The following is a 117,679-nucleotide window of genomic DNA, read 5'->3' on the forward strand; positions in this document are numbered from 1 at the left end:
CAATAGAGGCTCAGGAAGAGACAGCTACAATAAAGAAATGTGGGAGAACCAGCTAGTGCAGAAGCAGCAGATGCAACTATTTAATTTTAATTAAAATGTGTGTATGTATGAGTGTGCGTGTGAGTGTGTGCGTGCGTGCGTGCAAGCAGCTTGCGCGTATTTCAGTATTTCATGTATGTGTTTTGCGCACAGGAAAACGTGGCGTGGCTATAGGAGAGATCTGCGTTGGCATTTTTATTCACAAACTAGCTCTGTTGTCTTGACTTTGCTGTGAAGAATTTAGAACCCGGTTATTGGTTCTAAATACTTTCTATCCGCGTTATATATCCGCGAAATGTTCATTTAAATTTGATAAAGGCTTTGATCCCACCACTGCTGCGCTACATTATTTCTGTTCTGTGGCATATTAGCCTTTGTTTGCCATTGCTGGTTGGCTGCATGATCAAATAGAAGGGCGGCATTATTGAGAGAGTCACAGAAATGCGTGCTCCGGGCCTGGACACGGTGAAAGTGACAGTTAAGATGCAGATGTCATAAAACGTTCAGAAGAAACATCCAGTCAAACTGCACACGCCGGCTATTTAAACAATGAGTCCCGGTAGCCGTGAAGGTGTCACCTGAACATATTCATCCGCGCGAATGTAAACATAAGACAAAGTAAGCATTTTTAAACAGATTATTAGTCATATTTGTTATGAACACAACGTATTAACACAACGCAGGCTAATTCAGTACCAATTGTAGGTCAGAGGTGCAATCGATCGCTTCAGTGAAGGACGTCTTTGGAAGGAACAGTGGCCTGTAGCCTGGAGATTAGACATCACCGCCTTTAGTAAGGAAATGATGCAAGACGTAGGCCTGCTCCGATCTTTTACTTAAACAAAAGTTACAATACTACAGCATAAAATAGTATGTTCAATTAAAATGGATGAATTCAAAGTTCAATAGCCTATTCCCCCTTTATTAAAACCAGAAATGCAGCCTTATCTTACAAATCACATATTGTATAACAATTAACCTATGATTATAACATACAATTGTAAGCTGGGAGCTGAGATCTCTAAAGGTCTTGTTTGAGGTTTAAACGTGCTGAGCATGGAAATTACAATGAATAATACACTAAGACAAATGTAAATTTTTAATTAATGTTTTTTCTTTCAGATCTTCATGTTGGCATCGCATACTGGTTGCAAACTGCACATTTAGAAAGTAGTTTATCAGTAAATAAGAAGGAACATAGTGAAATGAGCCATCTGGGACCTCCTAATGGAAATAATATGGTTTTGGGGGCCCCTGGAATGTGTTTAAATGGGCACCAGGGGAAAATAGTGTATTTTTCACTATTTTCAATTTGATACATTAAACAATTAATAAAAATCACACATATTCACACAGTCACACATATTGCTATTAAATCACAACGGGACAGGATGGAAAACGGAAGAATAATGATAGCTGATATTGTACTTAAGTAGAGCAAATTTCTAACAAGATTTTCATTAATTTAATTATGTAGACTCAGGTATTGGAAGCCCCTATAGGCTCTCTCTCTCTCATAATGTTACCTCGTTGCTATGAGAGTTGGAAAACAAGAGTCAGACCGACTCGGACGTTCCCCGGGTCAACAAGGTCCGCGTCAGGTGTTGCGGAACCAGGGCAACCTGATGAGAAGCGGGCTAGGAACAAGAACAAAAAAGTATATATATACTTTTTTGTTCTTGTTTGTTTTATATATATATATATATATATATATATATATATATATATATATATATATATATATATATATATATATATATATATATATATATATATATATATATATATATATATATGTTTATGTCTGTGTGTGTGTGTGTGTGTGTGTATGTCTGACTGTGTGTGTGTGTGTATATATCCCTGAGAGAGAGAAAGAGAGAGAGAGAGAGAGAAAGACAGAGCGAGATAAACTATTAACGAGTTATTTATTACGCCAGAGCAGTGGCGACAACGATCTCACATTTCTATGGCGTAACTTACTGGGAAGTGACTTTAATACCAAACAGTGATGAGACAGAGAATTCCCATAAGCATGAATAAGAGCCGTGTGGTGTCTAGTTTTTTGAGCGGACGTGCTCACTGCCTTGGAACATTCTCCTCACTGTGTGTGTATGTGTGTGTATGTGTGTGTATGTGAGTTTGTGTAAGCTGCCTCCTCTCGTGTTGATGTCGACTGAAAGCCATCTAGTCTAACGGCGATCAAACAGGATTAGAACCAGAACCCCCTCCCCCCAACAGGTGGACCGGAACCCGGATTTACTTTTTGTTTTTTTCAAGTAGTGACCTGTCCTGTCCGAGCGACCACCGGGTCTCTCCGAAACGATGAGCCAGCCTCGGCCGGACGAGTTCAAACCTCCTCCGGAGTGCCCGGTCTTCGAGCCCAGCTGGGAAGATTTTGGAGATCCTTATGCCTTCATCAATAAGATCCGTCCCATCGCCGAAAAAACTGGGATTTGCAAAATCCGCCCGCCTCCGGTGAGTGCGATAAAAGGTGATAAACCGACGCGGATGCTGTTAGTTAGACTGCTGTAGATAGACCAGGGATTTAAAGGGACTGTTCAACATGGCGGATACTCGGCTATGTTCATTCTTTGTGCTGCAAAGCTAGCTAACTCTTATTGTTATTACTGACGTGGTGCTTTTTGGTCAGCGTCGAGCTGGTCAGCAGCAGTTTTTATGTTTTAATGTGTTAAAAGTGAATTGTAGTTGCGGTTCGGTTCTGCGTATGTCAACAAAGCCTTGGGGTTCAGGTCATTGAGCCACTGAGCTAACAGGCTAACTGACGCTAGCTAACAGCTCAACCTGTCATAATTTAGCACACGGCTTTGACATAGGAGGCTATGCGGAAGCCATTCTGCTGTGTGAGAAGGTGATGGTGATAATGAAATGATCATAAAGTAGACATGCATGTTAACACTTCCCCTTAGTTTTCGGCTTTAATTACGTCCTGACTTGCCTGCCGATAATTGTGGATTATTTGTTGGGAGAGCATCATGATGCTGTTGGGTCACTGTGTTTATCAGTTTGTGTGTGAACCGTCACTTCTCGGTCAAGTGGCAGTTTGTGATGAATAGGCCAACTTAAGCGGTGTGTTTTTGTTTCATGAGCCCGGATTGATATCAGATATATCCCATTTATGTTGGAGTGTTGGATAAAATGACTCTTTTATTGTACAAGAAGTACAATGGGTTATTTATTACAAAGACCACTGTTATTCTTAAATACCAAGTTTTGACTTTTGGAGTTGTTCAACCCGTCATATTACATAACATTACTGATGGATTGCATAGGATTACAATTTCTTGAAGATAAGATGAACCACTGTTCATGTATGAGCCTGTGTTGTAGGGTGTTGTCCTCCATGTTGGCTTTGTGGTAAGCTGGGCTTGTGAGTGAGTCTTCCATCTGGCCATTTTGTGTGCCAGGGTAGTGGATGTTGGCCACTGACTTTCAACTAAGAACTTGAATGTTTGCTTGTATATTGGAGTATTGTCATTGTATATCCTTGGTTGAGTGTGTTATTGACACATATTGACCAGTGTGAACTATAAACCAAAAAGGATCACTGTGTTCCTTCAGTAATGTGGCCTTGTTTTTTTATTTATTTATTTATTTTAAATTTTTGTTTGCCGAATGTGGTTCTAAAATTGATTTAAAAACCAACAACCATGTAGTCATATGCTTTCAAATTTCGGTTTAGCCAAGTCACTGAGGGTAAATGAAAAGTCCCCAAATTTGGGTATATTCATATAAATAAACTGTAACAAGCAGACAAGGTTGAAGAAAAAAACAGACTTTCTTATATGAAAACCATGGAGTTTGTAATATGACGTATCACGCCAAGGATGAAAATCATAAAAACTACTCAAATGCAGCTTGTCAATTTACAAGCTCCTTCCACATTTTATTATTATTATTTTGGTCACTCTTTAGGGCTGGCAGCCTCCATTTGCTTGTGATGTGGACAGACTTCACTTTGTTCCTCGGATCCAGAGGCTTAATGAACTGGAGGTGAGTTTTGTTAGTTAGATAATACAGTGATTATTTGAATATAGTTCTCTTTCTGTGCTATACATTTGTCCATTTAATTGCCCTGTTTAATTGCAATATGCAATAATCCCATTTAATTGCTAATGGGATTTCTAGGACTACACAGGCTAAACTGATTGTAACAATAATGGAACAAAAAAAAAAATGTTATAACTGCTTCGTAATATTTTTATGTAAAACATTATATTATACAAATAGCTAATTAGAAAACTTGATTGGTAATTAATCCAGACATTTAAACATGAAACTGAAGTTGCAATAATTTATAATTTTATTTTAAACAAATGACTATAACACTGCATGTTTCTGAATAAGCATGAACCCATATTATTTTCTCCAGGGACTTTCTTCATTCTCCTTGAATGCCTTAAATTTTCTGATTGATGTAATTCATTTGTAGCAGATTGTTAACACTGCTAAAATCTTTTCTCCAGGCACAGACCAGAGTCAAGCTTAACTTCTTGGACCAGATTGCCAAATTTTGGGATTTGCAGGGATGTGCCCTGAAGATTCCTCATGTTGAGAGGAAGATTTTAGACTTATATGCACTCAATAAGGTAGATAATTGGCGCCACTGCAAATAATGTGTAAATACACATGCATACGCATTTATTTGTGAATATATGTATTTATTTTAAATTGCAATTCAGCAACCTATGCCATAAATATATTTTCTGTCATTTCAGCTGGTAGCAGATGAGGGTGGATTTGATGTGGTCTGTCGGGACAGGCGATGGACCAAGATTGCACTACAAATGGGCTTCGCCCCAGGCAAAGCTGTTGGCTCACACCTGCGCGGGCATTATGAGAGAATCCTCTATCCGTACAATGTCTTTCAGAATGGGGCAAACCTGCTGGTGAGTTGGACACATGCATCAACATGACAGCGTCTCTTGTTCCTTATTATACTCACAGAGGGACATTGTCATACAATGGGCGGTTCAGTTGTGAACAAAGACTTAATAATACCTATTCATGCCTTACCCATTAATTAAAAGCCACAAAGTTAAAATGTAAATTTATTATCATTATGAATATTAATAATCTATGTTTTACTATGAAGTAGATGCAATTGGGATAAAGACCTAAGGGCAGAGTAAAAACTACAAACAGGGAGACGTGCATTATTAGGTTATTCACATTTTGTGTTTGTTTATAACTTCTATACTGTGATTATTATTTATACAGTACTCTAAAGATTAAAATTTGGCATTAGCTCTTTTGTCTATTAAAATATCACCTGGTGCCTACTTGTGAATGAATACCTTTTAACACCTGAGTACTAAGGATGTCGTGCAAGAGAGCTTATTCAGCCTCATTAGATTGGTGCTGTGTGACCTCTTAGACACGTCACTCTAAATTGTAATTACGCAAATTCTCTCTCGCCTCAGGCACCAGAGCCAACTTCCAAAATGATGTGTTTTGAGGCGGATCCTGAATTTGCAAAGGTATGTTTTATCCTTGGTTATGTAGCGACTCATTCTAACAATTAACAGAATGCATGTTTATCTGTAGTTGAGTTTTATGTGATATTTTTTTAGCTTATTTGTATAATATTTGTGGACACAATAATTTACCCCTTCTTAAAACAGGTTTATTGTAATGTTCACATCAGACAAGGGATTTCTCTCTTCCTTACTGTTTACCTTGAGACAAACGTAAAACTTAAAAAAAAAAAAGTTCTGTAACAGAAGCTATTATGACACTTCAAATATTGTACTAGATTTTCTTTTTTCTCTGTCCTTCTTAAATGCCACTGTAATGTGCTCATTTAAAATAACCCCCTGACAATCTGATTCACCTGCACACCGCTGCATCAAGCAAGCAAGATCTGTTTTTCTTTTTCTGATTGGCATGTTCCTTTGTTCCGTATCTGGGCCAACAAACTGAAACTAACCACATCCTGATAATGGTTTGTTTTATCTTATGGCTGTTTAAGTTGAAACTATTTCAATATATACAAACACTGCCTCATATAGTGTATATCTGACAATTGATACACGTAGATACCTCTAGTAGTTGTACAGTAGGATTGTCCTATTTATTTTAGAATCACTTATATCAATTCAGTGTTACACACTTTTGGGGCTGTAGTTCAGTTGGTAAAGGCAGTTGTCCACGGACCACAGGGTCAGTGGTTCAAAGCCCTTTCCCCTCCCTAGCTGGGTAGAAATTGTGGAGGGTTGCATCAAGAAGGGCATTCGGCATAAAAACTGTGCCAAATAAACATGCGGTGGGGCGACCCTGAACTCAGGGATAAGCTGAAAGGACAAAAATCCACTGTTAAACACTCGTAAACTAAACTAATAATCGTATGAGTAGCTCCCTTTTAAATATAGGATTCATAATGCTAATTTTAGATCCTTAAATCTTTCCAGTGTTTTTGTTTTCAAATTAAAATAAATAGTAAAATAACATTTCCATGAAATCTTGTGATCACTGCAGTTCTGCAAACAGGTATATCCAGGTACATTCCTAAAATCTTACACTAGCTAGAGATTCCTGGTTTTAACTGGCAAATTATTACTGTCAGTGTGTTCAGACGCCAGTCCAGCTGGTGGACAGCACAGGAAGCATGGAGAGCATGGACAACAAGGAGCACAAGCTGCAGGACCAGGCTCAGAGGCAGCCTGTCCAGAAGAATGACACTTGCCCCAGTGCTCGCCGAGCTAAACGCATGAAGTATGAGGTAGGTGTTGCTGAACACAGCCACACACTCCTCACTGCATCCTGCGTGGTTCTCCACGTTTCCGTCCACTCACTAAATTTTGTTCTAATAGGCCATCTCTGTGAAGACTGAACCAGGTGAAGCTGGTGAGAGCAGGCCAAATCTGCGGCGGCGGATGGGTTCTTTTGTTGTAAAGGCAGAACCAGGTCTTGCTGAAAAAGAGATTCCCATCCTATTCAAACAGGAACCAGTTGAATTTAAAGAACTAAACACTGAAGCCGACAAATTCAAGTCACGGTACAAGAAAATCATCCCTCCGGTTCCCACAAGTCCAGTAAGTAGAGTTTGATTACATGTCACCTTAACAATTATTTGGACTAATTGGCAATCAACATTCTGTTTAGAGACCAACAAAGCAGAAAGTGTTGAAAAAAATATGCCTGTAAGTCTTTTTTGGCAAGATTTCACCAGAGCTGAACTTGGCTGAATGTGATTCTGACCAAACAATTGTAGAGTGGATCTCCACTTCTTTCTCTTTATTAAACTGGGGGGTGGGGAGGCATCTACAGAATTGATGATTGTGGTTCTATTGTTTACTGGTAGGCTATTTGTTATTTAATCTGTCAGATATTATTAATTGATAAAGGCTGGTTAGGCTATGATTTGGTGCTTGTTCAGTTTTGTTACTACAGTACTTATGTTGTAACATCACACCGCAACAGTAAACAATAGTCTACTGTGGTATTAGCACTATAATGCATTTCAAGAATAAAACATCACTTGTTGATAGATTTAACATTAACAAGTAGTAAATACAATTTTTCTCAAAGTTTTAAAAACACAATCTACATCAAATGAATTACAAATATCATAGAAATACAAATATAATAACAATACGCTACCTGGCAAATTAAAACAGACTCACACTTTGCCTGGATGTGAGAAGAAATGATGGCAAAGGCAAAAGCAGCTCTCCTAAATGTTATCTGTGTTGACTCCACCAAAATCCAAGTCTGACCACCACGTAGAACCACCACTAAAAGCCCTGTCTTTACAGAATTTCGTAGTAAGTATGTTACTTAGAATATACTCAGTTTCCAATTTATTAGACTTGGTGTTTCTAAATACCATCCACCCCCATTTATTAACAGAGGCACCCTAAACAGAAACACTGTAAAATAGCAGGACAGTTAGATTAGTTTTGGCTTTGTGGACCTAGGAGACTGACAACTGATTATATGTTCCATTTACATTTACAAACTGTATATACAGTGGACATAAAAAGTCTACACGACTCTGGTAAAATGCCAAGTTTTTGACATGAAAAGAAATCAAACTGAACTAAATCACTAAAGATGTTTTTTTTCACCTTTTTAAAGTCAACTGTAATCTATTCAATTCAATTAAAAAACATAAGCACTTCATATCTGTCAGACTTTGAGGACATCTCCTGTGCTAAGTCCTCCTCAGGTCACCTCAGAGTTTTTTAACTGGATTCAGGTGCAGGCTCTGGCTAGGCCATTCCGAGACCTGGAATCTCTTCTGGTGAAACCATTCTTTTTTTTAATGGAGGTATGGTTTGGGTCATTGTCACACCAGTAATAAAATTCCTCTTTAGCCTTTTAGCAGAGGCCTGAAGGTTTTGTACCAAAATTGACCGATATTTGCAACTGTTCATATAATTGCCTTTACCTTAAATAAAGCCCCAGTTCCAGCTGAAGAAAAACAGCCCCAAGACATTGCACTACCTCCATTCTTCAGTGTGGGCATGTATACACAGTGTTGTTTTTGTGCTAAACATTCTTTGTGAAATTGGGGCCGAAAGTTCAATCCTGTCTCATTAGACCCTAAGACATTTTCCCACATGCTTTTGTCAGAATATATTTAGGTTTTTGCAAAAGCATGGATGTTTTCTTTGTAGGAAAGGCTTCCATCTTGCCACCCTACCCCACAGCCACATCATATGAAGAATATGGGAGATTGTTGTCACATGTAGTACAAAACCAGTATTTGCCAGAAATTCCTGGATCCCCTTAAATGTTGCTGTAGGTCTTTTCGCAGCTTTCCAGACAAATTGTCTTCTAGTTTTTTCATCAAATTTGGAGGGACATGCATTTCTTACTATAGTCACTTCTCTTGACTGATACCTTCCAATAATTAGATCCCTTGGATGCTGATGAAGAGAGTGTATGTTTACACAGCCACATTACTTTAGTTTTTTCTAAAAATTCTGTAGTGATTTATCAAGTTCTTAATATTGTCTCAAAAACTTGTCATTTTAACAGGGGTGTGTAGACTTTTAATATCTACTCTAAGTTCTAAGTGTAATGTGATGTTCCAGTTTAAAAAGTCTGTGTCTCAGCAGCACAAACTCCTTTTGTTCTCCAGGTGGATCTGGTCGTGTGTCTGGTGTGTGGCAGTGGGGGAGATGAAGACCGTCTGTTGCTGTGTGACGGCTGTGACGACAGCTATCACACTTTCTGCCTGATCCCTCCTCTACATTCGGTCCCCAAAGGAGACTGGAGGTGCCCCAAGTGTTTGGCTCAGGTGCAGATGAACTTAAAATCAGATTTAACATACAAAGCAAAACAACGCTTATACAAATAGCTATATTGTCATCAATAAGTACACATATATTTAAATATCTTACAGGGAAATTTGTGTTTTGCATTTAACATAGTAGGTAGCTACAGGTGGGGCTGAGTGTCTCACTCAAGGACACACCTGGTGTATGGGTGGGGATTTAAACTGGGAGATTTCTACATCCTACCCTAATGTCCAACCCATTGATCCAAAAATGAAATTGTCTGTGAAGGCTATTAAATGTTTCTTACACATATTTTTAAAATTTGTATCTTCTTGCAGGAATGCAACAAACCTCACGAGGCTTTTGGATTTGAACAAGCATACAGAGACTATTCCCTGCGTGCATTTGGGCAAATGGCTGATGCTTTCAAATCTGATTACTTTAACATGCCAGTTCATGTGAGTAGAAATGAACAGTTTCAAATTGAATTCTTAAGTCTCTCCCGTTTTCAGTATTTTAAATGTAAGATTCTGTCTCTCCTGTGTTTAACAGATGGTACCCACAGAGCTGGTGGAGAAAGAGTTCTGGCGTTTGGTTGGAGCAATTGAAGAGGATGTAACTGTAGAATATGGAGCTGATATTGCCTCAAAGGAGTTTGGGAGTGGATTCCCCATCCCAAATGGAAAGTTCAAGGTTTCTCCAGCTGATGAGGTAAAGTGATCCTCATACGCTGACAATATAACTGTGATTTAAGGCATTCAAAACCATAGAGTGTGGTATCTGGCAGTCATGTCTTTGTGGTGTTATCAATGTATTGCAATCAATAATTGTGTTACTGATCTGACTATATTGCCCCTCGTCCAGAAATATCTCAAATGTGGCTGGAACCTCAACAACCTGGCAATGATGAAGCCTTCTGTACTAACTCATGTGACAGCTGACATCTGTGGGATGACTCTGCCATGGCTTTATGTTGGCATGTGCTTCTCCTCCTTTTGCTGGCACATTGAGGACCACTGGAGCTACTCCATCAATTATCTGCACTGGTACTTAAAAAAAAAAATACTAAAGCTCAGCTGCCATTCGTGCTTTTCCACAATGTGTTGTTTTCATCATGTATGGCTTAACTCTTGTGATTATTTTATTTGCTCAAAGGGGGGAGCCCAAAACCTGGTATGGGGCACCTGGTTTTGCTGCTGAACAGCTGGAAGACGTAATGAAGAAGCTGGCTCCAGAGCTGTTTGAGTCTCAGCCTGACTTGTTGCACCAGCTTGTCACCATAATGAACCCCAACACCCTTATGGCCCATGGAGTTCCAGTATGTGTTTTTATGACTTTCACACTCATATTGCCATCACTTCTCCACAGTAACACTCAGCTGATGCTTTACTGAATGAGCAGCTAGCTCTTCCCAGGATACCATAAGTCATCTTGTCACTTCCCTGTTTCAGATTTACAGAACAAACCAGTGTGCTGGTGAGTTTGTCATAACATTTCCCAGAGCCTACCACAGTGGCTTCAATCAGGGCTTCAACTTTGCTGAGGCAGTCAACTTTTGTACTGTGGATTGGGTAAGTGTCACTCTAATTGTGTTGTGTGGAATTTCTTTTATTGTTTGTAAAAGCACTCATGACACTGCTTTGAGCATAAATGCATTAAAAGGCAGCTATTGTAGGATTCTTTTATTTTTAATTGTTTAAAATTTTACAACATGACAAAAACCAGTATCTTCTCTAAGTAGTTGCTAGGCAACAAACAAGTACTGGATATGAGCTATTACTGTTAATGAATTATTAGATATTAGATTCGATTCAACAAGTAGATTAGATTCAAAATAAAAATATGTTTGTAAGGACCACCAGTATGAACAAAAAGGAAGTAAACACAGCACATTTTTTCTTAGATTCTTGTAGAGTAATCATATTATAAATTATGTACAAATAGAAGTGCTAAGTTCATCATTATGTGGAAAAAAGGAAGAAGTAAAATGCATGTTCTATTACCAATTTATCAATGCCCTCACCAAGGCAGATTTGTTTTTCTTTTACTGAATTTTATGCATCAAGACACAAACTGTCCTAACAAAGCATTTCTTTCATTTTGTAATATCAGATGCCCCTTGGCAGGCAGTGTGTTGACCACTATCGTATGCTGCATCGATACAATGTGTTCTCCCACGACGAGATGGTGTGCAACATGGCTGCCAAAGCAGACACACTCAGTGTAGTCCTGGCCTCAGCTGTGCACAAAGACATGGTTGTCATGATTCGAGAAGAGCAGGAACTGAGAGAGAAAGTGAAGAAAATGGTAGGATAGGCCTCACTTTCACCATTATAATGTGTGAACATATTATTATATGAAACTATATCATGAAATATTTTATTTAACATACTACCTAAATATAAACCAGCTGTGCACAAAGTTGCCTTTCTGCAAAATGAACTAAACACTGGACATACCTCACATTTCCAAGCTTTCTTTACAACATTTACATTTTTGACACAGTTCACCTGAGCAAACACCTACTGTGTTGGGCTTTAATTGGATTTGCTGTTGTCTCACACCTTAAGGGGGTTTTGCATTGCAAGGAGGCAAAATACGATCATCTCCAAGATGATGAGCGCCAGTGTGCAAAGTGCAGGACCACCTGCTACCTGTCAGCTATCACCTGTCCCTGTCGCCCAGGAGCACTGGTCTGTCTGCACCACATCAGCGACCTCTGCTCCTGCCCGATCGCAAACTACACACTGAAGTAAGTCCCCCTGGAGCTGATAAGTGGCAGTAAACTTGCTAAGTGTGCAAAGATCAGACTACAAGACGTGAATGTCCAAACACGGCTTTACTTAATTTGGTATTGTGTTTGCAGTTACAGATACACACTGGATGACCTGTTCCCCATGATGAATGCTGTAAAGCAGCAAGCTGAGCTGTATGATGAGTGGGCCTCCTCTGTGACGGAGATTCTAGAGGCTAAACTGGAAAAAAAGAAAGGTAAGCAGGAAAAAGCAAGTTTATGGACATCATTGCTTATGTATGTGTGGAAGTTCTGTCTGTAGTGAATGAGTAAACTACCAGGAACGATTTGCAAACCACACTGCCCATTTATCACTGTTAAATATCTAAAATTAATTAATCAATTAACAAAAACCCAGTGTGGTCTAGTGTTATTTTTATTATGCTCGTGGTATAGCTGATTTTGAAGGCATACTAAAATAAACGGAATACAGCCTCCTTGTATTAAGAAGAAATTATTAATAACTGTTGCATCACCTGCATGAATTTGGAATGGTTTGCTGCAATATAAGTTATAAGCACATAGGATTTACTGGGCTGACTGTCCAAAACCACTGGCATGCTCCTTCAGGCAAATGATTAATCCCTGCAACCAAAAATGGTGAAGAATAAGTAGACACACCAAGTCATCAGTTGCTTAGCAATGTGTTAGGTTATTTAAACTGTGTCAGTCTGTGACTAAGCAGGTGTTCTCTCCTCAGGCCTGCCAGTCTTTCGCTCCCTTCTTGCTGAATCAGAGTCCAAGCTGTTCCCTGACAATGATCTGCTGCGCCGATTACGTCTGGTTACACAGGATGCAGAGAAGTGCTCTTCACTGGCACAGCAGCTATTGAACGGCAAGAGGAAGACAAGGTAGCGTCAATACTTTACTACGAACGTAATGTTTAGATTAGTTGCCTTCACATTTCCTTATGTTTCTTGCAAGTCAGGAAATAATATTGGACCTCTTAATAGAGCTTGTTTTTTTTTTTTATTCACCGGACATCCTCCCATAGGTATCGGTGTGGTAGTGAGAAATCACGGAGCCAGTTGACTGTGGAGGAGCTGAGTTCGTTTGTGAGGCAGCTTTATAACCTTCCCTGCAGTCTCCCTCAGGCCCCATTGTTAAAGGTAGGCTGAGGAGGAGAAATGTATCCTGGGATGTTGCCGCAGTAAAATTACAGAACTTTTAATTCAACCTGGCTAATATTGGTTTTTATTTTGCCTAACCACCATGGTACATTGTATGCAAGATATTATGTTGTCATGCTGTTGTCTATGACACATTCTTGTGATGACTTGTAAAGTCGAGAATTATATACACGTTATTGCCAAAAGTATTTGTTCACCCATCCAAATAAATGAATTCAGGTGAACAAAGCAAGGTTCATAAAGACATGGATAAGTGAGTTTGGTGTGGAAGAACTTGACTTGCCTGCACAGAGTCCTGACCTCAAACCGATAGAACACCTTTGAGATTAATTAGAGCGAAGACTGCGAGCACTGTGTATTATGTATTTCATAAACACACTCCTAAACCTCGTGGAAAGCCTTCCCAGAAGAGGTGAAGGTGTTATAGCTGCAAAGGGTGGACCGATGTCATATTAAACCCTATGTATTAAAAATGGGATGTCACTAAAGTTCATATGGGTCTAAAGGCAAGTGAGCAAATACTTTCGCAATATAGTGCATATTAAGCACCTAAACCACAAAGTAGCTACATGTGGAGCAGATGATGTAAATCTATTTTGAAGAACCTTTCTGCATAAGACTTTCATACCTATGAAGAACATTGCTCTGACTTCATATGAATTATATTAAATGTCCCTTTGCCTTTTGCCTCTTGCCAATTCAAATTTAAAAATTCCAGATGATGTAATCTGAAGTGGGTTTTTTAGTTCAGATGTCACCTGGTTGCTAACACTAAAAAGGTTGTATTCTTGGTATAGCAGTTTCTGTCATTTCTGAGCAAATATACATTTTAATCCAACTAACTTGTTTCTGTGAGAAATATTTCTGTGAGAAATGTCCGATAATGTGATTTTGAACTTTGAGGCAAAACATTAAGAATATATGTATGTTGCGATTGACATCTCTCTTTAGGAACTTTTGAATCGCATTGAAGACTTCCAGCAGCACAGTGAGAAGGTCCTGGCAGATGAAGTTCCCAGCGTCGCAGAGATCCAGAGCCTGTTAGATGTCAGCTTTGACTTTGACGTGGAGTTGCCTGAGCTGCCTTCTCTAAGAGTGAGGCTAGAACAAGCACGCTGGTTGGAGACGATGCAGCAGGCCAGCACTCAGCCTGCCACTCTGACTCTGGATACCATGAGGAGACTCATCGACCAGGGAGTCGGCCTGTCATCTCATCCCTCCGTTGAGAAAGCCATGGCACACCTTCAAGAGCTGCTCACCGTGTCTGAACACTGGGAGGACAAGGCAAGCAGTCTCCTTAAAGCCAGGTGAGGGCAGCACAGACTGATCCATGGTTATGAAAGCGTCTAAGCCACAGAAGGCAAAAACAGCCAAAACATCAACAGGGCATTGTTGCCATGCTCTGCTAGAAGCTTCAGTCCAAGAACAAATCTTTTCATAAATGCAATTTTATTCAGTTTTAACTTATGTCCATGTAATTGCACTGAGTGTAACTGAATACTGTAATATTACGTCAGTGCTCCTGATTTTGCTTCATTTTAATTACAGCTAGAGCAAAATGCTGCTGCTAGAATATTCAACAAGATCAACAAAAAGTGAGCATCATGTTTAGTTCTGCCCTCATTCCATTGGTAATTAGTGCTGTTCAAAATTAACTGTCAAGTGCTTTTTAAAGGCTTTTTAATGTGTGAATGTCAAGAATGTGCATCTTTTCCCTCCATTATCGGAAAAACTAATTTCAGTCATTACATTTCTACAGTTTCCAGACGCGATATGTTTCTTCACCATAGTTAGTTTACTGCAGCTTTGAACTTTGTTTTTCAGTGTGCTAATTAACAGTTACTAATATTGTATAGGCAAGTAAACTGCAGGCAATATTTTCAAAGTGTTTGTTGGAAAAAATCAATTCTGAAATCTGTGAGGATTTTTGAAGAAAATGTCATTACAGTTATTGTTGCAGATAGTTATTAAGTTGTGTCCAGGCTAATAACCTACAGGATAATGTTTGTTTTTACTCTCCACCAGACCACCACACTCCATAGAGACTCTTAGTGCTGTTGCTGAGAAGGCATCAGGCATCCCTGCTTACCTCCCAAACTGCCTACTCCTAAAAGACACCATCAGAAAGGCCCGAGAGTGGCTTCAAGAAGCCGAGGAGCTTCAGGTTAGGACCCAGTTGCCCTTTCATGACAGGGGGAGTTATTTCCCTGGAATATAATTTTTAATGCAGGATGTCTGTGTTTATAACACTGAAATCATCTGCTTATTTCAGGCTAGCAGTTGCACTCCAATGGTGGACACCCTCTCTGACATGGTGCTACGAGGGCAAGCCATTCAAGTTCACCTAGAGCCATTAGACAAGCTGGAGTGTCTAATGGTGGAAGCGCAAGAATGGAAAGAATCTGCAGCTAGAACTTTCCTTCCGAAAGACACAACCCTTTCCTTACTGGAGGTAAAATCACACAATTTGAAAATAAATATTAACTAATCAATATTATAATAAAAGGAACATTACACGAGTCAATTTATCACAAATGAAATGTTTAGTTGTTCTTGCAAACATATACCTGGCACATAAACACAACAAAGCAGCAAAAATAACTAGTTGGTATTAGTGACTTACAGTTATTTTCCTTATGATAGGTCCTGTGTCCAAGATGTGAAATCACAAATGCAGGTTCTCCAAAGAGGAAGGCCAAGAAAGGAAAAGAGTTGCCTAAAAGTAACAAAAAGAAAACACCAAGACTCAACACTCTCAGTGATGTGGAAAAAGCGCTTTCAGACACCAAGGATTCTACCTCTGCGGTAAGTATTGTAATTCTCAGTTGCCTGCGAAGATATGGGAGACACTGTTGGTAGATATGATTGCTAAACTTTCACTTATCTTCATCCTGTTTTGTTCACTAGATGGCAACTCTGAAGGAGCTGCAAGTGAGGGAGATGGAAGCTTTCTTTAATCTCAGGGCAGCCAATGAGTCAAAGCTCCTTCCCACAGCAGAATTCATGGACCAAAAGGTGTGTGTCTGTCAGAAGGCACCCATGGGTGCAATGCTGCAATGTGAACTCTGCAGGGATGCCTTCCACAGTGTGTGTGTCAGAGACCTGTTGGACTCCTGCAAAACACAGCCCTGGCTCTGTCCGCAGTGCCTCCGATTAGAAAAGCCCTCCTTGAAAAAAGTCCTATCTCTGCTAACATCTCTGCGGCACATAGAGGTACGCCTCCCGGAGGGTGACACGCTGCGTTATCTGGTTGAGAGGACAGTTAACTGGCAGAAACGAGCACAGCAGATTTTACAATCATGTAATCAACCAAAACTAGAAGACAGACCTGAAACCCCTCCCACCCTGACCTGCTGTGTATCAGGCAGCAGTGATACTCACAACAACAATCAGGTAACTGATCTGCTTGTGTCACTTTTTGTATAAGAAAATGTTTTATCTGTCAATGTAAAGTTTTGGAACTTATGTTTTTATACAGGCTCCTTGTTTGACACCAGAGTGGATCAGGACAAGCCACACTCAGACCACCTTCTACACAGAGCAGAGATGCATACCACTGCAGGGTCAGTGAGCTGACGAACATGTTTTGGTTCTACCTACAAAAGGTTGCAATGTTGTAACTGTTCATTTAAGATGATGTTGTTTACATTCTGGGTGTTTTTCAATGTGACAGGCTTGAGTCAGGACCTGGAGGAGTTGATGGTGGAGGGGCTTCTTCTGCAAGTGTCCCTACCAGAGGTCGAGAGCTTATACCATGTTTTATTGGACAGAACCAGCAGTTTGCACACAAACACAGACTGTGAAAAACACATGCAGTTTAATTCTCAGGGAAAAAATCTGCCACTCAACCAGGTACAAACCCACAGAGAGAAATTGGTAAGACACAAACAATGTCTGTCTGGCTTAGTATCAGCTTTAATTTCTGTTATTTATTTTCAGGATCACATCAATGGCACAAGGGAACCAATGCCTGGCTCAGAAAAGAAAGCAAAGCGGCACCTGGATAGAGAAGGTCTAGATGCAGAGCACAGGGTTAAGGACAAAAAACACTCTCACAAAAGACAGAAGATGAATAAAAAGAACCTGCAGCGCAGGACAACCTCGACCTCATCGTCCCCACGTTCTGATTTCTCCCAGTCTGAGGACTCTGATGAAGAAATGGCTGCGTGTCCAGCAGAGAGGTGTCAGCAGCCAGAAGGAGATGAGGTGAGATCAACCTATGTAACATGATAAAACTTCCAAGGTAAAGTTTATAATTTCTGTGCAAAAGACAGTGTAGAATATCTGACCCTGTGTATGTATTATACGAATAATGTAACAAGGTGAGTTTAGCAACAGAGAAAGACATTTGCATTTGGACTATGTGAAGAGTCTTGACTTCAGTTCAGTTAGTCTGAACATCCTAACACCTAATTCTGAAGGAGGTGGTGGTGGTTGATGTGAATGACTGATCACATAAACTGACTTCAGGAACACAGCTAAAAAAAAGGCTGAAAAGATTCTATATAAAAATCTAAAGATAATTTTATCTGAAGCCTAAAGCATTCGAGGCTTCAACAGGCTGAAATAAGCAGTTTAGGTGTATAACGCCCCAAAATAAAGCTATATATTGTACAAGGCTTTTTTTCCAGGTGAAATTAAAGTATTTAATATTCTTCTGTTGATGCTTTGTGTCAATTTAGTCACACTAGGTTCCTATAGTAGCTTGGAAGCTCATCCTCTTATAATGATCAAGTGTAATTTTCAGCAAAAACTCATTAATGGTGCTTATTTAGGTGAAGGCCATTAGCTATATTAGGAACGGTTATATGTAACAATGGAAAGAAAAAACACTTCCAAAAATGTTCATTAATTTTCTGACTAAAATTAATGTCCTAAATACTTGTAGACCACTTTGTCCTTTTGATTGATAGCAAATCACTGTTTTCCTTTTCACTTCTTGTATATGAACATGTGTTGCTTGTCATTACAAACCCAAAGATAATTAGCACCCATCTCCAAGTTGTTGTATTCACTAGATGCTCATAAACAGAGCTCCAAATAAAGGTTAACGTTGCACCAACTCTTAGCTAACACATTCACAATATTTATGTCTCTGTTATGTTCAGAGTTATTTTTTGCCATCCTGAGTGGCAGAGAAAACTAATGTTAGATCATGGTGTTTTTATCTGCAGGTGAATTGGGTGCAGTGTGACGGCAGCTGTAACCAGTGGTTTCACCAAGTCTGTGTTGGTGTTACAGCCGAGATGGCAGAGAAGGAGGACTACGTTTGTGTCAGGTGTACACTGAATGATGGACACACAAGAAAATGAAGAAAGTTGAGGTTTTTCTGAAGGATGGCTGAAGAGGTCTACCTGTCATTAGCCCGGTATTGGAGCCACCAGTCTGGATGTGTCACTGACCTTGTACTGACCCCTCACCTCCCTCGCCAACCCTTTTGTAACAACGGTGCTATCTCCTCTTTGACTTGTTGTTCAGAACTATAATGTTTAGTTATTTTTTGTATTTTTACATATTATATATATATATATATATATATATATATTATATATATTTCTTTCTTCTTATGAATTGTTTGTGGTTGTCTAAATGAAAAAAATCACAGGATGTGAAATGTGCTGCATGGGATTCCATTACATCAGCACAATGGAGTCTTACAACCGGATGCATCCAGTAAAGAGGGTTAATCACGGGTAATATGATCTTCTCTGGAACCTCGTTGCATGTTATACCAGAGCCAAGGGGATAAAAGTCAAGGTTTTCATCCCTTTTAAAAAAAATACTATTACATTTTTTTTCTTTGAGATCCGCTGTTTAGTACATACATCCAAATGAACGTATTCCCTTTTTTGTAGAATAGGTTTATTTATCTGAGCAATAATTTTTGTCTGAACTGACTTAAATGGCTTGGTCTCTGCTGAGTTGTGCTGATGCTTTAGCAATGGTGTGATGTACAGAATGCTACACAGATGAATAGATTACAGCTGTGGATAAGAAATGTAGCAGACTGAAGGAGAAGACATTGCTGACATGTACATCCACAGTGTGTAATCTGGTACGGGATACTGTTGGAAGTATGTGGTGTAGCTGAAGATGTTACAGGTTTATATGGTGGAATAAAGCCCTTTTGTTCTATGGAGAAGTCTCATCCTTTTTACTTGAACATAGGCGTAAGATTCTTATACAAGTTTTCTAAACCTATTTATTAAAGTACAAAGGAAAACGAAAACCTTTTTTTTTTTAATTATTATTAAATCCATCTGTTGTTTTTCTTGCATGCTAACTCTGTCCCTTACATTTGGTGACAAGATCAGACAGTCAAAATCACTGTTTTTTTCCCACTATATATTCAGTCATGCAGAGGTGGAAGTATTGCAAAAAGAGGCAACTGGAAATCTAAATAAATAGCACTGAGGGAAAAGGTACTAAGTTAAACATTTCAGATCTGGTTTCCATTTTTTAAGGCTCTTTTGGGGCAGCAGGATGCCCAAGAGGCCTGACAGAGTCAGAGCAGTGCCTGTCTAGAACAGTGGTTTAGAGCAATCCATCATTGTGTACTTTAACAATACAGTTGGGGGCAAAGTTTGCATCCTCTCATCTTAAAACAGCAAGAAGAGTAAAACAATTGTTTTCCAACATAATCTGTAATGTGCATTCAGCTAGTACAAATGTTCATATATCAGAAATTCATGAATACAAGGGGGATGCAAACTTTTCCACTGATATAATTTTACTATTCTACTGTAAGTTTTTTTCTACATTCCTTGACTATTTTTGTTACTTCTGATGAAGGTGCTAAAGGTGCATTATTTTTAGGGATCGGGTTACATGGCATAGAACTGGATGAAATTTTAACTCTAAACCTGTTTTAAAATCATGTTTAAGCAAGACAGCCCTGTGGCTCAGTGGTAGAGCATTGTGTTTGCTGCAGAAGGCAGCAGGCTTGAATCCCACCCTACCAGGTGTGGCCCCGCCCAGCCACCAAGTCCCATGCCTGGATAAAATGAGAGGGCTGCCAGGGGACGTTCCACTGTGGCGACCCCTGGGGGGGCAAGCCAAAAGCCGTTGATCTTTTGAAAAGAGACAACAGCATGTCCTGTGGCCTGACCCAGGTCAAAGCTGTGATGCTGATGCAGAGTGAATGATTGTCAAAGTTCAAATATCTCTCAACTATTGCTGCTTTTAAATGGTAAATGTTGTGCTTATATAGCATTTTAATGCAAAGTGCTTCCAACTGTTGCTTCATTCTCACCCTTTCAAACACACACAGACACACACAATGATGATGGCAGCGGCCACGCAGGATCCTGACCAGACTCACCAGGAGCAACTTGACGTTCAGTGCCAATTATTTGATCTTAAAAGTCAAGTAAAAGGTTTTGTGAATGTAGCTTGAAGCTATTGTATTTGCAATTTTGAGACAAAACGGAGATTTCGGGAAATCTGTTTCATCCATTCAGAAATGTAAAAGGTTAGTGAAAATTTTTAATCAAACTTTAATCCCCTCTCATTTTCTCCTGTTTCTTCTACACCATCTTTTCTCTAAATAAAAAGTGTCTCACTGGACTAACTCTTTACCACGAAATGTACATACTGCCCCTTTTTATATATTTATATACTAGATTTCTTAAAGAAACTTTGGTCCATTTCCAAGTTATTTCTGTTTAAGCAAAGTAATAGTAGATTATTAGCTTGTTTGTCTACGCTTTAGTCCTCTGATGCTGTTCAAAAGCCAATTACAACACATCTCGGACACTGCTCTGTGTGTCAGATTTGTATTTTTATTGATTTATGGTTAACAACTGTGGTCTACAGCAAAGACAATCAAGTTAATCCAGGTTGGAAACAGACTGAGAAACAATTGATTGTTGCTTTTAGTTAACTGGTTGGCCGCCCACCTTTGATCCTGTGAAAGGTTCTTTTCATTAAAGGGAGTTTTTCCTTTCCGGTGCTCCACTGTTTGTCCTTAATTGATTAGGATCTGGACAGTACCTTGAGATGACTTTTATTTTAAATTTGAAAAACACAAACAAAACGGAACTTTTCAACAAAATAACTGAATTTGGTCTGATTGGCTACCAAGAGAGGTCGCTAATTCTCATGAAATAAAAAAAATATGATAATCATTATCTTCTAGGGAAATTAAGAATGTCTTTTGGCTGTGTGCTAAATATGCTGGAAATTCGTGTCAGTACACTGTATTTCTGATATACTTGAACTGCATTTAAGATATATTTCAGGATATACTTAAATGTATTTTAGGTGCATCGAATCTGACACCTCTGAAACAACATCATCTAGTTAGTAGGACGTGTTGTTCCACGTGTGTGAAAAGACACTTCCCCTCTAAACTTCTTAAATAGGATACTTAATAATTCTGTCTAATACCCAAGCCACATTTTAGACCACAAAAATGACTTTTTAAATTAATATTTAACATTAAACACAGAAGGAACAAGTTAATTACTGATTACTAGCCTTATTTGTCCACGTATAAAAGCTGTTTAGGAAACGTCGAAGACGTCTACTAACACTACATACACACAGGCCTCAGATAAACTACTTCTGTCTGGCAAATGAGAGCAAATCAGCATGTGTGTGTGTGTCTCGTTTTAAGGTAGCCTGCTTTTTGTGTGATGAGTTGGAAAGTTTGTGTTTGTACGATCATTGGAAGCTGTATTTACAGTAATCCTATGCACTTTACTCACAAGCTAATTTTAGGCCCGTCTTTTATAACTTCCATATCTCCGGTTTGCGGTGACTATGACTGTGGTAACAACTGTTTAATTTGTTTGTTTAAGAGCAAGAACATGGCAACACTGTCCTGTGTGTATATCAAATTATATTTGCAGTTGTTAAGTCATGTGATGGTGATGAGCCCTTTGCCTGTCACAAACGCAATATCCATATTTAGCCAGTGTAATAAGGAAGATATGCACATTGAATCCATTCAGTCACTGGGCTGTGATCAGCTGGGTGTCCACCTCTTTCATGTGGGACTTTGTCATGCCGACAGTCACAGAGAATGGACGGACTCACAGTGACGAATGAAGGTAACATTTAGTTAGTACCAAATGATGTGACACATCTACATACAAGAAAGCTTTAAAAGTAATGTTAGTTAACCATCTAAGTGAAGATCAAACTCTGTTCTGCCTAAAATAAAGCAGTCTAGAACTGACTGAATATATTAACACCTCTGAGTCTCAGCCTAACGTTTCAACAGTTCTTTGCTTATAAAGTGTTGGACGAATTCAAAACTTTGACTTGAAGGAGCCAGAGGAAAAGCTACATAATCACTAAAGTTGTTGCGGTTGTTCCTTTCATAAACTAACACACGAACAAAACTTGGTCCACCAAATGGATTTCATTATGCATCATATAAAAACTCCATACATGAACAGACAGAATATTTTACGAGGCTCTTGTCACAGAGCTCATCAACAATTTAATAGGAAAATACTTTTCATTTTCATTAGACAAAACAGCAACACAAATGCTACGAAGCTCAAATTATCACAAGGCAGCCAAAACTCATTTTAAGCTGCTCAATCTGGGAACAGTCAGATATTTAAACTTGGATAAGACAAAATGCTGACAAGCTCGTGGTTCTACATACAGCCAAGGGTCAACAACAACCAAATTTCAATTTCAGGATATTTCAGTCAACCAGCAACACTAGGATGGCTGAAAAAGCCAGACAACATAAGTAATACATCGGTGTTTCTGAACACACCTACAGCTTGCTTAAAAAAATTCCTAAATACTTGTTGACTTTTGTGTGGTGTCTACTTTCACTCCATGCATCTCCACCCATAGAGGCCCAGAAATGGCTGATTGCCTGATACTCATCTTCTTCAATGAGTCTCACTTGTGTACACAAAGGAGCCTCTCAGGTGAGCACACTGAAAGACAAAGGCATTATGTAAGGTGAGTCACCTCTCCTCAACATTTTGTCGATAATCAGAGACAGCGATCAGCGAAACACTAGTAGAACAGATGTGCAATGACTCAGGTGTGCTGCATCCACCTTACACAACACAGTATGCATGGCTGCAGAAATGGAGACCTGGCTGATTGCAGCCACATTATCACAGCAGCTCTGTGTGTCCACTGACTACTGGCCGGCGCTCAGTCGGCTCAGCAGCCCATGTGATCTAAAAGTTAAATATGTGCTGCCTTATCACATTACTGCTCCAGACAACTACAGATCGTATGGTAAGTGCATGTATTTTTGCTTAGGTGTGAGTAATAACCAAAAGATTGCATCAGACATGTTTCACATTAGCTTTCTGTAGCCTAATCAACAATAAGGGAAGTACAACATGTGATTTTCACCCAAAAGTGGAGACAAACAGGAGTAGATTAAACTAATAATTAAACTAGAATAATGTTTTGAACAGCATACAGCAGCGTGCAAACCAATCAGATAACTTTATACAAAGTGAATTAAACAGAGTAAAAGCCTAAATTAAATACATTTTTGCTGTGACCAACTTCACAATATTTACTTTTCTTGCATTTTCTTGCATACAGAACACTTTGAACAGTTCTCACAGTTCTTCTGTGGGTTTAGTCTGTCTCTGTGTCTTCATGTAATCCGACTCCATGATGTTGAAATCACTGCTCTATGGAGGCCATAGCATATGTTGCAGAACTCCCTGTTTGTCTCATTGTTGTGATGGATTTGGAACCAATCACAAGTCTCCAGGATGCGATTGCAAAACTTTGACATAATTTCGTTAGACTGTACAGAAGTCCGAACTAAGACCTTTTTTGTTATAGATAAAAACAAAAACATCTCATTGTCTTTTTAAGTGCTAAAATAACCAAACACAAGGCTTCGAACAGCATTTTGTATCTAATTGGAGGGTTGTGGAGGCCTCACCCCACAAATAACCATGCACTGGCCCTCAGTGCAGCCGTGCTACTTCTCATAATCAAGGTGCTCCTCTGAGTCAGCTGAGTTTTTGTCTTGGATCTTTTTTAGATGCTCTATGAATAGCAATATTTAAAAAATGCAAAAGGTAAAGACTATGGTCTATAACATAATGTGGTTATGTTATATGTAAAAATATATGTGGCTTTCAGAGAAAAAAAGGACCATACACACATCAAGATAAAGTTAGGTGTTGCCTCGGATGAATGTTTATCAGTATTCACAGCCTTCATTAAGTAGCCTAAATATAATGTGCAACTGTTTGTTGGACAAAATAAAACGACCAATTCAAAGACACCACACTGCACTCTGGGAAATTATGCGGCACATTTTTAACTATTTACTGACATTTTATAACCTAAACAATTTTTTTAATAGAGAAGATAATCAACAGATCAATGAAGAATAAAAATAATTATTTGTTGTCTACATTTTCACAACATGTAGAAACAGAATGTAACAAGGGACATTTACTCAAGTACTGTACTTACTTATCAGGCAAACATATAACTGATGTACACATTAATGCATCGTTTTAATAGCACATAAATCATATAATAAAATAATAAAAGCAATGAGTACTTTTGACACTTTAACTATATTGTAATACTAATCTTGACAAAGTATGTCTGTACTGTAGCTGACATCAGTTTCGTACTGACATCAGAGCTTTGATTATGGCCAGTGATGGAAAAAGTACTCAAAACCTTCGTTTGACTGTCCTGATCATTCAGTCCTAACCCAAAACATTTAGGAAGGCTTATAGGAGAAAATGTTTTTTTTTTGAGTAAAGTTTAAACACCTGAAATGTTACATTTCAATTTGAAAATGCCAGATAAATGTAGCGGTGTAAAAACTACAATGTTGCCCTCTGAGATGTAGAGAAGCTGTATAAATCAGCAGAAATCGAAGTATGTTAACTAGTTGTACTAACTTTTACAGATCCCAGTGAGTCATTGTATAATGTGCATTTTAATTTTAATCATTTTAATAGTCTTTAACTTAATGTAAGCATCTTCCAAAGCTTTCAGAACCTGTAAACTACATAATATATAGTCGACATAGTGAACGGCTGTAGTAAAAAAAACCAAAACACTTGCAGACGCAGAACTGTGGAGGTTTAAATTGTACCTGTTAACCTACTCAGCTGTGATAGGCTGATTCTGATCCAATCAATAGCTGCCGTCCGGAGCCTTCAGTACGTTCACTCTGTGTGATTTAGCGCACACATAGCGGAACACGGTGAGTGTATTCTGAAGCTCTACTTTTCTAAAATGAGTAATTTGATAACCAGTTATCCAGTTTGGGACTTAAGTACTTTGACGATTAGTCCCGAACACATGTGGTTTCCAAACGGGACATTCAAATGAGTTTTGCCTTCTCTGCAGCGTGGGGGTAAAATAGCTTAGCTAAAAGGCTAGATGACCGGACTGAACCGCTAACGTCAGCTAATGACTAACTAACGTTACCTAATGAGTTGCCGATAAATATGGTTTATGGATCATGTAAGCTGATTCAATGCCTGCTCGTGTCTCGTTTGCCTTCAGATACATAGCAGCTTATTCACTTAATAATATAAACCAGGCCAGTCTCTGAAGGCTCAAACGTTACAAGGAATACAAATGGAGATTTGAGAGTTCAGCTTTTAAGCTAACTTGGTTGCTAGCTAACTTATTTGTCTCCGGTGTTCGCTAAACTGCTTTGGGAACTTAAAATTGAATTTACTTTTTGTCAGACTGGCGTTAATGTTAAACCGCGAAGTTACCCTTTTCTCCTCTTTCGAACTAAAGTAAGTTTGACATCCTGTTTGTGCTACACAGCTCATCGTATCCTCTTCAGGCTAACAACCAATAACGTTAGCTAGCATTTCCCAAACGTTACTAGCAGAATGCTAGCTAACGTTTGTGTTGTCAAGCTTGGTCGTACTCAAGCTACTTTTCAGTGCCACTTCCGATCGCTCAAACTTGGTGTTAAATTCATATTTAATTTATCTTGACCTTGTAAGCCTCTTTTGGTTATTTTAAACTGTGTAACTTAAAAGCTAGAGTCTGTTGCATTGGGAAACTAATAGCCACACCCTTCCTTTCGAAACGAACTACGTTTTAAATTGTCACGATATTAAGTTAAGCTTTTGTTCACTTATCAAACGCCCACATTTTAGTACTTTGTTAACATATAAGGCCATATTTGTTTGTGATAAACTATTTTTATATGTGTTGCTGAAGGGTGTCAACCAGAATATATGTGTCATTTTGTGCAAAAGTAAAAAAACAATTTCCCTCGTTTGATTCTGACACACACGATACCTGCACATTAAGTTGCTGGAGTGGCCATAATAGACCAAACAACTATATGATACATTCTGGACCAACATATTACCGTTAAGTGAGGATTAGCAACAGGTCTTTTTATGTAACTTGTGATGGGTCTCCTCCTGACTTTGTAAAGTCAGTCCACTTGACACATAAAGCCTTGTCATTGCACCTACAAAACAGCAGAGGATAGATAATTCACCTAATTGGCTGTTTTTATTAAATGTTATTCCCCTCATGCATCTGCCTTTCTGAACAGAGAATGTCGTGAATTAATGTATTAGTAATATAGTGGTGATGTTATTATAAACAACTCTTTGTATAATTTAGGGCCATTTTCCAGCTGGAACCGTTTTGGCTTAGCCTAGCTTTCTGACGCCTGACCAGCCCTCAACACCTGCCCACTGACATCCGTATACCTAAGGATCTGCCACCCCCCACCCCACCCCACCCCCCGTCCCCAGATGTAGAGGGAGCTGTCATCTGCAGCAGCCGTGTACACGGTAGGTGAAGAGACTTTAATAGTAGGAATATGCTTGTTGTTTCACTAGTACTTTTAAAATTGTTTTGTCCTTCGTTTATATTTTGCAGCATTGTACATGTGCTATTAAGTGTTTATTAGCTGTAAGCATTACATGCACCCTACGCTACAGCCAGCACTCTCATTGCCAGATCCAGAAAAATGTATGAGTACGTTTCAGCTTGAAGTGTTTGAGTCCATGCTCATATCTAATCAGGTAAAGGCTTAGGTTTCTTATCTGATGTTGAGGCTTTTAAGGGAAATTCGTGACGCCCACATTCATTTGCATTTTAAATATTGTATGATTTGCCTTTGTGTACTTGTTTGGGCTAACAAATGCATCAGGCACACGTTGATGTCACCCACTAGGTGTACTGCAAGCTGGGTAAGGATTTCAGTGTCGTGCTCATGTATGCACCCTCTAAACTGTATTTTCCGTTTGTATGCCTACTTGAGTTGAGGAGTCGTTACAATGGTTCTTTGTAGAGTGCCTCGTGTGCCTCTCACACTGTGGGTTTCTGGTGCTGTTTCATATGTCCTAGTTAGAATTGCAAATGCCGGTCGAGTGTGACAGAGTGGTTTTTGTATTGTTTGTCTCAATGTTTGACAAAGGTCCCACAGACATAGTGTGATTAGCAGATCCAAAGAGGTTGAATCAAATGAAGATTACATGTGCATATATATTTATATCCTAATTTCACTTCCTTATTCATTCAGATGTATAGCAAATTATGTAGACTTAATCAGTGTTCAGAGTGGCCGCCTACCGACCATAGGATTGGAAGTCCATGGCCCACTCTTCCCAAGCACATGTGTCCCTGGGCAAGACACTGAACCCCTAACGTCCATCCCCAGCCACGCAGTGCTGGTCCCAAGCCCGGTAGATATTAGGGAGGGTTGCATCAGGAAGGGCATCCAGTGTAAAAACTGTGCCAAATCAACATGCGGACAAATGATCCGCTGTGGCGACTCTGAACTCACAGGATAAGCAGAAAGGACTCAGTGTTTTCTTAATTAATGTGATATACCACATAAGTAACCTACAGTAGTGACACCTTGAATTTAACTTTTATGTATGTATTTGTAATATTGAAAAAATTGCTACTTTATTGACTCTGGGCTGAAGCAACTTGACGTTTAGTGGTATTCAATGTTCCACACTGGTGGTCACTGATATTATTATATTATTATTATATAAGTTGTTAATCACTTTGTTATTATATTTACTGGGTTCATAGAGTTTTGGATGATCACAAGCTAATGGAAAATGTCAGTTCTTACTACTGCTAATGTTTTCTAGGCTACACGCTCTGTCTGAACTGTGTCAGGCTGATGGAGTTGATGATAGGTCATTCTTTGTGCCCTTCTTCCTCTGGATTGTAATAAGAGTAAGCTATTTGTGGCACAGGACCACTTATTACAAAATCCAGGGCCATTTACAGGTTCCACTACACTTTTAGTCCATGGTTACAGTGTTTTTTTGTTTTTTTTTTTGTTTGTTTTTTTATATATATAATTTAAAGTCCATTTTTACCATATTTATATATCAGGTGAAACACTGATGTGAGTTCCTGGAGTTAAAGAGAGTCTATAGTTTCCTCCAGCTCTTGAGTTTTTTTTTTTTTGTCAGTGGCGTCGCCCCTATCATCACATCAGCTTAAGTCCCATGGTAGTGGGTGGGGGAGAGAGAGCTAATTTTTTGGCAGGGCTGCACATTTTGATCTACTGATGTAAGCAGCAGTTTTTTTTTTTTTTAACCATTGTTGTAGATACTGTACAGACGAATGTTCACTATACTCAGAGTAAACCTAGTTCATAGGCTTACTGATTCCAAAAGACTTTGTAGGTGATGCTGAAATTTCTAAATTGATTTTATAAATTTGTTTTTGTCCAGCAGCAAATACATCCCGACATATCAACAAACTGCATGTAATAATAAATTCTTACTATTATTGGGTAATTTAATAATTTGAAAAAGTGAAATGCTAGTTAGATTCAGCTGGCTTTACTCTTTTGCTGAAAATGACACAGCTACACTTGGTCTCAATTTATCATCACTCGTCTGTACTTTCGTAGATTCTTGTGCTGTCCAGTGACATTACCCACCATGCGCGAGTACAAGCTAGTGGTGTTGGGATCAGGAGGCGTGGGAAAATCAGCACTGGTAAGTGGGATTTAGCAGGCGCAGAGTCAATATGTTGATTACAGTTTAAAGGTAAATTAATGTTTTAGATGTAATTATGAAGCAGTGCACAATATATATGACCCATAATTTAAGACTAGAAATGTATTCAGTAAAATTAGTTTAATAGAATGCATGACTTTAGGTGGAACCATGTGTTTCAAAACTCTTATTATGTAAAATTCATGTGTAGATCTTAAACACACTGTTGTGTAATTGGATAACACACAATCTTTTATATTTTGGTCTCTATAGCTGTCAAACAGGAATATAACTCCTTCTTTTATTACTTTGAACGTGAACCAGTTTCTATCTGAAAATGAATATTGGTGTAAATTTCTATATTCAGATTTAATACACATGATGAAATTATTTGGTTTAAGCTGTATTTATACTTAAACTACATTTTACATTACATTACATGTGTCACTTCTATATTATTACTCATGCTCTTTTGTGATGATTTCCCCTCTATATTTCTGAATTGTAGACAGTCCAATTTGTGCAAGGCATTTTTGTGGAGAAGTATGACCCAACAATAGAAGACTCCTACAGAAAGGTGAGTTCAGAAGCACGCTATACATATTTTCTAATGAAGTTCTGAACAAAGCCGTTTTAAAGCAACTCAAAGACTGACTGTAAAAGTTCCTTCACTTCACACAAAACTTGACCTGTTTTTTTTTGTTTGTTTTTTTTTTTTTCCAACAGCAAGTCGAGGTGGATGGGCAACAGTGTATGCTTGAAATCCTGGACACAGCTGGAACAGTAAGTCAAGTCAATGCAGGTGGTTTCAGATGAAAAGGTCTTACAGAAAAAATTCAAGCAGGCTGCTGATGAATTCCCCCCCTCTGTTACCATTCTGTAGGAACAGTTCACGGCTATGAGGGACCTGTACATGAAGAATGGCCAAGGCTTTGCTTTGGTGTACTCCATTACAGCACAGTCAACATTTAATGACCTACAGGACCTCCGGGAACAGATCCTGCGAGTAAAGGACACTGAAGATGTGAGTGTCTTTTAAAAATGTTACGATTTCTTTTTCTATGTGTGTGTAGGTTTTAATTCACACCTTACTATAATTGTAACTAGCTAATGATGACACGTAATATATCTAATACTATTCTCTTTATATCTATTTATGTCCTTTCAGCATAGCACTGGTGTATTACTACTGTACTGCAATTATTGTGTTTCATGTTAAAATGAAAACAGATCTATCAAAGTAATCTAAATTAATTAAAAATATAAGAGGAAAAATTTGTTTGCAGAAATTCTCCCCTTTTAAAGTAATTAACTTAAATTGTCATTGCCGAGTAAGGCTCCTCCTCAGTGTGTGGAGCCTACCTTGGCAGTGATAACCTTTTGGTATTTCTCTTTGCCGCCTCTTGGGCTCATCACTCCCTCATTAGAGTCAGCTCTGTGGGAGGGAAGGCAGAGCGTAGGGGGGCAGGAACTTGGTGTCAGGGTGGAAATGTCAGAAGCTCTCTCCCACATCCACTCTTGGTCTCTTCGTCTTTTGATTTAGTGAGAGGAAACACATCATGCTGGCTGTGAGCTTTATTTATTAATAGCAAGTTGCTTGATTGGTGCACAAGCCATCGTTCAGGATTCAATTGGTTAAAATAGTTTCGTTGTTGAATTTGAACAGCTCCTGTTTTTAAGATCATGAAACAGTTCCCTGCGACGAAAACCACATGTCATAGAAACAAAGAAATTTATATTCACCTATGGTGAAAATCCTCTGTATGTTCCTTTTTAAATCTTGAGCCATTGATATTTCTGTTATCCAGGTTCCCATGATCCTGGTGGGAAACAAGTGTGACCTGGAAGATGAGCGTGTGGTTGGCAAGGAGCAGGGTCAGAACCTAGCCCGTCAGTGGAGCAACTGTGCCTTTTTAGAGACTTCAGCTAAATCAAAGATCAACGTTAATGAAGTAAGTTTCAATACAACACAGAGCACAGAGTTGCAAGTCATAATCTAATTAGAAAATGGCTAAAATGTATGATGGGTGAAAAGAGAGGCTCAGATGGCTGAACTTGTTTCTCTTGTAGATATTCTATGATCTGGTGCGACAGATCAACAGAAAAACGCCGATGGAAAAGAAGAAGACAAAAAAGAAGTCAAGTTGCACACTGCTCTAAAATGCCCTCTGACAGTCGCTTCAGAACAGGTGAGTGGGTGTCAGAACTAAAATGTACTCTAGACATGTGCAGGCATCCTGCTGCTTACTGAGCTCTGGATTGTCACTAACATTTAGAGGCTGGTTGCAATTAATATAACTAAATAAGTGATTTCATAAATCATGACAGAGAGATAAGATAGCAAGTAATGTGGTGTAGAAACAGGATAATACATAGAATGGGTTTGATGGCTATGATGACTTGTAAAACATCTGTAGGTTTTTAAAGCAAATCGTATTGCAGGGAATCAAATTTAGAAGTTTGCTGCCAATAAAGTTTAGTGTCAGTCTGTGTTAAGATGTTATGTTGAATAGAAGTGTTTGAGTTTCTTAAAGAAAATAATAATAAAAGACTAATATCCAGGTCCACTGAGTCACATAATTCTTTAACTGTGTGCATTATTTTAGAGTTGTACCTTTCCAATGTAATCAGAATTTGCTTTCATTGCATGTAAATTTGTCATGTTACCAGCCTGTTGTGGATGTTGTGGCTCCACCTGCTGGTGGAGGGCTGCATTTGTACTGTCATGTACTAATGTAACTGCATGTTCTGGCCCATTTACTTACTCACTAATGTACTGAACTTAACATTACTAGCCATCATACTCAAAGTGTACTTATGTACAGTTTGTAAATGTGAGTTACGGATTTTCTGTGTTAAGTATCAAAACCAAACTCGGAGACTTGCCTGTGATGGTGTATGTAATCCATCATAAACAGTCATTTTAGAAAACACCTATCTGATTTCTTTAGGTCACATTGCTATTTGTTTTTAATTGAGATGAAATTCGGGATACTTTTTAACACAAGAACAGATTTTGTCCCTTGTGACATTGCAAGTGCATTGGAAAACATCCTTTTGATTGTCAGTTTGAACAGAAAGAAATGACTAAAGCAGCAAATTCTGTTTATGAGCACCATTTGAATCTATTCTTCAAGTGCATGATTTGTATTAAAAGCCAAACCTGCAAACATATAATTAAATCCCCTACATTTAGACAGGTAACATTAATCTTGTCATCGTTCTGTAAGTGCACCTGAGAGGATGTGAAACATTCAATGAGTTTGGCCAAACTATTTTAGCTGTTAAATTATTCTTTAAAATTAATTTGGCTGTTATAATGTACGCTGTTTAATAGGAACACTGTGACACCACCTCACAGCAGCAGGCAGCTGTGTTCAGGGAAACCTTTTTAATTACTGCTAATGGTGCAGTGTAACTGCTAGATCTGTAACTTGTTAGTCACAAGTTCACCATGTCAGCAATAAAAGTGAAGATGTGTCATTGTTGAATGCACATTCTCTGGGACAAACTCCAGATTCATTTTAACCTAAAGTAACAAACCCATGCTCACATTTGGCCAATAAGATGTATGGTCTTCCACACCTTGATGAATTGTTACATCCATCAGCAGTTTTCTTTAGCTATTTTCATTTTTTCTAACATCCAACACCAAAAATGCTTGTGGTCCACTACATTATTTTGATATGTGCTGATGTTATTGCTTTATTTCTTGCAGAAATGATTAACTGTTTCCCAGTGGATCATGCCAGCATTCCAAGTCCTTTTCAGAGCATTTGAAAAAAGGCTGACAGAGATACTTCACCACTTGCAAAATGACAGGAGATGGCACATAATCTCAATATGCTCCTCTCTACTTTTTAATGGCAAAGAAATCCACCTCTTTCTTTTATATTGTCAGCCTTCTGACAGCAGTTTCTGTCTTCTCTCTCTCTCTTTCTCTTTCTTTCTCTCCCTCTAAGGTGTGTTTTATTTTTTTTATTTTTTATTTTTTGAAAAACAGTGTAAAAGAAGAGGCCATCGGTTTAAATCCATATATGGGAACTAAAATGTTTTATTACAAGTAACAACGGTCTTTGGCATATTGTGACTATATGTTTGCAAATGAAACCATGTGAAATGTTGGCCTTTTCATACATTTCTGCACTAACAGTGTCAACAAAGATGGATCTTTGTACATACCTTACTTGCTACTACTTACACGGATTTGTATTGATGAGGTAACATCTTTCCTAAGTGACTTTGTTTTATATTGAGAGCTGCAAGCCTTCCATGTTTCCATAATATATACTACTTCCATTTTTGCATATTAAAACTAAGTAAATTAGTATTTTATAGACTGATGGGGGGAAAATGGTGCATTCTGATTTTGTGTCCAGCAGCTGAAAATATATTGTACTAAACCAACTCTAATATTGCTTCTTGTGTTACCCTGTCACAGATGACTTTCCAGCTTTTATGAATGATTAAATTTTAGTACATTTTCATTATTTTTGGTCTTTTTTTTTTTTTTTCTCAATTATCCAAAGTGTTGTTAAATGTTCTATTGTAATAACTGTGAAAACCGTTTACATGTTTTTGAGTTGTTCGGACTAAAACTGCAGGGTATGCTTTTTATGTTTTCTCTACAGCAGATAACATCTGGACCTGGTGCTGTTACCGGTACTGGTCCTTGTCCGTGTTGCAGGATAGACTTAGTACTGTGAGGAGCAAGACAGCCTGGACAAGCTACAAGTGTACAGTGTATCCAGAAAGTATTTCCAGCGCTTTACTTTTTCCACATTTTGTTATGTTACAGCGGTTTTCTAAAATGACTCAAATTAATTATTTTCCTCATTTAAAAACAATACCCCATAATGACAATGTGAAAGAAGTTTTGTTTGAAATCTTTGCAAATTTATTTAAAATAAAAAACCCGAAACAAATCGCACGTACATACATTTATGGCCCAAAATATAGGCACCCTTGCAATTCTGTCTGAAAATGCAACCCTTCTCTCGGAAAACTGTTCCAATTGCAAATGTTTTTGTATTCACGTGTTTATTATCTTTGCTTTCTCTGGACCAAACCAAAAAAACAGAGAAGAAAAATCAAACTTGATAAAAATTCACACAGAAAAACTATTGGCACCTGTAACTTAATATTTGGCAGCACCCCCTTTGGAAAAAAAATTACTGAAATCAAATCGTCCCCTGTAACCATGAATGAGTTTTTTACACTTCTTCTGGAATTTTGGACCATTCTGCTTTTGCAAACTGCTCCAGGTCATTCAGATTTGAAGGACGCCTTCTCCCCAACGGCTGTTTTGAGATTTCTCCACAGTAGTTCTATGGGATTCAGATCTGGACTCATTGCTGGCCTTTTCAGAACTCTTCAGCACTTTGTTTCCAACCATTTCTGAGTGCTTTCTGAAGTGTGTTTCGGGTCTTTGAAGGCCTCATTTGTTGTTCTGTAAACGGTGCCATGATGTCCTTTACCAATAAACTCTACTTTAGACTCATCTGTCCACAGTACGTTCTCCCAGAAGGATTGTGGCTTTGGTACATACGTTTTGCCAAACTCCATTCGTGCTTTTGTTTATTTTTTTTTATGCCTTTGTGTCAGCAGTGGTGTCCTCCTGGGTTTTCTACTGTAGCGTCCGACGCTTTTCATTCAGATGGTGCGAGCCGACACTGTTGTACCCTGTGTCCGCAGATCAGCTTGAATTTGTTTGGAAATTTATCGGGGTTCTTTATCCAATTAACCCTAATGATCCTTGCTTTTTTATTAATTTTTCATTTATTGTGCTCTTCCATTTACGCCCAGGGAGTTTAGCTACAGTGCCGTGGGCTGTAAACCTCTTGACGAGCTCAAAATTGAGCTCTGGTGGATCCTGTTTCCAATGATCATCCTTGAGATGTTTCTACAACTTGAAGTCCACCTGTGGGAAATTTAGTTGATTGGACATGATTTGGAAAAGCATGCACCTGTCTATATAAGGTCCCACAGTGAACAGTGCATGTCAGAGCACAAACCAAGCCATGACGTTCAAGGGATGAATTGTCTGTAGACCTCTGAGACAGCATTGTAATGAGGCATAGATCTGTGGTAGGGTACACATTTTCTGCAGCATTGAAGGTCCCTATGAGCACAGTGGCCTCAATCATCTGTAAATGAAAAAAGTTTAAAACCACCTGGACTCTTCCTAGAGTGGGCCAGCTGGCCAAAGGGAGTGATCAGGCCTGTATGGTAGAGTGGCCAGACAGAAACCACTCCTCAGTGAAAAGCACATGACCTCCTGTCTGAGGGACTCTCAGACCATGAGAAACAAAAATCTCTGGTCTGATGAAACAAAGATTGAGCTTTTTGGTCTGAATGCCAAGTGTCATGTCTGGAGGAACCCAGGCACCGCTCACCACCTGGCCAATACTATCCCTACAGTAAAGCATGGTGGCAGCATCAGGCTGTGGGGGTGTTTTTCAGCAGCAGGAACTGGGAGACTAGTCAGGATCGAGGGAAAGATGAATGCAGCAATGTACAGAGACATTCTTGATGGAAACCTGTTCCAGAGGATCCGGACCTCAGGCTGTTTCATCTTTTAACAGGACAATGACCCTAAGCACACGGCCAAGATAACAACAGAGTGGCAACAGGACAACTTTGTGTATGTCCTTGAGTGGCCCAGCCCGGGCCCAGACTTGAACCTGATTGAAGATCTCTTGAGAGATGTGAAAATGGCTGTGCGCCGACGCTCCCCATCCAACCTGATGGAGCCTGAGAAGAATGAGAGAAACTGCCTAAAAATAGGTGTGACAAGCTTCTAGCACCATCCTCAAAAAGGTACTTCAACATAGTATTGAGTAAAAGCGGTTAATACTTATGTACATGTGATTTTTTTTTGTTTGTTTGTTTTTGATTTTTATTTTTAACAACTACAGAGATTTCAAACAAACTTCTTTCACGACTTTATGGGGTATTGTTTGTAGAACTTTGAGGAAACCAATGAAATTAATCCATTTTGAAATAAGGCTGTAACAAGATAAGTGCTGGGAATACTTGCACTGTAAGTAGTTCTTCCCATTGGCAGAGCTGACAGCCTAAGCCAAAATCAGCTGATGTAACGCTGGAGCAAAAAGAGGAACCCGGCTTCAAGAATCTCTGCAAGAGACACAAAAAGGAAGTGAGTTTGAGGCAGTAAAAAGCAGAATAGAAACTGACTAGACAGTGAAATTCAGCAAAGGAAGGTGGTGGACATTAAGTCAGCTTCTCCACCTCTGAATGATGGTGAGAAACCAGAGATGCAATAACCACGTATAGTCTTCTCGATTTGTTTTGAGAATCCAAACAAAAAACATTAACCCTGAAAATTTCCCACATGGATTCAAAGCAGCCAGTCATTTAAACCAAACCAGCCCCAACGTTGCATGGACCACTCGACTATGTATTAAGATCAGCTACGACCGAAAAAAAGTTGCATACACATTCACAAAGATGTATGATCCAACGATGTTATAAACAGCCTAATTATAAATTAACTAGCGTGTTCACTTTTGATGCTTAAAGTATATTTTCACTGGCAGCAAGACTTCTGCTTATTATGGATTGTGTTTAGATTCCTGTGCTGGTGCTTTGGTGTCTTAATTAAAAATGGCAAACTTGGGTCCTCAGTACATTTACTCCTTTGAAGCTGTAGATGTATTTCCTGAGGAGTTCCCCACTACCCTCCTGCACCATCCATGACCAAATCATTCCTACATTGGTTGGTGTAGTGCGTATAGTCGTCGAAACCCACGTGCAGTTTTTATATCACCGTTACACTCATATCTATCTCTTTAATATCACCACTGATTGATGAAAGGCGAGATCTCCCCTGTCTCTCCTCTCCGCCTCCTTTCCCCTCCCTCTCCACCACACGCAGGCATACAGACCGACAGGCTACGCGACCCCCCCACCCACCCACACCCCTCCCTTCCTCGATCATTTTCCCATCTCTTACTCACTCTCTTCCCTACAACAAACATGGCCGCAAAATCTGATGGTGCACCCGTTTCCACACGAAACGAAATCCCATCCGAGTGTCCTTCCAGGTCTGACCCGCGGCCTCCCCAGCGCCGTGTCACCGAGCAGCGCTACTCCGTTCAGGACTGCTGCTGGACGCTGTGCGCCCTTCTGGTCTTCTTCTCGGACGGGGCCTCAGACCTGTGGCTGGCTGCGGACTACTACCTAAGGAGGGAGTACTTGTGCTTTGCACTGACTCTGGTCTTTGTAATAGTCCCGTCCGTGGTCGTGCAAGTGTTGAGTTTCCGATGGTTCGCCTACGATTTCTCTGAGACGATCGAGAGCGGCACCGCTGCGGCAGCCGTGGTGGCCGCGTCGGGAGCGGAGGAGAGCGACTTCAGCACCAAGGACAGCGGCGAGCGGGGCGCTGGCCGCACTGCCGCGGCCGGGGTGCTGCCAGGGCCGGGCACCGGGGGTGGAGCCCGGGGCTGCTGTCGAGCCTTTATGTGGCTTTTCCAGGCCTTAATACACATCTTTCAGCTAGCACAGGTCTGGAGGTGAGTCTGAACACTTACAAGGGGAAATGAGTTGAGGGTGAAACTATACATTCTACCTCTGCCTTTGTGTGTGTGTGTGTGTGTGTGTACGCTTCCTTCAAGGCTAAACGCTTATGAAACATAACCATTAGGGTGGGCTGTGGCCAAAATGCCAGAATGTCTTTTTGTATTGTTTGACGTTTCTCCCAGGTTTGAAAGAGAGAAAAAAAAAGACTCCACCCACCCTCCATCCCAACCCCCTAACGCGCTTTTAGGTCAATCATCTCCCGGGAAAATCATCAACACAGCCACATCAATCGCCTTATATACAAAGCAAAATCCCCTTTTGCTTATGAGGTTTGGGGGAGAAGACTGCTGACTGCTGAAGAAGACAGGCGACTACTCATAAATGTCATGAGAGTTGCTTCCTATTTGCAGCGATCCTCTATTTGTGTATTCATCTGTGAGGTGTATTTTCAGATCCAGCTCCAGGCTCCTGCTTTTATGTTGGTAAAATCCATACCTTCTAATCTGCCCACAGTTCCTAGCCAGTTACTCTCAGTTGAGTGCAAAGATGTTTAATTAGAGGACAAGCTCTGAAACTACAACCTAACCATTGGACATGCTGGCATTCCTCACACATGGATGGCAGTAGGTCTGTAGGTCAGCTACTCAGTCAGCAATGATGAGGCAGTGCTCAAGCTTGAAGTGCTCTGATAGGTTTGGACAGCCTTGAACTGCTGCCAGCTGGCAGAAGGCCTTCAGCTGAACTGTTGTGGGGGGGTGGGGGGTTAGACAAACCCTGATCATATTCAAAGACAATAGATTGGGATGTTATAAAAAGACGAATTGTGTGTAATGATAAAACAGATGCCAATCAATCTGTAGGCCTCCATAATCCCCCTGTCTGTGTCTTTCTTTGTGGTCTCTCTCCTCCTCCCTCTTTAGACACCCCCATGGGTAATATATATTGATTCCTTATTTCCTCCCGGAGACTTCAGTGTCTACGTGAGCGTGTCCAGGAGCACATTAAAACATTGTGGCAGCACAGAATTACCGGTAATGCTATTAAAGCTGTTGTGTGTGCTCTTGTTCATCGCCGCTACTCTCAGACCAGCGTGTCTGCACATTAAGAGGATTACTGTGTGCTTTACCCTCAGCTGTTAAACGCAGGAGTGATCCGTTACTGATACACAGTCCGTCAGATGAACCAGGATCAATTTGGCCCAACTACCAGAATTAAATGTCAGTGCACATGAGATGTCATATGGGGTTGTCTTACGCATAGTGTGATGAACTTGTGTGTGTGTGTGTGTGTGTGTGTGTGTGTGTCCGCCCGTGTGGAGTCTTTGACCCCCATTACTGCACTTTTGCTCTATTTTCTCACTGTGTTACATCCCAAGGCACACTCTGCCTTGCAAAACTCTGAACAAAAAAAGGGTTACACACACTCCTTTGTGGTTCAGTGGGCTTGTTGACATAGGGCTCTTCTGACTGTTCTCCCAGAGGCAGTTACTACTTCAGTCCTCCGTGGCAACCACCAGTCAACAATTAGGCGTAATGAAACAGATAACGATTCGCACATCGTGTATTTGCACAGCTCGAGTAGGTGTCATGTGTCAGCACATTTGTACAGATACGTGTTTGCACAGTGCACATCTGTGTCTGCAGACTAATGCGCATGTAAGTTGATCAGGGTCATGATAGAACAAGTTGAGATGAAGAGGTCGGCACTACACATCAGCAAAGCTCAGGAGTTCAACAAGGGATTTGCAGAAAGCCCCTTTCCCCCCGAACCTTCAATCTACTCTAAAGACTGGATTGAGAGCATTTATTTTAGATTTCCTTTCTTTCCACAGCCCCTCATATTTCAATTTTTCTATAGCCCTCTGACATATTTTATTTGAAGGGAGATTGCAGACAAGCTCTACATTCCCACCCCTCTGATGGCTGTACTAAAATTAAAACCACAGAGCTGCTTAGCTCCGTTTCAGTCAGATTCTCAGTCCCAGAGGGGCAGACTACCAGCTTTTTGGCAAGAAAAACTGACAGCTCCCAGAGTTTGGAATAATGAGTTATGACTTCTGAGAGTCTGCGTTTGATGTCCCAAAGCTTTTGAAGCACCGTATTTAAAACCTAAAATTGTCTTCAATCTCATTTTCTTTCTCTTAACACACTGGTGAACGTAACTGAACTGCTATCACCTCTGGTGCACAGGTATGTCCACACCTTGTATTTGGGCGTACAGAGCCGCTGGCACAGGGACCCAAAACGCCGTCACTACTACTGGCGAATGATGTTCGAGAGCGCCGATATCAGCATGCTGCGTTTGCTTGAGTCCTTCCTGAAGAGCGCCCCTCAGCTTGTATTGCAGCTCAGCATCATGATCCAGGCCAGTCAGGTGCTGCCCCTTCAGGGTGAGTGTCCTCTAAATGACTAGTCACCATAGCCATCAACAGCATGTCAAAAAGAAATCACGATATCAGTCAATCATCCATGTGTGGCCCACCCTGTGCACGATGAGTCACTTGTGCTCACCTGAATCAAGGCCCCTGCAGAGCAGGGAAACATGTTTTCATGCTGCGCTAAATGCTAAGACAGTGCAACACTTCCATCCTTCCTAGGTTTACTTTCCTGTCCACTGTCTCCACAGGGCTTTCAGCTTCTGCTTCACTGATATCCCTCGCATGGATGATCTCCTCCTATCAGAAAATCTTGAGGGACTCCAGAGATGATAAGCTACCCATGACCTACAAGGCTGTCATAGTTCAGATCCTGTGGCACCTGTTCACCATCGGCGCACGCACTCTAGCCTTCGCCCTGTTTGCCTCTGTGTTCCAGCTTTACTTTGGCATCTTCATTGTGGCCCACTGGTGCATCATGACATTTTGGATAATTCAAGGTGAAACAGACTTCTGCATGTCCAAATGGGAGGAGATCATCTATAACATGATGGTGGGCATTGTGTATATTTTCTGCTGGTTTAGTGTAAGAGAAGGGCGAACTCGCTGCAGGATGCTCATCTACAGTCTAACTGTCTTTGCTGAGAATGTGGCCCTCACCACGGCATGGTACCTATACCGCGGCCCTCGTACCTCAGACTTCTACGCCGACATCATGGTGTGTGTGGTTGCCAGCAGCTACGCTCTGGGCACCTTCTTCATGTTTGTATATTACTGTCTGCTGCACCCTGATGGCCCAGTGTCAGGGTGGGGCTATATAGTGGAGAAAGATGTGCCCGTGGATTCCCTGGCCTCACCGGCTTCCAGTCTCCCCCCTGACCTGGTGAGCAGTCCCCCCAGGACCCTTCAAAGAACTAAAGGGTCAGACAGAGAGCATGGGCCTGGGGTAGACGGTGATGTGTTTCAGGTTCGACCACCACGGGGAGCTCAGGCCCCAGTGCACCACCTCACACCCAGGACAGAGGGACCCGTCATCCGAATAGACTTGCCCAGGAAGAAGTACCCTGCCTGGGACGCTCACTTCATTGACCGCCGTCTGCGTAAAACCATCCTGGTGCTTGAAAGCGCTGCCCCGGTCACTCCAAGGATTCAATACCGCTGTCTGAGCACACCCAAAGAAGTGATGGAGTACGAGACCACTGTGTGACATGCTGAAGGTGCTGTGACTCAGCTTACTGCCTTGTGGACGTCCTGCCCAAAATAAAATGGCAGGAGAATAACTGTCACTGAACAGTCTGTTCAACTCTACGCCTACTTGATTTCTCTCTATACTGTCAGGCTGTGGACACAATCTGGCAGAGGAGGAGATGGAGAGTGGTGTCTTTATTTGTTACAAAGGCAAAATTCTGTGATGTTGTCTAATGATGGTGCATATTTTGATTTCTGTATCATTTCTCAGGTAAAGATGTGGTACAGGAAAAGCTTGAGATTAGCAGCAAATCTCACTGTCCGGTGAGCTTAGAGAAGAGCACAGGCAGGTAGAGAAGTGGAGCTGTATGACTATCAATCAGAGGCCAAAAAGTCCAACTCAGTGAAGGTGCCTCAGCGCGTCCTCTCAAAGAGGTCAACAACAGAGGCTTTAACGTGTATGATTATTAATGGCAGCTACAACTGAAGCACCAGAGAATGACAGACAGAGGAGTGTGCAGGAGGGGGATTTTAAACATGGTTACACTGTCACCTTGAACACATCTTACACAGCAAATACAACAAAGGTACTGGCGATTATTATTTCCATAGCTCTTCACTCATGTTGACAAAATCTCTTGAAATTCTGCTACAAATCTGAAGGACAGTTCAAAAGCAGCATTTGAATTGAATGTAAAAAAACAGTTTTAAAAAAGTGTTTCTTTGTGACATGGCTTTGAGCATTTTCATGCTGTGGGATTTAAAGCATTCCTGTGGAACTATGTTTGCTTTTGTGAGGTAAGCTAGAACAAGAGAGAGAGAGAGAGATTTGTGTGTGTTTTTTGGGACATCACCTCACTATTATTTTAATAAGATGCACCTTCCTCCAGGATGTGTACGTACTGAACAATAGCTACGTTATGATTTCCATTATATTTGCAGGATGTATTTTTCAGATAGGACTGTCAACTGGGCTGTTGTATTGTCATAATGCACCCATTGCCCACAGTAAAAGGCAGCACAACGGACATTCATTTCCATGTAAATTAAACTGTGTTCAGTGATAAGATTGTTACAGAGGGACAGCACTGGTGGTAATTGTGCTGGATCCATAGATTGTTGCTTGAAAAATGAAAAAGAAGTAGCTGCAGTCTACAGCTTTGATTTTATTGATGGTACAGGCATGGGGGACCTTTGGTAACACTTTATTTACAGGTCAGTTAATTTCCTCAAAAAAAGGTACACGTTTTTAGAAAAACAAAGACAAAGTTTGACCCCTGCTTAGTTTGATGTGTTAGATGTAAAAGCTAATGATTTCCAGGGTAATTTCTGAAAAGAATGATCAGCCAACCTACACTCACAGTTCATATTTATTTGAATTCAACCAGTATTAGAGCGGAATGATCAGAAGAGTCAGTATTTTAATAGTAAATTATTTCAGTTGTTTTTTGTTTTTTTTGCACACAATATAAAACATAGCAGATTTTAAATGTTTGAATGTCAAGATTTGCTAATTTTCTTAGTCAAATATCATAATAATCTAAGGTCTCCTTAAGTTATTAGATTTCTTTCATACATGTTTAGAGACTAAACAATAAATTGAACAAATAATCAACATTGAAAACAATTGTTAGTTGCAGCCCTGATTGAACTTTTGGTAGTTTACAAAGTTAATATTTAATAAATTTTCTAGGAAATTATCAGGAAGTCATTGACCTAAATAAAGTCTTATTGTACTTGGTTTTATCAGGGCTATTTTTCTATTGATTAGTCTAAGAGGGAACCGTGTTTGTGTGTGTGAGCTCACACAGCAGTAAATGTGTATATGTGTGTAGGGAGGGAGTCCTGCCATGTGCATTTAAAACTGTGTCACTAAGAAATGGCAGTTTTTATTGTAAGCACAGTCCATTCAGCCCGTCTCCCCAGAGATGACACTGAAAAAAAAAAAAAAGCTCACAGAGCACTGTTACCACCCCTGTTGCAGAAAGTAAAGCTTTAATTATGGTGCTAAATGTTTAAGTACATCATGCAACAACAACGTACCATAAAATGAGCTGGTCGTGACGGGAGCTGGACAGGGCTGTACCTCAAACCCAAACAAAAAGCTAGAATCAAAAAGCCTTAAACTGGTCATGCCAGACTGTTGCTGTTCAGAACGAGGAGAAAAAAAAAACATTTACAAGAAGGTGAAGACAATTTCATTATGTTGTTGTTGCTAAAATAAAAAGCAATGTGTTGATCTGACTTTTGCTGTTTGTACCTTTTACACCCTTTTACAAAACACAGTCACAGAGAAACAATATGACACTGACCATCCTGATAAACAATTAGTCTAAATAGGTATTAGATCATAAACCAAAGTGCTGGACAAACTGAACCTTTGGCCTGATGATGGGTTAAACCTAAATGGAGCTCATCCTGATTGGAACACACATGTCAGAATCAGGTTTCATGGCAGCCCGTCCAATAGCTGCAATTTTGCTCAAACACCACAAATATCAACCTCTTGGTGGCATAAGAAAAGTCAGACGATCACCAAAATGTTTATTTTGGACGCCCAAAAAGGTTTGTACCAAAATAAATGCCAATCCACTAAGTGGATGTTGAGAAATTTGACAGGATATAAGTTAAACACTGACCTGCTGGTAAACTGTAAAGTGTGGACTCATCATCTGGACACTTCACATCTGTTCCGACTTTTATGGTAATTTGGCAACAGTTGCACAGGTATAATGTGTCAATCTCATGGTGCAGCTAGAGGAAAACTCAACTGATCACTAATGTCATTAGGGAACTTCATTCCTTTTAGCAATTATATTTTCTGTTCATTAATTTTTCATTAATTTGTTTATTTGACGGGTCAAAATTTTAATTGATAAACAGAAAAACGAACTGCAGCAGAGCTCGTCAGCCTAAATACCCACATTTTCTGCTTGGTGTCTGGTCAGATGTTAAACAGACAAAAACAGACAAAAATTAGAATACAATGACAAATCTTATTTGATTCATGCTAAACAGTTAATATGCACAAGCTAATATGGTATACACCTCCCAATCAAACAGTTTCAGAGTTATCATGACATATTTCTTGACATAGATTAATAAATAAGTAAAAGATATGGGAAACATGCATCCCTCTACATAATTGCCTAGTAATACTGAATTTATCTCCAAACACAGCATAAAATTATAACAATTTACATAAATCATTGGAATCTAAATGCATAAAAGACGTGTGATATATGTGTAATTAAAAACATACACAAATGATTCAGAAACATCATCAAGGACATGTCCACTAACCACTGACTATCCACAGAGGTCAGTGACCTGATAACAGAAAGTGCACAGCATGCTTTTAATGTACTTTATCTAAACTGTAAAGGAAGGAAGGACCAGGATTTCCATCAATCCATTCCATCGATCACTGCTGCCCAGGAAATGGAAAAGCTTTCACACTTCAGTTTATATCTTGCATTCTCCCATGTGTTGTATTAACAAATCAATGGGGCATAAAACCTTAATGAAAGTCCACTGTATACCCTGCTAATAAAACACTGCCCAGCTAAAGTCAGGCGGTGGACAAAATAATAAGAAAACCACTGAAAAAAAATAAATATTGAAATATATAAAAATCTTATGCAGCGATTCAATAAAATATGAATGGTCGCCTTTCTATTATTTCTCGTTTGAGAGGGAATTACCGTGTGCTGTACATGATCAAATATTAGACAGAATTTCAATTTGGAAAGAAAAATTACTCCTATTTTGTATAAAAAGATGTAGGCTTAAGAAGAGCTGTCGAAGTGCATTTAACAGGTCACAAAATTTATAAAAAAAATCACTTGTGCAAAAGTAATTATATTTCATATGAGGATTTCCTTTGTTTTCAGTGCCCCTCCCACTGTTTTCATCCGGCCAGTCAACTACGAGCATTGAGAGGAATCTTACATTATTTCGCTTATCCAATCATCTACGAGTATTTGCAGATTCTATTTGCATAATCACCGTCTCAGCCAATAATTGCGCAGAGGGGCGGAGCCGCTTCCCTACCGGTTACCCTTTGCGTCTGCGTTTAACAGCTACGTTTCAAACTAGAATGGCGACCGCTGTTTGCGGTTTACAACCCACCGGCAGTAAGAGCAACACAGCGAAGACGAACGGAGAGCGCCGGAGGAAAGTCAAGGACTCCAGACGAAGGCAGGCGGCTCTGTTGTTCCTTAATAACATCTCCCTAGACGGGCGGCCTCAGTGTCACCTTGACAATGGAAAAGCCGAGAATAAAACCGCCGAAGAGCCGCGACTCAGGGGCAGAGACGGCGCAGCGGTCGTGCCCCCGCCAGCGGCTAAGCCAGCAGAGGTCGGCCCGGTGTCAGAACCCGCGGCATCTGGTAGTGGCTCGTCCTCCAGTTTTCCAGATGTGGTCAGTCCTACCCGACCTTCTTTGGTAATGTCTTCGGGACAGGTCGCGGTAAGCGCTGTGGGTGCCAACGATGTATTTTTGGAGAGTGGAAGCGCGTGCGAGACCCCTCTGTCTCCGGTGCCCACCGTTCACCAGCCCTGCTCCCGTGTCAGGTCGATGCCCGCGGTACTGAGCCCGTCCCCGGCCGGGAATCTCGTGGACTCCCGACAGAGGTGAGCATAGTAGGCATGTGTGTCTCACCATCGGCCTTTAATCAGGCTGCTGACTTCCGCATGAAACGAAAGCAGCATACCTGCTGCCAGTGATTCTCATGTTGTAATGTCCCCGCGTGCACCTATATACTGTAATAATATAATATAATATAGATGTATGCTTATCTTATTCAGGTTTACAGTATGTTTGTTTGTTTTCTATGTTATGTTACGTTATGTTTTTTCTATGTTGTCTATGTTCTGTTGTTTTGTTTTGTTTTTTCTAACGCAGCTCCCTCGTTTCTGATATAAACCACAGTTTGCTGCTTAAAAAAAACTAATCTCAGTTGTATTAATTTCCTAATTTTTATGATCTAAAGTGCCGTTTGCTAATCTGTTGAAGAGTTAATGAAGGGGTCTTTGTGTCTCTCGCTCTCGGCTCAGGCTGAGGAATGTCTCCGGTTCTCCTGGGCCCAAGGTGCCAAAGAAAGTCCACTTCATCAAGAGTATGAGACCGTATGATACCAGAGGATGCAGGTGAGTCTCTAAAAAGGCATTTACATAAACAAATACATTTACCATCAGAAGACACCAGAGTAATACACAAATCCGTCCTATGGCCTGTAAAGAAAGGCCGAGACAAAGGCTTTATTTTGAGCAGCAGTGTTGCTCCTCCTGCTAGTTTTGTAATAAGGCCTTGGCCTGCTGAGGAGTAACCGTGATACAGCTGCAGGGTAGTTGCTGATTGCTAGAGTGAGTGTAAATACCCTTGGAAGCTTAGCAAAAGCCCAAAGACTTCAGTGTGGAAATGGAACACCATGTTGCAGGGAGGTCACCCTAGTGCTGGGACTGAAATAACAAACTCCTGGTTGTTTGTTGACCTAGTTGACCAGTTTTAGAAAACAAGAAGTAGTTATTGCTATATTTGATGGGATTTGAAATCAAAAGAACAAAAAAACAAAAACTAATTACTATTCGGAAGGTAGACTGACAAAACAGATCACATGGTTATTTCTCTTTTCCACAAACCATGAGTTTTTGACCCCCCCCTCCCCCCCTTTTTTTTTTCTTCATCAACATTTCACTAAGACAAACTTCATATTCATAACCACCTAAACTGGTGTGTCATGTGTTTTCTGCTGCTGTGGCACAATATGGATGGGACAGTCCTTGGCTTTCTCTTTCATTCTGAGGCAGTCACACATTGCATGGATACCTAAATTAATTAACACTAGGGGATTCTGTGTCATCATATTGTCCCCTGTAAGAGATGTGATATCTCTCCCTCAAGGTCTGACCTGGGTGTTGAGTTGCCGCTGCAGACTGTGTGTTATTGATTGGCTTTTTGTGAGGAGCCGATTTCCCTGATGTTCGTCAACTTGTCTTAGTCCTAGGAGGCACTTTTCTGTTCGTGGATTGTGGTGACGTTAAGTAGACTGTGTGCTAAGTGGTAAATCTCCATTTCTGTCAGACAAACTGCCAACAAACACAGTACACTTTCACTCGAAATCTAATGTTCTCAGGTATAATCTAGTTCAGTTCTTCTCTCCGGGTTGTGCCGCTCATGTATTAACATTACATTTGAGTGGCAGAGATTTGACTTCTATGGATTTTCGGAAACATCCGCAAAATTGAGTTGATCCATTTATTAGTTTAGCTACATAAAACTGCTCAAAACACTGGCACCAGTTTCTTTAATGTGACATTCGCCCTTTTTCCAGCGAAATTGCAACATATGACACGTGATGGTTTTTATAGTATTATCTAGTTCACAATGTAAAGATGTTATTTAATTTTCCTGAGTCCAAGAAAACAAGGAAATACATTTTTTATATTTGTGTACAGAACAAAATCGACAGCCACTGAAACTTTGAATGAAAATGAGTTTTAACAATATATTGATTCCCCAAAGCAGCTTCAAATAATCGTTCTGTTTGTTGAATGATTTGGCTCTACTCACCTTTTAACGGTAATACATCAGAGGCACAGGTCTCTCTCCTGCTTTAAGGTACGTAAAGTTGACAGGTGTTTGCCTACGGTAGTGAACAAGGTAGACGAGGCTCAGGGGCTGATTTCTCTGTCACTGCAGCTTCAGCACGGATGATTATTATGTGTACGTTGGCTGCGGAGAAACAGTGGCTGTCATTGTTTGTAGACTGACACACCATCTGTTTTGTCTGCCTGTACTTCCTGTGTCCTGCAGGATCATGCTGATTTGTGCCAAGCGGTCGCTCTATGCTGTTTTCTCAGTGCTGCCCTATGGACACAGTGCTAATCACAGGTATAAAGAAAGTTAAATCCCAAGCAGAGACACTCATTCTTTGGTTTTATGTTTCCATCATCCATATCATATACTTCTTTTGTAAAGAGCAGTCTATATGGTGAAGATCATATGGTGACGATGACAAATGTGTGACTCTTTCTGAACAGTGATCTGAACAGGGAGGCTCAGCGGCAAAGGCTCTCCTCCGTAGTGGCTGCTGACTTGCTTCCGTCCCTGGAAGGTTTGGAGCTGGGTGCCTCTGACAAGGTAAATGTATATCTGGTGTACAGTGCTCTGACGAGAAACGGAGACACGCACACGCGCATACACACAAATACTGGAAATACTTTGATAAATCGGCTTTCACTGAAATGTTTTTCCTTGTCAGACGGTGTCATATGCTCAGTTCCTTTATCCAACAAATGCCTTGGTGAGGCAGAAGAGCAGCAGCGGGCCGGACAACAGCACATCTCAGACCCCTCAGTCCCGTCTCCGTGGCAACGGACAAAGGAACTTCACCCCTGCTCGTCAGAACAACACTGTGGCACAGGAAGCATGTATGACTTTATAATTAAATCTTAAATACTCATACACCTGCTGTTCTTTCTTTTAGTGATCTCATATGTGATTACACCCTATTTATTTTGTGTGTTTTTTCAGCTATAGAGGAGGCGTCAGAGTACGACCCCAACCTGCTCAGTGATCCTCAGTGGCCCTGTGGGAGGCACAAGAGAGTTCTGACTTTTGCCTCATATGTGGTGAGAATTTATTCAGTGTTCTTACATGCAGCCCAGCTAATGGATGAGAGTCAGCTTTTTACAGTAAGCTGATTTCTCATGCATCCTGTAAATGAGGGGTAAAGGGTTTAGCAATGATAGTAAAGCACCAGTGCTTTCAAAAATAATGTGAAATGCAAAGTTAAGTTATTTTAATGTAAATTTTTCACTTGATTTCATATTAAGTGCCAAAACAGAATAAAACCTAAAACAAATTTAAACCTCACCATCAGGTAGGTTGCTTCCAGCATCCTAAGCCTTTTTCACATACAAACTTATCTAAAAAAAAAATCAGGTTTTCTTCAGAGTTACGCTTTCACACCTTTAGCACACATCAGGAGATAAGCAATGTGATATATGCTCTGACTTGTGAAGAAATATTCTGTTTAATCTAAGTTGGTGCCTGGGTAGGAGTGTAGAGGACAAGACCTGAAGCATAAATTACGCTGTGAAATAACATACAAAGGGGAAAATCTATGGTCAAAGTAAGAATGGCCTAAAAAATGCAGGTGTGTGTGTGGGCATGTAGTGGTTAGTGTGTCTAGTGTAAACACTAACACGGATAGCAGCAATTTATCAGTAAGTATGAGGTCAGCTGTTGGAAAGGGAACAAACTGTTCTGGTGTCTGGTGGTTTTGTTAGAAAGAAGGTTTTGTTAGAGGTTGTGTCCATGGCAAAAGGGGTCGGTGGTGATTTTCTTTTCCTAAAGGACTTTCACAGTGGACACGGGCCTGGAGGATATGATGAGGGGGGGCTTCTCCTGAGATCCACTCTCAGTCTTGAGCATATTCATTTCCAGGTTGTTTTGACTGCACCACAGCACCAGCTGATCAAAGTTGCATCAGTATGCAGTCTCATCATCCTCTCGGATGAGGCCTATGACAGTAGTGTCGTCTGCAAACTAAGAGCAACACAGTCAAGTCACTTGAGGGTCAGTTGTTTGTGTAGAGAGAAGAGCAAAGGGGAGAGGACACAACCCTGAGGAGCTCCACCATTGGTTTTCCATCCTTACCTCCGGTGTTCTGTTGGTGAGGAAGCTGGTGATCCACTGACAGAGGGAGGGGACTCACCAGCTTCCTCACCAACAGAACTGGATGTAATCAACATGCCCTATTCCTTGTGGTGAATTCCCATAATAATTACCTGACCTATTGAGACTTGTACTGGGGATTTGGCTGGTTAAAATCTACACACTGTCTGGGTTTGCATTCTCACATACAGCCTCTCTGGATAAAATGAACAATTCCAGTGCATGTCTGAAAAAGGCTTTAAAGCACTTGCCAAGAAATCTCAGACTGGCTCCATGATGTTGAGATCAAGGCTCTGTGGCGACCACAATATCTGGGACTAATCAAATGGCTCCCTGCTGGGTTTGCATTCAGACACTTCATGTGCTCAAAACCTTTGACTGTACTGTAGATTTCTTACTGAGAACACAGATTTCTCTGCCACATTTTCATGCCATCAAGTACGTGTGTGCAAGACAAAAACAAGAAAAGCAGCAGCAAAGTTGTATCACAGTGTCATTGTGTTTAGCATAATTCCATTTAAATGGAACTAAAACATGCGCTTGAAATGGCTTGAAGCATTGAACTTGGCTTCTTCACGAAGTAAAGTCTTAATTCGTTTCATCTTGATAATTGTCTCCTGTTGCTGTAAATGAATTGATGATAATAATAATTATTAATAATATAAATATTAGAATATTTAAATGTTTATGTATGAGCTGTCAGGAAACTATTTATAACAAGGTCACTGCTTCTTGCTACAGTAGCTTATTGTCTCAGAATGGACAAGTGTCACTTTCAGCAAAAACCTAAATGAATTCTTCAGTTGTAACTGGTCAATACATCTATGCACTTTTTGTGCTACTTATTTTACAATATCCATTTTATTGCATAAGATCTCATTGTGTTCTCTTGACTCTTCCTTGACCTGGTTTCTTTGAATAACCTGTTTCATATAGACTGCCCTTATTTTGATTCAGAAATCTGGGACAGAGATTGTAGGGTTTTCCCTGTAAAATGAAGGACCTCTACCTTTCTAAACCAACCACAGCCTTACCGGAGAAATAAATGCATCCGTATTGTTTAAATGATGTTATTGCTGCTCAGCAGAACATAACTGTAACCTTTAGCCTGAACTGTAACAGTAAAGCTTTATTATGCTGTAATTCATAAGGCACTTCTGCTCTGACGTTATGGCTTGTTTTTCTGTCTCTGCAGACAACTGTTATTGAGTATGTGAAACCATCTGACTTGAAGAAGGATATGAATGAGACTTTCAAAGAGAAGTTTCCTCACATTAAGCTGACACTGAGCAAGATAAGAAGGTATTTGAATGGCTCTTTGTTTCGGAGGCTCTACCTTTTCGAGCCCTTTAACGTTTCCTTGAGGTTCAAACAAGTCACATGGTGCAGTTCAATCTCAGGAAACGCTGTAGAGTTTAGCAAATGTGCCTTCTTTCATCTCCTCCAGCTTGAAGAGGGAGATGCGGGCCGTGAGTGAGGAGTGCACCCTACAGCCGGTCACCATAGCAATGGCTTTTGTATACTTTGAGAAGCTGGTGCTACAGGGTCGTCTCAACAAACAGAACAGGAAGCTGGTGGCAGCGGCATGTGTGCTGCTGGCTGCAAAAATCAGCAGTGATCTGCGGAAGACGGATGTTAATCAGCTCATTGATGTGAGTAAAGTTCCCACACACAGATCTCCCTTTTTAAAGAGCGTATGTTAACTTTTAGCAGTCACACTCTTTATGCTCAAAGGAAGAGAAGTGTAGACGTGGAAAAACCTGTAACACATGTAGCACCCAGCTCTGTTTTTAAAAACAAATGTGGTTTCAGTTGGACTTGAAGAAAGGAAGTCACCCAATAATTGGCTTTTCTCCATTGCTGCAATTATCCTGAGTTCTGATTTAAAATTTTTCTCATGGTGAATTTTCATATCTATTTTTTACATTCATATTACTTTTAATTCTTCCCCTGCAGAAGCTGGAGGAGCGTTTCCGTATCAACAGACGGGAGCTGATTCCTCTGGAGTTCCCAGTGCTGGTTGCCTTGGAGATGGGACTTTACCTTCCTGAGAGCATGGTCATGCCGCACTACCGCAGGCTGGTGCAGCAAGGTTAGACTAGATACAGTGATGTCTGACACTCCGCTGGTTTCATTAATAACACCAGCAAGTGTGTGTGTGTGTGTGTGTGTGTGTGTGTGTGTGTGTGTGAGAGAGAGAGAGAGAGAGATGACCAGTTTATAAGCTGTGGTGTTTGAAACAAATAAATCTGGTACTATTTATTTCAAGTCAGTTATCGCAGGCAAATATTTCCACCTTGATGGCGTGTGACTATTTGAATGTCTTTTTGTACGTGTGATGTTAGACATGTTTAATGAGCACGTTAATTGTGCTTTTATTTTGGCTTCTTGTGACCCATTTCCTTAGTTTGACCTAGTATTCTTCACCTCTCTTTAAATTAACTGTACGCTTTGATGTTTGTGGAAAACTTGCACCTTCTTCGTTGCTATACAGCCTGTATAGTATTATATAACAAAGAACCATGATGTTGATTTTTATATGAGCCTTTTAAACCCACTGTGGCACTGAAACATTTTTAGCCATTACACTGAAATGTGAAAGTGTTTTTTTCTTTTGGTTTGTTTTTTTGAGATGAGGAAGTGGCCTTTAATTTATTTGTACAGTACTGTGATGTCACAATAATCCAGTCACACTCATGTATTTGTCTTGTTCTTTGAAAGAAAGAAAATATTCATGTGGCAGCTATGTGTTAATAGTTAAACTCTGCTAATTTACACTTTACTCTTAGCGCCATGGTGACACATTAACGGAAATAGGATTCTGGAGACATTAGCTATGATACATTTTGTTTTTATTCTTTTTTTTTTTTTTTAGTGTTTCATGGCATTACCCAGGGATATGTTTTTGTGACATGCACTGGGATTTATTCCTTAGTAGTCATATTTTTCAGTTCTCAGGAATTTGCTTTGTCATAATCTTTAGATGGCTCTTCAAATCTAACCCAAAGAGAATTTTTAAAAGTACATTTGAACTGTAGCTTTCATCACTAAAGTCACTTGTACGTCTTTGTAAGTCACTGAAAGGTAGCTAATTTTAGTGTTTGGACAGAATAAGACGTGTGAGTTGTCTCTGCCAGTTATCAGATGGTATTAACCCGACTGCAGTACTCACTGTGTAATGACAGATTTTTGTGCCATTAATTCAACTTGTGTGGAAAAAGTGCCTGAAACTACTGTGGCAGTGAAGTGGTTAACCATCTTATCTAAAGTGATATTTAGCGTTGACATTTTTCATGCTGGTGTAGAAATCTTTATATGTTGAGGTTGTTCTTGTCTGAACAGATAATCTTGACAGTCTTAGACGAGATGGTGATTCAGTTTTCTGTGTGAATGTCTCTGCAGTGGTGAGAAATTTATCATAAACACATTCAAAAAGATCTGTAACTGCAGAAAATGTATCTGTGTAGTTAAGTATCATAATAATATTTGTGGGTTTTGTACTGTAAGATGAATGTTTTTGAAATATATTTTCAGACACTGGAATGCTTCTGGAGTTTTCTTCCCCACCCACCAAGTCAACCAATCAATAATTTAGTGTGTATGCAGCAGTTTTCATCTCTTCATAGCAGTTCTGATAGTCAGACTGCAAAGAAAACTGGAAAATAAACCACAGAAGACAGTGCGTGTCTCATTTTACTGCTCCTTTGTGATGGGACACATTACAGGTTAAATACATGTTCAGATAAATCACTATATGTTAATTTAACACACTGAACACAGCACAGTCAGCTGAAAGTTTCTACTATATTATCCATAATGTTTAATCAGCAGAAGCAGCTATATAAATAAAATAAGTTCTTAGTCCAAACTCATGTCTTCATCATCATCTTTTTTGTCTTTGGAGTCTCCATCCTGGTCCGACTTTGTCTCTGTCTCCATCGCTTTGGCAAAAGCTTCCACATCTGCAGAGACACGTGCAAAATTTAGGGCTGCAAATAGTTTCAGAATCATTTGTTGTAATGATTAGTTATTAAAGTTACTGAAATTAAAAAAACAAGCATATGGTGAGAAATCAGTGCCCCAAAGCAATTATAGGATACCTCTAATTGTCCTCTGTTGTCCAAAAGGTTAAGACACATCAGCCAGACGCTCCACTGCATGGAATATTTCTTCATTCCAAAAGGCTTGGTTGAGATTTATTTATTTTTTAACAAACATTGCCCCAAAGGGTTTAAATTGCCATAACTTTGTACAATAGTCTAGACTGTAAATTACATTTTGAAATTTACAAACGTCACCTAGTGAAATGGTGAGTCAACCTGATGTGTTTTCAATTGTTTTTGGACAATAAATGTATTATTAACATAATGTCAAAAATACTCAATGTAAAAGTCCTTGCAATCAAGATTTACATCCAGTATAATTATTGGTATAATAGATTGTATCTCTCTGTAAGTGTCTCTGCTTGATGTGGGTAAAACACTGACCCCCTTTGTTGGCGGCATCGACGGCCTCTGCGGGCAAGCCGAACTGGTTCATCAGAGGCCCTAACTGCCCGGACGCCAGAGCGCTGCTGAACATGCTCATGGCCTGCAGAGACACAATAAATACCAAGAGTAGGAGCAAATGCCAACAAACGGTTTCGCAAATGCCAACAAACTGTTTCACAATGGCCAGAACTCTGCTAAAAGGAGAAGACATTATCTCACACTGTTTCTGGGCCAATGACAATGAAATGTTTAATGTCAATCTTGGTCCCAGGCTGGAATGAAGAGCCAAGAGCAGTTTGAAACTACCACACAAGCTGCAAATGAAATCGCTAAATTTACTGATTTAAAATCTCATTGTAACAGTAAAAACCTAGACACCAAAAAAAAAATCCATCGCTCTATAGGAGAACCAAGCTGGAGATGAAATCTTTCAAGTGAGTTACAAATCGAGGGTGAACACTTTACCTGCTGAAACTGAGGCGAGCTGAGCGTGTTGTTGAGCTCCTCTGAGCTCTGAGGCAGAGACTCTCCAGAGGGCAGATAGGGCATCAACCTCTGCTGCACCTCAGGGTTGGCCAGGATGGGAGCCATGACCTCAGGCGTCAGGACGCTGGCCAGGTCCACTGGTGAGTCAAAATAAGAACATATTCTATCTGTTTAATGATGTATGGTTATTAAATCACCTATTTCTCTTTCTATTTCAGGTTTGGAAGCTTTGTTTCCATAAGCATTGGTACATTTACAATCAACCCAAAACATTTAATGTTCAGTCTACTATCAAATATGACCAAAAAAAGCAGCAAATCATGACATTTGTTAAGATAACAGAAAATGTTTCCCTTTGTTGCTTTAAAACTAATGCTGTAACAATTAATCATCAAATGTCTGATGGCTGAGCCAGAGTTTATCTACATTTTAAGACCAATGCTGAATTAACAAACAGGCAGAGCAGATCCAGGTTTACGTTTTTCTGATTAAAGAAATCATGAAAGAGCCTCCATCTTGCACCTATATTTTGTTTAGGGTTTAATTATTTTTGTTAATGTTTCTCATTTGTTGTAAAATCTTGAGCATGTTGTTTATTTTCATACGAAACTCTGAAACTATTTGTTTACTATGGTGTTACTTTCCATTTTATTTTGTCATTTTGAAAACGTGATTCTTCATAAACATCTATTTGGGTTTTATTATAACTTTTTCGACATTTTTATTTCTCATATGCATTAATCTCTGTGAAAACAAAACATGGAGCTGAAAGGCGTTTTAGAATTCAAATTGAATTATGGCTTCCCAGGACCTAGAACACCTCAATAATGGCTAATTGCATAATTTTCCTGCTTATTCTCTAGTTATATTTGGGGGGTGAGGGGGATAAATCGTGCCAGTGAAGCAGGAAGGATAAACAGTTGTGCCAAATGTGGTGTTAGCTCAGTAAAATTAAATCCAAACAGCAGCAGACTGCAGTGTTTGCAGGGGGCTTCAGCTCCTGCAACAAACTGAATTTATTATGTTAAAATGAAACCATATTACAGAAACTATTAATAATTATTTTCTGTGTGATTAGATAAAAATCACACACATTAGGCCTAATTATGATTATGTTATAGTCTTCCTCTCACTGTCTGTAGCTACTTTCTGTGATTGGTTCCTCACCTCCTTGGCCACTGGCAGGTACGTTCATGGTGGCCAGGATGCTCTGCAGGTCTCTCAGCTGGATGTGCTGCGTGGGGTTGGCTGCACCCGCTGCCGACCCAGAGGACACAGCAGGGGTGGACGGGGTGGTGGCTGTGGGGGAGGCGGCTGAGGTGGCAGAGGGAGTGATGGGAGTGGTTGGGACCTGGGAGGAGCCGAGCCGACCGGCAGCAGAGGCAGAGGTGGGAGTTACGGCTGTGGACGGACTGAGAGCAGAGAGAGAATGAGCACTTTCAGCAGCAGGTGCTGATACCGATGAACCAAAACTACTTCTGCCTCAGTTACTTTCCACATTCAGTGAACTGATATGTTTACCATGAACATGTAGAGAACAACAGTGGCAGAATAGAAGGCAGAGAACAAGTTATTCCAGCTGCCTTTTGTGAATATCTTGAAAAAAATCAGTCCACTTATCAATTCAATAATCAACAGAAAATTACTGGCAACTATTTTGATTATACTGCCCTACGAAGGCAAAACACAGCAACTACACATTTGGTCAAAATTGAGTTTTCACCTCTTTCCTCTTAACCATAAAATGTGTATTTCTCTTAAAGGACTCTATGCAACTTAATGCTGTCAAATTCATTCCTCCGTCCCCCTGCTCTACTACACCCCAGCATGCTCTGCACTGCTCCCATACAATAAATGAAAATGCTCCAAAACATAGTTATTAACCAGAAATCTATTCTCTGATTGGTTGAGAAGGTGAACCTTGCTCAAAAACTTCTAAAGGTGATAATCTGTGCACGGCTACCAGAGCTGTTCTGTGAGTCTGGAACACAAGAGGCTTCAGCAGCATCTCTCCACTTTAAAATAAGTTTTGGAGCATAATTCTACTCAAGATAATTGGAAAAAAGTTACAAACTGTAGCTTTAACGGCATATACATAAATCACCTTGTTGAGGAGTTGCTGGCTGCAGGAACACTGCTGCTGCTGCTACTACTGCTGCTTCCCAGGAGGTTGGCCAAGCCTGGACCAGCAAGCGCCCCGAGACCACCTGACATGCAGAAAAACAGCCACGTTATTCTCCTGAGGGCATGAAAGTAACAAAACCTTTTTCAATCAGGAGCAAATTATCAGGCTTTTCCCGCACTGTCAGCTCTGCAGCTTGAAGAGTCATTTTAAAAGATACATACCGATCCCCCCCAGTCCCGTTGGTCCAATGAGCTGCATGAGCTGGTTGTGGCTCATGTTACCCAGAAGGCTCTGCAGACCACCCTCCCCTTTACACGAAAAGAGAAGAAAACATGACATCTAGCAATGAAATTTGGGTTTCCTAAGTGCCATTAGGGGAATATGAGCATCTGTTACCTCCCAGAGCAGACAGATCATGTCCTCCACTGCCGCCACTACCCAGAGTACCAGGCATTGGCGGGTTGTTTAGATACTCGTTGACTTTGCGGCAATGTTCCTCATCTTTGTCCGTCTTTGGCTCCTTAGATCAGAAAAGCCGTGATCATCATCACATTCATTTTATGTGAAAAAAGGCAGAGGAGAACATGTATGTGCATAGCTATGCAGAAAATATTTATTACTAGGATGACTATTGATGGTTTGTGTGTTTTCATAACATTTGTTAACATTTAAAAGACATAGAATATATCTGGTCTTATCCTTTAATGTGTGATATATTCTCTATCTGCCTTCATGTCACAATGCAACTGATAAATTGCCAAAAACAGCCTATGATGAAATTCCTGTAGGTCTTGCTATATACTCAAATTACTGAAATTAAAGAATTAACAACATTCCAACTACCTGTGTCCCAAATTAACTATTGTAAATTATCTTTATCACTGTCATAAATAAAGCTCAAAATTAATACTTTGTTGTCCCTTGGGGAAATTTGGAGAGTTACTGCTATGACAAAAAAGTCAGTTCCAGATGTCATGTAAAAAAATAACATTAAATGAGTGAACAAATATTCCAAAGACAACCATTAAGAACCAAAAGGACAAAATAGACTACTGGACATATCCAAGTACATATTTTGTATCGGCGCTTTGTATTGGCGCCGTTTAAAATATTAAAAAAATTGACAGTCGGTGTAACATTTTAGTTTTCTGTAACATTTTAGTTTAACCAAATGGTAAAAGCTCATCTTCAGAGCAGAGGATGTCCCACATACCTGCATCCAGAAGAAGAGTCTTTTGGAACCAGCTTTGAACTTTAACACATAAACTCGTCCAGTGGTGCACTGGTTCACCCGTTTGAACTCGCAGTCATCTGGGAAGATGATCAGGTCCTACATTTAGGACAAGAATCGGGTTGAGATTAAAGTGTCAAACACAGGGTAGCCAGTACTACTCACAGATAACCGTCACCTACATCATCCACGTTTCCTGTCGTTCGATCCTTCCAGCAGAAGTGGATGAGGGAGTCATCGGTCTGCTGGATGTAGACCTGACCTTTGCGCTTGTCAGGTGTCACTGTACTGCCCTTCATTGTCATTTTACCGGCCCGAAACTCCACCAGGTACTTGCTGGAAGAACCGCGGGACCCAGACACCATGCTGGGGAACAAAGCTCCTGAGGCCATGATGATGAGGACAGACTACTGCAAGGAAAAATGTAATTAATTTTCTTGGTTATGTTTAAACACATTTTTTTTGTACAAGTCGTATAACAGGAAACATTAAGGAGAATTGTTTTCATGCCTGCGATGGCATAATGATGATGTAGGTTCGACGGCAAAATGGGATTTTTGTACTTATTTTCTACATCAGTAATTATCATGCAGTCCTTCAGGGGGCTCCTGACTCCCAGGCTGGGAGCTGCTGACACAGTACTACAGTACAACCAAATATAGGGGATCTAAGAATACACGTAACACTGCGTCATCCCACCATTAAATAAGGGTTCTGAATTCCACGATCTGTAAAACCTTTAGGGCAACGTACTGTTTAATTTCCTCTCACACAATAAACACAAGAGTGCAGGGACTGAAAACACTGAAAACACGGGTCATTTAAATAATCATGACGGAGAAAGGAGAGCAGCTATTCCCAGACATTACACTGCTGCAGGCTGCAGAGCTGCTGTATCACTACACTCGATTTATGAACATAGGAACTTAGTAGATTGATATATGTGTCACAAATCCATGTTAGGATATTTTGGACAATTTCAAGCCTAATTATAGCCATTATAATTATGGCTAATATTTTGTTATCACTTTTCAGGGATAATTAAGCTTTTCAACTGTGTATAATAGAAATAGCCATTAAAGTGATTCAGAAGCTGATTTCTAATCTGGAAAATGAGACTCATCCCAATGCTACATAATAAAACCACAGCACCCACAGACGCACCACAGATGACTCTGCATCCTGCATCCATTTCCAGCTCATTACGGTCACGTTTGAGCTACAACTACATATTTCACACACACGGACTAAACATGCATGTGGTTTACAAATTACAAACTAGAAACACATTAAAAATCCGATGTTTGTACTTACATTTCTCTCTGAATTAACGTTCGGAGCAGAACCGTCAAACTCACTGAAGATGAACGGGATTGGCTGACTGAAGCCGGTGCTTTACAGCGATTGGTCGTACTGTCTGTCAATAATGTGGGCTTTAAACCTCCTGCGCATGTTCGGTAGAGCTGACACAACACAGGCTGTTGGGTGATACCAACCCTGTATGTTGAAATGCTTTTAAAACAATTAAAATTGTTATGGACCAGATACGTGTTCAAGAAATATTTTTAGGAGATTGTGCTAAAGGAAATATATAAAAAATTACATTATAGTTTACAAAACAGGTATAAGCATGGATGGATCATGATGGACAGGTCACTGATCTCAGAGAATGAAAAGAAAGGTGTTCAAGACGGTGGTGAGACCAGAGATGTTGTTCGGCTTAGAGACAGCGACACTGAAGAAAAGACAGGAGGCAGAGCTGGAGGTAGCAGAGCTTAAGATGTTGAGGTTCTCTTTAGGAGTGACGAGGATGGACAGGATCAGGAATGAGGACATCAGAGGGACAGCTCATGTTAGATGCGTTGGAGATAAAGTCAGAGAGGACAGATTGAGGTGGTTTGGACATGTTCAGAGGAGAGACTGAACATGACCAAAGACAAGACCAAAGAGGAGATTTATGGATGTAGTGAGAGAGGACATGAAGTTAGTTGCTGTGAGAGAAGAGGATGCAGATGATGGTGTTAGATGGAGGCACGTGATTGGCTGTGGTGACAACTGAAAGGGAAAAGCTGAAACAAAAAGAAGATTGTGGTAGCTTTGTATCGCATTGCAGTTTGTCTGTTCATCGCAGCATGCGGTTTCTTGATCCACTCCCTCACATTCCCCAAAATATTAAATCACTTTGTGTTCTGAGTCAAATTTAGTCAGCCTAAATAGGGTGAGCTGTTAAGATAATGGATGGATGGATTATACGTCCTCTAGGTTGCTGTGAAGTAACTTGAGCGAAATTAACACTGTGAGCACAGTATCTGCTAACACAATAACATAGTATTAAAAGTAACTGAGAGACTCCGGAGTTTTACACACATGTAATAACAGAATCAGCTTTAAAAAATGTCAGATACTGTTGCGGTCAGTGATATAATTCCTCTGTCTAGTCACCCAAAGCCCAGTGTACCTTATTCTTTCACCAGTGGTTGCCAACCTTTTGTTGTTGTTGTTGTTATAAGAGCACGTATACAGATTATTTTCATTGTCAAATAATCTGCAGATTTTTTGAGTTACTTAATAATTTCATTTCCAAAAAAATTAAATACAATTTCTATGCACTTATACACAAACTAGTCTCATATGATGTTGTAAAGAGGTACACAGAAAGTAAAATCTGTATCTCTAAAACCAAACCAAGAGTTTCAACTGTCCAGAATTTATTTCTTAAATATGCCTCATATGCATAAGGCTGTGCATGGTTAATTAGAAAGAGACAAATGATCATACGTACAGTGTAAACATTTTTCAATAGATGCTAGACAAAAATACAAGAGGGTAAAGAGATCGGAAGAACCTGCAAGAATCAAAGTACATCTGCATCTTTGAGAGTCTGCAGTCATCACAAAGTGCTTTGAATTCAAGAGTAAAGTTGAGAGCAGCTAGGGAAAGACATATCAAATATTTCACTATGCAACATGTGGACAGGACAGTGAGCAGTCAAATGTGGAGCGTTAAGGCAAGAAAAGAAAAAACATTACTACGCTGTAACAATTACACTATGCACTGTCTCTAAATAAGCATTATATTGTGAGCACTCCACCTATTAAGCACTGCCTCAGTAGTGTGGAAAGCTTACATTGGCTACTAGCTGAAGAGGAATTAAGAGTTTTATTTTTCACATTTCAGGTGGGTAGATAGATGAATCAGTTTGCATAGGTTCATTATGCCAACAGTGTCCTGTCTTTTTTGTTGCTACTGTGTCAAAAAGCACAGCTTTTATTTAATTAAAAATAAGTCAGGACCTCAAACTAAAAACTCAGAAAACTGTGAGAGTTGCTAGTTTATGAATACAGCGACTAGCAGTCAATATGACCGGAGGATTTCAGAGTGGGAGGGGGCCTCGAGAAGTAATCGTGACAGCAATCATGACACAGTGACATCCCGTTAAGTGTGTTTAGAAACTTTTAGATCCAGTTTTATCAGATAATCAAAACTTGCTCTAAATTCATGATATTTTTAAGTTTACTTCCGTAGTAAATTAATTAATTCTCTTGTCCTTCCATGGGTAAACAGCAAAAAGGAACTGCTAAGGGTTCAGTATACGCGGGGTAAACCTCTATACTTTTACTGTGTATATGTAAAATGTATGTATGTATGTATGTATGTATGTGTATATGTATATATATATATATATATATATATATATATATATATATATATATATATATATATGTGTGTGTGTTAGACAATTTTCAAGTGGCAGAACACAGCATCATTGCCGGTATTATGTTTACGGCTCCCAAATTACTGGAACTGTAAAAGTTAGAGCATAATTATTCCCCAGTACACTGACATCTGTCCTCTCTTCATACAATGGCAGAAATTGACTTTGCGTTGAAAACATTTTAGAATTGTAAAGGATTGTGAGGCTCACGCTGTCAGACTTTTAAAACTCCTGCTTTAAACCAATGTGCTTTGTATCTGACTTTTATGTGAATCCATTAACATTATTATACTCAGTGCAGAAAAAGGTTCTATGGCTTTAACATGTGTAAATAACCGTCTTGGTGACCATGCATGCACCAATCATTATACACAATATCTATGTTACAGCTTAAAGCAATCTAATGTACCAACAGTATCTGTTTACTGTTACAGTAAACACAGTTATAAGCAGCTGTCAATTCAACTATTAGTCTCTATTCACATAAATGATCACACTGGTGATGATTTATGATGTTTAGTGGCAACTAAAATACACAAATTCCAAATATGTTACATATAAAAGTAGCAGATGTGCTTAACCCCTGATATCTGAATGCAAATTGACAGAAGTGTGTGGTACATCTACAAGCAAAACTATGGTTTTAGTACCCGAACTAAACCTGAAAATATGAAGTCAGTGCTCTGTGTCCTGATGTACCAGGTTCACCACAGCAGAAATCACACAATAAGTTACATGCATGTGAAGTATTATTGTCAGACTCCTGTTTAGGGCATTTTCGGCGAAGATGTTCACTGTCAACATTTAAAGTCAGTAATCTCTTAAAACTCAGCAGCAGACCGTCTGTCAACCGTTTGCCTAGATCTGGCAACAGCCTTTCCATAATTTCAATATACACCAAGGAGCAGTGAAGTCACAAAGACATAACTCGTAGCTGCTAAAAGAAATAAAGTAAATCCTATCAGAGAAGAGATCTTCACACTGATCACCTCCTATGTCAATAAATGTTGACACAGTCAATGTAGTTCCTGTCGAAGTATCCACCTGTGTACAGCCAGTCCTCAGCTCCGGTGTGAGGGTTTGTTCCCAGCTGGAACCACCTGACGAAGAATAAAACATGCGAGACCTGTTTTTAATGACAGAGTTATGTATTACTGCTGCCTTCATCAGTCACTTGAAATTATGACTTTTCAGTCAGAGGTGAATTTTACATTAATGCCATTTATGCATAGTTCTTATTCAATATTTGCCTTTGTTAGGCAGAAAGGAGTGAGATCACCACAAAGCTCTATGCCAGCACTGGTTTTGTTCTCTATATGTGTACAAAATTAAAAAAACCAAAGCATTTCATAGAGAAGAAAATTCCATATTTAATGTGACCAGGCTTTGCACTTACTACTTTCTGAATTCTTTTTCTTAAATGATCTTCTGGTATGTTACTTTATACCAGGTTTCCTCAAGCACTTTCCATAGTTTTTCTTTAGACGATTCTTATGTCTTTCCCTGTCCAAATGATTCCCCCTCACAATATAATTTCATTAAAGAAATGCTGCCCCAAACCATGACAAGCCATCCACCATGTTCCATCTAAGGCTGCAAACACACATTTTTCCACCTCTCTCCAAACCTCATTCTCACATATTGTTGACGATTGGATCTGGAAATTTCAAACTTTGAATCATCAGTCCATAATGCTGGATTCTACTTCACTTTATTCCAATCTTTTGAGCTCTGCCTATCTCAGCCCGTTTCATTTATATATTAAAAAAAGTATTTTCTTGGCTGCTATCTTTCCACAAAGGTTAACAATGATGAAGCCTCTTCAGACTGCGGAAAGATCAACGTGACAGCCACATTAAGCTGTGCATGTCTTTACTGGACTTCTTCAGGTCTCTTAAAGAAGAAACTCAGAGCAACTTCTCATCAGATTTTGAAAGTTGTCTTGGTCTTGCACTTCTATTTTTGTCCTAGACCTTTCCAGATACTACGTGTACATATTTATTTATAACAGCTTGAGTGTCTAGTTTGTTTGCCAATTTCCCTGTAGCCTTGCTGTCAAATTCTGTGATCCTTGGCATTTTCGACTGATTGATGTGATTGAATCTTGGTGTTTATCTTGACATCTTTAATGCGCTTTTTAGTTGATGAAAAAGTTATTTTATCTTCAAAGACAAACTTTCTGTTTATCTTAATGAAATGATTTTTCTGGTTTCTAACCTATCACACTAGATAATCTAGATGGATCCTGAGTGTCCCTGTACTATGCCCTGATCTTGGATATACAAGAAAGCTTTGCCTGGAGATGCTGCCTTCACATCAGGCATTCAGGTACTTCAACATGAGACTGAAGTATTGCAAAACAGGGGCTTTGTTTACAAGCTCCTCAAAATAAACCAAGAAAATGTAGAAATGTGTAACTTGATACAACTAAATTTACAGACACACACAAACACATACACACACACCTGGTTGACCACTCCTTTTCATTCTGGGACCGTTCCTTGCGTGCAGCCCTTTGTTTCTCCTCTAACCGCTCTTTCTCTGCATTTGCAGTATCTATAAAAACAAACATATGAACATAGAAGAATCACGTGAGGGTCCTGCTGAGGCAGTCATATCTGTGTGAAGGACAGTTTTGCTCATCTCTGCAAGTAGGAAAGTCTAAATCCTTATGTTTACAGTAGTGGTTTACTCGTTGACCAATCAATGGGGCAGATCTTTGACACTTGCATTTGCATTCACACTGTGAACATTACTATGAATGTGTAAAATGATTTGTAGACAACCGTGTCTGTGACTCAATGGGGTGCGTGAGATTAGCAAAACTGAAAGTATAATTCATGCTGTAGTCTTCCCTACCTGCTATCTGTCACTGAGGGTGGAGCTCTGCTGCTCCTCATGTACAGAGTAGACAGGAAGAAGCACAGAGGGAGCCCAGGTAGGATTTCACCGACATTAGTTTATGACTATATCACTACATTTGGTTTCTTAATGCACCAACAAATCTTTAAGCTGAAAGTTCTGGTGGACTTTCTTTTTTATAGCAACCCACATTTAAAAACCCACCCCTCCTTCTGCCAGGAGTAGCAACCTGCCCAGCAGTGAATGACATGATAGGGACAGCAATTTGTTGGTGAAGGTTCAAAGTCATCCAGGTCTACAGTCTGACAGTCTGATGGAAGAAGCTGTTTGGAACAGTAGTGAAACCTTTTGCTACTACAGGTCTTTTTAGAGCATATCATTTAGCTGTATGCTAAGCTAATGTGTTGATTACCTAATGTGATGCTAAAAGGGAGAAGAAATAACACATCAGCCTTTTATATCAGCCCTTCTCTCTAAAGATCAGTATCAGGTGATGTAAAACAGCATTGGTCAACCACTAATTTACAGATTCTATTAAAAAAATGCTTCCTTTTCGAAGAGTTCCCCTTTTAATTCATTAGATTGTGATTGATTAAAGTTTTTTAGGTTAAAAAAATGTTGTCTTTTGTGTCAAAGTCAAAAAGTGATTTCTACAAATGAATGTCAACAAATACAAATAAATAAGGGGCTGTTCAGGTATTCATTCCATTAAAGTGCGTATTTAGCAGATGCAACCTTGGCTGAAATTACACCATTGAGCCTGTGTGGGTAGGAGTCAATCATCAGCTTAAAATCTTTTACTTAAATACTAAACAGATTTCCTTACTTTTACTGTTCAAAAGAAACTTATTTCATTTTTAATATTTTTAATTAATTGATATATCTTTGCAAAACTCTGTTTTCTGTTTGAGTCCTTTGTATATATGTTTTAGATTTTTGTTGAAAAGAAAAAAAAAAGAAAAAAAAGGGGGAAACGTCCAAGGAGGGTGAATACTTGTCATATGCACTGTAAGAGAGGTTGGTGGTACCTATGTCTCCATTTTCCATGGCTCTGATGTCGGGCCTCAGCCGGCAGTCTGTCGGTGCCAGGAGTCTCTCCATGCCGGGCTCCAGCTCATTTAGTGTTATGGCAAAGCTGGTAAAGTTATACATCTACACAGCAGGAAAAACAGAAGACGGTACAGAAATAATAACTATTTTTAAATAAAATATGTTGCTATGCTATATGTTGTTGTAATATTTTGATTTTTTTTAAAAAGAATGCAGGACATTTTGGAAATCTTAGTCTCTAAAAACACACAAAAAACCCACATTCAAGATCAGTTTTTCACCCATCATTGATTTATGCTTAACTCATAGTATGAAACAAATATAATTTTTGGGTGTTCACCACATTAAAATGATTTAAATTCAAAATAGTCAAATGTGAAAGTTCAGACAATGGTTTGTCAACGTTCAGTTTTAAAATGTACATGTGGTTGTAACAAATGAGGTCCCATGTACAACCACAATTGGAAAAAAGTTGGGACGATGTGTAAAACCTCAATAAAAAAACGAATGTAATGATTTGCAATTGTCATCAACCTATATTTTATTAGAGCTAATATTTTCCATGAATTTTTAAAATGTCTCAGTTCAACATCTGATATGTTGTTTATGTTCTATTGAGAATAAAATGCGTTTATAAAATTTGAAAATGATTGCATTCGGTTTGTATTTATGTTTTACACAATGTTACACTTTTTTTATTTTATTTATAACATTCATTTAAATTGATAAATTTCACATATTTGAACCAGATGCTTAAGTATTTGGATCAAGTGGACCTGTGTTGAGTGAGCAGGCCGTGGTGTTATTCTCCAAAGTAAGGCACTTCCTGGTATTACAGTCACGGTCTCTTGGGATTCTGGCATCTCATCTGGCTCCTCACCTTCACAACTATGTTCCTACACACACACACACACACACACCCATCCAAATAAATAACATTATCAGCCCTAAAAACCAATTAGCCAAAGCTAAAAGTACATGTGCAAACAGGTGAAGAGTTGCCACAAAATCAACACGTCTCTGAAGCAACAATGCATGTCATTGCAAGACATTATGGATTAGTGCTGGCAATGATCTTATCATACACTACACTTTGAACATAACTAGACAACAGCAGTAGCACATTACAGATATCAAATACATACCTTACCTTCAACTAATGCCACTGCATGTTATTGTAAAAGGAAGAGATACCATTTGAGAAAAACATTTGTGTGAAGAGTGAAATTCATAGATTCTGTCACATTGTAAGACAGATAAAACAAATGTCAATGACAAAAAGTCTATGCATCATTTTAACTCAGTGCAGGGTAAGATCCCAGTAGCTTCACCAGATTTCAGTCAAATTTGAGCATCCCTCACCTGTTTCAGCTTTTTTGAGTCTCCCCCCAGCCTCTTGTTTGTTTCATAAACTCTGGAGTCCACACTGTACAGGCACTCTGTCCACTTCCCATAGATCACTAGTTGCTTCTTCTTACTGGTTTAGTATCGGCACAGAAATCAAATAAATATCACAAAAAGTGAGTCACATAGAGCAGCTACTGTAGTCGTGTGCTTACCTTTTGTCTTGGATATAACCTTCAACTTTGTGCAGCTCTTTTCCAAACATGCCACAAGGCTTAAAGTTCAAAACACATTTATCTCCCGTGCTGAGGAATGTAATGCAAAATAAATACATAATTGTCAGTAAACAAGCACTTGTCTGAACAGCTCTAATCTTGCTATGAAGTATTTGTACCTGTGGTTGACTATTTCCACAGTTCCATACTGTTCAATCCAGAGTTTCCCCAATATGATGTTATGCACACAACACATTGGATATGCCCATGTGTATGCTTCCTTATGTCTGTAGCAAAAAATAAATACATTTTAAAAAAGGAAGGGAAAAAAAGTCACAGAATTGTCAACAGATAGTTAATTATTTTAGGAAATATGCTTCTTATCTTTTTTGTCAAGGGTAATTTGACTTTGACAGGCTGACCAGCTGCTTTAACAGACAAATAAGTGCCAGATCTTAACTACCGCTCAGGAAGAAGGCAAAATGTTGAACTATTCCTTTAAAGTCAGACTGATGTCATGGACATACAACTGTGCTATATTGCATCATCGTATTGTAAATATTGGTAGGAATTCCTCCACATGACAAAGAATTTGTTAGATTGTGACATTAACTATCTACAATGGCAAGAAACAGTTTGGAAACACCTATAAACCTTTGTCTATTCTATTACGTTTTTTTGCTTTTATTTCATCAAATGATTTTACGTGAATCGCAAAATACAACAAATATTTTTGCACAGAATAATAGTTAATAGTCAAGTTACCCAATTAAAGAAAAAAAAATGCTCTGCTGTGCTGGTTTGGCTGTGTTCCTGAACTCTTCTGTTGCACTTTTCCAACACCAGCTTGATGGAGTTCAGATCCAGTTGACCAAGCCATCCACCACCAAGCCATTATTCTTCAGATAATTCCAACCAGGATGAAAGCTTGGGGTCACTGTCTTCCTGGAAAATAAAGTCAACCCCAATCAGTCACTGCGCAGAGCGAATCGCATCTGTATGGTTCAGTACGGTTCGGTATGCTTCAGTATGGGCTGGTAGCCATGTTGGTTGAGGATGGCTTGCTGATGCAGATCGTCTACTCTCTCATTGCCAAAGCTTCTCCAGACCAAGTTTCCACCTTCATGCTTCACTGATGGTGTTGAGCAGGCATCTATCATCTTTTCATAGCTGTGCATCCGACACATGTTCTTTGCTTGAATCCAAAAAACTCAATGGTTTACTCATCAGTAAAGAAGACTGTTCAATTTAACAAAATTTGATTTGATCAATATTCTGTGCTCAATCATGCTTAAACATAATTTTTTTAATTTTTATGAGTTTTGTGATTCATTTACAAACATTTGTTTGAATAAAACAAACTAAAAAAAAATAATAATACAAACGTCTGTAGTTGTTTCCATACTTTTCTTGCCATTTTTGTTGTGTGATCACATGTTTGCATAAATTTCACTAATGTGGGCATCTCACAAGAGTCTACAAACAGAACAAGTGTGTTAGAATGCAAGGCTCACAGCTTAGAGGAATTTGTGGAACGGTTCAGAAAAAACGCTTATGCTGTCATTTGGAAATGTGAATGACACATCCCTAATTTGCAAGTTGTCAGTGGGTGAAGATCATGACATATGTAAAAGAAGCCTCAGTAACAACCAGCTTTAGTTCAGAGAGGTTTGTCAGCATCAAGTTAAGAATATTGAATAGACTTAAATTGTGATAATTATCAAAAATGGACTGATACAAAAAAATACCATGATAACATTATTTTCCCCATATCACCCAGCTGTTTGGTACAAATATCTGGCAGAGCAAGGAAGAAAAACATCATACAAAGTATTCCAACATGCCAACACTGAGTAATAATACACCAAACCATTAAAATACAAGCAAAGGTGCCAACAAAAGCATGCGGTAAAACTACTGAATCATGTTAGAAACACTCACTTCAGTAACTCCAGTGTCATAGTGCCTTTTGGTTCAACCTCCACACTTTTGCCCCAGAACTTCAGTTTTGGGTAGATGGAGCCATGAAACTCAAATTCTTGCTTCAGCGACTCAACATGAAAGGCACTAACAGGAGGGTGGTGGCTCACCTGCTCTGAGATCCATCTGTAGCCCTTGTCCTCTCTTAAAAAAAACACAAATAATTCTTAGCATTATCATTTATCATAATGGCTAAAGTGCACTAGGAAATTTTCACAGCTTCCACAGAGACAACAATGTTCTCTAATACCTTATGAGTTCATAGGTTTCCCCCAGTAAAGGATTAAAAGGCTTTCCAGTCCTTTCCCATTGAGATGCTACAGCTGAAACTGCAAACGCAGCAACAGCCTGTCACAGAGACAGAAAGGGAATCAGAGCAGAACTGCAAACATTAGTTGACTAATTCATAGACTATAAATAAACCGTTTGTTTAGGTTGTGAGAATATGCTGTTTTTTTCCCCCCACCCATCAAGTTTTGGTCTGTTGGTCAGAAAAAAAAACATTTTTGAAGATCAGCTTAAATATGAAGTTGTTTAAGACAGTTTCAACATTTTGTTACATTTTCAGGAATAAATTAATCAACAAAATGACTGGTAAATTATAGAAAATAACAGATCTGTTACGTGAATCTTTTCAGGGCTGTGAACAACACTAACACAACTTATAATGCAAGGAGAATTTATGTCCAAGAGCAATAAAATGTACATTATTAACATATATGTAAAATCAGTCATCTGTACTTGTTACCTGCATGCGATCTATTGAGTCTGATAAACTGCAGGCTTTGTGAATAAGGTGAGTGTGTTCCATGTACTCTGAGATTCTCTGCAGAAGGCTCAGTGGCTCGTTAAACACAACTGGCATCGCTATTTTAGACAGCTCCTGTTAAAAAAAAAAGGAATGACAGCTGAAACGTGCTAATAAGTGCACAGTAGCTTTTAGTTGATATTGTATTGTTAGTAAGCAAAAAGGACTCACCATGCCGATGCATTTCTTCAATATACTCCACACACTGAAATTATTTCTGGAGATCATTTCAGCTGGCAGGATTTTCCTAGAGGTACACATTTGTACCAATTACGACTTGGCAGGTGTGAACCCTAATACAATTTTAACACTTGTGTCCATAAACTCTTCACAGTTGACTGTTAAAAGCTTAAAATTATCAATAAAAACAACATGCAGCTCTGCAGTGGAGGTGCTCACAAGCTAATGGCTGCGGTGGCATAATCTGTTTCTGAATGTGACTGCATGCATTATGAAACCCTCCAACTCCACACCGGTGGTTAAGTGGTAACATGCAAACTTACATGCAGCTGTAAACAAAAGTAAACTGAATATTTTTTTATATTGAAAATAAGAATAAAAACATACAAATATACAAAAAAACTGTTACTATTTAATCCCCTTAAAAAACTTTGTTGACCCCACTAGTGTAGTCAGTGCTTTGTAACATTTATTTGGAAAGATCAAACCTTGAAAACACTTTGTTTACACAGTATTTCATAGCAGATTTTGGGATTTGCTTAGAATCATTCCAGTTAATTAACTACAGGGCTAAGACACATATTAGAGGAGCCCATTGATGCTGAAAAAAGTCTGATGATTCAGCATTGCGATGGCTTTCTTTACTTCGTTTCACTAAAAATGGGAATCTGCTAAATGTTTTTTTTACAGCTATCAAACATCTGCATGATTCTATACCTGCGCTCCCAAACTCCATTCTCCTCTATGGTCCTGCCATCAGAAACCTGCTTGCTTTCAAACACCAGGGCATCTTTAAAACTGACTTCACAGGAATCGTCGGACTCCAGCCCTGATACAGAAAAGAGGAGAGTAAGTCAAGACAGCAAAGACAAGAGTCGCTCACAAGCAAATGTGTTGAACAATAAAATAAACCGCCTGTCAGCTTGTCTCACCTGTTTCAGCGTCGTAAAACTCCTCCTCACTGTTCATACTGAGCAGAGAAAGTAACTAAACGTTACTCAGAAGTCATGTTTCCACCATCGGCCTGTCCCAGCAGCCCAGCCTCTCTCCAAGCATCACAGACAGCCAAACACACAGCCTGCAACACGGACAGCTCGTTACACCAAGCAGCACAGCAGCTTGTGGTCGTTAAAGCCACAATACATGCTACAACAAAACAACCACAGCTCACTAACTCGCTGTCAGTGTCTGTTCTCCTCAAAGCGCCTCAGACAGTGGTTAGCTATCGGACAGGCTAACTAGCCGTTAGCATCGCCGCTGCACTGAGTTAAACCGTCAGCTGGACAGAAATCTCGTAACGTTATCAACACAGTGACTGACAAACAAACACCACCGCAGACGGAAAGGTTTAAACACAATCATATAAATGTACCTGTGAATTATAGCACAATTAAAGATGTAGTAACATCATCAACCGAAGAGTGAACTGCTTCTGAATATGGGCGGAAGGGGGCGGCAAGGACATAGTGATTGACAGGCTCATCAGCCAATCAGGTGGTGGAGAGTGGCAAGGTTTATCCATCTATTGCTTTGTGCTTCTGCTTCACTACAGCTTTTTTTTTAGCGCTCAACATTTATTTGACAGCTCTAATCTAGATAATGGTTATTTTTCACATATGAAGATAATGAGATAAAACACTGTGTTTTATCTTCTCTTATCTTATATAATTTATCTTATTTATCTTATTAGTAGGGGTCATTCAGTGTGATGAATCACAGAGGGAACTGGTGATTCCACCTCTACACTAAATGTTTTCATTTAGGCTAAAGAAATGTTTGAGGCCTCAATGTTTCACAAAAAATGAGAACCAAACTAAAGTTCCTCAAAAAACTAGAAAGTCATGTTGCAGAACTCTGATTTTGTTCCCACAATTCCTCAGATTTATCTAATAAATCATTAAAAGGCCCCATATTATGATGTTATGAAATCTGTATAACCTTAATAAAATCTTCATTTACCATGTACCTAAAGGTGTCAAACAAATGCAGTGGAAAAAAAAACTGTTCCCTTCCCTTTGGAATCTTGTAGAGGAAAAATATAAAGCAGCATAAAAAGAAAATATTCAGTAATTATTAGACGTAATTTCTGGCCAAAGAAAACAACATGCTTGATCAACTGAATTATTATTATGTTGCTGAATTAGTAAAGCTGCATGAAGTTATGCCTCTGGCCTTAATGTCTATCCACAAGGTGGCAGCTTCATACCAGTGGTCATTTGAACCTAAAATCAAATCAAAATGTGGAAAATTGTGTCAAAATAACCTTCAAACACATGACCTTCTGTGATAAATCTAAACGCTAGTAACAATCCAATTATTTAAAGTGACGTTTTATTGCCTTTGTTTCTTCCTGGGTGTGTTGGTCTGAGGAGAGCACATCAAGAGAGTGTTTAATATAATCAAAGCTCAGGGGATGTTGTAAGTAAATGATAAACCTAAAGAAACACAGAGTGATAAGCTTTGTGAACTGTGTCTGACGTTCAAACGGAAAATGGAATCTGTGGTAGCAAAACATCGTCAAGCCAACAACAGTATAGACTGGAAATTTATGTTTAAAAATAAAAGCCCGTTTTAAAAAACTTCGGAAAAAAAAGATGCGATAGAAATCAAAGTTAAAATACATCACTGAGATTTTTAAAAATGGTGCTTAACTATAAACCTTTTAAAATAATTGGGTCTGTTACTGATGGACATGTTTTAGGGACATATGTAAGACGGAAGGATGTTTGAAAATGGTTAAACATGTGGAAGAAAGTAGCGTTTTATTTAGTTAAAAAGCTAAATAACACAGGGGAGCATTTTCAGCAAGGGGTTTTATTTTGGAAATGAGGACCGGAAACCTTAATTAAGGTACCTTAGTCCCTGTAGGTCACAGTCCGCCTCTTTTTCAGTGAGCGTTATGGCAAAGTCTCAGTCCTCGGGATGATGAGCTGTCAGTCGGATTTCTTCAGCCAGTGAAAAAACAACCGCAATGAACAGAGACGGAGACAAGAGCGCACAGTCTGCGCTCCGCAGCCAGAGACAACCCAGGACGCACCTGCAGGTTTCTGTCCAGAAGAAGAAGAAAAAAGACCCGACTTCTAAAGATGCCCAAAGTGGATCCTTCTCCAAAGACACCCCGTTAGTTCAGTGCGACTCCGGGAAGGAGGTGAAAGCGGCGGGACTGCAGGGAAAGCGAGCAGGGAGAGCGTCATCCTGTGCCACAGCCGAGTGGCAGCGGAGCCCCGGCGCGCAGAGGAAACTGTCCGATGCCAGCAACGCGTCAGAGGACCTCAGCAAAGACTCCGGCTGTATGTCTGGGAAACTCTCCTCCTCAGACAGCAGCTCAGAAATATCCGACTGCCCTTCGGAGGGCAACAAGAACGACTCTCCGGGCAGTGACGAATTAAGCTGGATACAGGGGAGAGCTTATGTAAGCCCGGACAGTGAGGGGAAAGTCTGCCCCAAAATTTATTCAGACACCAGAGCTGTCCAGCCAGATACTCCCGGAGGGGGTCTCAGTTTATTGAAGTCCCCCGAGGCCTTTATTGAGCTTATGATGGTGGAGACAACGGAAGATCTTGTCAGGGAAGTGGAAGATTTGAGATCAGAGAACGAGTATTTGAAAGTAAGTTTAATTTGATTACAACATTCAGTTTGTTTAATTTATCTCGCCATTTAAATTATTGTTTGTATGATGTTTTGCTCCTACTTGTTTCTGTCTCGGTTTTGTTACGTTATGAGAACTACAACAGCATGTAAATCAGTGGGAGGCCGTCTAGACTCTGGACACAAGAGCCGATTTTCTTTTCATGCTCACGTCAGTATTCATTAAGAGTCACTTTTGACCTAAACCCTTATTGGCAGCATCAGTGTCTTTTTCACATAACTACAATTCTTATTTGAAGAGAAACCACAATATATAAAAATTTCTGAAAAACTAAAACAAACTAAACAGACAAATATTTCCGAGTTAAGTTATTACTGACCACGCTGGCCCTTTTACTGATGAAAATCTAAACTAGAAATATCTGCAAAAAGTGACTTGTAGATGTAAATGGCCATTTACCTTAACAGAACTTTAGTCTATGTTCTTTAAGTGATAGGACCTGCTGTGAGAACTAAATAAATAAGCCTTGGCATCAAGGCCAACTCAATTACACGTTAATGTGTGTGATTATAATCAGGACAAAAGATAATTATACTATTGTGTATTAGTAATAAAGCAGCATATTTCTTTTGCAGGTGGTTTAACTAGTATCACTGCAATGGGAATGGATCCACCAACCCCTGTTCCCTAAAGTCATTTTGAAAGCTGTAACAAACTCACCTCAATAGCAGAAAATGCACATTTGATAAATGTTGTTATATTTGTTTTCTCATAAACATAAAAAAGAGGTTGCTGAACCAAATCATCCACCAGGACAACCACATGATGCAGTTAATTTAATTAATGTTTGTTGCATTCAGTTGCAAATACATGTGGAAAACTGGTTTTAATAGTTGTGTTTCTGTGTTGTCTGTCTCAGGATGAAGTGGAGGAGCTTCGCTGTGAGATGCTGGAAATGCGTGACATGTACCAGGAAGAGGCGGTGTATCAGCTGCAGGAGCTGCGGCTGCAGCTGGAGCAAGCCAACAAGACATGTCGCATCCTGCACTACCGCCTTCGCAAAGCTGAGCGCCGCAGCATCCGAGTGGCTCAGACGGGACAGGTGGACGGGGAGCTGGTCAGGAGTCTGGAGCATGATATCAAGGTCAGAAATGCACATCCTCCTCCTCCCTCTGCGTGTGTGACTGTGTGGTCTTGTTAAAACTCACTCACCACAGAGAATCAGTAAAAGGTCTTTCTCAGGAATCTGGTTTTAGGCTGACTCACTACCATTCCAGCTTCTGACATCAAAGTGAAGGCTTTCTGTTAATGCCACAAAGCTTTTTTCTCATTTCCATGCATTTAACAGCGAACGACTTGTTCATACACACTGAGGGACTGTAATCAGTTGACAGCACCCTGAGTCACGACTGTTAGCTGTGCTGTAAAGTGCTGCCTGCTGTTTGTCCAGGCCACAAAACTTTCATTAGGTTGAAATGTCTTCATCATGCATCCTGTTCATATTTTTAACATACCATGGTGTAATTATGTGGTGAGTTGTTCTCCATGACTGGGAAACATAAAAGTACAGAAATCTTCATCAGAATCATGGCAGGTTGGTTACTGCGTTGTTAAAATGGGACTGTGGTGGCAACCAGACTCTGTTTCTCTGAACCAGGGTGTGTGTGGTGGTGTAGGATTCCCAACAGCCTCAGCCTCACCGTCCCCCATTTCTCATATGGTGAATTATATATCAGGAGCATTTTCTTTCTTATGAACTCTCTTAGCTTTAGCCCAATGAGCTGCTGTGGAGAACGTGTTCCACTCAGTCAGAGGTTAATGCTCCCAAGTACATTTACAGAATATTTTCCTAAAGTGTTGCCTTAGTGGATCCATGGATGGATATCTGGCCCTGGGGACCAAGTCAAGTGAAGTCTAAAATGTTAACATTACACAGAAAGACACAAAATGACCACGAAGAGACACAAGCTGTGCAATTTGTCTTCTTTGGATCTTTGGATCTTGTTCTTCTTAGGAGGTAGGGACAGCTGCTTGCTGTGTCCAGGGGCCCAGCGCTGTATCTCATAACCAATCCACTACTCCTTGCTTTGCTTACAGGTTGCAAAGAGTGTCTCCTTCCGGCTGTGCAGTGAGCTGGAGGTTGTGCAGAAGAAGAATTCCCAGTTGGAGTGGGAAAATGAGGCGCTGCGAGAGAAGACACAGGAACTGGAAGTGGCCAAGCAGGTCTTACAGGCTGAGGTGGAAAAAGCCAGAGAAGTATGACATCATAGCAGGACATTTAACATAAAGCCCCCCTCCCCACCTAAAAAATCTTGATGCTTTTCAATGAGGAAACTTTTCAGAGTAGGGTCTGGAGCAAGTCTTGAAGGTAATTTAAAAAAATCACTGTACAGTATGTCGATATGCAGTCTAACCCTTGACAGAAGCATAAGCCTCCACCGCTGACAAACTTTATAAACTACCATCCCTCTGCTTAGGAATCTTCCTCTCCATTACTCCCCACAGCTGCACCCATCCTAGCCAGTTGTCCCCCCACCCCCCTCTGTTACCCTGATGTCAGGTGACACATGACCCCGGTCCAGATCACTGATATTAGCGCAGGGCTTGGCCAGCAGCTGCCTGGTGCTTGAGCGGGGTGAAACAGCCTGGTATGCTGAAGCCTGAACTCCAGGCACAGCTGATATCCTCAGCTCAGAGGACAGAGAAAAGGGAAAGAGGGTGTGAATGAATGAGTGTGGGGGCAAGAGATTACAAAAATAGACTATTTCTCCCTCTGTCTTTCTCAACTTCTATTAAGCTACAGGCTAAATCTGGATCAGCGTTTATTCAAAAAGAGGTGTGATCATGTTGTGACATACTGACCTACAACCATCACTGAACTCACCACTAAACTCTGACAGTGTTTGAAATTCCTGTTTACTTTTTATTCTTGTGGTTCCTCTTGCTCTAGTGGCTCTTGTCACAATGAGCCTACACTCTGGCGCCATGTGTTCGGTTTAATCCAGGATTCTGCGCTTTGGCATGAGCTCAGTCTGGTCTAAGACAGCTGCTAGTCCCTTTGATCCCAACAGGGAAATCCACTTAGATTACCTAATCTAGGAGCACAAAACACAGCTGAGATAGATGTGAAGGAGGATGAACGTTTCAGAGACCCACACTGCTGCTGGACTGTCTGTGACCCTGTTTGTGGAATGTGAAAAGTGACACAGTACTGAAAGTTCATTGTATACTGTATCTGCTCACTGTGTCTTAATGTGAACTAAATCCTAAGTGAAAAAGACAAAAGCTACACTTTTATTCTGAAATGTAAAACATGCGCTCGCTAATTAGCTATTTCACATTTTATAACAACACACAGTCTCTAAGTTTACTATAAGTGAACACACTATCAGGGCACTTTGTCATATTTATGCGACTGTCGACACCAATTAGAGGCCAGTAATGCAGTATTTTGTTGTCCTTGTCAGTGGGAGGGCGGAGTTTTCGCAGTTTTTAAAGGCTAAAATATCCCATGTGATTCAGACGTGTATATTGCTGGAACAAAACTAACAAACTAAGACATCTAACTAAATCTAGCTTTTTGTAGTGACTTTTCAATCACAATTGGAACTGTTTCTGCACTTTTGATAAAACTAAAAGTTTTTTCCCCTCAGTGCTCTCTGAAGAAGAAAAGCATCAGATCAACAGTCAGTAGAGCTGAGAAGAGGCTCTCACAGCAGCTTGAGGTTTGGTACAATCATAATTCATCGCTGGGCTAAAAGTGGCTGCATCCACAACAAAATCACGCCTGGCAATATTCTTGATTATAATTGTTTGTTTGCCAACAGGATGACAGTTCCGACCTCAAGAACCAGCTCCACTTTGCCAAAGAAGAATTAGCTCTCATGTGCAAGAAGCTCACCAAGTTGGCATCAGAGAGTGAGGGCATGCGTGAGGAGCTGGCCAAATACCACACAGCCTACGGTGACATAGATGTCACCCAATCGTCTGAAGATAAACGCAACTCCGCCCACTCTAGGGAGGCGGAGGTCAAAGTTCACTTGAAACTGGTGGAAGAGGAGGCCACACTACTGAGCCGACGCATTGTTGAACTGGAGGTGGAGAACCGTGGCTTGAGAGCAGAAATGAGTGATTTGAGAGAAAAAATACAGGGAGGAGGAATGGAAGAGGAAGAACAAGAGAATCGGGATGTTGTGGAGAAAAATGCTTCACCTTCTACGCCAGTGAGGGACAAAGCAGGAAGTTTAAAATTAGGATGCGCGACTAATAAGAAGGAAGAGGCAGAAAAAGGTAAAAGTGATGTTGAGACATTTTCGCTTTGCAACCCATCACACAATGAAGGGATGATTACTGCTTGTCACATTGCTCGAGAAGGTCCTGTAGGTGGTGAGTGGGACCCTCCAGACAGTCAGGAAGGAGAAAACCACAAAACTCCTGAGAGGGTTCTCAAAGGAATGACAGTGAACGACTATGAAACTCTTATTGCTCTCAGAGATCATTCCTGCATTTTAAGTTCAGCCATACAGTTCTTGACCAAACCACCAAAACATGGCCACTGTTCATCGTCCTCGTGTGCTTTTAACACAGAGGTGGCTCCGAACAGTAAGGCACAACAGATAATCCTACCAGGGCCTTTGAATCAGGCTCTGGAGCTTCTGCAGACCATGCTTGTGGCTTTCATTGGGAGGGTGGAGTCATTTTTACCAGGAAATTTGGGCAAAGACTCTGTTCACAAGGACGGACATGTTTGGGATTCCTACACCTCCTTGTTTTTCTCTGGATGCTGTGCAGATCATGTCATAGATTGTCACAATGTCAATGAGTCACCAAGTAAGCCAGAGTGTGTTAAAGATCTTCATGCCACAATGGATAAAGAGAGAGCAACAAGACAAGCTGGTCTCCTGAATTGGGAGCATGTCTGCAGCAGTAAGAACCACAAAGTGGAACTTTCCTTGCAGATTCTATGGATCCTCCATCAGTGGTGTCAAGTAAGAGAGCCTGGCATAGAGGTAAAAGAAGGAGGAAAATACGGAGCTCACAATAACAGACAATATAAACCTCATCAGTGCATCAGTTGGTTGTGTTTTCTGCAATATCGCACTGGAATAAATATAGATTTTATTTTATTTTTTTCGATTCAGTGTGAAGACAAAACCCTGTCTGTGCTGCAAGGGCTGTTGCAAAACCTCAGTGAAGCACTTCAGGATAAGCAGAAGAAATTCAACAGTGAAGCCAAGGCATCTGAGGTAAGGACAGTGTTTACCCTTCAGTCCGGCTTCCTTCCCCTGCTGATGATCTGTCTCCCTGGCCACACGTCCTCCTGACAGTCAGTTCAACAGGCATCATGAAAAGACTCATGCCAGAGTATTTAGGCTAATCTCTTGCAGCAGCTGCAGCCAAACAGGACATGCATGTTTAAATCTGCTGCATGAAAACACTCAACTTACTCTCTGAATTGTCCAAACATGGGGTAGTGCATGCACAGTTCAGTCCTGCTTATCCACCTCCCAGGTCAAATGCAAACAGAATAACAGTTTTTAAATGGACATCAAAAAAGAAATGTCTTGATGTATGAGCCATTGCCACTGAGCAGTTGGGGGGTGTCCTTTGCACCGCATGACTCAAGATCTGCTTTGCAAGTAGCTGATGGTTCTCTAATAGTTTTTTTTTTCCTTCTTCGTCCACTAACTGCCTCACAGAAATCATCATTTGTTCAGAGGAACATTTCGTTTTCTTTAAAATATAGTCTATAGCCACGTGACTGTGTCAGTGAGACTGAGCTAATATTAGCAAAATAACATGCCAGTGTTAGAGTTAAGGTGGATATTTACAAGTGTCAAGTGGGAATCATTTCTGTCATCCATCGCATGTGATGTAGACATGACATAACCTTTACTGCACCCTATTCAAATCATGTTGGAGGGAAGGCAAAAATGATTGGTATGATGGATGGATGACAGATAGGTTAAGATTCCCATTCATTTTTTGCAAGCATTCTTCTCTGATAGACAACTCAAGACGGCATTTTTTTAGTCCTCTTGTGGTGCAGATTCTCATTGAGTCATGACATGTGATGCAAAACATAATGCAAATATATGATTTCATAACCTTCGGTGCAGATTTAGTAATTTTGGGGTCCCAGGAAAAATCCACTCACAGGGCCTTCACTTGTTTGTTACATCTTATTTAACTATCAATTACCTTTAACAACAGAATTTATATTATATAAAAACTTTAAGAAAAATGGACAGTTCCATGTATTAACAATAAACCCAAACACTAGACAGACACAAATCTGGCTTGATGTTGGGTCTTAGATGAGAACGTAAGTGATCTTTAAAGTTAACATAATTCCTTTAAAGGTGAAATGATTGTCTGTACCAACGTTTGAGGCAAATTGATCTAATAGTTGTGGAGATATTTGGGGCTGAAGTTGTGGATCAGATGGGAGGCTGCACTCCTTACTCACACCATTTGTGTGCCTAAAGAGTTTTTAGAAAAGGAATATGAACTCCAATTACATTACTGTTTTTCACTTATGGTTTTCCTCTCTGTGCTCAGTGTGCTGTCAGTGGCATTTGTCATGAAGAACGACACAGAGAAGCTGCCGGGTAAGTGTTTTCCACCAATGTTCACCTTTTGTCCATTTAGTTCATTAGCTCACTCAAGTCATATCTCCTGCTGTTTCCACAGAATCTGCAGTTCAAAGGGACAAAGACAGAGACAGTTGTCTCCACACAGCTCTAAGACAAAGAATTGGTTCTACCTGAGCCAAGAAGCTGCCCAGCTGGACAAAGAGGACCCTGTAAAGACATGGGACCATCCAATCATGCCGTTAAGCTTCCCTGATCTTGACTTTGAGCAGATGGCCATAAAGAGAAGCCACACTGCTCCGGAGAAATCTGCCTTCCGCATCTACTACAGCCCTCCGTCAGCCCGGAGAGTCCAGCAGGCTCAGCTGAATCTGAGCCCCATCACAGACAGAGAGTCTGTCAACACTCCATCTCCCTGGTGCACGCCGCTGACCTCCTTCTCTCTGCTCTGCCTCGGCTCATCTGCTAACCTGAGCGACGATATGAAAGAGATGACAGCGACCTGGAGGCAGACTGGTCATGGAAATTCCCAGGAGAAGACCGGGAGATTAGTGGAGCGGTGGGCGAACGTTGTCAGCTCTGGTACCCAGACCCACATGAAGCCACAGATGGTGAGTGTTGGTCTGCAGACAGATGGGTCTCAGGGGCCAGTTTCTGTGAGAAACAGCCCTGCCCGAGTCTTAACCTCCTCCCTTGTGGCTGGCCGCTCTCACCACATCTCCACCTCGCTGGACAAAGTGACAGAGGGAATCGAAAGGCCTGTATCTTGCTCCACCTCCTCACCTAAACTGTACCGAAGACACTCTGCATCTGGTGTGTCCTCTCTCCCTTCATCTAGCAGTTTGAGTTCCTCCACCTCCTCTCTGTCCCCTTCTAGAGCTCGAGCACCGTGGCACCTGAATCACCAAAGCCACACCAGCCTCTCGTTGGCCCGCCAAAGCAGCCCCAGAGCAGGTGCAAGGCAGAACCATAGCCCTCAGAGCAGCACCAAGCCTCCCAGCAAACCTTCAGGCACCAACCGTTACGGTTTGGTCACAGAGTTTCTGCGCAGGGTAAGCGGCCGGGGAGAGAAACCGGCACTAGACTCGGGACAGAAGACAAAGAGTGGCCTGAAAAGCCTGGAACGTGTTCCAACGAGGCCTCCTGCTGTCCCGCTGCACAGGAACGACAGCGTGACAAGGATCGTCAACCAGAGGTTCATGAAGCAGAAAGAGGAGTCTGGTCGAGCTCAGAGAGAGGAGAAAGGCAGAAGCTTGAACCACTGTGTCAAACACAACATGAGTACGGCCACAGTTGAGGTGAGGAAAACACTGTATACATCATATTCACACTGATGACTTCTTAGTCATGGTACTGCTTGAATAAAGCTAAGAATACATTAAGTTCACAAGGTTGAAACAAACAATTGATAGTTTCAGACACTGTTGGATTATTTTTCATCATGAAGTCTGCAGATTTGTTTTTCAGTCTACACAGTGTCGCAAACAGTGAAAATGCCTTTTCTGATTTCCCACACCTCAAGAATGTGTTCAGATTGTTTCTTTTGTTGAACTAAAACCCAACTGTATTCTGTTTATTGACATGTAATTATGTCAGAGAAAAGCAGCAACTCTTCATATTTCAGGAGCTGTAAGCAGAGAGCGCTTAACAATTAGAACCACCAACGATTATCAAAGTTTTTGCTGATTAATAAAAGTTGCAGGTCTTGTCATTAACAAAAATCAGGCCCAACCAGCTGTGATTCTACTGAAAGGGGTCAAAAATCAGTCAGTATTTCTTTCTGCCAATCTATTTTTTTAAAGTAATTGGCCCCCGTTACTTCTTTCTCTGACCAGGATGGAAGCTACGATTGCAGCTCCAGCAGCACCTTGACCTTCTGCATACCTCGTCCATCTCGATCCACCCAGAGACAAACGTTGACCCAGAGCAAACTCCACCGACATAGATACTCGGCTCCAGTGAGCGCAGCTACAGACTCCAACTGTGAGTGAATGGGAGGAGTAACAACAGCAGCTATACTGATATTTCTGGAAGGGAATTATTCATTTGTAATAGTTAAAAATAAAGTCTGTGTTACTGCAGGTTGGTGAACTGAAGGGAAACTTCGTGTGGGATGTTTAGAAGAGCTGCAAGTTAACTAATAATAATTTCTTTTTGGTGCAATTAAATTGTCTTCTTTTACTGATTCTTTTGTTTCAGTTTTTACAAAATGTATTTCATATTCACACATTTAAGCTTTATGTAAAACGTATTCTGCACTTTTGCATTGTGACCTGCAACTGTTTTTATGGTATCTTGTAGAATAAACTTTGGTTCACTATTGTAATAAAGTTTTAAGAGCTGACCAACAGGCACATACTTGATTGTAATTATTTTATGAACTGTTTCTTTAATTCAGTAACACCTCACCCATTTTATTGAAGCTGTAGAAATGTGTTTACTCTGCAGTCATCAGGTGCTTGAGGTCCAGGCTGCTGGGAATTACATCAGATGCTTAAAAAAGAAAAAGTAACCGCTAAGTAGTTAATGAGATACGATTTTCTCATTAGTTAGGGGCATGATCTCCCTCCTTCCTTCTCTCTTTAACTGTGCGACTCTTGATTTTCCAGCAAACCAGCAACATCACGATGTGGGTGTTGGATTTGACTTGATGTGTAACATACCTATTAAAGATAAATTTATTGTGTGGGATGGAAGTTCAGCCATTTTTGTGGTAACGTCCTTTCCCTCCTTTTTGTGCAACTGGCAGTTGGCCCACTGAGCTCAAGGACAAAGCGAGTTGAGGATTTGCACAATCTCACTGTGTCACGTTTCTTCTCACAACATGTGTTCATCACACACAAACACACACGTTTGTCTTCCTAAACTTGTGGACCTTTACATTGACTTACATACAGGATGATGTCGGCACAATGTGTGTAATCAGGTTGTAACCTCCACATTGTGAAAGAAATACACACACGAGCACACACACACACATGCACACACTAATGTGGGCTGCTCCCCAATGGACTATGTTCAGGTCATTGTAACCCAGTTTCACATAAGTGAAAAACCAAAGACCAAACAACCACAGTGAATGTATAACAAAGGTTTCATGACTGGTCCTTTGTCATTTACACAACATGTGTTTACAGTTATAAGAAAGGGGAAACTCACTGTTAAAGGTGTAGCACAAAATGTTAAGTAAGATGTTTTTTTAAAATGAGCTAAACAGCTGCTACCTTTAGCTTTAAATTTAACATACGAACCTAACTGTAACACGGATCTTCTCATCTGTCCCTGCAAAAAAAAAAAAAAAACCTAAGTGTCAAACCATCCCTTTTTTACCGTTTGTAACTTTATTAATGTCACTATAAATCTGAACTGACCAGAAGTAACAATACTTTAAAGCTGACAGTAAAGTTCTTTGTGGAAATTTAGTTAATTGGCAGTTTTGTAATATGCATAAAAGAAAAATATTAAATGAAATGTATTGTAAGCTCCAGCATTTTTACCTGACTGTGTATTAAAAGATAGCTTCAGCACCTTTATTATTTCTGTGATACTGCGTTTACAGTGTGCACGTCTTGAAATACTGACGCTTGTGCTGAGTTGCTGCAGTTAATGAATCTGACCTCAGGGGGCGTCGTACCCAAAGCTCTGCTCTGCAATCGGCCCTGTACCTTCTTTACCACATTCCTTGACCCCAACTAAAACATTGTCGGAAGTGTTTCTCTGTCTTTTCAAATGTGTCTCAAAGATCGGGTGGGAGTCAGGTAAAAGAAACCCAAATCAGAGCTGAGATGGAGGATGTTTTCTTGAGGTTTGACTCCTACGACTTCGAGGTTGACCCCAGGTTTCAGGACGGACTGAACAGATCCAGCTGCAGCAGGGACGAGACCAAACTGCTGGACATGAAACTCTTCTATTATAACAGGTTTTTATATTTATTTATAATATATTTATTTTATTTTCAACTCGGTTTTTACATATCATCTGCACAAGTGTGAGCACAAATAAGCTGTTTGCTTTACATAATTTTGTCATTGCATTTAATGTTTTGTACTTCATTCAATTAGTTGCACTGTGTGCATCAGTGTGATGTGAAGCACATGAAAACAACTGTGCATAAATTACAAACTGGTGGAAAAGGTAAGTGGCTAATAACTGGCTAAAACTCCTCTGGCAGCAACAGCCTCAGGAATTTTGAATTTGACAATATTCCTATAATTTGACCAGAAGGCAAATTATAGGTCATTACTCATAAGACAGTTATAGCATTTAATTAACCAACAGCCTATACAGAAGTAACAAATGGCTTATCCATGACCACATTCAACAATAAAATCTGCATGAGTACTTTACTGTTGATACATGAAATATATTTTGCTGTTAGTACATCTTAAAAAATTGAATCCTTACAACAGTTGTAAACAAACTAATTTACCTCTTCTCTCTCTCTGTCATCATCAGGTTTGTTGAGCCTATAGACCAAACCAAGTACAAACAGTGGAGCTCTTCTTCTCCTCATGTTAAAACAGTGGACTGCTGTTTGGAGCAGCTGGACCGGAGGACAGACTCTGAGATCAGGAAAAGCCAGACAGCTGAGACCGAGGCAACGCAGCTTTCCTTTGTAGAGGTGATGCGACTGGTTCAGGAGGGAAAGGAAGTCCCAGGAGCAATAAAGCTGGACATAAAACCAAGCAACCAGAGTCCAACTCCGTCTCAAATGGAAAGGATGTTGAAACCTTGGGAAACAGCATCATCCTCCTCCAAATGACATTTGAAAACAAACAATATTTTTTTCATAAAAATTATAAATTTATTAAGTATCTGTGTGTCTTAAACTTGAACTGTCTTTTGTGTTTGCTTTGAGCCTTTTGTCATTTTTTGTGTATGACCTTCAAATAGAGGGTCCAGGTCAAATTAAGAGTAATTGTACTAATACATTGTTGTTATTTACAGCCAAAAACAAATAGATTAAGGTGATATAAATGCCAGCAAATATACGTGATTTGATTAATGTACAACTAAGTATTTTTGTTACTCAACTTTTTTCTTAAATCAACTCATGTAAAAAGGCAATAAGGGAATAACATTACTGTTTAAAATTCATTTTAAAAATACGGCAAAAAGCCGGTGTTATGGTGCGTTTCACTACTGGCCCTTAAACATAATAACATAATAACTCCCTATATTAGTATTTGTACTGAATGGGTTATCCTGGTGAAAAAAGTCACTGTTGGATCCACATAAACACATCCATCTTAAAACACTGCAGTTTCCCAGGAGGCCAAAGAGCCCAACATCTAACTGCTGATACTCTCTATGTATTTCCCAAACAATTTAATCTGAATAATATTGCCCTCTTGTGATGGAATAATGGCCCTTCATTTATAATGTCCACTATTACTTGATATGTTGTCCTGTAACATCCAAAATGTTCAATTACTAGAAATTAGACCACCTGTATACAATTTAAAGGGGGTCTAGTACACGCCGCCCTAAATTTAGTAGAATTTAAGTAATAAATCATGTCAAATTAGATAACAAAAAGACAAAGACAAAAAAATTGTCTTTATGCAAACATAAGACATCAACTCTTATGTAAAGATCCCTCATACACATTTATTCATTGTGTTTTGACTGGCAATTTTTGTTTTCACCAAGAAAAGTGACAACATTTTACACTAACATTTCCCTAGATCAATTTCTTACAAAGAAAACACACAATCACCAAACAAAGTTAACGCTTTAAGCCGGGAAATAACAAACCTACAAGAAAAGTTCACTTTTAGCTAGTCCCAGTTGAATGTACAGTAGAGGTAAAAACAAACAAACCAAAACCAAGCTGCAATCTGTTCATACAAAATTAGCACCGTTTGAATAGCACCAATAGTAAATCCAAACAATCATTGAGGTAAATGTGTTGACTACAGATTTCACTCTAGGCCTGTCTGTCATGCAGCTAATGACAGGTATAGAGAATAGTAAGGACTGGTCAATCACAGAAAAACTAAGATGTCCAATGCAGCACCATTGTTTTCACTTTAGGCAAAGGAAAAAACAAAAAAACATACATCTGATTAATAGAAACACAGGTGTACATTAAATCCTAATGTAGAGATACCTGAACAGTACGGTTGATGTAGGAAAAAAAAAATCACACCAAATATTAGGGAAAAAAAAGACACACAGAATTTACAGCCATGCAAACTTATGTTGAATCAAGCTTTACTGGCATTTTAAGGACCACACCACTGGTTTTGCATGTGCAACACATGTACATAACAGGAGGTTTGGGATCCAACCAAATGAACACTGAATCTCAAATTTTCTGTTCTTTCTTTTTTCTGATCTATCAAGTGTAGCAGCAAATCCCGGCATTTTAGAAGCTAGAAATTCTCTAGTATTTTAACCATTTTTGCCTAAAAATTTTAAACATATTTTTCAACTAATATTGATATTTCCATAAAACTAAATACCTTAAAAATAATTGAATTCTCACACCTAAGAACCTGGAATATCACAAATGAATTTCCCTCAAACTACATTGAATAATTTGCATTTGAGAAAAGCCCTTATAGATTAACCTTTTTGAGGTTCACAAAACAGACTGGCCTATTTTTGTTTTTACTAATCAATTCAATAAGTCCCTTTATTTGGGTTTTTTATGTCACAAACTAAAAACAAACACAAAACATTGTACGCATATCCTTTCATTACTATGTTCTTAAAGTATTTAACTTTTTGTGTGTGTATACACCGTTTAACCCTAAGTAGGATCCACATCAGTCTTGTCTTTTTAAAATGCAACCACAATAATCAAAACCTTTTAACCTTGTATTTGAAACAATATTATGTGCCTTGACTTTTTTAAGCTATAACTGTTAAATATAGTAATAGGAAAATTTAAATATGGTTGGCTTTTGTTGTTTATTAGTGTACACACTTTGTTAGGACTGGGCCCAAACATGCAAAACCATTGTTGTAATCCTTCAAGACACATGTCTTATTCATTAGAAGAATCTGTGCATTCTATTCAAGTCCGATCTTAGCAGTATTGTTCCAAGTACTGCAATTACTTAAAATTCTCCCTTTAAAATTTTAAAAACCACAGTTACTCCAATGAGTAGCCACAAAGTGTTTTTGGTCCTGTATAAATAGCCTTATAACAGATAAAATGTTAACAAAAATGTAAAACCAGTGAAGTTGTTTTTGTAAAAACATAATTTGAACACCACAGTGACATTATTGTAATTCTCATAACAAATTGACTAAAAGTCAGCTTAAAACCTTTTAAGTTGAGAAGTAAACAGAATCATCAGAAGTAAATATAGTTAAAGTCATCACTGCTGCTGATCATAATTTGATCAAGTTCCCGGCAACATGATACAATTAAAATGTATGAAGTACAAGGAGAAAGAAAACAAAGTTAACATTCTATATAAATTATTAAAAGTTTAAAAAAGTGTAACTTTAACCAACCTAATTTAACCAAAATATCAGTACTGAGGTAGAGACCTGGGGCCTGTATCATGAAGAAAGTTGAAAAAGTATATTGCTGGTCATTTGTGACTGGGAGGCTGCTTGTCATATAAATGTATACACAACAGATGACATAGAATCTTTGAAGATGTTTAAAAACATCAGGAATATTGTAGGAAAAAAATAGACACAGGTTTCCGAAAATGTTTGTTCTCTCAGTGGCAGCCAGTTATTTATCCCAGTGAACCAGGTTTGTGATGCCAGATGACCTAAGTGAAACATCAAAACAGCTTGATGATGATGATCTCATCTTAGTTCATGATACAGGTCCATGTTCTGAGCAATACTGTTTGATACAGCATCAATATTTATCAAAGAAAACCTGAAAAAAGTGCCTGCTGGTAATGTCAGATTTTGGATGAAAGCCAACAAATGCTAATTAGATTTTTGAGAAAAAAGATGAGGGAATGTGAACTACCTACTAATGCAGGGCAGGAAAAGGCAGTAGTTTATCGCTGCTGCTCATATATGAAGACTTGATTCACAGGCGTTATTCACATTCAAAATAATCCTTCAGTGGAGCGAAGAGGTGGCGAATAACAGGGACACTCCAGGAGCGACCCAGGACTTTCTGCCTTTGCATCCGGCCCATGTTGTTTACATCTGTGTAGTGTTTGGGGAAGCCAAAGACCCTAAAGAGTCAGAAAATGTTACACTGTAACAACCCAAACGTGACCTCCTTTGACAATACTGTTATAGACTAATCTGTGTCCATGTACAGAATGTCTGTATTATTGTTGTGCAAAAAAAAGAATAAATTCATATCAAGATGAGCAATTATTTACAACAATTTGTTTACGAAGAAACAAAAATTACCAAATGAACATGACACTATAACATTAAGTTGCTATGTCTGTATAAGTTAGTCTAAGAGAGGGGTCACCAACATGGTGCCGGTGGGCACCAGGTCACCCCAAAAGACCACATGAGTAGCCCGCGGGCCTGTTCGAAAAATAGCTCACCATAGCGCTACTTACCAATGAGCAGCATCTAATTTTTTGGTTGCTATTCTTTTTTAAATCACATTTGATAGTTATTGTGAGAAATCATTGACATGATCTGTGTCTTCACATAGATGAATATAATTAATGTAATTGAATATTAATAATAACATATAATTAAAGGTAAATTAAGCAAATTTGTTATTTCAAAAGTGCGCATCAAACTGGTAGCCCTTCACATTAATCGGTACCCACGATGTAGCTCTCAGTTTTAAAAAGGCTGGTGACCACTGGTCTAAGATATACTTACTGCTCCATTTCTGTGCACCACAGATAATCCTCCTTGCCATTCATGGTGACAGGTAGTGGTCCCATTTTCCCCTGTCTTATGGAGTTAGACTTTGTTGTGATAGTACGTACTTTATCAAACTGCAAGACAAGACGACATATGAGAATAAGTGCGCTTCACCATTTTAAGAATCATTTAAATAGGTCATCCATCCATCCATTATCTTAACCACGTCTCCTGAGAGGCAGGGTACACACTGAACAGGTCACCTGTCTATCTCAGGGTTAAGTCAGAGACACATACACAGACAGACACGCATATATGCTCACATTAACACCTGAAGCCAGCTTTACGTATATGTATTCAGACTTGCCAAAGGTAAATGTAAGAATTTTTACAGCTAAATTAACACCACATAGATAGAAATTCAAATACCAGTTTATGATATGATGACTTTTATTAAAGCTCTTTTAAGGAAAGAGAATTCAAAGGTTTTTAAGGTAATGTTTGCTGGTAGCATAATTTGCTTTAACTACAACAAACTACCGAGTGAGGTCACTTCAGATTATCATCTCTCTTCACATAGCAAACAGAATACTTCTACCTTTGCCATGCGCCCGACTTCCAAACAATCCTGCAGAGCCACCTTGTTGTCTAAAGATGTAGCCAGAGGTCTGAAGAGAAATGCAGACTGGCATGTAAACTGTATGCAAGAAATGTTATCTCTAAGAATCTGTACGAGGGCAAGAATATAAGTAATGAGTTTGGTATTAGTATGTACCTGTTCATGCCAGGGAGGTTTCCCCAAAAGTAGCGTGCTCTGTGGGCGGGACTAACTTTCACGGCATCAATGAGAACTGGATTACACTGAAAAAAGGAAGAATGAGATAGAGAAATACAATGGAATGGCAGTGGGGATATTTTCACCAGTAATAAAACATAATCACCTCAAGGAATCTGCAGATATCTGATTTGTCGTTGGCACTCATGAAAACCACGTTCTCAAATAACCAGAAGAATGGACGGTCATCACCCTCTTTGGGCTTCAAAAAGTTCAATATGCGGTAGAACTCGAAAAAGAGCCTTCCAGTGCCCTCTGCAGGACAAACAGAGACATTAACAGAGCGTGATTGAGGAAGATGTGCCACCACAAAAATGTTTTTAACAAGCGTGTGGAAGCTACACACCAAATAATCCTTTTCGAAGAGGGTTGACCATGGACAGGTCGTTACACGGACTGCCTCCAATAAGAATATCAAAAGGACCCCATTCAGCCAACTGCAGTACACAATTACAGAAGTGAAGCTGAATTCAAAGTTTCATATTTGAGTCTCTTTGCTATGACACAAAGTCACAAAAAGTTCAGGTTCCTCCCAAAGTTCAGGTTAGTATTATTTAGGCTTATACTCACATGCTTCCTTGTGATGGTGCGAACATCGTTTACGTATTCAATCCTTCCCTCGTGTTTAACCATCCCCACAGCAATCGAATCCTCACAAATCTCAGAAGCAATATAGCGCTCGATCTTGAAGCCAAGATCTCTGAGCACCAGGTATCCTGTCATGATGCCACAGAGGTTAAGAAGGTTAAGACTTCAAACATTGCAAAATATAACCCTTTACTGACTGACTGTCTTATTAAACTCCTAAAGGCTTCACCTGAGCACACAATAAATAAAATTAAAAACCAACCTGTTGCAATGCCATCAAAAAGTGAGAGCACCTTGATTGGCCTGCGTTGATCAGCGGGAATGGAGGGATAAACTCTGTGAGGCTCCTGTGAAAAAACAAAAAAACAGACCTTCATTATCACTGCTCTAATTAGCAACAGTATTTGGAATCTGACAGTTGCAGACGTTTTTCACCTGAACCTGTCACACAAGCTGGACATGTTTGGTCACAGGGTGACACCCATGTCACATACAAAGTGTAAATAGAATCTCACTGAAAAGGAAAAATAGCGTGCAAGCAATCTGCACTCAGATTTTGTCTGAATAATATTATGTGAAGTAAAATGTGTACTGACAGGAAGCTGTGGCACTTACAAACGCCATGGCACTGCTGTTGGCAAAGAAGTCCTGAACCCTAACACCCCAGTTTGCTCTAAGTTTGAGGTTTCCGTGACACTGTGATGGTTTGCACATGTAGCAGCTCCAGGGATCAATATCTTTCAGCTTGTCGAATGTTCCTTGGCCTACCAGGATGTCCAGACAGTCTTTACAGAAACATCTGGGAGACACAGAAAACACCCAAGAACGTACATGAGAGTTAGAAAATTATAAATGTGCAGACTACATGTGTTATTTCTTATGTTTTAGTCATTTAAAAAGTTGAAATGTACAGACAAACAATTTTTAAAAAAAGTACTGTTACTGTACTGTACTGTTTTGTACAAGCTAAACGCAATGGGACTAAAGTTGTAGCTAAAGTTGTAGGTCTATAAGAGATACATCTGAGCAATGTTAACCTGCAGCAGCTGGTGTTGCCACAGAGAATGACTTCCAAGCCTCCACAGCACACGGTGCAATACGATTGGTATCCATCTTCATCATAGCGATACAGTGTTTCTGTGAAGTTCTCCTGCAAACAGTGGCATGGTCGTTTTGCAGCATTTAAAATGTTAATGGCAGCTGTGTTTCAGATGGCTGTTAGACACTGAAAAACTGGCTGGAATGAAGTAAAGCAGACCACATTGAAATAGACCAAGGGGATCACTGGTGATGTTAGGTTACCTTGCATTTTAGACAAAGACCACCTTCAAACAATGGGTGTTGCACTTCAATCTCAGGTGATCCACAAGACAAACAAAAATCTGAAATAACAAACCGTTACCTTGGATTTAAGAATTTTATATCACAGTTGAAGTCAAACATTTCTTCATTCATACTCCTGCAACCTACCTTCAATAGTTTTTCCTTTCTCCTTGACCTTTTCTACTATGGATTCTGCAAAAAAAAAAAAAAAAAAAAAAAAATCACAATTAATTAAACATAGGAATCTTTACAATAATTAGATTAATATGAAGCATGACAGCGGTATGTTTATGGACTATGTGTGGACAACATATTACAAACCTCTGCTAAACACAATGGCAGCTGCATTTGCCTTATTTTTAAAAACATATTTCCTTTTTGCTGGAGGCTGGTAGTCAGACAGCGCAGAGTCAGAAGATTCAGTATTTGAAGTAGAATCTAAAAGTCATAAAAAGATGGAATTTCATGAACATAATTTTATGAAATAAAGTTTTAAGGACAGTTAGAATCACAACTATTGTGCACAATTGCATTATAAAACATGCAGCTCCTTATGTACAGCACATTATGTAATGTATGTGTAGTACATAATGCATTTTTGATGGGTCGATTAAAATGTACACATACCGGGAGGTAGGAATCCTTCAGGTCCTGTAGGCAGAAATCCTTCAAGGGCCCACTCCAGCATCATCTTCAGCTCTTTATCTCTATTTCCTTCTGCCTCAGTGAAAGACTTCCCACATCGTTCACTAGCCAACTACACATTACAGGTGTGATCAAAATCTAGAGCTGTAGTGAAATATTTCCTGGCCCTGAGTTAACACATTTATTCAGATGATTCTGAGCAATCAGTTTGACACTATGATACATGAAATATCTCTAATGTTTTGCAAAATTTAAATGGTCCTTTCGGGTGTAACCAAACGGCCACTCAGCAGTTTGAAAGGTAATCGGTGTGTGAACTGTTTGCTTATTACAGTTCCATCAGCTATGAAATAATATTTTTCATAAAAAGAGGTTGCTCACAGTTTGGTCCCAAACTGCAAACCTTTTGATTTCATCCAATTTACAGTCAATTAACAACCTAATATTAATTATAAATGTATTTACACTGATACAATTGTTACCTTTGACACACAATGAAAACGGTGATAAATATGTAGGAAACCTTACTGTAAAAAACTTTGTTAGCTATTATGTCTGACTTCACACTATATGCATTGAGTTGAGCAAACCTTTGTCAGAGGGACAACACACAACATGTTACAAGATATCAAAAGATATCAGTTATTTTTTACCTCAATGATCTGGTAGATAGCTTCCTTGTAAATGGGCAAGCTGGCATAGGAATTTTTGCAGAAGCACTTAGTGAAGGCACTGAACGAGAGCAAGCCCTCGGTGTAGATCTGCAAAAGAAAGCAATGAAGATATATAACTAGCTACCTCAATACAGAGAAAGTGCTTCTGTGGCACATGCACAGTACTTCTAACCTCTGAGAACATCCCGTCTCCAAACCACTCCACCCTCCGCAAACCCGGAGGAGCTAACTTAGTTTTCCAAGGCATCACCATCCCAGGCCACCAGGAGAAACCCTTCACTTTACCCCATACTAGCTCTCCTGTCAGGAACCCTTTCCCATCCTGCACATATAAAAAAAAAAACAAACACACAAATTACACTTTACTGAAAACTGCTGAAAGCAGACAAAATGGGACAGATATTTTATGTGATATGATGTATGATGAACAGATTGAAGTGCCGGTTTTCTTCCTGCAACTTTAACACATTACCTGGTAACCATGTTTCCGTCGTCCTCTTGGTGGGGTTTTAAAGAATGGTGATGATTCTTCTGCCTGAATGTCAACAACATGTAGAATACGATGATTGCAAAGTTGAAAAATAATTTAAGCAAGGACCGGTATATTTCTTTCAACTGTAATTGTTAAATCATCACCAGTCACATAGACATAATTTGAATTAATTTCAGGTAACATAAAGAAAAGAATTTGTTAAAAACAAGAACCAAGGGAGCCCTTTATCATAAAGACCAAAACGCAAGAAAATGGCTTCTACTGTGGCTTCAAATTTAATAAATTAAATTCGAGTTTCAACATGGGGCCAGCATAATGACTGGCAGAATGTTATCCCATTTTTGTCCTGTTTCTATCTGACTTGGAATGAGGTGAATAAGGCCAGCGATAAATCTGAAATAAAGATGTGTTAGATGAAGATGATAATTTTCCTTGTTTAACTTGTTAGGAAAGTTGTAAACAACTCTGAAAGCCGTCTATGTGAATCAATTCAGTAACTGAAATTCAGTTAAATGTTCCCTGTGGGGTTTTAGACCTCTTGTGGCTCTATGGAGCAGTTTAGTTCTTTGAGTGTGTGCTGGTTTCGTTTATGTCACACATAACAGAACACACAGTCCCACTACCATGGAAAAATACACAAGATTATGTAATGTGCCAGGAAAAGCAAAGAAAGAAAACGACTGGTGGATAGTCAACATTTATGGATATAAATGCCACATTTAAAATACTTGCAAATATTTTGAGGGTTGTGTACCTGACTGGATGATAGTGTTTTTGTGATTAAACATAACTTTTGTTTTAAAAACAAAATCACTCAAAAAGCCCCCTTTAAGTTTTTGCAGTCTTTGAACATCCTAACTACTGTGGCTAGCTGTCGAAACAGTGTTTACTACAGGTCTGATGGTGCTGAAACTCAACAAAAAGGACTCAACAGTATTTGTCTCTGACTCACAGCAAATCAAATGCAAACGCCATTTGATTTGCAAATAAACATGTTGTAGAGTAAAGCGTGGAGTATTTTTTTGTTTGTTTATCCAGCACCATTTGAGAGGACAGAGAAGACATGTCATGACCCAGGGGTTTTCTGGTAGTATACATGAGTATACCTACCACCTCATTTTGGGACTCCAGACCCGTTTTTGTGTCCTTATCAAGACCATTGGGTTTGGACCAGGTGCTAGCACCAGCCTGAAACACTGTACGGGCCTGTGGCTTCTGGCGCAAACTGCTTTCCCAGCCAAAACCTCCCCTATTGGTCCCCTGGGAGACAACATACTCTCATTACACATTCAAATATCATGCACATGCAAATGTAGTCTGAAAACATCGTATATGCAGACTGCCCCTCAAAATGCCACTTATTATCTCGATCTTTAAAATGAAAAGTATAAAGACTCTTCCAGAGTGGAAGATTTATTTTTTCAAAGCTGCAACTAAAACTTTAAATAAAGACAAATGTGATGCAGCAACAATGATTTTTTTCTTTGCTCTTTTGGTTTCAGCATCATGAAGTCTTTATGGTGAAATTTAGTTTACTTCTGCAAATTTCTAAATTAATCATATTGTCCGTTATCACCTTACAGATGCAAAAACCAATACTGAAGAAACTCTATTCAGTAGGGTGACTTGTCATCATGCAGCCTGGATTAACTTGTTTGCCTGTGCCATATACTGTTACCCAGTAGAGCAGTGTGTCTGGCCGATGTGTTTTTAACCGTCTTAGGACAACAACAGAAGAACAAGCTAATCCAGGCTGCATGATGACAAGTAACCCTGCATGAATAAAATTTATTCAGTATTGGGTTTTCCATCTGTAAGGTGAGTGTGAAAAAAGACCCAGCATATGCAAACAAATTTCTCCAGCTGCTGGACTGAGACAGACCAAAGGCAAAATTATAACAACCACACACTGCTCTTCAGGCAGCTGGATTTAATTATGCTTAAATAACCAATCTGAATCTTTGAAAACCAAATCTTTTTTTTTTTCATGTACAGGAAGTAAATTAAAAATGCTGAAAAAGGGGTACAAAGGAAAATCTTTTACCTCTTTCGACATGGCATCGTTTTCTCCAAGCATACTGTCACAATCATTTTTCAGGTCTTTGAAAAGAAACAAAACTTAGTGGAGCATAGTTTTATTGTTATTGTTCAGAGGAGCAAAAACTGCAATGAGACATGGTAAATCTTAAAATCGAGATTTTACAAAATACATTCTAACAGTAAAAGAAAATAAATAATGCATGACATATATATATATATATATATATATATATATATATATATATATATATATATATATATATATATATATATATATATATATATATATATATATATTAGTGAAATATAAAAATAAATAGTTTTCTTACGTTTTAGCTTTGTAAGACGGACTTCACATGGCTTCACTATTGCATTATGGCCATTAAGTTCTAGAAAATAGAAGTGTAAATGGCAAATTATCAAATGCATGGACTTCATCTTGTTACCTTTTTCACATATACACCATTGCATTCATTGCCATCATTTCATAAGAAGGGATTTAGTTATTACTTATCATCACAATAAGATAGGTGCAAATTTGACATGTTTAATTTACCTGATGGACTATATTTCTTAACGTCAGTGTTCCGTGGAGAGTCCTTGTTGCTGGTGCTGTCAGAGAGAGCGCTGTCAGACAAGACATCACACTGGGATTCACTCTCAGAGAGCGGTGCAGTTTCTCCATTTTCTAAGGCCTGACACAGGAAGTACAGCAAGTGCAAAAAAGTTACTTACTAAATTACTTTAAATGCTAAAACACAAATACAGACAGATTCTATGTTTGCACCTGAGTAAAAACTTGTTGAGCATCAAGTGGTGGACAGGGGAGAGCCAACAGGGTCAATATAAGTCTTCTGAAGACTGAGGTTGGCTTGGTGTTCTTTAGTACACTGGCCCAGTGTTTCACCAGTGGCACCACTGCTGACGTGTCCTTGTCTCCTTCTTCATTTTCTCCCTCCTGAGCCAGTCGATACTCATCAAATTCACCTGTCAGCTGATTTAGCACCTCAGGGGAGCTGCAGATCCCCAGCTTGGTCCCAAGTTCTCCAACCGCCTTCCCTGTCACTTTCAGCCTGCTCTGATGGTTCAGTAGTTGTGTGATGCTCCTTAGCAGGTCAACACTAACAGGTAGTTTTTCTGATATGCATCCTGTGAGTGCGATGTAGAAAGATAACACCTGCTCTTTTAACAGTGGCGAGGCCTCTGTAGCCTTAGACTCCTTCAAGAAGTCTTCCACAGCTTTGCCACCCAGACTGAGTTCAGGGCTGGACAGGTGAAATTTCTTTTTCTTAAGGATTTGAGCATCATTGTCCTTGTGGAGGTGAACAGCAGCTTGTGGATGAAGGAAGTAGGAGGTGTATGTGCACAGCAGGTTGCTGGCTTCCTCTAAGATGAGCAGCATATCAGCCTGGGGGGCTTCCTCTTGTGTTTGCAGATGCCTTTGGAAACTTTGCAGAGGCTTTAGGGCCTGTTCCAGAAACATAAATGTTGCCCTGACTTTAGGATCCTGCAGCTGTGAGGAGATTAACTTGGCTTTGTCATCATCCTTGTCAAACAAGTTGAAGTACAGTATAAGATCTGTCCATATTGCCAGGATTCTTTTGACTAATAGGCAAAACTTAAGGCAGCTGGTGTTGAGATGAAATGATGGACTGTTCACAGTGACATCGGAGCCAAAGAGAGTGCAGAGGTTGTCATTCTTTGTAGGGCAGGACGAATGATAGGCATGAATGTCTGCTATCAGTTCTTGAGCTTGATTGGAGAGTTGCTTCACCCCAGCATTGCAAGCAACATCAGCAAGGATGTACAGTCCTCCTAAGGCTACAATGTGTGGGTTGAGTTCCCTGAGCTGTGAAAAGATCTGCTCTGAGGCTGTGCTATTACTATGAGAATAAACTGCAACCATATTATGTGTGGGTAACCCAAATTTCTTCAAGGTCTCCACCACTGCTACAGCAGTTTGTTCTCCTTCACCATCCACTAACTGAAGGGCATCCAGAAATTTGATGGAGTATCTGGAAGATTCAATATCAAAATAACCAATGAGGACTACACAAACAGTGTCAACCTTTCCTACAGATATCCCTTCATAAACATATACAGAATAGGGAGTGTGCTGGCAAACTGATGTAATATCTTTGGGGTACTGCAGCCCCAGCTTACGGCGTACAAAACATTTAGACACCTGTTCACCCTTAGCAGAGCCGGTGCAGCAGTGTTCGTGAATAAACTGGACTGCTACATCACTACATGGCAGTGGCGCAGAGCTTTGCCCTTGCGGGCCAGCCCTCATGTGACTTTTAACTCTTTTCCTGTGTTTTTTTGTTGCCACATGCTGCTTGAGTTCAACAAGGCCTCTCTCAAATGTGTTCAGGTTTCTTTTACAAATTAGGCAGTAGGTATAATGCTCTCCAAGGGTACTACATTCAGCCCACTCAAAAATACCCTTCCATTTTTCAGTGTAAGGGAATGTTTTATTAATTTCAGTGCCATTCTCTTCTCTGTTGGATTTCAATTTAGAGGTCCCTGACAAAAAAGAGAAAAAGAGATTGCTGCACAAGTATTGTAAATGTGACAATTGAAACACAATAATCACAGTAAAAGAAAATCTTAACACTTACGCAATGGTGAAGATGCAACGATAGGTCTGATATCACGACTGTCTCGTGCTTCTACGGGGTTGTATTCCTCACTTTTCACATTTGCAGTGTAGAAATCTTTGAACCACTTCAGGAACACAAAGTTGCTTGTAAAGTCCCCTCTAATGAGCTTCTCAACTGGAATGTTCTAAATACAGACAAAGAATGATAACATTTAGAAATTATTTAACTTCCACTGAGAATTAATGTATTACTATGTGAAAGAAAAAAATACTATGAAAAAACATTTTGTTCTAAACAATGTTTAAAATACTTACACCTATATGTGAATGTACTACATATAAAGCTGCAGAATCATAAAAGATGTGGAATTGTGTGTTGTGAGCAGTGACTTTCAACTTTGACTTTGACTTTCTGTCAAGCAAATAACACCAAACAGCGTAGTGTTTGTTGTTATTTGGTTGACAGACACCAACGTGATGCTTCATGATAAATTTCTATTATGGTATGTTATTGTTAACTCACAAAGAAACAGAGGAATAATAAATGAAATTACAATGCTACTCTACAAACTCAGAATCAAATAAAAACAGAACATACCTTTTTGATATTGCTCTTGCTGAAAGCTTCATGGAGGAGATTGAAGTTGTGTTTGCACTCATCCTCACCTTGTGCATCAAACTTTACCTTAGTCATGTCAACGGAACCAGGAATGACACAGTCCATGATCTGACAATGGCATGCACCTTTGGGATCATACATACATAAAGACAATAAAAAAAAGTTGCATTAAAGAGGGAAAAGTGATGTTTTTCAAAAGCTGATTCATCAAGCTGTATTGCCACTAACCAAATTTGGTAACTAAATGATAAATACATTACACTTCAAAATAAAAGGTTGTTGTTGGGCTCTCAGTGGAAAGATTTTACTGTGAAGCAGCAACAAGAACAGTAACTTAAAATTGCTCAAATACAGTTTATAAAGCCGTAGAATTATCATTTACATTTTTAAATTAAATATCTGAAAGTATGATAAGAACATAGGAGTAAAACTAAACACTAAGGTGATTCAGTTACAATTATAAGTTAATCACAGAGACTTTGTAATACAATGCTTTATCTCACAACCAGTCCTGCCAGAATTATGTTAAGCCAAATATCACAGGACAAAACAGCATGGGTTATTGTGTTTATACACCATTGTGCAGTTCGACTGAAAATAAATGTTTTCATGGCTTTGGGCCAATCAGGAATGTGGACGACACTGCATTAAGTCTGTTCATACTGATAATTCACCTGAACCCATCTCCTGCACATCTTTGAATGTTGTCTTCAGCAGGTTGTTGATCCAGGTCACCAAATGCAAGGGAGTTGATTTATCATTGGAGGAGTCTAGAGTGACAGCCACTGTACTTGCCATCTTGCAACACTCTAAGAAGGAAAAAACAAAAAAAATAATTTTAATTAAGAGTGCTAAAATATGGTAGTTTACATACTTATATACACACACACACACACACTCACACACACATACATATTTCTTAGGAAACGTGTTGGATCAGCACTAAGTGTTAATCCACCTTGTTGTAAGTGGTCTAGTTCAGTTGAGTCTCCATGGTGAGCAATTTGCTTTATTTAGATAACTATAATGCACACAAAGCACAAATCTTAGCCACCTTGCCTTTAGTTATCTTGTAGCAAATCCTGTCTACAAGATAAGGATGTTGTTTTGTCTGTTGGAAACAACACAAAACAAACATCCAAATGAGTAAGTGAATGTACTTTCAGTTTCTGTTCTGCCTGTGCTCAAAGAGATGACCAACATATCGGTTGAAACACCTGCAACCTGATCTATAAATAGCTGTATGTGGATGTAATACATTTTTTTTAAATATACATTCATTACATTTGCTCAAATGTTTTGCACATGTAGGCCTATTATCAAGTATGATTAAATGAATGCATTTTACTCTTAGCTATAATGACAACTTGTACTCAGTGTACTTTCGAAGGATCTTTAAAATGTTGTTTCATATACATGGTTTGTCTTGAAGTGTCTGCAGAACTGCTCCAATGTCATAGCAGACCATCCCACACTGTAGTGACCCAGAGTCACTCTACGATCACAGATGCTTTTCAAAGTGCTGAAAAGGGAAAAGGTTTCCATAAAAGGAGTAAATGGCTGGAGGCAGTAGCATGAGGGTGTAAAATGTTCTGCCCAGCAACAGAAAACTAATGTGTGATGTATGAAGTTTAGAACTGCATAGGATGGAGACTTGAAACTCTGTCGATGTATTTCTCTCTTGTAAGATAATAAAACCCTAAAAGACATCCTGGATGTTGAGGCTTCGTTAGTAATTACACTTGTGGTGTCTAAGAACAGATACTTTCATTTTTTTGCCAAGACAATTTGGTGTTGTCGGCAGGATCTGTGAGTGGTCACCGGAGGAGCCAGAGTGAACAGTGGTTTTCATGGACCCTTGAAAAGACAACAAACTCCAGTCTCCACGTCTGCTGAAATGTAGAGAAGGAGAACTGAACACAGCGGCTCCTCTGGTGACTGCCATGGATACCGGGTGAGTTGTAAAGAAGTTCCTAAATTATTTCTGTTGAGCTCAAACTTGCCATTCTTGGTTGAATTAATCTGAGCGAATCGGGCGACTCCTAGTCAATTGGGGAGGATAAGTGTCAATAACCGAGTTGGACGCAGGGGCCAACAAGTCTCAGTGATTAGGGACTTTAAGTGATGAACATAAAGCTAGGTGTAGTGGGAGCTTATAAAATATACCCTCACCCTCGTAGAGATGTCTCCGTTGAAGGCTGTGCATGGACTTCCATGGGAAACCAGGGAAGTGAGGGGGCTTGGACCCCACAGGGTCCGATTGTTGAGATTATGAAAACCAAGTATGGTGACATTTATTAGGGGAAAAAGGCACCAAGTGAATTCTTTGTCTCTCTGTGCCTCCTAAGTTTTGTCATTCTCGACCCGGTCACAGGTTATTACAGGACGGAGCAGTACACAGAGAAAGGTCGCTGTTCGTTTGAACAGGACAGGTCCAAAAGTAGAATTAAGAGTTCTGGACTTCCCTTACTGGAAGTGTGGCAGAAGGTGCGCACACTCGGATTAAGCCCTAGGAACTGAGTGATGGTGAGAGAATGGAGGAAAAAGAGGCCAACAGACAGCATAGAAAACAGTAGATTACACCAAATGGTAAATGTTATGAAAGGTATGGTGACAAAAGTCTTAAATGTTTGAAACTGTGGATTGAGAATTTTGGCTTTCCTTAAGTAGGATTATAAGAAATGATGTTAAATCAAGAAAAGAAACTGAAGGCTAAGTGTCACAAAAAGACATACAGATGTGTAACTTACATAATGTTAAATATGTGAAAAACGTGAAAAAAATTAAGTATAGGGAAAGAAGACGACTGAAAAGATAAAAAAAACAACAACTCTTATGACAACTGCACCACACAGAACAGATAACACTTCAGTAGAATACACACAACCACGATATACTCCCAGTGTGTCTTCTCTCTGTCCACAGATCACGGCACTGAAACTGGACGCTGGCTTGGACTCCTACCATGAACAACAAGTGCAATGACAACCAGTCCCACAACAACAACCACCACCTGACTCCACCACATCTCCGTCCTCATCCTCATCTGCCTCTTCTGCATTCTCATCATCTGCCTAATTTGCAACCACCTCAGGAGGGGAAAGATAGAAGGAAATAAACATGCCACACATGTGTGCAAAGGGGACATTCTGCAAAAGACTGTCCCTCTGGAATTGAAGAGGACATAGACCCAGAGACTGTCCTGAGAAGTCATCGCCAGTGGCAAACTGACAGGAGGAGGAAAAGCTGGTGCCCCTGGGACAGTTGCTGATGACTGATCAAAAGGAGGGAAGTAATGCACACTGACACACACTGCAATGAAGACATGCTTACACACATACACTGATTTGCTAACTGAAATGAGGAAATGCTTGCTCAGACATGCAGTGAGAGTTTGCCACACAAATGCAATGAAAACTGCTTGATAAAGCTCACACATGCTGGAATAAATGTGGATTTGACTGAGGAATGTGTTTAGTATCAGAGCTAAATTTAAACCAAGTGAGGCAAAGTGAATGGTCAACAGGTGACTTTTTTGGTAGAGAGCAACTATATCAGTAATAAATGTAACTGAAGTTGCAAAATGAGCTGTGTAGTTGTTGGTGTTTGTGGAAAACCACAAAAAGAGTATTTGACTCAGTCATTGCCTTGTGCTAATTTTCAAGATCGATCTTTTAAACATGCATTCATGTTGTCAAAATGATGCTTCATAAATTTGACATATCTAATGATTAAGTTGTGGATCTGGATGTCTACATCAGAAGTAATACAAGTGTTTAATAATTCAAAAATGTACAACTTTATTACCCGATTGTACAGCCCATGTTTCACATGGCCTTCATATGCACAGAAATACTGTCAATCATGCTTTACCTGTGTGACATTACTAAAGCCACAGGGAGCACATCCTCCACCAGAAAACCATTTGACCATGTGATGACTGATTTTTTGAGTTGATACCCAATTGAGAGAAAAGATATTGAGTTGTTAGGAGTGACATGTACTCAAAACGAAATTGGTACGAAGAAGATGGTCTCCTTGGACTAAGGTTTCTCAGGTTGTTTTAATGAACATGAGGATAATGGAAAATCAATAAATTAATAAAACTGTAAAGGAAACCTCCAAATTTGGGAAAATGACATGTTGCCATGACACCTATAAAATAATAGGTCATGTTTTGGTCATTTTACATTTGCCAAAGAAAATACATAAATAAGTAATGGTTCACAGATTTATAAAACAAATTTTTTGGCAATTTATTCTATATTCTGTACTTTACATGACCTCGTATTCAAGTTGTTATCTTGAATATGAGATCATGTAAAGTGTCAAATTGTTCAATGTAGAAAACATTTCCCAGGGGTTATGATGAGCACTTGCAAATTAAGCATTAAAAATTGAAGTTAATTGAAATCTGGTTAAATTAAGAGATCAGTACTGATATCAGCACCCATTTCTAAACTACTAGAGCGTGGAACAAAGTGACATTATGTCTGTTATAACAGAGTTTTGACACGTATTAAGTTGTATTTGCTTTGTATGCTGTGTAAATGCTGTGTTGAGTTGTTACTCTTCCAACAAAACACAGCAGTCACCATTGCCCATGCTATTTCTACCCGATGACTGACTTCTAGGGGTGGGGGTAGCGAATGAGCCTCAGCCGATGGGTGGGCTGCCTAATCTCCTATTGTCTGACTGTGGAGTATAAGGCCTGAGGGTTTTCCTATGAAATAATCTTTGCATTTGGATATTTTGATTGCTTTTTAGACCATTTTGTTGTTGTGAATACCGTAAGACACCGAGGTGTGCTACAGCCGAATCCTGCGGGACACTACAGCCACGCTGCCGTCACGGTCTCTCCTCCCCTTTCAATGTATAGAACGCGTCAAATCTCGCGGTGTCTGTCCATTTTTTGCCGCGAATCTCCACCTTGCATAACTTTCTCTCAGTAGGAATGTTTCAACATAAGGGTTCATAATTTGTTACTTTCCTTGCTGAAAGCAAACCCAGAACAGTGCAGTGACAACCACATCGTATATTATTTCATTTCTCCAATTTCACTTTACGTGCATGGTGCAGCCTGGTTTTACATGGGGGGGATAATGTTTTAATGTTTTATCTTTACGTTGGAGGAAATATGTAAAGAAACAGTTTCATTTTCAAACACGTTAAAGAAACTGAATTTACAACTGCCTATTCGTGTGTTATACACGATATAGCAGAAGTCGCAAAAATGAAACTAATGTTGTTAAACCAGTTGCAGTCATTATTAGGAAGTCGAAACCTCCTCCTCATATCGCCGGAGGTTTGCAGAAACCGGTCTTTTGTGTTGTGGTGCTACGTAAGGTCGGATTTGCAACCGGGACAATAAAAAAACTGCAACCACACGAGCCGAGACTCTATCATATGAACAGTAAAACTAAATGTAGCTATCAGTATTATATGACCGCTGGCTTTATATGAGGATAAATAATTGTTCACTTACCCCGCCGGGTCCCCTATAGATACAGACGTCCTCCAGATTGTTCGTTTCATCCGAAGGCACGTTCTCCGATAGGCAGCCCGGCCCTGTGACGTCCCCATTACGGGTAAGGGACCATTGGACAAACGGCACTGTAGGCTGTCCCACAGTAGCTACTGCCACGGGCTTCCAACCTGCTGTATACTAAAGGACCAACGTGTCAATCCAACAAAAATATGTAGACAAAAATATATGTCTAACCGAATTTCAGTGGACGAACACATGGATTTCGATTATTTTTTTTAAATCTAAAAACAAACCACTGTAACGTGACGAATTTGTGCATCTAAAATACCCATCTCTTTGAAAATGAGCGCAGACTGATCATTCAGGCCAATCTAACCCTAGCACCACATAGCAGACAAAACCATATATAAGCCTATTTTCTGTCGGTCTACAAATGGCCTCCACGACTATCCAACCATTTAGCTATAACAACCGCCTGTGTTAACACAGCCGCTGGTTAGTAAAAGTGTAACGTTAATGCCAGCGTGGCATCACAGGCAAAAACCCCACAACGTTGCCGAGCCGATCGTCAAGTTGGTGGAAAAATACGGCTACTACCAAGGCGTTAGCATATTTAAGGTTAACTTAGTTATTACTATGTAGTTTGCGGGTTCCATCCGTCAAAAAGAGCCACTTTTTATGTCAGCATAGTTAGTTAAGGCAGTGAAACGTAGAATTATATATCCGAAATGAAAACAGTTCTATAATAATACAAAATATAACAGTGCCATCAGACAGAGAGGAGGCTTTTTGGTGCAGACATGTTTCTGCTGTTAGCAAGTTTGGCTAACAAGTGTTGTGGTTGTCACTCAGATTCATTTACCATATGTGGGACGAATAAAGGTTTATCTTATCTTGTACACTAAAAGAAAAAGTTATATGTGTGTAATTAATGTGTTTTTATTATCTTTTGTTGGTTTTATTTGAGCAATTGTTTGTAATGGATCCTGAAAACACACACACAAAAAAAATACAGCAATTAATAAGCATTTTTGAAGGACACAAAATTTTTATGTTTTATCAAAAGCCCTGCCCTTTGCAGCAATACCTAACTGAAAAATGTGATGGAAGTGATTTACTTCCAGGACTTCTACAGAACATACCAAAGGTCTGATATGCTGGTTGGTTACCGAACCCTTTGGTCCAGCTTCTCCCACACCAGCTCGACCGGGATAAGATCTGGTGATTGAGTTGGCCAAACCATCACAGTGAGTATTCCAGCAGCTACTTCCTTCTCCAGATCATTCTTACACAACCAGGAAGCATGCTTAGGGTCAGGGTTTATCCATTATCTGTCCCCACTTATCAGGGTCATGGGGGGCTGGAGCCCACCCAACTGCCACTTTGCCTCCAGTCTATCTCAGCTCCAACACAGAGACATACACAGGGAGACAGACAGACAACCACTGACAGATTCATTTAAACAGACAATTTAGATTCACCAGTTATCCTAACCTCCCCAATTAGTCATTGGCCAGAGGGAATAGCATGCCTCTTCTGTAAGGACTGGTATCTATGTTGATTGAGGATGCCTTGCATATGATGCAGTTCGACCACTCTCGCATTGCCAAAGCTTCCCCACATCATCGTGTTTCCACTTCCATACTTCCCTGATGGTGTTAGTCAGGCATCTGTCACCTTTTCATGATTTCTGTGTCTGATACGTGGTATTCACTTGGATCCAAACACCTTAAAGTTTTACTCATCAGTCCACTGTTTGTGCATTTTGGCCCACTGCAAATCTTTCTTAGTAGGGTTCTACTCTTTTCATCTCTGCCCATGAAGCCAGCTGATCTGAGTCTCTTACAATACAGTGTCTGTGCCCACTGGTTTCTCTCTTGTTTTAGTCAACAATGCAGCCAAATCAGGAGCAGTGAGGCATCTGTTTTCTTTCGTACTTACAAGTTGGTTCGACCTAACCAAGAAAAAGAAGTGAAGCTAACACAATTAAATCTTCCGACTTCAAGTTTAACACTGATTGTGTATAAAAGATTATGTAAAAGATTATCTTTGAAGCTTTCAATAGTTTACCTGCTGAATATATTGTTGCGGATGAATGAAAAATATGTTTTCTGTATTTTGGGATTGGAATACACGCCTCTTTGTAGTGTTTTTGCAGATGTCACCCCCTCACGACTCCCAAATACCTATAGAGCCTGTGTCTGTTCCCCAGCCAACTTCATTACATAAACCAAAAATGAACAATGTGGATGATTAAATATCAGGTCTCTCGTCCAAATCCCTGTTAGTAAATTACTTGATAAGTGATCCTCAAATTGACATATTTTGTCTCACTGAAACTTGGTTGCAGCAGGAAGAATATGTCAGTCTAAATGAGTCAAGCCCCCCCAAGTCATAATTATTATCATGTTCCTAGAAGCACAGGCTGAGATGGAAGAGTAGTTACAATCTTCCACTTAAGCTTATCAATAAATCCTACACCTAAACATAGCTGTAACTCATTTGAGAGCATCACCCTTAGCCTTTCACACCCAAACTGGAAAACTCAAAAACCACTGTGTACTGTCCTCTAGTCCTTAATTCAGAGGTTATCATTTTCTGATTGTTTTAACCAATTTAGTCCTTATTACAGATAAAGTTATTATAGTTGGTCACTTTAACATTCATGTAGATGCTGACAGTAACTGCCCCCAGCACTGCATTTGTTTGATGATTAAATTCAATTGTTTTTTTCACAAAATGTAAATAAACCCACTCACTGTTTTGGTCACACCCTAGACCTTATGGCATTGAAACTGGTAATTTAACAATATTTTTTTCTCATAATTCTCTTTTGCCTGACCATGTTTTTATTTGAATTTTCAATAATGGACTAGACAGCAGTTAGAAAAGAATTCCACTACAGCAGGTGCTTGTCTGAAAATGCTGTGAGCAAATTTAAGGAAATAATTTTTTCATCATTTTGTGGAACCAGCAACCAGTTCAGATTCGGGAAGCAGACAACCTCTTTACCTTTTATTCTAGGCTTAAAAGCTTTCTCTTTGACAAAGCTTATAGTTAGTTATAGTGCTGTTATAGGCTTAGAATGCCGGGGGACCCCCCCCCCCGATGCACTGCGCTCCTTTTCTCCTCTCTTCCCTTTCCTTTTCTTCTTTGTGGTTGCTTCTTGTTGCTTTTTTTTCTCTTTCCTCTTTCCACTCACTCCAACCAGTCAAAGCAAATGGCCACCCACCCTTAAGAGATTTCTACTGTTAAAGGGAGTTTTCCTCTCTACTGTGGCCTATGGCTTGCTCAGGGGGATTTGTTAGGTTTTCTCTACATATCTGTATAGTCTTGACTTTATTATGTGAAGTGCTTTGAGGTGACATTAGTTAAATTTAATTGATTTTGGGCAGCACAGTGGTGAAGTAGTTAGTGCTACTGTCTTCTATGTAAAGTTTACGTGTTCTCCCCATGCTTGTGTAAGTTTCCTCCCACAGTCCAGGGACATGCAAGTGAATCTAAAGTGCCTCTCGGTGTGAATGTGAATTGTTGTCTGTCTGTGTATGTCTCTCTGTGTTTGTCATAAGATAAACTGGTGACCTGTCCAGTGTGTGAAACTCCTCTCGCAACTCCTCTATAACAGCTGGGATAGGCTCCAACCCCCCAGCAACCCTACACAGGATAGGATCAACATATATTAATATTTTAGTGTTTTCAACCTTTTTCTTGCCAGTGTATGTTTATATTATGGATTTCATAAAAATCTAGTTAATGGCATAGTTTTCCACAGTTTGTGTAATGGCACTTCAGCATGAAAACATTTGGAAAGAGAAGAACATCCAAAAAGAAAGAGGATTTTTACCAGAACATTTTTCTAATGTTTTCCTCTTGATTGAAACTGACAGTATCATTTATATTAATTAAATATAAGAATGAATAAAAGGCTACAGCAAAGCTTATATGGCCTATTTGTCCATTTTATTATCCAGCTAAATTGTATGAAAATAAACTGGCAGTGTAAGAAAATAAAGGCAGTCTTTAGTTCTAGGACAGACAAAAATGCTGGTAGTTGTATATAAAACATAAAGCACATAAAAAAAAACACTGGAGACGTTAAAAAATTAAATGTATAAATTATGGTTTTAAAACTGAAAAATAGGATTTCAAACATTTGAAAAGAAGGTCTGAATATCTAAAAGAACTGCTCCATTCTTGTTACAAATACCTCATTTTGAAGTTTTCTAAGTTGCTTTGCAAACTTCCAATACGGTCGACTTTAAAATATGACTCAGTTTTACAGTCCACACTATGTTTTCAGAGCTTCTACTGACCCTGTTTTTACAGGCAAAAAAGATCAGAAAAGGGTAAAATTAAAATTATGTTTTTTAAAAATACAACAAAATCATAAAACGAAAATAACATTTTCAATTTTACTTTATCATTGTCAATTTTAACATGTTTTTTTTATAAACATCTGCCTGTTAAAGTTTTAGGTCATTTATGTGCACTGTGCTTTCAATATTCAATATCTGTAATCTGGATATCTGTAATGCGATTCTTAGTATAACAAACTCCCAATTTAAAAAATTAATTGTTACTAGTCTTTATATAAATTTTAGATATAAAAAATCAAAACTTTTCATGAATCCAAAATTTCATTTTAATATCCAGAATACACTGTGACTATAATAAAAATGTTAAAACAGATATCCACAATATGACTAGTCAAAATACAGTATTAGATATCCTCAATTATGATGAGTAGAAACAATGCAGTTACAGAAATACACAGGTATATTGTAGAAATATTCGAGGACATTTTCCAGTATATTCCTATTTGCATTTGATATTTGTAAGAGGTTGGAAGTTAAGTCACTCAAATTAAAATCACTATTGAATATAATCCTAAAACACTCTATAACAATATGTTGTTTAAACTATATTGGTGTTTAAACTGAGGGTCAGCGGCCAACTGCCTGTCGGTGTTTAGTGACACAAAAAGCAGCCATGTTTTGAAACCCCCAGACAGTCACACGAGGTGAACAGGTCTGTCCATCCACAGCTCAGTCTTCCCTGGTGGACTTGATCCACAGACATTCTGCGGTAGAACAAAAAATATTGTTATTTCACACCAGGATGGGTAATTGTGACCAATTAAAGTAAACCTTGACCCATGTGGACAAATATGGACCACTTTAAAATACTTGTAATATGATCAGACTGTCACAAACATTTATATGTAACTAGTTTTTTCCTTCCTTTTTATAAAGTTTCTGAGCTTTTTTCCTGTTAAAACACGGTCAGTTTGAGCAGATTAAAAAGAAAGAGTTGAATGTCTAAAATGTTAAATCAGTGAAAGGACTGTGTTCAATGTTTGCAAAGCAACTTTCAAAACTTTGAAGAGATTGAAGTGTTATTTGTTTAGATATTCAAATTTTATTGTCAAAGAACTGAATCCAAATTTCACATTCATATTAAGTTTTTATATTCAACATTTCAAATGTTAGTTTTCCATGTTTCAACATCTCAGCCTCATTTCACTTCATATGACTCACCTTTAGTAGTTGCAGGGCTTCTGGACCCAAATCCATTTATAATTGTAGTTACAATTTATCGTTTATATTTATACATTACTGTATGTGTGAGACTTGAGAATGTTTAATCTCAGTCTTACATAACGAGTTAGATGTGGCACCACGAAGGCTGAACACTGATGGCTGTGTATCCCCAGGGGTACTGATGTTGCCTTTGTGACACCATCTGTAGTGAGTGTGGAATCAGTGGTATCCTAGAGCAAGGGTCACAGGGGTCACAGCAGGCTTTGTTAGTCTAAGCACCTATCCAGCAGCCCATCCTCCCAAAGGAAAGGGTCATCCAATGTGAAACAAAGAGAATGTCCAAGGAATTGGACATTGTCTTTTTATCATGTGTCTGACAACGTAGTTTATTGGTTGAAATATGTGGATACACTGTGTGTTCTTATAAAAAGTTAAAACGCCTCATAAGCGATAAGTAATTTGGAGTTTTATTCAGAGTGTTCACAGTTGGCTTAAGTTGTGAGACAACAGAATTTAGGAGGCATTATTGTAGAATGCTTACAAAGAAACCAGCAAACAGCAACTGTCCATGTTACACCAATGTCACGCAGTGTGACGGTCTGGGACAGCTGAATGATTACACTGACATAATCACAGACATAGTTTAGCTATTTCTGTAAATGATTAACTCTAGGTAGAGAACATATAACCTCAAACGCAAATCATTAGAGTAAACTTATTTTCATACAGGCCCTACAATTTGATTTTGTGTAAATGCCTTTTGTTATGATTTTTTTCATAAATTCCTTCACCACATTTCAAATATTTCATGCCTTCATCACCATGAACACAGGTTCAGTAGTTTATTTTGATTCAGTCTCACACCATCCTGCTGCTGTAAATAAACACCAAAGGTTTAAGCTGCATGAGACCATGGTCAGATAGACAAATGCAGGTCTCTCATTTAGTTTGTCAATCCTGAAGACTCTGGCAATATAGTGGAATCTCTCTTAACGTTTACCACAGCACAATCCACAACCATTCAGCAAGTTTAGTCACACAAACACGTTGCTTAGTGAGTCCTGTAATAACCTTTAGAGAGGTAAAACTTTATCAAAGATGTTAAGCACTTGTGGCATGGGCAAAGAAGTAGAAACAAAAACAGGCCCAGGAAGTAAAGAACAGGGAACTAAAGTCTGAAAAGAGGAAGAAAATCAAGAAAAAGTAAAGTCAGCTTAAAAGACAGAGACTGACAGCTGCAATGAGATATGTCACACAGCCATGACAAAGTGGATGGGGGGGGATGGGGGGGGCACTATAAGCATGTCACAGGCAATCAGGATGGTGGAATAAGAGCTGTAAAGCGTTTTGCCCAGTTCAAGTTGTTTGTGTCTCTCCGGGGGCAGCATTACAGCTGTCGAGGCCTGGTAGTAGGCTATGGGAATGATCGAGGCCAGAAACACAGATGACAGTACCCAGACGTGAGGGAGCGATCGATCAAGTGCATCAACTATGTGCAAATAAACTATTTGTCAGGTGTGTGTCACACCTGATGATGACAACAGTTGACTTTCCAACAACTTGTGCTTGTTTGTGGCTTGAGTACGAGAATTCGATGCTGCTTAACTTGTTGATGCCTGCCAGTTCAATAAGCAGATGTTGTGTGAAAGATAAAGCTTTAGTTATGTGCAGTGGTTAAGTCACTGGGGTCACACACACAGTTTTCCTTTGTGTGATTGGAACAGGCTTCCTCTGGGCCCCTCGCAGCTTTTGAGACCGCAGAGGATTGTTCAAGAAGTTTGGGCTGTCAGACATGAAACTTCTCTAAGATGATTGTGTAATAGGAACCTTGTTGTAAAAGCAATGAGGTTTTAGGCATTAAAGCTGCCACATCGTGTAACTCACTGATTAAAAAAATAGAAATATGAAATAAAGTTTAAGAAAAGTATTTTTGCTGTTGAAGCCTACTTAAGTCAGACTTTTTAAGCAGCACTGGCAGCAGTGCAGATAGTCACCTCTCAAGTTTTTAACCACTCAGAGTATGTTTTGGAGGATTTACGTTTATGTAATTTTAGAACAATTATTGAAGTGCTGGACAGTCCTGGAGGTTTTGGTGGAGTGTAGCATTATTCTGAAGACCCACCAAACGATTCCAATAGAGGTAATTCCATAATAAAATAATTGTAATTTGCAGTTCAATGTAAAACAGTTCTTTGCAAAGAAAGAAATCTATATCTGAACCGTGTCAATGAAAAGTGTGTGTCAATTTCCTGTAATGACCTTGTGCTCACATGTAAAATGTACTTCACACTGCACTGCATGAATGTGAAGTATATTTTTACTTCCAGCAAGGCTATTTTGAAAAAGTTCATCTTCCGTCCATCAAAAATGCAGCTCACATGTTTTTGGCTTTTAAAATGCACTGGATTAATGAATTGCACCAGGGTGCTTTGACCTTGTTAATACATTACATTTAAAAAGACACATAACCCTTTTTTCTCACTCTCTGACATGATATCAGGATTACCCGTTCCTGTTTTATGTCAGTTAGAATTTTTAAAATCATTTCTATTTAACTTTCTAACTTTATGACTTGGCTCAAATGTCTTGGAAATCCTTCCACAAGCTTCTCACAATAGTTTGCTGAAATGTTTGCTCATTCCTCTTGACAGAATTGGTGTAACTGGTGTAGTCAGGTTTGTTGGCCGCCTTTTCAGCTCTGCCCACAAATTTTCTATAAGTTTAGGCTCAGGGCTTTGTCCACTCCAAAACATTGACTTTGTTGTCCTTAATGCACTTTGCAAACTAATTTCGCTGTTTGTTTACGGTAATTGTCATTTGGAAGACCCAATTGCGCTCAAGCCTTAAGTTCCCGGCGGATGTCTTGAGATGTTGCTTCAATATTTCTACATAATGTTCTTTCCTCATGATGCCATTTATTTTATAAAGTGTATCAGTCCCTCCTGCAGCAAAACAACCCTACAATATGATACTGCCAGCCCCATACTTCACAATTTGTGATGGTGCTCTCAGGCTTGCAACCGTGCCCCTTTTTCCTCCAAATGTAATGTTGGTCCTTATAGCCAAACAGTTCAAGGTTATTGTCATCAGGCAATAGGACAAGTCTCAGAAATTAAGGTCTTTGTCCTTGTGTGCATTTGTAAACAGCAATCTGGCTTCATATGTTGTTTTTGGAGTAAATTTGATGAAAACGTTGATGAAAGTTGATGAATTTATATAAGTCAGGAAATTATGGGATGTGTTGTGTCAAGTGCACTAATGAAGCATGTGTACTTCATTACGTTCCATCTCGGTCTGAATGGATGCTGCCCCTGACTTGAGACAGCTCTAGTGTGTTATCCATCTCTGAAAACATGAGAATTTTGTTGGGTTTTCTTTGCTCGCTGTGTGTTTCGCCATTTGCAACACATTTTGCGACATTTTTTGCTGCTGTTGTCAAATAGGTGTTCTTTAATTTTTTTATTTAGTTGCTTTTTCATCTATTTACGTTTTTTTTTTCATCTATTTACACGTGTTTTCTTATGCTGCACCGTGTTGAGCTCAGAGGCCCATCATATATTCTGCTTACATTAACACCATTTTCAATGCAAGAGTTTTGTTTGTAACTGAGTATTTCACTATTAACCGTATGGTAATAGTACTTTTATTCAAGTACAAGATCCAGATGCTTCCTCCACTAATGATTATAGTCACTTAAACACACTTACAAACACACAGAAGCTCAGTTGAATGGGTGCACTCCAGCTCCCTTCTCCTCTACTTGCAGCGTGTGCTCATTTACACCCCCTCATGGATTAACAAAGAAAATCATGGTGAAAGAAAGGTGGAGGCTGCCTCTCCACCCTCTCCATCTCACACTGACACTAATCCAGTGTCAATCCAGTGCACGTGGGGAGGGAATGAGCTCACACTTTGAAGGAGAGGGCTTTGTGGTGAGGCATAACTGTGTGGACCTTATCTCTCTGTCATTGTCCCTCCCTCCCTATGATTAACCAGACGCATCCCCCTCTATGGTCTGTCGTTTCCTGTTACTTAGTTACCAGTCGCCATTATTTGCCTGGGCTGCTTGTGTTTCCATGGAGACTGCACCCATTCTGTCGTCTCCTGGCTGCCTCTTGGCTGTGCTGTCCCGATGGCCACCCCGGGCCTTGACCCACAGCTCTCTGCCTCTCTGCTTCATGGTCGCATAAGGCTGTCAGTGTGTGTTCACATCGCACTGTAGGCCCTCGCCATGCCAAACTGGTAATGCAACTTCTGACTGTTCTGTGTTGTGGCTGGCTGAGCACACAAAGAGAGAATGGATATAATAGACTCTAAATATGCAGCCTGCATACTCCCTCTCTCCTTTATACAGCTATGTTTGTCTTATCACACATGAAATGCTACACCAATAAAAACAACTAACCACTGTGACATTTCATAATTCATTGGATTACAGTCCACAAGTTATACATATCTTTATTTCTTTATGATTCATATTAAAATGTCTGCAATTTTAATCAAGCTAAAATTATTATTTTTCTATTAACATGTTCCATTAATACATGGTTTATCAGCATGTTGTGTGTTCAGTGGATGACTGTGGTGCAGGAGGTAGAACGGTCGTCCATAAATCCCACAGTTTTTGTCTCGATCCCCGGCTCCTCTGGTCACATGTCGAAGTGTCCTTGAGCAAGACACTGAACCCCAACTTAGTTGCTCCCGGTGAGTGTTGGCCAGCTGCATAACAGCTCCCCCATCGGGGTGTGAGTGTGTGTGTGATTGTGAGTGTGAATGGGTGAATGAGAAGCAGTGTAAAGTGCTTTGACTAACATTAGGGAGAAAAGCGCTATATAAGTGCAGAGCATTTAGCTCATATGCATTATGGTTATTAGTATTATAGTCATAGTGTGTACAGCCTACGTGTACCTCATCAAAATTATTTTTTATGATTAGATGCCACTACAGGAAAGTGGGAAGTTGTTTTCATGAATTTTACAATATCAAGAACCAAATCATGCAGGTAACCGTAATACCGTGGTGTATCTTTGATGTTGTGGTCTTATGTAGGATGGTGGGGCAGCTGTAGCTCAGTTCGTAAGGCATTTGTTCACGGACCATAGGGTCAGTGGCTCAATCCCCGGTCCTGGCTATAGGTCAGAGTGTCCCTGGGCAAGACACTGAACCCCAACAGCCCTTTCCCATCCCCAGCTGTGCAGTGCCGGTCCAAGCCTGCTAGAAATGGGGGAGGGCATCCAGCATAAAAACTGTGCCAAATCAACATGCAGTCAATGATCCGCTGTGGGGACCCCTAACTCACAGGATAAGCCAAAAGGACAAAAAAGAAACCCCAAAAAAACAAATCCAAAAAAAAAGGTCTCGTATAGGACGGTCCGGTTTAGGGTGGGTGACACAAAGGAGGTGCAGTTTTAAACTCCACCATCAGGAGGCAGTAGTAGTCAAATTGTCACACTGACTTTATCATGCTCTGATGAGAGCAACACCGGGCCCAAGTTGTCACCCTAACTGAGGCTGATTCACCCTCACTCCCCCTCGGTGTGTCTGCCTCTCATGGTCTTATTCCGTCTAACACTCACTGCTCTGTGTCACCGTCTGTCTCTCTCTACCTCAGTTTGCTCTGTTCGTCCTTTCTTATGCTTTGTATAGGTTGTTGGTCTCTCATTTTAATGTGGCTGTGTGCACACCCACCATCAGTGGAAATAAGCACAATGAAATAAATACACACTACTACATTTACTCAACTCTACTTAAATAGAGATTGAAAGGCTCCTGTCTACTTCTAATCTACTACATTTTATTGAGCATTTTTTAAAACTTTTACTCTGCTACATTCATTTGACAGCTACATTTTCTTTACAGATTTAAATATCACCTATTAAACGTGATCAGCTGTTATGATGCACTATTTTCATTTAACTACATTTGCACAGTTTAATTTTAGAATAATGGCTAATCTAACCTAATCTCTCGAACAAATGATTCTGCATTAAAACATACATTTATACTTTGTGCACATTTTTGCAGAAAATTCTCTTGCATTTTACTTGAGTAAGAGTCAAAATGCTTTGACGTGAAGCTGTACAGCAACTACGTAAAGTGTCACTCCACCACTTAGGTAGAGGGCTTTCAGAAAATTTAGCAATGTGCCAATTACAAGGAAAAAGGTAAAAATTGAAGCTACAGAGACCAAAATGTCCCTATTACAATGCCATGAACACTGGATACCAGAAAGCAACTAAAAGGCATTAAAGATTGTTTAGTTCCCAGACTGTTCAATAGAGATCCAAAGTCACATACAATCATTTTGTCTGTTATTGTAGAAAAATTCAGCATGTTACTGGAATTTACTCTCCATATTTTTTAGATCAGTTGACAATCACAACAGAAACAATGAGAAACTGAAACCCTTGTGATTTTACAAAAATGAAAGAATTGACTTAGTAAGCACAAAGTAACAAATCACAAGAAACCATAGTGCCAGCTTAAGTCATCTCAGATTCATAACTTGGTTTTATCAGTGGTCATTAAACCTCACCACACATCTACAGCCTGTACTGTAGTTATCAGTCACAACTTCCTGAGGAGCTCATGCACATTTCTGTCAAGATGAGACATTGCGTAAACATCCAGGGCTTATGGGAAATGCTATTCACTAAAGCAGCTTAAATGTTCAAATGTTAAATAAACATTTATTAAGTCATTTTTCCAAAACTATGTTTATTTAGGAAGCTACCCACACCACATTGTATTTAGAAAAAAGCTCCTGCTCCTACATAGGTTTTTACAAATGTCACTGGGATTCTACCTGATTCTGCTGTATTGCAACACAGGGTTTCAGTTATCATTGTGTCTCCAAGCTGAGAATGACCTAAGAGACAGTTGTGAGTTTAGTTTAGTTTTGTCTTTAAATTACATCCTTATGAGTCTCCTGGTTTATATTACAACCTTGGTTTACGTCACAAACTCCAGTAATTATTACAACTTTGTTTCTGAGAAATCGGGGTTTGTTCATCATTTTGGCATTGCCAACTGCTCTAAATACCCATGTGCCTTGGCACGAATCAGAGCAGAAGCAAACTCACAGCTCGTCATTCTTGTAGCTGTTAACAAACCAGGGCGATGCAGTTGCTGAGTTTGTTTTAAATTGACCTATTTTAAAAATGAATTGCTTTCAACTGCAGATTTTTAAAAGGAGTCTTCTGAACACTGTTACCTTAAACACTTGCAACCTGTTGACTAGATTTTAAGCTTGTTAAATGGACATCACTTGCAGAAATGCACCTTGGGAGGCATAGTTAACTTCTTTTATGTAAACCACTTGTACATTTGACAATTTACCATATTTCGAATACACTTATTGATCTTTTATGCAGTAGAGAGGTTTGTGTTGATCCAATCCACTGAAGTGCTGCAGCTGTAAGACATGTGATGTTGTCTATGGTAAGCGTTAATGGGACAACTACTTTCCA

The 117,679-nt window shown here is 39.5% G+C and overlaps 8 protein-coding genes and 2 long non-coding RNA genes across 16 annotated transcripts; 6 read left to right on the plus strand and 4 right to left on the minus strand.

Moving 5' to 3' along the window:
• Positions 1–2,070: 2,070 nt before the first annotated feature.
• Positions 2,071–19,343, plus strand: kdm5bb (lysine demethylase 5Bb). Its single transcript, XM_067526595.1, has 27 exons — positions 2,071–2,514; positions 3,973–4,050; positions 4,524–4,646; positions 4,776–4,946; positions 5,481–5,537; positions 6,623–6,778; positions 6,870–7,091; positions 9,146–9,304; positions 9,623–9,742; positions 9,837–9,995; positions 10,149–10,330; positions 10,440–10,602; positions 10,736–10,855; positions 11,397–11,591; positions 11,855–12,036; positions 12,151–12,275; positions 12,779–12,929; positions 13,073–13,187; positions 14,160–14,515; positions 15,234–15,372; positions 15,481–15,660; positions 15,852–16,013; positions 16,116–16,601; positions 16,687–16,771; positions 16,882–17,060; positions 17,148–17,414; positions 18,383–19,343. Exons 1-27 carry the CDS (start codon positions 2,362–2,364, stop codon positions 18,518–18,520), a joined length of 4,623 nt encoding a protein of 1,540 aa, XP_067382696.1. The 5' UTR covers positions 2,071–2,361; the 3' UTR covers positions 18,521–19,343.
• A 5,916-nt stretch (positions 19,344–25,259) lies between these two features.
• On the plus strand, positions 25,260–34,643 carry rap1aa (RAP1A, member of RAS oncogene family a). Of its 3 annotated transcripts, none has more exons than XM_067525676.1 (9): positions 25,260–25,389; positions 26,790–26,962; positions 29,056–29,143; positions 29,652–29,720; positions 29,870–29,926; positions 30,027–30,167; positions 30,952–31,095; positions 31,214–31,332; positions 33,775–34,643. In XM_067525676.1, exons 3-8 carry the CDS (start codon positions 29,087–29,089, stop codon positions 31,301–31,303), a joined length of 558 nt encoding a protein of 185 aa, XP_067381777.1. In that variant the 5' UTR covers positions 25,260–25,389; positions 26,790–26,962; positions 29,056–29,086; the 3' UTR covers positions 31,304–31,332; positions 33,775–34,643. The 3 variants fall into 3 exon arrangements, with proteins under 3 accessions (XP_067381777.1, XP_067381775.1, XP_067381776.1); XM_067525674.1 differs by lacking the exon at positions 33,775–34,643 and adding an exon at positions 32,862–33,633; XM_067525675.1 differs by lacking the exons at positions 25,260–25,389; positions 33,775–34,643 and adding exons at positions 25,785–25,936; positions 32,862–33,633.
• A 962-nt stretch (positions 34,644–35,605) lies between these two features.
• Positions 35,606–37,257, minus strand: LOC137139024 (uncharacterized). The gene is made up of 2 exons (XR_010916257.1): positions 37,123–37,257; positions 35,606–36,280 (listed from the first exon to the last, which is right to left on the minus strand). It is a non-coding gene; the product is annotated as an uncharacterized lncRNA (long non-coding RNA).
• Positions 36,267–43,490, plus strand: xkr7a (XK related 7a). Its single transcript, XM_067525667.1, has 3 exons — positions 36,267–37,677; positions 39,874–40,073; positions 40,310–43,490. Exons 1-3 carry the CDS (start codon positions 36,974–36,976, stop codon positions 41,263–41,265), a joined length of 1,860 nt encoding a protein of 619 aa, XP_067381768.1. The 5' UTR covers positions 36,267–36,973; the 3' UTR covers positions 41,266–43,490.
• Positions 43,491–44,522: 1,032 nt separating this feature from the next.
• LOC137139020 (CDK5 and ABL1 enzyme substrate 2-like) lies at positions 44,523–53,609 on the plus strand. 3 transcript variants are annotated; one of them, XM_067525669.1, is made up of 10 exons: positions 44,523–45,881; positions 46,305–46,397; positions 48,064–48,141; positions 48,291–48,390; positions 48,512–48,680; positions 48,784–48,881; positions 51,125–51,231; positions 51,377–51,581; positions 51,886–52,021; positions 53,464–53,609. In XM_067525669.1, the coding sequence occupies exons 1-10, from the start codon at positions 45,346–45,348 to the stop codon at positions 53,517–53,519; spliced, it is 1,578 nt and encodes a 525-aa protein (XP_067381770.1). In that variant the 5' UTR covers positions 44,523–45,345; the 3' UTR covers positions 53,520–53,609. The 3 variants fall into 3 exon arrangements, with proteins under 3 accessions (XP_067381770.1, XP_067381772.1, XP_067381771.1); XM_067525671.1 differs by lacking the exon at positions 48,064–48,141; XM_067525670.1 differs by lacking the exon at positions 53,464–53,609 and having other exon boundaries at positions 44,525–45,881; positions 51,886–53,457.
• On the minus strand, positions 53,609–59,751 carry LOC137139022 (proteasomal ubiquitin receptor ADRM1-like). The gene is made up of 10 exons (XM_067525673.1): positions 59,576–59,751; positions 58,444–58,671; positions 58,244–58,360; positions 57,427–57,550; positions 57,252–57,338; positions 57,010–57,112; positions 56,073–56,317; positions 54,885–55,042; positions 54,417–54,519; positions 53,609–53,891 (listed from the first exon to the last, which is right to left on the minus strand). The coding sequence occupies exons 2-10, from the start codon at positions 58,651–58,653 to the stop codon at positions 53,788–53,790; spliced, it is 1,251 nt and encodes a 416-aa protein (XP_067381774.1). The 5' UTR covers positions 58,654–58,671; positions 59,576–59,751; the 3' UTR covers positions 53,609–53,787.
• An 863-nt stretch (positions 59,752–60,614) lies between these two features.
• On the minus strand, positions 60,615–71,881 carry LOC137139021 (oxysterol-binding protein-related protein 2-like). 2 transcript variants are annotated; one of them, XR_010916256.1, is made up of 15 exons: positions 71,788–71,881; positions 71,348–71,493; positions 71,133–71,244; positions 70,407–70,482; positions 70,176–70,310; positions 69,678–69,775; positions 69,389–69,571; positions 67,627–67,734; positions 67,448–67,537; positions 67,251–67,365; positions 66,665–66,784; positions 65,867–65,990; positions 64,836–64,865; positions 64,442–64,532; positions 63,049–63,076 (listed from the first exon to the last, which is right to left on the minus strand). XR_010916256.1 is itself a non-coding variant. In XM_067525672.1 (14 exons), the coding sequence occupies exons 2-14, from the start codon at positions 71,382–71,384 to the stop codon at positions 62,974–62,976; spliced, it is 1,392 nt and encodes a 463-aa protein (XP_067381773.1). In that variant the 5' UTR covers positions 71,385–71,493; positions 71,788–71,881; the 3' UTR covers positions 60,615–62,973. The 2 variants fall into 2 exon arrangements, 1 of the variants encoding a protein (XP_067381773.1); XM_067525672.1 differs by lacking the exon at positions 64,836–64,865 and having other exon boundaries at positions 60,615–63,076.
• Positions 71,882–73,297: 1,416 nt separating this feature from the next.
• si:ch211-197l9.2 (uncharacterized) lies at positions 73,298–83,176 on the plus strand. The gene is made up of 10 exons (XM_067528410.1): positions 73,298–74,022; positions 74,924–75,148; positions 76,102–76,260; positions 77,658–77,729; positions 77,832–79,013; positions 79,146–79,250; positions 80,566–80,615; positions 80,698–81,895; positions 82,433–82,580; positions 82,680–83,176. Exons 1-10 carry the CDS (start codon positions 73,387–73,389, stop codon positions 82,685–82,687), a joined length of 3,783 nt encoding a protein of 1,260 aa, XP_067384511.1. The 5' UTR covers positions 73,298–73,386; the 3' UTR covers positions 82,688–83,176.
• Positions 83,177–84,277: 1,101 nt separating this feature from the next.
• LOC137139816 (uncharacterized) lies at positions 84,278–85,437 on the plus strand. Its single transcript, XR_010916396.1, has 2 exons — positions 84,278–84,516; positions 85,053–85,437. It is a non-coding gene; the product is annotated as an uncharacterized lncRNA (long non-coding RNA).
• Positions 85,438–86,320: 883 nt separating this feature from the next.
• dnmt3ba (DNA (cytosine-5-)-methyltransferase 3 beta, duplicate a) lies at positions 86,321–104,777 on the minus strand. 2 transcript variants are annotated; one of them, XM_067527580.1, is made up of 26 exons: positions 104,668–104,777; positions 99,857–99,991; positions 99,162–99,307; positions 98,583–98,748; positions 96,749–98,487; positions 96,518–96,656; positions 96,291–96,350; positions 95,966–96,021; positions 95,032–95,181; positions 93,901–93,963; positions 93,601–93,750; positions 93,408–93,515; positions 92,737–92,866; positions 92,431–92,547; positions 92,257–92,301; positions 92,089–92,168; positions 91,824–91,936; positions 91,402–91,585; positions 91,049–91,133; positions 90,769–90,914; positions 90,545–90,635; positions 90,305–90,453; positions 90,139–90,224; positions 89,962–90,031; positions 89,379–89,497; positions 86,321–88,759 (listed from the first exon to the last, which is right to left on the minus strand). In XM_067527580.1, exons 2-26 carry the CDS (start codon positions 99,978–99,980, stop codon positions 88,618–88,620), a joined length of 4,458 nt encoding a protein of 1,485 aa, XP_067383681.1. In that variant the 5' UTR covers positions 99,981–99,991; positions 104,668–104,777; the 3' UTR covers positions 86,321–88,617. The 2 variants fall into 2 exon arrangements, with proteins under 2 accessions (XP_067383681.1, XP_067383683.1); XM_067527582.1 differs by lacking the exon at positions 95,032–95,181.
• Positions 104,778–117,679: the final 12,902 nt, after the last annotated feature.

This window comes from Channa argus, chromosome 13 (genome assembly GCF_033026475.1).
Source record: "Channa argus isolate prfri chromosome 13, Channa argus male v1.0, whole genome shotgun sequence".
Taxonomy (NCBI): Eukaryota; Metazoa; Chordata; class Actinopteri; order Anabantiformes; family Channidae; genus Channa; species Channa argus.

Excerpts from the sequence above, each read along its gene's own strand:
- rap1aa (XM_067525676.1), top strand. The coding sequence starts at position 29,087 with ATGCGCGAGTACAAGCTAGTGGTGTTGGGATCAGGAGGCGTGGGAAAA. Across the intron at positions 29,927-30,026 it reads TCCTGGACACAGCTGGAACA|GAACAGTTCACGGCTATGAG; the intron begins GTAAGTCAAGTC and ends ACCATTCTGTAG. Across the intron at positions 31,096-31,213 it reads CAAAGATCAACGTTAATGAA|ATATTCTATGATCTGGTGCG; the intron begins GTAAGTTTCAAT and ends TTTCTCTTGTAG.
- LOC137139022 (XM_067525673.1), bottom strand. The coding sequence starts at position 58,653 with ATGGCCTCAGGAGCTTTGTTCCCCAGCATGGTGTCTGGGTCCCGCGGT. Across the intron at positions 58,361-58,443 it reads CGACAGGAAACGTGGATGAT|GACCTGATCATCTTCCCAGA; the intron begins GTAGGTGACGGT and ends TCCTAAATGTAG. Across the intron at positions 55,043-56,072 it reads ACCTGCCAGTGGCCAAGGAG|TGGACCTGGCCAGCGTCCTG; the intron begins GTGAGGAACCAA and ends TTGACTCACCAG.
- si:ch211-197l9.2 (XM_067528410.1), top strand. The coding sequence starts at position 73,387 with ATGAACAGAGACGGAGACAAGAGCGCACAGTCTGCGCTCCGCAGCCAG. Across the intron at positions 74,023-74,923 it reads CAGAGAACGAGTATTTGAAA|GATGAAGTGGAGGAGCTTCG; the intron begins GTAAGTTTAATT and ends TGTCTGTCTCAG. Across the intron at positions 79,251-80,565 it reads GTGAAGCCAAGGCATCTGAG|TGTGCTGTCAGTGGCATTTG; the intron begins GTAAGGACAGTG and ends CTCTGTGCTCAG.
- LOC137139020 (XM_067525669.1), top strand. The coding sequence starts at position 45,346 with ATGGCGACCGCTGTTTGCGGTTTACAACCCACCGGCAGTAAGAGCAAC. Across the intron at positions 51,232-51,376 it reads ACACTGAGCAAGATAAGAAG|CTTGAAGAGGGAGATGCGGG; the intron begins GTATTTGAATGG and ends CATCTCCTCCAG. Across the intron at positions 52,022-53,463 it reads CCGCAGGCTGGTGCAGCAAG|ACACTGGAATGCTTCTGGAG; the intron begins GTTAGACTAGAT and ends ATATATTTTCAG.
- xkr7a (XM_067525667.1), top strand. The coding sequence starts at position 36,974 with ATGAAAGGCGAGATCTCCCCTGTCTCTCCTCTCCGCCTCCTTTCCCCT. Across the intron at positions 37,678-39,873 it reads CAGCTAGCACAGGTCTGGAG|GTATGTCCACACCTTGTATT; the intron begins GTGAGTCTGAAC and ends TCTGGTGCACAG. Across the intron at positions 40,074-40,309 it reads TCAGGTGCTGCCCCTTCAGG|GGCTTTCAGCTTCTGCTTCA; the intron begins GTGAGTGTCCTC and ends CTGTCTCCACAG.
- dnmt3ba (XM_067527580.1), bottom strand. The coding sequence starts at position 99,980 with ATGGCAAGTACAGTGGCTGTCACTCTAGACTCCTCCAATGATAAATCA. Across the intron at positions 96,022-96,290 it reads CCGTCTTACAAAGCTAAAAC|ACCTGAAAAATGATTGTGAC; the intron begins GTAAGAAAACTA and ends TTCTTTTCAAAG. Across the intron at positions 90,636-90,768 it reads GCACCATCACAAGGAAGCAT|TTGGCTGAATGGGGTCCTTT; the intron begins GTGAGTATAAGC and ends TGTGTACTGCAG.
- LOC137139021 (XM_067525672.1), bottom strand. The coding sequence starts at position 71,384 with ATGAACAGTGAGGAGGAGTTTTACGACGCTGAAACAG. Across the intron at positions 65,991-66,664 it reads GGCCTGCTCACTCAACACAG|ATGTATAACTTTACCAGCTT; the intron begins GTCCACTTGATC and ends CCTGCTGTGTAG. Across the intron at positions 63,077-64,441 it reads GAAAAGGAGTGGTCAACCAG|GTGGTTCCAGCTGGGAACAA; the intron begins GTGTGTGTGTAT and ends ATTCTTCGTCAG.
- kdm5bb (XM_067526595.1), top strand. The coding sequence starts at position 2,362 with ATGAGCCAGCCTCGGCCGGACGAGTTCAAACCTCCTCCGGAGTGCCCG. Across the intron at positions 6,779-6,869 it reads CTAAACGCATGAAGTATGAG|GCCATCTCTGTGAAGACTGA; the intron begins GTAGGTGTTGCT and ends TTGTTCTAATAG. Across the intron at positions 14,516-15,233 it reads AGCAGTCTCCTTAAAGCCAG|ACCACCACACTCCATAGAGA; the intron begins GTGAGGGCAGCA and ends ACTCTCCACCAG.